Source organism: Nicotiana tabacum, unplaced genomic scaffold (genome assembly GCF_000715075.1).
Source record: "Nicotiana tabacum cultivar K326 unplaced genomic scaffold, ASM71507v2 Un00001, whole genome shotgun sequence".
NCBI lineage: Eukaryota > Viridiplantae > Streptophyta > Magnoliopsida > Solanales > Solanaceae > Nicotiana > Nicotiana tabacum.
Window position 1 is genome coordinate 3,350,168 of NW_027438239.1, and position 144,179 is coordinate 3,494,346.

Here is a 144,179-nt window from a genome sequence, read left to right on the forward strand (position 1 = left end):
ATATAGTTGGACAAGGACAGACAAAAAATAGTGGTTCGGAGGGTGTTGTCCACACGGGCGACGCGGGTTCGATCCCCACTCAATGCCCTCTGGGTCTGAGTCTGTCGCACGGAATTTGTCTAGTGCGGTTTACATCTCCTGTGTGGTTTGCAGACTATTACACAGTGGGGAGTTTACCCAGTACATGACTGTTATAGAGAAATCTAATTGTATCTCCTATAGTTTTTGTTTACCCGTAAAATGGTAAATGGTACAGTTAAATTTGTTCGTGATTTCTAGACAAGTGAATTAATTTGATCCAAAAGGTAATGAAATAACTGATGAAATATAAAATACTTAGCCTTAGAATGTAGATGGAACGTCAGAGCTAGTGAGTCCGAAAATAAGATTTCTGGGCACAACAATGATCATATCCAAAGTGAGAGAATAAAAGAACAAAATTATAATAAAACGCTGTATAGAATATAGTGTAAGTTAACCAAAAAATTCTTTCCTTATAATGATAACTAAACTCTCTATTTATAGTTATGTCTAGGGAAGGAGGTCCTAGAATCATGTCATTCTTTAATGTCAACTATGAGGGCTATTGATGAAGATGTAACGTTAGACATAATTGCCAAATTCCTTGTAACGGGCCATCATCCTTAATGCTGTAAAATATTCCGTATTAAATGTTACCGGCCGCAAAGCATTTAATACTCCTTTGACGATCATTATTCCTTCCGGTGACAAGCGGAATAGCTATGTTCGGTGGCCATCTCCATCTTGTGTTCCACATGTCCTTCCTTTAAGCCGCCATATGTCATGTCGTATTTTTTCCTATACAGATAGTCCTCCTACTTTTCAGTGACATAACTTTGTGTTACCGGGAGGTTGGTAGAAACACTCTTTTGGCGGAAATTATTATAATACCTTTTGAAGGCCACTGACGGTTGATTAGACACATGTCTCTCCGCATTTAATGCCCCGAACATGTGTCTTCCCATGATTTAGCATGCCTTTTGCCGATTATTGAGGTAATCATGGCCATGAATTTAGCCGTCCGAATTTTAGTTATACCCATCATCCTTCTCTTATGTACTTCATAATCTCTCAAATTTCTAATTTGCACCTTTATTTCCCAATTTTTCTCTCATCTTCTTCGAACCAGAAATTCCCCTTCCTTCTATTCCAATGGCTTACTCTTCAAAACGTGCTAGTTCTTCAAAGGGCAAGAACAAAACCGAGGATTCCGTTCCTCCAACGGTGTGTTCCATCATCCCAAGAAAGCTTAGTACTTCGAAGGATTTTGAAGAGAAACTTCCTACTGCTAACCCTCGCACATGAGCTGTTAGTAGGCACCCTTCTTCTATTCACCCTTTCAGTTAGGGCTGCTTATCGGGCGGATTGGGCGATTAATTACTCTTAACGGTTTGGCTTAACGGTTATCGGTTTTTAAATGTATTAATTCGCTAGCCACCCGATAAGATATCGGGCGGATTGGTATCGGTTTAGCTCTTATCGGGCGGTTATTGGGCGGTTTATCGGCCTAATTCAATTTATATTGCGTGTATTAATTATTTGCTGACCGCCTAACATACAAATTCAGAATAGAAAATTATACATTGAGTCCAGACATACATGTCTTTTAACGCCTACATAAGAATGATGTAGTGTGTCATGTGTTGTAGAGTGAAAAAAGATGTGGCACAACACTGTTGTTCTTCTATTAAACATAGACAACATGCATTAGTTTTAAAAAATAAAAGCAGAGGTGAACCATAGACATCAACTTAAACAATCTTGTTGTAGGGTGGGAGAATAAGCTAAGCTAAGCCAAGCCTGGGATCTTCTGATGCATAGTACGTAAGGATTCTGATTATTTAGGAATTAGGCGTTAGAACTTAGAGATAGAGTACTGGAAGAAGTGGAAGGGTTTTTGATCTTTAAGCTATATCATTAGGATATATATATTCTTAATGGGTTAACGGATTATCCGTTAAAAAAATTGAATAATCCGCCCCCAAACCGATAAGCCGTTAATAAAAAAAATTCAATCTGTTCCCCGTCCGTTAAACCGTTAAACCGATACCAATAAGCCATTAAGCTTCGGTTTCGGTTTGGTTTTGAACACTCCTACTTCCAGTATTCCTGCTGTGAAGGAGGACTGCCGCTGTCATGAGTTGGACATCATTTCTCCTGACTTATCGGAGCGAGTGACCCTTCCCAGGGAAGGGTTTACATATTTTTTCTCGTATCCTTTTACTTTGGGTGCGTTTTCTTTGAGCGAAGAGCTTGATTCCATGATTGCGGAGTTTTTCCTTCGCTACCAAGTATGTTTGGCACAAGTAAGTCCTTTAGTGTGGAGGACGGTTGCCTGCCTTCGACATCTGTGCCTAGAAACTAGAGAGGAGCTAACCCTAGATCATATGATGAATCTCTATTCCCCAAAATATTTCGTGGGGAAATGATAAACCTTTGCAAGTGTGGAGATCATGCTTTGCTGCCTAGCATGGACGATGACCCAAAGTGCTCACCATAGAATGTTCACCCGAAGAACAAAGATTGTGACATAAATTGTAGCGAAATTGTAACGGCTATGGATTTTGCTGGGTAAAAAAAAAAACGACTAAAGACAATACACTTTCATTCGGCTCACACGACAAACATCTCAATTCAAAATAGAAACTCCCACGCGGATTTTTATTAGAAAAGGTTTGAAAGGTGGCCACTTGCATTTTACTCTATGCCAAAAAGCAAAACATCTCAAGATATCCCCTACAATGAGAAGTGAGAACTACCGTAAAGTGCATATTTAATTTAAAGAAAAGACAAAAAATATCTAGATGCAAAAGCAAGAGATATTTGGTTCCCCCACTATCTTTAAATTCCAATTAAAATATGTTTCCTAATTTAACCTGCATTTGGTTAAGATAATTAACATAAATGGTTTTACCAAATAAGACAAGAAAATCATTCAAGATAATGGTTAAGAAAATAGGAGGAAAATGTTGGAATAAAGAATAGTCTGTTGTTGACGAGCCTGGAGATGTTGGTTAGATGTTATTGTCGTAGAAAAATGATATGAAGATGTTATTACATACAACAAAACCAAACAAAGGATTTATATCACATCACCATTAACAAACTGAATAAAGATATCGAGAAACGTAGCAAGTAGAATTTCCAGGGACAGGTGGAAAATTTTCTCCTCATCATTGGGTCCACCTCTTTGGAAATGCAATTGCTATATTTATGGCTCTACTTCCACATTTCAAACCTAGTTTGCATTTTTTGATCATTCTTTTCCCACTAATTTTTTTAACGGTAGTACTCGGATTAATTTGTGCGTGTATTAATAATTTATTAGGTACTTTATTTACCAAGGTGTTAAGCAGATTTAATTTCTACTTTCCATTTATACACTGGTTCTTATGATGTCGTGATTATTTACATGTTGTTTTATTGATAGTACTGATATATTGTCTCTTTTTGTCTTTTTGTTTTCTTGAACTGAGGGTATTTCGGAAACAACCTCTCTATTTTATCGGGGTAGAGGTAAGGTCTGCGTACACACTACCCTCCCCAGACCCCACTTGTGAGACTATACTAATTAATAGTTGTTGTTATTGTTGTTGTGGTGGTGCGTTAAGCATATTAAAATATATTACCTTGTTCTTTTTCTCTTTTGAGATACGAATCCTAATCTTCAAAATTTGCACATACTTCATTAATCAGTAGTACACACCTTTCATAGGTTCATTCATTTTCCACTAATTTCATTAGAGAAAAGTGTGAAAAGAATTTTCATGACTTCTTTTCAAGTCTTTTGAAACCAAATAGAATTAGACAAGAGTGCTTCAAGTTTTTCGTTCAGATTTTCTTGAAAAGCTAAAAGTTACATCAAAATATTAAAAGGAAATCATAATTTTTATGAAACAAAACCACGACTAACCATGTGATAGATAAGTTGAGATGCTTGTGATTTTTTTTTTGGAAGTAAAAGAATATAAAAAGAAATTGACAAGCACATCTGTGAATGAATATGTTGCTATTTGATCCAAAAAGATCAAAGGCACTTTTGCATTTAATTCCGTTCATATTCTATTTAAATTGAATAGGCTGGACTCAGCTAAAAAGGAATCTAGTGCAGTGGTCTTAATTATTTAGAAATTCTTTTCTGCAGCAAGGGAAAGTGAAAAAAGATCCTACTACTTACTATTTATGTATCACCCCAATTAAGATGCCCAAATAGTAGGTTTAACACTCAAACTTGTGTTTACCCTAAAATCGGATAATAATTGAATTTATACGCGATTTTAAGGATACGTGATATAACTTGATACAAATTGAAAGAACAGGTTGAAATTAACGATAAGAAAATAAATGCAAACCACATAAATTGAACAACCTTAGCCTTGAAGGTTGGTCACCCTCGAGTCAAAAAGTGCCTCAATCGATGTCAGAATAGAATGACAAGCTAATAAGAACTAGAGATAACAATGTATTACTTTAGGCTGCGTTTCTTGATGTCCCTTATAAATGATCATACCCCCCTATATAGTAGGGGAGTCCTACTCTTGATACAATTATATAAAAGGTAAAAAATCTCATAATTTGCTAATTAATCGACATCTCCTTGATGCGTGTCGAGTTTTTCGCCGTGATATCCAACCGATTGCGGATATTTTGGCCTTCTGTTATTTGGCCCTATAAAGTTTTCTCGATCTTGTTCGTTCCCGGAGTCACGAGCTCGATGATTTAACTTCGCGCATTGATTCGATATAATCCGGGGTCGAGCTTCAACTTGTCACGTTTCAGTCCCGACTTGTCATACAATAGACGAGCCCGGTTTCGACCGTATACAGATAGTCCCCTCTTTTTTCGGAGAGGAGATGACGAGAAACGATATGAACTTTCGGACCTTGCTTCGATAAATCATGACGTGAGCGACAAAAGATAACTGAAACGTCCCGTCGGTCCAGTCTCAAGGCATTAAATGTGTCAGTTGTTGGTCGGCCATTTTGAGTATTGAACCATCGTTTGCAAATTATAAATACTTCATCCTTCCATCCATTAGAACTTTTACATTCAAACTTTGCTCTTGTGCTTTTAAGAAAATTTCATCATCTTCATCCTCTGGTTTTCTGGCTTAAGTTTAAAACTTCTTCCCTTCTAGTTTTCTGAAAACTTTCATAAACTATCCACCAATTACGCCCTCTCTTTTATCAGTACCATCTCTTCACCCTTATTCAGAAGCAATGGCAAAGATTTCAAAATCTGTTCCTCAAAAGGAAACTCCCTCTTCCTCGAGACCGTCTGAAGAAGAAAATGTCACATCTACTGTTGTCGGGGAAAATACACCGGAGGCTCCCTTAACTATGTTCGTTCCTGCGGGGTGCCTAACCGGTGCTGACTTCAAAGTTGAAAAAACCTATTCTGTACCGGGTCGATGCGAGCCGGTCTCGAGATATATATGCTCTATCACTCACAATCTCCTCCCTAAAGTCAAGGAAGATTGTAATTGGGCTGGTAAACACGTGGTGGTGCCTACGCCCGAGGCGTCAATCACTACCCATGTGAAAGGTTTTCTAAGTGTTTACACTTATGCCTTCACGTTGGCCCCTCTAGACCCGATCATTATCACCTTCTGTATGATGTACGAGGTGACCCTCGGTCAAATCCATCCCTCCTTCTAGAGGATAGTGATTCTCCTCCGCTTCTTTGTAAGCAAAATCGACAAGTGCCCCTTCACCATCGACCATCTCATGTGTCTGTACAGTCCCTGACTCTACCGAGGGGGATTGATAAAGCTTGCCCGTCAGGCCACAAAGGCCTCATTCTCGAGTATAGACGAGGACCGAGACCGAGGCTGGTTGGGTCGGTTCATTCGAGTGAAGACCTCAGATCTAATCCCGGCCGAGGAAATGCCATTTTCTGAGAAATGGAACATGAAACGTAAGTATAACTTCACATTTAAGATTTTGTTTATTGCTTTTCCCTTTACTCTCATCTAATCGATGTTTCGTGGTACAGTGTTGCTCAGATGCCGGATGTAGTTCCCCGACTCAAGGAGTGGGTCGAGGGCATTGCATCACAGAAGCCCTATTCCGAGCGTGCGTGGCACGAACTTTCAAAGGGCGGGTGGGAGGCCCGTTCTCACGGTAAGATTATTTCCTAGAACTGACATCACTTGGGTTTCTTTCTGAGCTTGCTCATCTCTTTTTCTTTGTAGGCCTTGGGAAGGATGTTGCAATGAGGCCCCCATCTGGAGATGAAATCGTCCTCCCCCAATCACCTGTTCCGAAGTAGGATAAACATAAGAAAGGGAGAAAAGCTCCGAGTTCCTCGGGGCCCGAAAAGAAGAAACCGATGGGGCAGCTGTTACGCAAATTCAAAAAGACTACCAGCGCTCGAGAACTCCCATCGGATTCGCTCCACCGGTTGAGGGATGAGTCCGAAGAAGACGAAGAAGAAGACTCTAAATTGATGACTCGCGTGAGGAGCGATACCGAGCTGCCTTAAACCAGTGAGGCCGATGGAGAGGCAGTGGCCGAGGCCTCCAAACTAGGGAGTGTCGAGCCTGTTTTACCCTGAGCTAAGGAGGTCGATAGAGAGACCGTGGCTGGCACCCTCAGGCAGAAGATAATGTACCGAAGGACGCTCTCGGGGTGATAGATTTTTTCTGGTCGCCTTTATTCACTGATTCTATGATAAATGAGGCTCAAACAATGAAAGGACGCCCAATTGAGAGTCCTCAAGGGGCGGCCGATTCCTTCAACAACTTCTTCGATGGTATATATACCACCGCCTTGGAAGATGTCATCTGGTTAGGTGACTTACCGGTACAAAAGATTGCGCCGCCTTCGAGAACCAGCGAATCATCTTCGAGTCCGAGATTGGTTGACCGGTTCCCAGTCCCGAGTATAAATCCTGACCAAAAGTAGTCAATCATTATATCCATACCGGAGGATGCTCGGGTTCTCTCCGCCCCCATGGATGTTACCAGCTATCTCGGATGCCTGGTGACCGAAGAGGTTCAGGCCAAAATGGACGAGGTGGAGGCCCCCTACCTTTTCAACGAGGCTCAACAGGCATTGAATCGGGTAACTTCGAAAGCTTTCCTATTACGTACTTAGATTAAATTGCGCATAATCATAACATTCTTCATTGTGTTTGTAGGCCTCGGGGCTCCATCATGAAACTTTTCGCCAATACCGGGAGGAATTAAACCAACACGAGGTCAAGGCTCGGGAGCTCACCGAGAATAGGGATGCTTACAAGCTCCTCAGTGAGAAGCTCTAGGCCGAGTTAGAAGCGACTCGGAAGGAACATGCTGATCTGGTCGAGAAGATAAAACGAGTATTCGAACTTAATGATGATGATTCAGACATATTAGTTAACGACCCGAACCCACAAATTCAAAAGAGACTTGACCAGATCGAGCAGCTCTAGGTGGATGTGGACACGGTGAAGGCTGAGGCCGAAGAATGGAAGAAAAATATGGACCGCCTGGCCTCGAAAAAGGAGACCGCCCGAGAACAACTGGCTTCGACTGAGTTCCAGCTCCGTGCCACAAAAGAAAAGGCCTTGGTACAGGCCAAGAAGATCGAGGAGCTCTAGTCTCAACTGAGCTCGGCAGTCTTCAGCCAAGAAAATCCGACCAAGGAACTCGAGGTGGCCAAATCGGAAGTTGTTGCTGTTAAGGCCGAGGCTGATGAGTGGGTGGACCAGCATAAGGCCAATACTGAAGCGGCTCTGGAGCACATGAATTGGCGATCCCGAAGGGAGGGCCTCGAAGGAGTTCAAGCTCAGAGCTTTGACCTGCTGGCTGAGAACAAGAATTCCAAGATATCTGAGGCCAAGGCCAGGAAGCTGGCTTATCCCGAGGAGGAGGATTCCGAGGGATCCAAAGACTCGGATGAGCCCGAAGGTGGTAAAGGCCCCGAAGGCGACGACGCGGCTCATGGTGAAGATTAGGCCACTTAAGATCTTTTTAAACGTTTTGTCTTTGCCATTTTGGCCATTGTAAATTTCTGTATTGGAGCCATTTGGCCCTTATAAAAAGAATTTTGGGTATATATATATATATATATATATATATATATATATATATATAATACTTTCTTTCCCTTTCAGCTTTCGGATTTTCCCTTTGTTTTATCATTTGTGTTCACAAAGATCGAAATGCCTTAGCATGAAGTAACTTAGGTTATGTTCGAAGGTTCAAACAAACCTCACCTTTATATTTTTCCGTTTTAAGGCATCTTGGGGGTTCGGTGTTACCGGAAACTTTTTCTCAAAGTAAGTAATTCAGATTATAGTTTGCTAAGGGTAGTCTTTAGAACCGGTTATGAAAAAATTTCTTTTTCGAAGGCCTAGTTTTTATTACGGTTCTCGGACGTCTCCGAGCCGAGTTAATATGGTCGTTGACTTTTAGTTCGGGAGTCGCCCAGTGGACTTGCTTTCCCGAGTTATCCGGGCTTGCCTAAGATAACAGTTCCTGAACGGAAGTGGCCGTGGCCTTTAAAATTGGGGAGTTGCCTAATAGGTCTTATGCCCCCGAGGTCTAGTAGCTTGGTCCATCCGAGTTTGGTTTTGGACAGTAGTCCCCGAGTGAGAGAGTGATCATTCGAACTCCGGTTATAAGCAGCCCTTGGGCTCGTTACCTTTAAGGGATTGGAAATAGGAAATTCTTTAAGGAATGTAAGGAAGAAAATTTGAAATATAAGATGATTGCAAGGAAGAGAATTCTCTTTATTCTTGTGCATAATAAGGATGTATGTGTACATGCTTTGCGTCAGGGTTCGAGCAGTCTACGTGGGCACGGTTCATTTGACCGTTTTTCCCTTACATTGAATCCTATCGATCAAAACCCTTCAATCCCAAAATCTCTTTCCATGTTAAAGTTGATATCGGAGGGTAATGCCCTACAGTGTTCGAGGTTGATCGAAGTGAGGCCTCGAATACTGTTTTGATCGTTGTTACCGGTTCGTTGCCGGCCTTTGATTCTAAGTTAGCATGATTTACTTGTTGCCTCGTTAAAAACCTTGTTGAAAAACCCATTTAAGACAAAACCGGTTCAAGGGAAAAAGAGTGAAACGCATGCTTTCAGACCTAAAATCTCGTACTTTTCCTCATCGATCACCTTCAAGAGTTAGTCCGAAATATAAATGAAAGAATATGAATGAGGCCATACCTTAGTAGTAATATTGTTTTAGGTGAGTTACATTCCAATTGCTCGGTAGTTGTTCACCGTTCATCGTCTCGAGCTTGTAGGATCCTTTTCCGGTGATTTCGATGATATGATACGACCCTTCCCAGTTCGGCCCCAACTTTCACTCATTTGGGTTTCAGGTGTTCAACATGTGATCTTCCTTAGCACTAAGTCCCCGATGTTAAAGTACCGAAGGTTGGCCCTCATGTTGTAATATCTCTCGATCCACTGCTTTTGGGTAGCCAACCGAACAAGGGCGACTTCACACTTTTCATCCAATAGCTCTAGGCTCATATTCATGGCCTCGTCATTTGATTCCTTTGTTGCATATCAGAATCTGATGCTTGGCTCTCCGACTTTGACCGGTATCAAAGCTTCGGCGCTGTAAACCAATGAGAATGGAGTGGCCCCGGTACTGGACTTCGAGGTCATACGATATGCCCAAAGAACTTCGGGCGGGAGTTCCTTCCATTTCCCTTTGGCTTTGGTCAACCTCTTTTTAAGGTTTTGGAGTATGTTTTTGTTGGTTGATTCGGATATTCCGTTCCCACTAGGGTGGTAGGGTGTCGATAAGATCCTTTCGATCTTGTGGTCTTCGAGAAATTTGGTCACCTTGCTACCGATGAATTACTTCCCGTTATCGCACACGATCTCGGTCGGTATTCCGAATCGACATATGATATGGTCCCAAATAAAATGGATGACTTCCTTCTCCCTGACCTTTTCGTATGCTTGGGCTTCCACCCACTTGAAAAAATAGTCAGTCATAAATAAAATAAATTGGGCCTTACCGGGTGCCCATGGAAAGGGACCGACGATGTCCATTCCCCACTTCATGAACGACCATGGTGATAAAATCGAATATAGCAGCTCTCCGGGTTGGTGTATCATCGAAGCATGTCGTTGGCATCCATCACATTTTTTTATGAACTCATTCGCGTCCTTTTCCATGCGATCCAGTAGTACCCTACTCTGATCACCTTTCGAACCAGTGATTCGGTGCCCGAATGATTTCTATATGTACCCTCGTGAATTTCCCTCTGAACGTAATCAGTATCTCCTAGTCCTAGACATATTGCCAACGGGACATCGAACAATCTTTTGAATAAGGTTCCATCTTCAAAAAAACAAAATCGGACTGCCATTGTACGGAGGGCCCTCGATTCCTTTGAATCCGAGGGAAATTTGCCAGTCTTCAAATATTCTACATATTTGTTTCTCCAATACCAAGTCAGGCTTGTAGAGTTTATCTTGGCACAACCTTCTTATACCACCGATCTCATGAGTTAAACCACTGCTCTCGAATTAAGTTTGTTATCTTCGACCGATGTTCCTAAGTTAGCAAGGGCATCAACCTCACTGTTTTGATCCCGGGGGACGTGTTGTAAGGTCCACTCCTTGAACCTGTGTAATGCTACCTGTAACTTATCCAGGTATCTTTGTATTCGTTCTTCTCTGACCTCGAATGTTCCATTAACTTGGTTTATCACGAGGAGGGAGTCTCACTTAGCTTTGATCACCTCAGCCCCCAAGCTTTTGCCTAGTTCGAGACCTGCAATCATGGTCTTATATTCGGCCTCGTTGTTAGTCAATTTTACAGTCCTAATAGATTGTCTAACTACATTTCTTGTTGGTGGCATTAAAAGATGCTGAGTCCGGATCCTTTTGTGTTTGAGGCACCGTCCGTAAAGAGGGTCCAGATTCCCGAGGACGTCCCTGAGTTCACCAATAATTCTCGTTTGACCTCAGGTATTAGGGCCGACGTAAATTCGGCCACAAAATCTACCAAAATTTGAGATTTGATGGTTGTTCGGGGTCGATACTCAATATCGTACCCACTGATATCAACGACCCACTTGGCCAATCATCCCGAGTGCTCGGGTTTGTGCATAATATTTAGCAACGGTTAAGTTGTTACAACACATGTGAAGTGGCACTGAAAATAAGATTTTAGTTTCCTAGAGGCACTTACTAAAGCGAGCGCCAGTTTTTCTAGGTGAGGGTACCTAATCTCGGCCTCTCCTAGGGTCCTGCTAACATAATAAATTGGAAATTGCATACCTTGCTCTTCTCGAACCAGGACTCCACTTACCGCTATTTCCGATACTACCAAGTACAAGTACAGATGTTCATATGTTTTCGGTGAATGAAGCAATGGTGGGCTCGATAAATATCGTTTGAGCTCCTCCAAGGCTCGTTGACATTATGGGGTCCATGAAATGTTGTTCTTCTTTTTGAGCAGCGAGAAGAATCGGTGATTCTTATCCGATGACCTCGAGATGAATCGCCCTAGGGCGGCTATGCGTCTGGTTAATCATTACATGGCCTTCACGTTGTCCACGACTGTGATATCTTTGATGGCTTTGATTTTGTCGGGGTTGATCTCGATTCCTCGGTTGGATACCATGAACCCAAGGAACTTACCTGATCCGACTCCGAACGAACACTTCTCCGGATTTAGCTTCATTTTGTACTTCTTCAAAATGCTGAAAGTTTCCTCCAAATGTTTTAAATGGTCCTCTGCTCGCAGATACTTAACCAATATATCGTCAACATAAACCTCCATTGATTTTCCTATTTGTTCCTCAAACATCAGGTTTACCAAGCGTTGATAAGTGGCACCGATGTTTTTTAGTCCGAATGGCATCACGTTATAACAGTGCGTGCTGATCTTGGTAATGAAGGAGGTTTTCTCCTAATCATCGAGGTACATCCGTATTTGGTTGTACCCAGAATAGGCATCGAGAAAGCTAAGGATCTCTTGGTGAGCCATGGCATCGATCATGCGATCGATGTTGGGCAGAGGGAAGGATTCCTTCGGATAGGATTTGATCAAATCTTTATAGTCTACACATATTCTTAGTTTGTTCCCCTTTTTAGGGACTACCACTACGTTTGCTAACCAATTCGAGTATTTAACCTCCTGAATGGACCCTATTTTAAGGAGTTTAGATACCTCGTCCTTGATGAAAGCTTGTTTGACCTCGGACTGGGGCTTTCTTTTCTGCTTGACCAAAAGGAAGTTTGGGGTCCAGGCTTAGCTTATGGGTGGTTACCTCCGGGGGGATCCCTGTCATATCAAGATGGGACCACGCGAAACAATCCATGTTATCTATAAGAAATTGAATGAGTTTTTTCCTAAGCTCGAGAATTAGCCCTGTGCCCAGGTATACCTTTCAATCGGGTTATTGTTTGATCAATATGACCTGCTCCAGCTCTTTGACCGTTGATTCGGTAGCGTCAGAATCATCGGGGACTATAAAGGATCGGGGAACCCCGTAATCATCGTCTTTGTCAGTTCCATGCTGGTCTGGTTGGGTTGAGGCTGGCATCAATGATTGCTATTTGGCCTCTTGTCTTGCTTCCGACCTTGGCTCCTTTGATGTTGCAAGTGTTGATATCGGAAATACTTCATTGACTACAAATATCTTTTTTGTGATTGGTTGTTCTCCGTAGGTCTTCTTAATCCCTCCTGGCGTAGGGAATTTTAACACCTGGTGATGGGTCGAAGGCACTGCCCTCATGTTTTGGATCCATGGCCTCCCAAACATGGCGTTGTATCTCATGTCACCTTCGATCACATAAAACTTGGCTTCCTGGATGGTCCTCACAGCATTGACTGGTAATGTTATTTCCCCTTTAGTGGTTTCACATGCCATGTTGAATCCATTCATGACTCGGACTGTGGGTATGATATGGTATTGTAGACCGAGCTGCTCCACGACCCTTGATCGAATGATGTTGGCCGAGCCACCTGGATCAATTAACACACGTTTAATCCAAATTTTATTCACGAGTACAGATATTACCAGTGTATCATTGTGGGGTTGTACGATCCCTTCTGCGTCCTCGTTGTTGAAAGATAAAGTTCCTTCTGGTACGTAGTCTCGAGTTCATTTTTCCTAAGTGATGGATACTTTGGTGCGTTTCAACAACGCCACCTGTAGGATATCAACCCCGTCGATGATCATGTTAATGACGTACTGAGGTTCTTCTTGTTCTGCCTGTTTGCTAAAATCCATGTTCCTGAAGTGATTCTTGGCTCGGTCGCTCAAGAATTCTCGAAAGTGACCATTGTTGAATAGACGAGCTACTTCCTCTCTCAACTGTCAACAATCTTCGGTTCTGTGATCGTGAGTGACATGATATTTGCACATATGGTTAGGATCCCTTTGGGTTGGATCGGTATGTAGAGTTCGAGGTCATTTAGTATCTTTGATGCGCCCGATAGCTGATACAATGGCGGCAACATCGATATTAAAGTTGTATTCTGATAGCCTTGGTGCGTCTTTTGGCCCGATGGACCTGTCGAACCCATTTTTGGTCATAAGTCCCCTGCTGCTCTGACCTCGGTCATTTCTTCTTTCGTTTCTCATGGAGTTTCGCCCGGACCCGTTGCCTCTCCGATCCCCGTTATATGGCTGATACCGATCTCTGTTTGACCTCGGTTCCCGGTCTATATCTCTCTTAATTCTACAGACGGGTATGATAGGATTCTAAAGTGATTCTTGGCTCGGTCGCTCAAGAATTCTCGAAGGTGACCATCGTTGAATAGACGAGCTACTTCCACTCTCAGCTGTCGACAATCTTCGATTCTGTGACCGTGATTGCCATGATATTTACACATCTGGTTAGGATCCATTTGGCTTGGATCGGTCTGTAGAGGCCGAAGCCATTTGGTAGGTTTGATGCGCTCGATAGTTGATACAATGGCAGCAACACCGACATTAAAGTTGTATTCTGATAGCCTTGGTGCGTCTTTGGGCCCGATGGACCTGTCGAAGCCATTTTTGGTCATAAGTCCCTTGTTGCTCTGACCTCAGTCATTTCTTCTTTCGTTTCTCATGGAGTTTCGCCCGAACCCGTTGCCTCTCCTATCCCCGTTATATGGTTGATACTAATCTCTATTTAACCTCGGTTCCCGATCAATATCTTTCTTGATTCTGTCGATGGGTATGATAGGATAAACGAACCCGGAAGGAGCCCCAAGTTGATCATCTTCGACCTTAATTTTTGATTGGTACCGATTATGTACATCGACCCAAGTAACAGTCGGGTAATCTATCAGATTCTGTTTCAACTGATGTGAAGCCACCGAGCTTCGAACATTGAGCCATTGGATAAAGGCTTAAACGACCCAATCATCAGCTACCGGTGGTAGGTCCATCCATTCCATTTGGAATCAAGACACTAATTTTTTGAGCATTTCATTGTCCTTCTGCCTTACCTTGAAAAGGTCCGACTACCTAGTCTCAACCTTGATGGATCCGGCGTGTGCCTTTACGAAAGAATCTGCAAGCATAGTAAAAGACTCAATAGAATTAGGTAGTAAATTGTGATACCATATCATGGCTCCCTTTGATAGTTCTCTCCGAATTTCTTTAATAATACGGATTCGATTTCACCATCCTCTAGATCATTGCCCTTGATGGCACATTTGTAAGAGGTGACATGCTCGTTCGGGTCGGTCGTTCCATTGTACTTAGGAATCTCGGGCATGCGGAACTTCTTGGGGATTGGCTTGGGAGCTACGCTCGGGGGAAAAGGTTTTTGCATGAAATTCTTGGAATCCAGGCCTTTCAATATCGACGGTGCTCCTGGTATTTGATCTACCCTGGAATTGTAGGTTTTCACCTTTTTGTCATTGGCCTCAATCTTCTTCTCCCCTAATTCTATCTGTTTCGTCAATTCCTCAAGCTTCTTTACAATCTCGGGGTTAGCCCCCAATTCATTTTCTTTCGACCTTTCTATGATCGGTTGATCCTTGCGGGTGACTTCTCGGGGAGGATCGGGATCAACCCTGCTCGGTGCACGATATTGGTTTTGTAACTGAGTTATTGTTGCCTGTTGTACATGCAATATTTCGAAGATCACTCGTAGAATGATCCCGTCCCCTTCAACGTTTTGTGTGTTTCGAGTTGCCTATCGGGCTCCACTAAAAATGTTATTTTGGGGGTTAGTAGGCAAGTCTGCATTGATAGCCACATGTGAATTAGCATCAATCGGACCTGCGATCGGAATTCCAGCGGGATCAGCAGGTGGTATCTCGTTACCGGGTGCTATGTTGTTATTTTCATCTTAGTGACCGGACTCGTTGTCAACGTGCAGAGGTGCTAATTGAGAATTTGACATTTTTTACCTTTTAGCCTGGAATCAAAGATACTTTAAAGAGCAAGCGTAAAGCAGTGTGTGTTATGGAGATTTGTATCAAATAATCACTATTATTCTTAGCCTCACGATGGGCGCCGAACTATTTATCCTAAAATCGGATAATAATTAAATTTATACGCGGTTTTAAGGATACGTGATATAACTTGATACAAATTGAAAGAACAGATTAATGTTGAAATTAATGATAAGAAAATAAATACAAACCACACAAATTGAACAGTCATAACCTTGAAGGTTGGTCACCCTCGAGTTAAGAAGTGCCTCAATGGATGTCAGAATAGAATGACAAGATAATAAGAACTAGAGATAATAGTGTATTGCTTTTTGATGCGTTTCTTGATGTCCCTTACAAATAATCAGAACCCTCCTTTATATAGTAGGAGAGTCCTACTCTTGATACAATTCTATAAAAGGTAAAAAATCTCATAATTTGCTAATTAATCGACTTCTCCTTGATATGTGCCGAGATTTTCGCCGTGATATTCAACCGACTGCGGATATTTTGGCCTTTCGTTATTTGGCCCGATAAAGTTTCCTCGATCTTGTTCGGCCTCGGAGTCACGAGCTCGATGATTTAACTCCGCGCCTTGGTTCGATATAATCCGGGGTCGAACTTCAACTTGTCACGTTTCAGTCCCGACTTGTCATACAATAGACGAGCCCGATTTTGACCGTATAGAACTTGTAAAGTGAGTTTTTGTTAACTCACCACTAGATACGTGTCATACTGTAAATTGTAATCTATTCTAAACTACTCTATTATCCTGTTCTTACAAGTCACAAGTCACATACACGTATTGAACGAAAGGTAGAAGTAGGAAAAATATTGTGCATTAAGATTAGGTGATATAACAATATATGTAAAGATTCACGGATAACATTTTTTTTCCTTTAGACATATTAGTATCTCATTATTTCTTGGTAGGACTTTTCCATCAAGGAGGAAGGAAAATTACTAATATTAAGTAGATTCTTGGATTCTATATATGTTTGTTGGTCAAGTCTTTTTAATTATATGCCGAGCATTAATATAATCACCCTGACTTTACACTAACTTTCCAATATTTAGGGTGACAGATTTAGAAAATTCAGATATATGGCGCTGCACCAAATAATTCGGGAGGTATGTTTAAGGGTTGACTAAATCCATATACAAAATTATCCAATATTCTTAGTACTCATTTATTGAGGGACTGAACTAAGGGCAGAAGAAGGTTCGTATTTCTTTGCTTACATTGTCTATATAATGTTAGAAAAAATTTCACATATATTTACTAGATTTTAAATTCTATTGGCTTTAACATCTTAATTTGTTTTGAACTGTCCTAATTTCACATAATTTGTTTTTAACTGAACACATGCTTAATTTGTTTTGAACTGTCTTGGTAAAAATCATGTATTTGTTATTGACTAAGTTTGTATTAATATATTTAATTTAGTTGTCCTAAATTTTTTTGGTCACTAATGTAGTAGGAAGGTAGTGGGATTATTATCAATATGTTGCAACTACGTAACATGATATGATGCTTAGGAGTTGCGTGAAAGAGTTGATATGGGAATAGGATAGACTCGACTGGGATTTAATAATTTTCTAGTCAAAACCTTATTTCCACGAATCCTAGAAATAATGGAAGGTCTACATCTTTAGATTCAATATTTATTATTTTTAATCGATATAAATAGATTATATATTAATTTTATATAGTTATACATATATTATATACGAATTATACATATAATATACATCCGTCAATTATTTTTAAATTAAAAGATCAGGTGCACGGCTATTTGAGTTAATTCTTCAAAGTCGTAAAGGCTAATTTTCATCTCAGCAAGTAGGGCTTAGTAAAATTTTGTAAAATGATATCCCTTTTGATAATACATCAACTTTTTTATATAACACTTGCATGTCCTATTCAAAAGATAAAAACAAAAACAAAATCGGAGTGTTGGGATTTGATTTTTGGAAATAGAATAATGATAAATGCCCTAAAACATCTTAAAATCTTTATTTTTTACAAATTAAGAGATTATCGTTATTTGTTACTAATCATATTTCCGAATTAAAGAAACACTCTTTAATACAAAACACAAAATTGCAGAGGTGTACTGATAGTACATCAAAGTTTTTATCTAACACTTGTATGTCCTATTCAAAATAAAAACAAAAACAAAATCGGAGTGTTGGGATTTGATTTTTGGAAAAAGAATAAGGATAATGCCCTAAAACATCTTAAAAGCCTTATTTTTTCCAAATTAATAAATTATCTTTATTTGTTACTAATCATGTTTGCGAATTAAAAAACACTTTTTAATTACAAAACACAAAATACAGTTGGAGGAAGAATGGAGAAGGGGCTAAACAATGGGGACCCTCTATTTTCGGCTTTAAAAGCAGACAACTTATTTTCTGAAAAACAACATTATCTGGATTTTCAAACAACTTATTTTCATTTATGTAACTGATAGCTGAACTGATAATTGATACTAAACTGATAACTGATACTGAACTGATAACTGGCAACTGAAATGGTAACTGATAATTGAACTGAACAAAGGAAGTAAGGATATGAATACTCCCTCTTTTGAATGATGAACAACCTGTTTATCTGAATAATAAACTGCGGCCTCAGGCCCAATATATATATATATGCACAAACTGCGGCTCGGACCCAAGTATACGTATACATAACTTATGTATAAAATATGTATATTTCATGTATATTATACACTAATATACAAAAGATATATGTTTTGCTGACTATTATTTTTTAGAGAAGTTATACTATTGTAATAACCCGGCCGGTCATTTTAAGAATTTAAGTCTCGTTCGGCGGCGCAAGGACCTAAGCAGCTTCGTATTATGTGTATTGACTTGCGTGCATGGTTGAATTCAGTTACCGGATGATTCAGAGCGATGTGGGACGCTTGGTCCCTAAAACGGTAGGTTAAATCTTAGGATTTTGACCGTAGTCGGAATTGTGTGAAGACGACTCCGGAATGGAGTTCCGTTAGATCCGTTGGGTGATTTTGAATTTAGGAGCGTGTCCGGACTGTGAATCTAAGGTCTGTAGCTGATTTAGGCTTGAAATGGCGAAAGTCGAATTTTTGGAGATTTGGATCGGAAGTAGACTTTTTTGATATCGGGGTGGGAATGCAATTCCGAGAGTTGGAACATCTCCGTTATGTTATTTGGGACTTGCCTGCAAAATTTGACGTCATTCCGGGTTGGTTTGATAGGTTTCGGCGCGAGTTTTAGAAGTTGGAAGATTTGAAAGTTCATAAGTTCGATTCTTGGTTCGATTCGTAGTTTCGCCGTTGTTTGATGTGATTTGAGACCCCGAGCGAGTTCGTGTTAGGTTATAGAACTTGTTTGTGTGTTTAGACGTGGTCTCGGGGGCTTCGAGTGTGTTCCGGGTGGGCTACGGGTCATTTTCCTCCAATTTTGAACTGCTAAATCTATCATCTAGTTTCCTTCATCGCGTTCGCTCCCTTGCCTTCGCGTTCGCGTAGTATTATTTTGGAGGGTGAAATATTTCCATCTTCGCGTTCGTAGTCACACTCTCGCATTCGCGAAGTTCTGCCACCTCCTTCTTCGCGTTTGAGTGTCGCTTATGCGTTCGCTTAGCTATACCATTCCACCCTTCGCATTCGCGTACTACTCCACGCGTTCACGAAGAGCAGTCGTTGGGCCATCAGACTTTTCCTCTCCGCGTTCGCGAACGTGTTGACGCGTTCGCGAAGCACAACTGGGCAGCTTTCATTTTTCTTCTTCGCGGACGCTATTGCTCTTCCGCGTTCGCGATGCACAAACACTTGAGCAAAATAAATAGTACTCTATTTCGAGGGTTTGTCATTTTCACCAATTTTGGAAATCTAGAGCTCGGTTTTGAGCGATTCTTTATGGGTTTTTCAAGCAAATCAATTCGGTAAGTGTTCTTCCCCTAGAATTTATTTTATTCCATGATTTTATCTTTATTTTATCATTTAATTTTGTTTTTAGTTGGGGAAAATGGAGGTTTTTGAAAAACAAAATTCAAATTGAAAAATCATGATTTGAGGGACTAATTGGTATCGAAATTTAATAATTTTAGTATGGTTGAACTCGTATCGGAATGGGTGTTCGGGTTTTGTGAAATTTGTCGGGTTTCGAGGTGCGGGCATGGGGGTCGATTTTTGGACCGATTTTTAGATTTTGATAAAGATTGAGACTTATGACCCGGAATAGTCTCTTAAGAGTTTTAGTTGTGCTTTGAAGTTATTTTGATTAGATTTGAGTCGTCCGGAGGTCATTTCACCCGAGAAGTTCATTTTTGAGTATCGGTTTATTTTCTTTGAGGTAAGTATCTTGCCTAACTTTGTGGGGGGAGGGGGGGGAACTACCCCTTAGGATTTGAGTCTTCTATGCTAATTGTAGTCCGTGTACGCGAGGTGACAAGTACGTGCCCGGACTTATTTGTGGAAAATTGGCATTTAGGGATTCTTAGGTCTTTGTATTCACTGAATATGCAGTTGTTCTCATTATGATTATGTTTCTTAATATCCAATTTCACTTCTACCTACTGTAATTGGAATTAATTGCTTCATGATCCACTTTTGTATTCATTTGATTCATATGTGCCTTAGCTGAAATTGTATCTCTTCTATTGACGTGTTGTCTTTTCCCTAACTGCTTATCTCTATATGAAGTTATAACTATCTCTTCTGCAATTGTTCATCCTTAATTGAGGCTATGATTTTCTTTATACCGCTTATCCTTAATTGAAGTTGTTGTGTCTCTTTCGTGCTTGCCCATCCTTAAAAGAAGTTTAGATATCCTATATCTTAGTTGACTTATCCTTATTGGAATTATTCGCCTTGCGTTACCTCCCTCGTTATCGAACTATACATTTTTCCTTAAAATGAGTTTAGATATCCTATATCTTAGTTGACTTATCCTTATTGGAATTATTAACTCATGATATCTCCCTCGTTGTTGAACAGTACTTTGTGGGACCGTTGTTACACATTATTTTCTCCCTTGTTGAGTTGTTCTTATTATGACTAGCATTCTCTATTGTGGAAACTCCTTGTGAATTAGTTCCTCCGTTTCCTTGAGTTCTGAAATTTCTGAGTTGACGTATTTGTCGTATCTTTGTATTATTGTCATTGTTGTTGTTGAACTTATTGTTGTGATGCATGTGGTTTCTGCCGTGCGGTTGTTGTTATTATGATGCACGGGGTTTCTGCCGTGTGGTTGTTGTTATGCGGTTGTGTGTGGGTTGCACATGCGGAAAAACAAGGTGGGAACATTGTTATGCACGTGAGGTGATACAAGGCATGCACTTACTTTATTATTGCACACGTGGCGAGACAAGGTGGGCTGTGCGAGGGATTGATTTGTGATGATTTGTTATGGCCTGGGGGCATTCTTGTTGTTGATATTGTGTAGTGGTACACTTATCTATGTGAGCTTTATCTTGTGAAAGCTGAGAAAAATTATTCTACGTGCTGTCCGTTCTTTTTCCTTATACTTATTTGCCGGTATGGACTATGTTAGGACACTTGCACAAGCATACACGTAGTTAAGCACTCTTATCGGATAAGAGGTGTTCTTGATATTGTTGATCATAGATGCTCACCCTTCTTTACTTATCTTCTAAGTGAGAATGGCTCTATTGGCACGTGAGTCGTCAGTGCGGTTATGAAGTGTTATGAGGGCACAGGATGCCAAGTGTTAGGGTTCAGGTATTGAGACCCGTGAGTTGTGATTTTGTTCGAGGTTCGGCACTTCGTGGAGTTCGATGACTAAAACCTGATGTAAAAGCGGTTATAGTTGCGGAGTTATTACTTGTCCTTGTTGTATTTGTGATTTCGGATTTAGGTTGTGTTCCATTCACTTTTCTGTGTCATTTTTATGGTATTCTGCTAATACTTGTTGTTTCTTTTCTTATTGCCATTACTGTATTGTGAGCCATATTGTATAGTCTTTATGTAGACATCATATTTTTGTTGTTCATATACTTATACTTGTTTAGTTTATTAGACCAGTGGGTGTCTTGACTGTTCCTCGTCACTACTCCACCGAGGTTAGTCTTGATACTTACTAGGCACCTCTGTTGTGTGCTCATTCTACACTTCTCCATATTTTCGTGCAGATCTAGGTATTGTTCGTTAGTAGCTGTGTGGGTCGTTGTTGTGGAGACTCAAGGTAAACCTGCTGCTGCGTTCGCAGGCTTCGGAGTCACCTTCAAGTTTTCATTTTGCACTGTTTATTCTTATTTCTGGATAGTTGTATTTAGAAGTTTTCTAGTAAACACTCTGTAAAGCTTATGACTTGTACTACCGGGTTTTGGGAATTGTAAATTTTAAAAGATTTCTATTTTAAATTGTTAGGTGTTATTTAAATAATGTTGTTGTTTCAATTAATGTTAGGCTTACCTAGTCCCTAAGACTAGGTGCCATCACGATACCTAAACGGAGGGAAAATTGGGTGGTGACAAGTTGGTATCAGAGCCCTAGGTTCATAGATGCTACGAGTCATAAGCGAGTTTAGTAGAGACTTGCGGATCGGTATAGAGACGTTTGTACTTATCTTCAAGAGGCTACAGAACTATTATATTAGGATAGTTTCACTTCCTTCATTCCTATCGTGCGAGTTCATCGATCTCGAAATTTAAACTTTTATCATTCTATTCTCTCACAGATGGTGAGGACACGAGCTATAGTTATTGATGATGATGCTCCCGCAGCAGGTGTCGCTAGAGGCAGAGGCCGACGAGGAGTACGTGTCGTAACTAAAGTACTTACCAGAGTAACAGTTGAGGAGTCGCCAGTAGTTCCAGTTGGGGGGCAGGTACCGAAGGCGCCTGCTGTTACCCCTAGACTTCATGAAACCTTAGAACAATTCCTGAGCATGTTTGGTACATTAACTCAGGCGGGATTCATTCCGGTTGCACCAGCTACTTCACAGACCGGGGGAGGAACCTAGACTCCCGCCGCCCACACCCAGAGTAGCGAGTTCATGTTGGTCAAGTTCCAGGTGTCTTGGCGACACAGCCTGTGGTTCCAGTTCAGCCCGTGGTCAGGGCAGCAATATCTGAGGAAGAGCAGCTTAGACTTGTAAGGTTCAAGAAATATGACCCTCATACATTCAGTGGTTTGGCTTCAGAGAGTGCACAGGGTTTTATGGAGGAGTGTCACCGCATTCTCCGTACTATGGGTATTGTGGAGACGAGCGGGGTCGCGTTTACTACGTTCCAGCTCAGAGGAGCAACTTATCAGTGGTGGTAGGCATATGAGTTAGGCAGCCCAACTGATGCAGTTCCACTTACATGAGTTCAGTTTTCAGAGATGTTCCTGAGAGAGTTTGTACCTCATTCACTTCGAGATACATGGCGTGCAGAGTTTGAACAGCTGCGCCAGGGCACTATGTCAGTATCAGAGTATGCCGTTAGATTCAGTGATTTGGCCAGCCATGCATTTGCTTTGGTCGCCATAGTTAGAGAGCGTGTCCGTAGATTCATTGAGGGACTCAGGCATGATATTTGGTTCAGCATGACTTGGGAGTTAGAGTCAGATGTTTCGTTTTAGCAGGTGGTAGAGATCGCTCGCCATGTAGAGGGAATGCGGGATTAGGAGAGAGAGGACAGGCGGGGCCATGAGAGAGAGTACATGCGAGATCAGGAGAGAGAGGACAGGGAGCCGAGGAGGCCTCGTAGACCGGAGAGATCTATTGGTCCTTATTTTGGAGGCAGGGTATGATATGGTAGAGGTTTTGTGGGTCAGCCAGTTTAGTTTGAACTTCAGGCTTCGCACAGTGTTTCAGGTGCTCATGGGTCTCAGAGTACCCGTACTGTATAGTTCCCACAGCCACGTCAGCAGAGAGGTTGTTTCGAGTGTAGAGATACCAGTCACAGGGTGGGAGATTGTCCTAAATTCCGTACATGTGTGTCACAGTAGAGTATTCAGGCGAGTATAGGGCACCTAAGAGGGGAAGGCCTGACCCGTTGATGTATTCATATAGTAGGCTTTAGGCCACTGAGCCAGATGATGTCATACATGTATGCTTTTGATTTGTTACAGAGGGGCACTATTCGTATTTTGAATCGGTTCTGCTTATCGGGGCGAGTTCCCCCATTTGTTATCCCACATATGGGTGAGTTCATGACTTAGTATCATGTTTATGTGTTTGCCCCTATTGGGAGATTCTATGAGTGATAGCCGTGTCTATCATTTGTTTCTATTCATTATTGAAAGTTACAAGACTAGAAGTGAATTCATGTTGGCTATTATGACAGGTTTGATGTGATTCCTGAGTAAATTGGTTACGATTTGTGATTTGATACTCTACTAGGGTGAGAGTTTAGTAAGTATTGTAGTTTTATTGGAAGAATTGAGTTAGTGGAAGATTTCCATTGGTATGATATGTATTTGACTTGTGATTTAGAGTTGAGAGTGAGACCCTCACGATTTCATATAATTTGATATGTTTGAGCTGGGCTGCGTGTCGAGGTGGAAAGTAATATCAAGATGAGATCCTTATGATTTGTTCATGTACTTTGATTTTTCCTATTTAAATTGATTCGTAGAATGGTACTGATAGAAAGTTGTGTCTGTTGGGTTGTTTAATATTTCTTTTATGTGTTTCTCTTTACATGTTCCGTCATTTTCGTTAAGTGCTTCTTGAGTTTTAACTTGCGGGGTGTGTGCCCGGTGGTGTCGGTTGTGACTGGTTGATTCGGGCGTATGACTATGAGGTCTTCGTGTTTCTTGCATCATTATTAGCATTGTGGAGGTTTGAAACGAGTTGCTAACGGATATGAGGCTAATTATTGGTGTTGGTTTTGATTACGGGCAGCTATTGTGATCAGAAGTGTATTATGGGCTTATGTATGGCGTGTCATGTTGAATGGTCCTACCTTGTGGGTATAGGCATGAGTTGTTACAGCTGGTTGAGACTGATACCGGTTATGGATTTAAAAATTGGGTCTTTTGAAGATAAATGGAAGGTGAGAATTTTTGACTCTAAGGCTTATTGGTGTTGCTAGAAAGGATAAATTAAAGTTGGGATGGTGTCGTCAGGATTATGTGGATTGGGGTGACGTGGGGTAACCCGTAGGTATATGTTGGATATGTGCTTTCAGTGATTTGAAGTCTTCGAGGTGATTCTTGGCACGCTCGAGGACAAATGTCTGTTTAAGAGGGGAAGGATGTAACGACCCGGCCGGTCATTTTAAGAATTTAAGTCTGAGCAGCTTTGTATTATGTTTATTGACTTACGTGCGTGGCTGAAATTAGTTACCGGATGATTCAGAGTGATTTGGGATGCTTAGTCCCTAAAACGGATGCTTAAGTCTTAGGATTTTGATCATAGTCGAAACTGTGTGAAGACGACTCCGGAATGATATTTCTTCGGTTCTGTTAGCTTCGTTGGGTGATTTTGGACTTAGGAGCATGTCCAGACTGTGAATCTGGGGTATGTAGCTGATTTAGGCTTGAAATGGCGAAAGTCGAATTTTTTGAGATTTGGACCGAAAGTGGACTTTTTGATATCGGAGTTGGAATGAGCTTTCGAGAGTTGGAACAACTCCATTATGTTATTTGGGACTTGCCTGCAAAATTTGACGTCATTCCGGGTTGGTTTAATACGTTTCGGCGCGAGTTTTAGAAGTTGGAAGATTTGAAAGTTCATAAGTTCGATTCTTGGTTCGATTCGTAGTTTCGCCATTGTTTGATGTGATTTGAGACCCCGAGCGAGTCTGTGTTAGGTTATAGAACTTGTTTGTGTGTTTAGACGAGGTCCCGGGGGCCTCGAGTGTGTTCCGGGTGGGCTACGGGTCATTTTCCTCCTATTTTCCTCCTTGCCTTCGCGTTCGCGTAGTGTTATTTTGGAGGGTGAAATATTTCCTCTTCGCGTTCGCAGTCACACTCTCGCGTTCGTGAAGTTCTGTCACCTCCTTCTTCGCGTGTAGCTTACGCGTTCGCGTAGCTATGCCATTCCACCCTTCGCGTTCACGTACTACTCCACTCGTTCGCCAAGATCTGTCGTTGGGCCATCAGACTTTTCCTCTCCGCGTTCGCGAACGTGTTGTAGCGTTCGCGAAGCACAACTGGGCAACTTTTATTTTTCTTCTTCGCGAACGCGATTGTTCTTCCGCGTTCGCGATGCACAAACACCTGGGCAGATTAAATAGTACTCTATTCCGAGGGTTTTCCATTTTCACCATTTTTGGAGTTCTAGAGCTCGGTTTTGAGCGATTCTGTCACGGCCCAATTTTACCTATAGGTCGTGATAGCGCCCAACACTACAGCTAGGCAAGCCAACTAATAAGTCAAACATACATTGGTTAAACTTTTATTCCAAGAAGATAATAAAATATCAATTTCTACCAATGTGTGTGCCAAGACCCGGTGTCACAAGTGCATGAGCATCTAGTAGATTATACAAAACTCCAAATACTGTCTGAAATGAAATAGACAGAATATAAATATCAGAAGAGACACTAGTAGCTGCAGAACGGCGCAGAAAGGCAGCTCACCACTATGCCTCGGGATGACGTGGGTATGTGATGATAGGTCCTCCACCAGTACCTGTCTCAGATCCTGCACAAAAAATGCAGCAAGTGTAGTATGAGTACGTAAACAACGTGTACCCAGTAAGTATCAAGCCTAATCTCGAAGTGGTAGAGACGAGATGGCCGACCTTGACACTCACTATAGGTCAATAATAATTAAAATAAAACTAGGATATTTAAATCAGCATGATTTACAAAATTTACAATAATTTATTTAATCAGCGAAAATAATCAAATTCCTTCAAATGTATCAATTCTCAATATATTAATTAAATTTCTTCAATTCAAATAAATTCTAATTTATCAATTAAATCTCATTTACAGGAGTAACAATTAATTCCTTAACAAGCAAGAATAACAATTCATTAAATTCCAAAGATTTTCCAATTTACTAATTAGCTTCACAAACTGAAATAAATTATTAAAGCATCGTGTAATTATTATTATTATTAAGCACGATTTCTGCCGAGGACGTACGGCCCGATCCAGAGTGTCGTGTACACTGCCGAGGGACGTGCGGCGCGATCCATAGATGAATCTATCCTGCCGAGGCGTTCGGCCCGCTTCACAAGAAAGGAGGACATTTTCTTATGTGTCTCCGGAAGGACAGTATGTTTATTATAAGATAAATTTTGGGAGAAGAACAATTTCTTTTAACAATTAATTGATTTAAACAAAAAATCAAGCATATGAGATTTTCATCCTTTAATATCTTTATCTAATAGTTCACAATATATTCATATAGATATCAATTAATATAAATAAATCAAAGAATACCATTTACACAATTAAGGCATGCTTTGAGTCCTAAACTACCCGGACTTTAGCATTAATAGTAGCTGCGCACGGACTCTCGTCACCTCGTGCATACGTAGCCCCCACAATTTAGCAAGAATTGTTTAATATTAATCACCTATGAGGTAATTTCTCCCTCACAAGATTAGACAAGAGACTTACCTCGTCTTGCTCCAATTTAATCCACTATAAGGCCTTTTTTACGATTATCCAACTTCGTCTGGCTCGAATCTAGCCAAAATAATTCGATACAATCACTAAATATTATAGGAATCAATTCTATAAGAAAATACTACATTTTAAAGAAAAGATCCCGAAATTAATTAAAAATTCGCTCGCGGGGCTCACATCTCGAAATTCGGCAAAAGTTACGAAATCCGACAACCCATTCAATTACGAGTCCAACCATACCAGTTTCACTCAAATCCGACTCCGAATCGATACCGAAATCTCAAAATTTCGTTTCTATGAGATTTCTAGATTTTTCCAAATTTCAATCTCAAAACACTAATTTATGGTCAAAACAATGATATACTTGTATATGTAGACCAAATCCAAGTTAGAATCACTTACCCCAATATTTTTCCCTTGAAAATTTGCCAAAAGTCGTCTCTGCTCAAGCTTAAGTTCGTCAAAAATGGCAAATGAGACGAATGCCCTCTTTTTATAAAACTGCCCAGCAGCCTTCGGAACTGATCCTCGAACACGGCCTCGATCGCGGCTTCGATCACAGGCTCGAGCCTGGAGCTCGGTCATAGCCTCGATCAGGGCATCGAGGTTGGGCCTTCGATCATAGCCTCAATCATGGCATCGAGCTTGAGCCTTCGATTGTTACCCTCGATCTTGGGTCTCGATCCTGGCCCTCGAGCCTTGCCTTCGATCTTGGCCCTCGAGCTGGACCTTCGATCATGGCCCTCGAGTTGGACCTTCGATCATGGCTTCGATACACTAGCTCGAGCCCGTACCTCATCAACCATGGGCTCGATACCTGGGCACGATATCTGGGCTCGATATCTGGCTCGATATCTGGGCTCGATCACAACCCAGACTGTCCAACAAAAGAGGAAAAATTACAGAAGCTTTTTAACTCAAATTTTTGATCCGTTAACCATCCGAAACTCACCCGAGGCCCTCGGGGATCTCAACCAAATATACCAACAAGTCCTAAAACATCATACAAACTTAATCGAACCTCTAAATCACATCAAACAACGCTAAAACCATGAATCATGCCCCAATTCAAGCTTAATGAAACTAAGAGTTTTCAACTTCTACATTCAATGTCGGAACCTATCAAATCAACTCCGATTGAACTCACATTTTACACACAAGTCATAAATTATAAAACGGAGCTATGAAAATTTTCGGAACTGGATTCCGACTCTGGTATCAAAAAGTCAACTCATCGGTCAAACTTCCAAACTTTAAATTCTTATTTTAGCCATTTCAAGCCTAATTTCACTACGGACTTCCAAATAAAATTCCGATCACGCTCCTAAGTCCAAAATCACCATACGGAGCTGTTGGAATCATCAAAATTCTATTCCGGGGTCATTTTTACAAAAATATTGACCGAAGTCAAACTTAGCACTTTAAGGCCAACTTAAGGAACCAAGTATTTTGGTTTCATCCCAAACACTTCCAAATCCCGAACCAACCATCCCCGCAAGTCATAAATCATTACAAGCACCTACGAAAAGTTTTATTTTAGGGAACGGGGTTCTAAAAGTTAAAATGACCGATTGGGTCATTACAGATTCTTTACGGATTTTTCAAGAAAATCGATTGGGTAAGTATTCTTCACTTAGAATTTATTTTATTCCATAATTTTATCTTTATTTTTATCATTTAATTTTATTTTGAGTTGGGGAAAATGAAGTTTTTTGAAGAAAAGTTTCAAAATGAAAAATCATGATTTGGGGGACGAATTGATTTCAGAATTTGATAATTTTAGTATGGTTGAACTCGTATCAGAATGGGTGTTCGGGTTTTGTGAAATTTATCGGGTTCCGAGATATGGGCCTAGGGGTCGACTTTTGGACCGATTTTTAGATTTTGATAAAGATTGAGACTTTATGATCTAGAATAATCTCTTATGAGTTTTATTTGTGCTTTGAAGTTATTTTGATTAGATTTGAGCCATCCGGAGGCTATTTGAGTCTTCTATGCTAATTGTAGTCTGTCTTATTTGAGATAAGTATCTTGCCTAACTTCGTGTGGGGGAACTACCCCTTAGGATTTGAGTCTTCTATGCTAATTGTAGTCCGTTTACGCGAGGTGACGAGTACGTGCCCAGACTTAATTGTGGAAAATTGGCCTTTACGGATTCTTATGTCCTTGTATTCACTGAATATGCAGTTGTTCTCGTTTTGATTATGTTTCTTAATTTCCACTTTCACTTCTACCTGCTGTAATTGGAATTAATTGCTTCATGATCCACTTTTGTGTTCATTTGATTCATATGTGCCTTAGCTGAAATTGTATCTCTTCTATTGCCGTGTTTGTTGATACCCAATTTTGCCCTCATATTTTTTAAATATATATATACTTTCAAAATAGCATATTTGCATCATTATTTAGTTTATAAACCTATACAAGCATTTTCTATAATTTTTTCATAATATTTAGAGCTTTAAATTAATTTTTTTTCTTACATTCTAATTATAGATAAATTCCTTCAAATTATTTTTGTGATGACATAATTGCCTAAAATAATTATTTTTCACCTATAATATATGTTTCAAATATTTTATTTCATTCCATATAATTACATTAGCATTTTATGCTATTTATCTAATTTTGCAATAATGGCCTATATTTTACAAATAATTGTGTTTATTATATTATTTATGCCAAAGTATCATTTTATATTTTTATAAGGTTGAGTTATTATTTTTAAAATAGTTTTACAGCATAAATATTATTTTTACCATTTTATTAGAAGTTTTAATAATTTATTTTTAATTAATTTTCAAGGGTTTCAAGAGCTGGCCCAAAACAGGCTAATTTTCGGACCAAATTTTGGCCCAAACCATTAGCCCAACACCCCAATTACCCCAAGACCAAAACCAGCGACCCAATCACCTTTACCCGTCCATTAACCCGACCCAGCTCTTTTAAAATCCTGGTCATTGATCTCTAAGATCAACGGCCCATAATCAATCCCCCATTTTATTATCCTAAACCTTAACCCTAATCATCATTCCCTCTTGAACCGCCGCCCTAAAATCCTCTCCTCTCTCTCCCACTGAAACCCTAGCTGCCCTTTCAATCTTCTCAATCATGGATTCCTTCCATGATTCTCTTGCCTTTTATGTGTTACCTCAGTATTATTCGCAAGACTATGATGTTACATAGTACTTGCCCCAATTTTGGCAAGTACCAGTCCTCAAATCGGATTCCACCGCCTTCAACTTTTGAGATTTAGACGATATTTCGTCTTTATGCACTCACTATCAGGCTATATGGTCCAATTCAGTGAGATTTTCAACCATCTGTGCTTTCCTTTTGAACTAGGGTTCGAGATTTTCCTTTATTCTTTACTGATTTTCGATTGATACTCTTCCCTTTCTCGTGTTCGACCGATATTTTTCTTATTTCTGTTTAACACACCGTATTTCTTAATTTTTACTTTTATTTGCCATAAGACTGACTTTAATTGATTTTCGTATGATATTTTCCTTATTCTCTATTCAATCTACTGTATTCCCTTATTTTAAGTGTTATTTGCATGTTATGTTTTCTTATTCTCCGTTTAATTTACTAAACTTCCTATTCTATGTATTATTTGCCCTAAATTGACTCTAATTGATTCTGGCATGCCATATTTTCCTTATTATGTGTTTAATTTACCGTGTTTCTCTATTTTATGTGTTAAATCTGCTACTATATAAACCCCTCCCCTAAAACCCCTTGAAGAGACCTTTTGAATATCCCGATCCCTGCTAGTGTTTTCACTACTCTCTTCTCTCACACATTCACTCACTGCTACACTCGAACACTCTCTAAATTATTGAATAATCTCCTCCGGTGCAAGCACTGCTCGGAACCCATTCTCAAGGCTCTTAACTCTAAAGCATCGGGGATTTGGAGTTTTTGCTATTACACTCTTCATTCTTTGATTCTGCTACTGGTTAGTATCTAAACTCTGGCAATGTTCAATTTTCCTCCTTCTTTTGCAATATGTATTTGGACTTGCATGAGCATGATTCAACTATGATAATGTTCAATATTTTGATGTCAGTAAATGCATGAGATAACCTATTGTTTGTGTTATGCTTCTCTATGATTTGCACTCTGAGATCTCTTATCTTCTGAGATGGGTTTTGTACCCTGTAGCATATTAACATATTTAGTTTTGGACATCAATATCAGTCCACTTCAACATGAGCTTGACTATTGTGATTGTATGTTGTTAAGTTACCAATTTCTGCCTATTGTTTTTAGATATTACCCTAACTCTATGGAAATCCCCCTTTACTTGAATGAACCTTTTGGTACTGAGTTCTTTGTATATTGGAATGCTCTTTGTGTATTAACCCTAACTCTACGGAATGCTGCCCTAAAATCTGCTCTAAACTTGCTTCATGCTATCCTGATTTTCTAAAAGACAAACACTCTATTTTCTATTGACTAGGACTTTGCTCTTACGCTAATACTTTTCCAGTATGCCTTGGTTGATTTGCTATTCTATCCTTTCTCTGATTATACATGTGTGTATTCCTCCATCATGGCTAAGTATTGATTAATATGACATTAGGTTAGACTTAACTTAATTTAGACCATTAGGTTTCAACCAGTTCAACTTCATGCAACCTATGTATGTCTGCAAACCTGTTTCTTTTCCTAATTCCTATGATGGTTTTCTATGTGATACTTTGGCTATGTGAACCTTGCTGAATTTACTGAGCTACTTGACCAGTTGTGCTGTATGCTCAGTCTGGTGGTTTCTGTCCACTCTCCTTACTTGTTATTCTGATATTCTAAATTCCTATTCCTAGCCGGCTGAAAGCCAAGGCTACATAGGTTCTATTGTTGGCCTCCCTAGTGTGAGCACTGCTCGGGGTACAATTGAGGCCCTTGAGAACTCCGACGCACTAGGGCTTGGTCCTAGTCATTCCTTTAACCTCCAAAACTATCCCTAATATTTTACTTCCCTATCATGCATTGTGTTCTATATTGGTTGTTCCAAGTGGTGCAACACTTGGTGTTGTGGCTCATTGAAAGGGGTCTGAACTCCCCTATGGATCTGTGATCGTATGGTTCTTTATTGAAGGACTAAAGTATGCTATGCCAGAAGTAATGAAGTCCTAGTAAGGCTGGGTATCTAGTTATTTTATTTGGGCATACTATAGGCCTGTCTACCGTTATGTAATATTGTTACTTTATTCATTATTGGGCCTGTAATAATATCCTTTGTATAAACGATTAGGGTTGTTAGTAAAAAGGGATGGGGTAGATCCTAATATTAATATGCGATGGGTAGATAACATGCCTATAGGACTGAATGATATATTTGCTATATATGTCGTTCACTCTATGCACACTATAGAAATTATGCCATTAGGAGAAGTGCACACACTTGCACTATTTGTCTACTAGCAAATCATGAACTCAAATGCTTCAATTATCCTTGTTGCTACATGTTGTTAGAAAACCTGCCCATAGGAAATAAATACTGTTGAACTTTTCTTTAATTTGCATTGCTGCAGCATATCCACTAGAGATCATGCCTATAGGACTCTAATCATTTCATTTTTTATTGCATCACATTGTTCACCTAGAGAACCTTCCTATAAGGTTAAAGTATAACAATAAAATCATGTTCCCAAGTGCTAATCGTTAGAATCATGTCTATAGGATACCACTGTTCACCTTAATAACTGTTAATGATGCCCCTCTCAATATTGTTTATTGTTCACTTAGACCACTATCAAAAGCATGAGTAATTCTAGGCTTATTCCAATGGTTTTCATTACTCCTTACTGCATAAGTCACCCAGACACAATATGGTTAATAACTGGAAATCTGCAATTTCAACAATCAATATGCGACAAATGTACAATCATGTCTATGGGCGACGCTTGGTTTCTGAAACTGCTTGTATGCCACTGCTCAACATACAATTTGTCTTGCGTGCATTTATTGCTTAAGTGTGGAGGCAAACTTGAGCCTTGACTGCCTATATGTGAAGTCCAATGTGTTTTGTATGTCGCCTAGTTTTGACATTTCTGAGCAGCCTAAGTGAGGTCTGGAACCACCCAAAGTAAAGGTCCAATACCTCCTGGACCATAGGTATGGGACGGGTAGTACATGCATAATGTACGGCCTATAATTGAATTAGAACGCTTTTAGGTAACAACTTTAATATAGTAATCGGGTAGCAGGAGATGATAGTCTGTACCCGCTGAATAATATGAGTAACAACCCATCTTGAGGGAGTTATGAAGTATTTTTTATGTTGCACAGGGTGGTCCTTTAGGCTAAAAAACTTAGGACCCCCTCTTCCTCTTTATATGTTGTTATTAGATCTAGATAGTCATATCCCTATATTCGCACTAAGATCTGTACTAATCATGTTGTAATAAAGTGCTTTGACTTCTGAATTCCCTTTGTTTACTTGATCACCTAGCTTAATCGTAATCCACATAATCTTAAGTTTGGCCGGGACCCACAGTTATGGACCTCCATGAGTGCCTAACACCTTCTCTTTGAGGTAACTTGAGCCCTTACCCGATCTTTGGAGGCGTTGACTAGTCAAATAGAGTTATTTGCATAATAAGTACCCTAACGCACCTTAAAATCATTAGGTGGTGACTCTTCTCTTTTAATACCCATTTAAAAGAGTTGTCACACGTCGAAGCCCGCTTTCGCAAGAAAACGGGGCGCGACAGTGTTGTCTATTCCCTAATTGCTTATCTTTATCTGAAGTTATAATTATCTATTCTGTAATTGTTCGTCCTTAATTGAGGCTATAATTTTCTTTATACCGCTTATCCTTAATTGAAGTTGTTGTGTCTCTTTCGTTCTTGCCCAGCCTTAAAAGAAGTTTAGATATCCTATATCTTAGTTGACTTATCCTTATTGGAATTATTCACCGTTCGCTAGCTCCCTCGTTGTCGAACTATACATTTTGCCTTAAAAGGAGTTTAGATATCCTATATCTTAGTTGACTTATCCTTATTGGAATTATTGACTCGTGATATCTCCCTCGTTGTTGAACAGTAGTTTGTGGGACCGTTGTTACACATTATTTTCTCCCTTGTTGAGATGCTCTTATTATGACTAGCATTCTCTATTGTGGCAACTCCTTGTGAATTAGTTCCTCCGTTTCCTTGAGTTCTGAAATTTCTGAGTTGGCGTATTTGTCGTATCCTTGTATTATTGTCATTATTGCTGTTGAACTTATTATTGTGATGCACAAGGTTTCTGTCGTGCGGTTGTTGTTATTGTGATGCACGAGGTTTCTGCCGTGCGGTTATTGTTATAGGGTTGCACGAGGTTTCTGTCGTGCTATTTTTACTATTGATATTTGCACATGCGGCGTGACAAGACGGGATATATATATATATATATATATATATATATATGGGTTGCGCATGTGGCGAGACAAGGTCGAAACATTGTTATGCAATTATGCACGTGTGGCGAGACAAGGCGGGTACTTACTTTATTATTGTATACGTGGCGAGACAAGGTGGGATGTGTCAAGGATTAATTTGTAATGATTTGTGATTGCCTGGGGGGCATTCTTGTTGTTGATATTGTGTAGTGGTACACTTAACTGTGTAAGCTTTATCTTGTGAAAGCTGAGTGAGAAAATATTCTACGGGTTGTCCGTTCTTTTTCCTTATGCTTATTTGCTGGTATGGACTATGTTAGGACACTTGCACAAACATACACGTAGTTAAGCACTCTTATCGGATAAGAGGTGTTCTTGATATTGCTGAGCATAGATGCTCACTCTTATTTACTTGCCTTCTATGTGAGAATGGCTCTATTGGCACGTGAGTCGTCAGAGCGGTTATGAAGTGTTATGAGGGCACAGGATGTCAAGTGTTAGGGTTCAGGTATTGAGACCCGTGAGTTGTGATTTTGTCCGAGGTTCGGTACTTTGTGGAGTTTGATGACTAAACCTGATGTAAAAGCGATTGTAGTTGCGGAGTTATTACTTGTCCTTGCTGTATTTGTGATTCCGAATTTAGGTTGTGTTCCATTCACTTTTCTGTATCATTTTTATAATATTCCGCTGATACTTGTTGTTTCCTTTCTTATTTCCATTAGTGTATTGTGAGCCATATTGCATAGTCTTTATGTAGACATCATATTTTTGTTGTTCATATACTTATACTTGTTCAGTTTATTAGACCAGTGGGTGTCTTGACTGTTTCTCGTCACTACTCCACCGAGATTAGTTTTGGTACTTACTGGGCACCGTTGTGGTGTGCTCATTCTATATTTCTGTACATTTTTGTGCAGATCCAGCTATTGTTCGTTAGTAGTTGTGCGGGTCGTTACTGTGGAGACTCAAGGTAAATCTGTTGCTGCGTTCGCAGGCTTCGGAGTCACCTTCATGTTTTTATTTTGCACTATTTATTCTTATTTTTGGACAGTTGTATTTAGAAGTTTTCTAGCAAACACTCTGTAGACCTTATGATTTGTACTACCAGGTTTTGGGAATTGTAAAGTTTAAGAGATTTCTATTTCAAATTGTTAGGTGTTATTTAAATAATATTATTGTTTCAATTAATGTTAGTCTTACCTAGTCCCTAAGATTAGGTGCCATCACAATACTCAAACGGATGAGAAATTGGATCGTGACAACTACATAATTTTTTCAATTAGTTACACCTTTAAAAGGTGAAATATGTGATATATAATTTAGTCCATTAGTATAGCATTAGGGGCAGCCCCACAATATTGTACCGCGGTAATTAAGATGAATTCTGTTATGCCTTTTGATCAGTGACAATATTAATATAATTTTAACTATTCCTCAATTTCAAATAAGTCATAATAGATTATAAAATTCACACTTTTTATATCCCTACATTTAAGTCTATCTTAATTCAATGTTGGTGTAAAATAAAAAGTTGTACTTAAAGGTAAGGCAAAATATATAATTTACCCATTAACGTTGTACCCAAATTCTTGTTACACACCTCTCTATTGGGGCAATATTTTACACACTTAACCTTTTAGAAGTGTGTCAATGACATACCATTTTGCTGAGCGGGCATGTGCGTGTTTAACACAAAAAAAATAAGAGCGTGAGACGGGTAAATTTTTTGTCCAAAATCTTATTTAAGTGCCATCTGTCAAAAATTAAACCAAAATAGAAATTATTTTAAAAAACAAACACAAAAATAAAGAAAAAATAAAAGGAAGAAAAGGAAAAGATAACATTTAATCAAATAAGGTAATTTAGTCATCTTCTCTATCTTTTCCTTTTCCATTCAGAAATTTCGACGATTTGTGGTGGTGTCGAATTTTTGAATCGTCATTTGCGAGGAGAAAGTTTCGAACCTCCATTGTTGGGGTTTCTTGAGTTTTCGAATCGGCGTTTGGGCGGAGAAATCTCGCAACAATGTTGGAATTTGTTTGAACGGAATTGTTGAGCTTGTTTACTGAATTAAATTGTTGTTGCTATTCTGAAATTTATTTTAACAGTTATTGGGCTTAAATTTTTGAATCAGCTGTTGGGTTTGTCAAAATTCGAACCTGTGTCAAAAATTTTCGAATTATAATTTTAAGCTGCCGGTTCAATGGATGTGGAGGTGATGTGATGAGTGGTGCCAGCTATGGTGGTGGTGGTCACCTGCGATGATGTGCAGGAGAGATGGGGGAGAAGAGAGCTAATTTAGTGTTTCTAAAAAAAAGTTCTCTTCTAGTCATAATTTGGAACCTAATGTATTTGTGGAACTAAAACCTGGTGCATTTGTAGAAAAATGTGAAATTATTATACAAAGGTTGCTCTCGACATTGGTGGTCGGAGTGGATTCTCCGACGAGTTGGGTGGGGAGTCCTTTTCTTTTTCTTTATTTTTTAAATAAAACTTGGATGGATTCTTTTATTTTTCTATTTTTAAGTTAGTGACACGTGTCACAACTTTATTCATGCGTGACCCACACATGTTTAGAAAAAAAGTGGTCAAACACAGAAGTGGTGTAAAGGTCGTGTGTGTAAAAGATTGCCCGTGATAGAGAAGTATGTAACAGGGATTTGGATGCAAGGTCGATGGATAAACTATATTTTTTGTCATGAAGGTATTGTAATTTACTAGTAGCATATAAATTTCTTGCATGACTAAAAGATTCCTAGAAAATATTAAATCTAAAATAAACTCATTGACATTACTGAAACTTAATCCCAACTAATTAATATCGCTCATCTAAGTCCTTTTTTTATTTATCGTATTATATTTTTCATTAGGTCTATATGAATCAAGAGATTGTAGTTTGTTTGATGATGTGGTAAAGGAATTGGTTATGCATTTTTTTTTCACTTTTAGCTCACGCCAGAAACTATTTATATTCGATAGTCGAAAAAAATTATAAAATTTGTACAATTTCTATATATAATATATAAAATATATAAATATACAAAAAATATTATTTTTTTTGTTATTATTTTGAGAGCGCTTATATAATGTCATGAGATTTCTACTAATGGGCTTATCTTAAAGTGAAAAGGCTTCTGGCCCAAGTTAAAGTTTCATGAAAGCAAAGCAATTTTTTAATGGATAAGTCACTGGTAGTATTTTCTTGAGAAATATATATTTTTAGTTGCTTCCCAAAATATTAGCAGATAAAATATTATATATATATATATATATATATATATATTTTATTTTTTTATTTTTGAAAAATAAGACAGAACAATGATTTTTTTTTTCTTTCTATTTTTTCTTTGGTTTTAATAAAACAAACTAATAAAATATTTTTTTTTCATTTTCTCAAAATTTCGGAGTCTCTGTTTTAAAACTTTGTGGACAGTTTCATTTGGGCCCATCAGCACGGGGATTCTGTTTTATTCTAGAAATGTCTGGTCAATTGTTGACGCCTATTGGATAGTTCATACGAAGGATTTTTAGGTCACTATTTTTTTTTTTTTGGTTAATCTAATGAATTCAATTTATTGTAAAAGGAAAATTCATGACATACGTATAATGCAAAATTTAGCCCATTGAGCTAGCAGAGAAGTAAATTAAAGAATGGTTAAGAAAATGACCATACAGTGCAAATAATCATGCAATTTCATGCAGATTTGAAACCGGCCAGCATTTGTACATGTAATTTAACCCTTGGATCTTTGTATACTACAATAATCATTATGTCTTAGACTAATTTCCAATACTTTTCACTAGTATATTATAATATTTTTATAGAAATAATGTGGAAACTTCTTGCTTGTGTATATAAAAAGAAGATTGCTAAGATTGGCTTACGAATATTAATTCAAAGTGATTATTCGTTGGGTCTAAATTCTGTTACGTATATGGTTTTTGGCCCATAAGTAATGAATGGTGTGAAAGGGACGACTCTTAAGCAGCATAAATGGGAACAAAGAGAATATGAGAAAAAGGAGAAAAGGCAAATGGAAAAATATAAAACCCCGTGAGGAAGTAATTTCACTTTAGTCTTTACAGCTTTCAAGTTAGGAGAATAATTTCACTTTACTGCCTTAACGTTTGGATTTCATCCAAAACTCGATTCTAATTGAAGCTACCATTTCACATACTACTAGTTATTAACCTATTTTTTATGATAGTTGTACGCGTGGTAATTAGCACACACCTAGACTATTTCATCAAAATAAGAATTATCATCTAATATGTTTTGAGTTCGCTTAGATTGAATTTGGGACTGTTTCGGTGCGGATTGCGAGAGCAGTACTAAATCGAGGCAAACTCTGAATACTAGATGTAATCTCAAAATAACAGGGGTCAAGTTCGACTAGTGTACCTCATCATTCTCATCATACTTTATCAATCACTAAGCCACTCCTTTTATTTATACTTTAAACGCGATTGCTATAATATATACTTACTCGACCACTTTAAGGCAGATCGATATTAAGAAGATCATTGCTTGCTCCTCTTTCATCACCATTGAAAGCGCCTTGTCCCACCTCGATGCTCCTTTCTCATCTCAAACCATAACTACTCTGCTGCTATTGATGTGTCTACTCCCATTGACTCTTTTTGAGTAAGATAGTAGGCGTTAAGCTCGCATCCGACTCCATAGAAGGAAAGATCAGAGTTATCCTACTCTTTTCACTCACAATCTCTCTTTGCTCACAGCTCTCCCTGTGGGTCGAGCCTCCTTTTCAGTCGCCCTCTACAACTTGCCTTCCAAGCCCTTTCACTGCCCGAACTACCAATCGCCCAACTATTTGCTAGTATGGTTCAACTCGTGATCTTCCTAAAGCCTACTCTCGTCTTTTGAATTAAGCTTCCGATTTAGTTGGTGCAGACGCTGAAGGATCAGCTGACACACCCTTGGAGGTGTATTTTTGTAGCAAATAAAACATAAATAAATAAAAAATTGACATTGAAAACTTCAACCCGCCATTTAGATCCTTTACCTACCATTCATAATTGCCTTATCCAACTATCGATCCCTCCATTATCTTCTCTGCTCCATTTTATAAATTAATGTTGCCTTTTGGATAAATTTCAAATTTATTAAAAAAGATTGTTGTGTGATTGTAATGTGATATAATGTATATAATATTTTAATGGTCGACAATAAAATTAATACCATTTTAGTTAAATCCAGTGTACGCAGTTGTGGGCTCGATTATTCTAAACTGAATGTGGTAAATACTTGGAAGAATTTATAGTTCTTATAAAATGTTAGGGTTAAAAGGTATGTTTTATGTTTTTTTTTTGTTTTGTTAAAGTGTTACATTCATATTGCATCCAATAAATATTCTCAAAATTTACTATCCAAACACCTCTTATTTTCAAAAATAAAGTTCTGAAAAATTGAATTTGCAGATATTAAAGAGACGCCACCTTTTTCACTTTTGAAAATTAGATTAAGATTCTGCATCATCCAGCTTGTTAAATCACAAATAAGTTTGGGATTGTTACACAACAGCCGGCGAAATTCAATTGTTACTTTTTCTAGCTAGTTAATTTTACACAGTTATACATATATTATATATGAATTATATATATATATATAAGAGATTATGTGAGTGACTATCTGGATTAATTCCGGTAAGCAAAAAGTTGCACCTGCAATAAATTCAGAGTTGACAATTGATGAAAAACCCTCAACTTTGATGCAAAAACTTCTCCCTCCAATTTATTTTAATTGATTTTTTTGGATGTTTTCACACATATTAAGAAATTCACTTTTTAGCATTAATTAACATTAAAATTGACCATATTAACCTTAATTTGTTAATTGAAAATATAACAATTATATATACTAGGCTCTTTATTGCAAGGGCAACTTTGAAAAAAAGAGGTTAATTCCTTCATGATATCGTAAAAAATTAAATATTGTAGACCACAAAAAATATATCAAAAAATCAATTAAAGTGGACTGAAAAGAGTAATTAGATAACATTAAAGCTTCATGAGTAACCCCCACTGAGAAGGCCAATATTCCAGGATAGAAGCCTAGCTAGGAAATAAGAAGTATATAGGAGACAAATGTTTTTTTTTTTGCACCTACTTTTTAGATCAAATTGAATAATTTAAATAAGTTGCTATTTTCAATTCAAAATAAATATCGTTTAAGATTTTATGCACCCATTAGAACATTATTTACCGTATTGATCATAAGGATTATTTGACTAAATTTATTGGAGCAATGGTAAAATTTGAAAATGAAATAATTAACACCTTCTTAATTTTCTAAAAAGAAAGTTGTACTTATTTTGAATCAACAGTTGAAGTATTTAAGGCAGCCTTTGCACCGTTGTCACATGTGTCCCTAGTATCGCAACTATCCTACAGAGAACATTGATGAGGACAACAATCACCATTTAAAGGAATTTACCTCACAAATAAATAAATAAAATTTAAAAAAGCAAAAAAAAAACCCTTCAAATATCAAGTCATTCTGATTTCTGCTGCAGTATTTGACAAGTGCAAGCTAAGGACCCTTTCGCTTTTCTCCAGTTGCTTCTTCTTTCGCTATCCAAAGCTGTATCTAAACAAACAAGAATTGAAAGGAATCCTATTCGCATTGTCGCCAAAAATATAAGAACAAATCCACTACAAAGCTGTACGTAGTTTTCATATACCATATCAACTATCTATCTATTCTCTCCCTCTCTCTTTCTTCTTTTCTCTTTTTACTTCTAATTAGGAGTTTATCGGACATGAATGAGCCACCAAAATATGGTTATCCATACCCCTCTCAAGGTCAAGGTAATAACGTAACACATCTATATGCTCCATATATGTTTTATTTATTTTATAAAAAGGCATTTCAGTATACTAAGTTTTCGCTCTCCACAAAGTGGAAAAGGACTGGATCACATTGGCTCTTATATATATATAGCCTTAGCTGCTTTTTGCAACTTGAACTCGTGACTTTCTTATTTTGCATTTCTGCAATAAGCTGTTTTGCGACTTGAACTCGTGACCACCTAGTCACATGATATAAATTTTCCTGATGCGCCAAACTCCCCTTCTTTTCATTTAGTTTAATTTGTATTTGCTAAAAACAATAGTTGAGCTGAGCATTTTTTTTTTTTTTTTTTTTAATGTTTCTTGAAATATAGGATATTATCAGGGGCCTCCTCCTCCAGTGATGGCGCCACCAACATATGCAGCTGCTCCTCCACCTCAGAAAAACAGAGGTTTTCTTGAAGGATGGTAAGCTTTGCTCCTCCTCTATCCTAAAGTTTATTGATATATGAAGAGATTCTTTTGAGATTTTTAACAAAACTAGTGTGATAAGGAAAAGCAAGAAAAAGAATTATTAGCCTTTCTGTGATATGTGCAAGGAGTAGATGATTTTTTACACTATTAGCGCACTTATAGATAACTTGCCTTTTTTTTTTAAGGTTATCAATCTCACTTTCTATGGACAATTTATCTTTATTACTGTATTTCTTTTAAGTAACATAATAGTTTAAAAATTATTTACCTGCAATGTTGTAATGTTTAAACTCTTTTTTTTTAAAAAGAAAAAAATCATTTTCGTGTGTTTCTTGTTTTAATTCTTTCCTTTTTGGCTAAAAGATGCTTTTAAGTAAATTCTTTTCTGTTATACATTTTTTTTTTTTTTTTTTAATTTCGTGATTTATTGCAGCCTAGCAGCTCTGTGTTGTTGTTGCCTGATAGATGAGTGTTGCTGTGATCCCTCTATCCTCTGTCTGTGGTAAGGTGTTCGGGCTGCCAATTTCAGTTACTGCTTCTGCTTTTTACCAAAATAATAAGAATTGTAATTTAAATAAGTTCTTTAGGAACAGGGAGTTTATCGTCTTGTAATTATCTTCTTTTAATTATTGAACTCTTTTTTGTTCTCAGAGAGAGTTACCATTTCATTAATTGTATTATCCATTTCTGCTTAACACCAATTTCCGGTGCTATTTGTACATCATGGCCCTTTACAATTTTGAATTTAAGAAAATGACCTTTTTAGATCTCTTATGTGTAAAAGACAGATTTCTTACGTGTAAAAGTAAATCTCCCATGTGTAAAAAAGAAGGTAGGATCATAAAATTAAAAACAAGTTTGTAAAAAGTCAAAAAACCAATTGACCCTCCAATTTCCTACATATTTACACACTGATTAAGACCTAAATCAATTCTTCTAGAGTTTTTCGAGATATTTCTTATAAAGTTTTGTTATAGCATTTATAACCGCTTCGTTTAGGTGGGCAACCTAGCAAATACACATTTAAGGAATTAGCTTACAGACCCCCCTAACATTACACTAAACATCGCGCCTGTCCCATAGAGATAATATATTTTCATTTAGGCATTTGTTCTGTATATATAGCTCCCGAATCGATTAGTTAAAAATTTGGGATATGTGTAGTAACGTCTGTACATAAGCTGCATTAGAGGATTGATAAGTGAAAGTTAGTGACTTGTTGTAGCTTCTAAAAGTTGCTTTAAACTTTTAACCACTAAAAATGGATCCCTTTTGAGGTTATTTTCAACAATGTTAACAATCAGCAACCGAATCTTTACAATCCATCAGTGTGGTTAATCTTGAGAAAAGCTTAGAAAGCTGCAAAGTACATATAGCCTAACAAAACCAATCACACGAAGCAAAGCACTAATTATATGAGCATTGCGTGCCACTTAATTATCCTTATCTTTATTAGGCATTTCCACATTGTCCAATCGAATTGCCGGTTAACATGTCCATCAAGGAATAATGCAAAAAAAAAAAAAAAAAGGGGGGGGGGGGGGGGAGAATAAGAGAGATTCAAAAGTTTTTATTCAACAAAAAAAAAGATCAAAATTTTTTATTCTCTTGCTTAGTTAAATGAATTGAAGCAAATAATTTGTCTAAGAGCATCTCCAACGCTACAGCATTTTCTGCGGTCAGTTTTTGCCAAAATATTACTCCAAATTTGGAGTGGCACTATTCATATATCTCCTCTGTTACTATTCATCCTTACTTTATTACTATTTTTATTATTTAACTCTTTTAATTTATCTCTTTATATATACCTAATTATGTTTATGTTATATATTTATAATATTAATTTTACATCTTAACTTTGGCGTATAATTTTGATAAATTAATTTTTGTGCATTTATTATTTTTTATATAAAATTGTAAGTTAATTTTATTATAAGTTATAATTGTACAAAAAATATATAATCATCTCAAAAAATGAATGGTGCAAATATAAAATATTAGATGTTGCTAAAATTGAAAGGTGCGAATATAAAATATTAGATGTTGCTTATAAATTATATTATTTAAAAATTTATGGTATAAAATAATTTTATATTAAATGGTTATATAAGAAAGGAATATAAATTATATGTGATGAATATGTAAGAAGGAAAAACAGATAGAATTTCTTTAATAGAAATAAAAAATAATATTTAAATAAAAGATAATAATATAATATTATATTAAAGAGAAAAGAATATAAAATAGAATATTTTTTTTGAAGTAAAAAATGAGTAATGGTTAGAGTAACTTTACTCCATTTTGGAAGAGAAAATGAAGGCAAGGTCCGGAGATTGGCCTAATATATACCTCTATTCTCCTTTGTGATCCTCCTCCATTTTTCGATGTTCGTTTATTTCCTGACTAAGTAACGCGTATCAAACTATTTTTACAGTAACTATTATATTTTTTATCAGTACGTATATTGAGTAATGCTGTCTAACAGATTTTAAAGAACTAAATAATTCATCTGTTTTTTATATATGCTTTAACCTAGAGGAAAAATTTCTTCAATATTCTTTCATTTCATTAACACGTAGACCACACTATTGATGACATCCTACACGATATTTTATAGTGTTATTTTCTCTCTTTTTGGGCGACAGGAAAAAAAGATCTAATTCTAAAGTTATCATCAGCTTGTTGTACGCTTATAACATGCTTCTGCCGCGTATAATCGTTTTTGTTAGCAAGAGAGTGGATAACCGACCCAGGTGTCAATTCGACAGAACTTGTACAAAAATACGACTACTACTAGTACAACGTACGTTTTTCTGCTGTTTCATCTTGTTCAGAATTAAACTGATTATCCCCAAAATTCAGTTTAACACAAAGAAGTTGAGCACCAAATATTTGTTAGACATGAGTGAAGTACCAAAGCAAGCTTATCCTTACCCTGCTGCAGGTGAATTCTTCTTTCTAATTTTGATTACTTGCACTTCTCTCCTCAGTTTATACTAGGTTGGATAAAAGGGCATTCAAAAATATTTACAGCCCCTAACAAATATGCATTTACAGCAGACTGAATCAGATTTAATTCTACAAGAACTGTGCCCATAATGTTTTTTCTTACTTCTTTCTCTCTTTTCCTTTTAAAAATGTAAAAACAAACATAACATGAATTGAGTTTTTTCGACTTTATGAGGCGATACCTTTAATTGCATCGCCACAAAAAGTGATAGTTTTATTGATCAAAAGAGCATATATAGATCAAACTTGTGATGTGAAATTAACAGGTTATTACAAGGGACCTCCAGTGATGGCTCCTCCAATGTATGTTGCTGCTCCCCCTCCTAGGAGGGAACCTGGTTTTCTCGAGGCTTGGTAATACATATATACTAGTACTCCCTCCGTCCCAATATATGTGTCAATGTGCTTTTTACTGTAAATATTTTGAATTGTTTCTTTTACGTAGTTTTCAAATATTTTAATTTTATTGCAAAAAACATAAGGATTTTATGTCCGAGTTCATAGTAAAAAATTAAGAAGTTTTTTCTCTCGAAATCCGATTACCGCCGGAGAGAGAGTTCTTTGGTCGTGATGACTGGGTTCTTCTTCATTTATAGGAGTAATATATTTGATGAACATGGCACTTTTACTATGTATGTAACTTCGTTGATTTTGAATTTGGTTTGCAGCCTCGCAACTTTATGTTGTTGTTGCCTCCTAGATGCTTGTTGCTGGGATCCTTTCCTCTTCATTTAGTTTTGTGGAACCCTTATAATGCAAGTAATGTAGTTCAACTTATGCTCTTTCACCTTTTTAGCTACGACATGGATCTTCTTACTTTTTTTGTATATATAAGCCACTCTCAGTGTTCGTTCTTCCAAGTGAATAAAAGAGTTATAGAGTTCTAATTTTGCTTTCTCCTTTTTGGTTTAAATTATTCAAAAATTTTCGTACACCATTATTTCAGTACTTAGAAATCCTTTTCATTACCTCAAAAACGAAAAAAACTAGATGTATCGCTTTAAATAAAAATATTCAAGAAATAACATAAAGTTTTGGAATGAGAAATTTTAATGCAAAAAGCTTTTTCATTCATTTCTTACCATCCTTTTCTTGGTTTTCTTGTGGTTCTCGATTTGTATTATTGTTTTACCATTGAGCTAATGGAAGAAAAGATAAAAGCATTTGATATGGAGACATGATATTATTGGAACAGAGAATGAAACCAAGACATGATATTTTAAACAACTCTACTATTTAAACACTATATAAGTTTGTAGTTTGGCGGTATAGCTTTCAGTGAGAACTTACAAAACTCAGTGGAATTGTGCCACAACCAAGTGCAGCAAACAAGTTTACAAGCGTCCATATACACAACATATATATCAGTCTCAGGCGTGTTTCTCCCGTTGAAATGTCTTCGAAGAGACATACCGGATATTGGTAATTAGGGAAAAGATTAATATGAAATCCCAAATCAGTTAGCTACTCCAATCGTAATTAATGGCGAGTGCAAAACACACACTTAAATTGTGCTCGCTAGTCAAAGATAATATAGTATAATATCGTATCCACACAACATTATCGTAGTTTGTAACTAGATTGCTATCCAGTCGGATCAACAGTTGATATTTATATGACTAAGAATCTAAAATCAACATATTGACTAGTGACTATCGAAACAAGTAATAAGCAATTAAGGTTATCGGTGAGAGAGGATAGGGTTTTGATGGAATAAGTGCAAGATAATCGTTCGGGATCTAACTCTATATAATTCACTTTCAATGTTCAAGTGAGTCTCGAATTCACTCTATTATTAGTTCAAACGTTTAGCAAAAATTTCTCTCTCGATTAAGTCTCAACCTCACAATATGAACCAATTTAAGCTCTGTGAACATATGTAAGAATGCGTAATGGATTGGTCTTTAGGAGAACCTCTCTTGGCTATCCTCCTAACTAGGTTTAATCAATGATTCAATTAGCCTCTTTCGATTACTTAGAAGAATCCATGAACTCAACCAATAATATAATGCAAAGATATCACAAGTTATGCCTCTTTGGATTACAAGAACAAGTAAATATAGGTGCAACAATTAAATCTTTCAAAAAAACAATTCAAATACATAAAAATAGAGTTATAATCCACAAACAATCATCAATACACCAAATTTATCAAAACCCAAATGGACCTACTCCATAGGAAAATATAAATTCAATCCAAACCCAAATCTTGAGTGAGGAAGGAAGGATGAATCCTTATACTTGTGTTCTTCCCCAAGCCTCCTTGGCCTCCTTAAGTTGAAATCTGTTAAAAAGTTCAAAAATGATGTTTTCCCCGTGTATTTAACTATCCCAAAAATAAACCCAAAACGAAAATACCGTTTTTTAGCGGAAATGGAAAGATACTCAAGATTTTTGCTAGTGGCAATTTCCAGAATAATTTGCAAAACGTTATCTGGGCACAATATGCACTGCCGCGCCACCCCATGCGGTGGGGCAGTGTAAACTTCATATAGTAATTCATTTTTTCCATGTTTTGACATTCGAACTTGGTACTCGACTCCCGAACGCGATCTCGGCTAAATCTCTTGGGCTTCTACTCAAACTTCAAATCTCCAAATAGTTCAAATTTGCTCCGCAACATTTAAATAACTCGGAATCATTCCTACACGGCATAAAACACACAATAAATGTAAAATACTACTAATTAAAGCTCAACATAAGTAAAGTGCAGTAAATTAGAGTGCTATAAGCTACTAAAATAAAGGATTATAGCCTATCATCAGTCAACAGCTTGTTCAAATACTTCACCATCAGGATCTTGTACCACAATGCTTCTTGGTAATGGCCTAGTGATGTCCATTTCCACTAACACCCCGGCATATGAAATCCTGTCAACACTAGATGTGCAGTCATCCGCATATAATGGAGTGCCCAAACTGCTACTAATTCTACTTAGTGATCTCTTACTCCAACAGTTCAATGGCAAATTTGGATACTGAACCCATATTGGAATAGTTTTCAAAACTTCTTCATGGAAATTAAATCTGGCAGGCCATGGTTTCAGTATAATAGGCCTGCTATTCATGGTATGTGGCTCAGAGTATAACACTTCATTTTTATCTTCTAAGCTATTAAAGAGAATAACAAAGTACCCCTCATTGTGATAGTAGATTCTTGGCTTATCTGTGAAGTTTCATTGAGCAACAATTAATCGTTCTAGTGCACAGATTGTGGGAGAAGCTCCAACTATATACATGATTATAGCCTTCCTCCATTTGTCATTTTCTACTTCAACCTCCTCCTTTTGAAGTTGTACCACTTTAACCCCGTCTTGAATTAGTGGCGCAATGTACTCTCCATCCCCTTCGCAGCAAATCAGTTCCCAGTAAAGAGAGTAGCCCATTTTCCCTCTTTTTCAACAGGTATGATCATAATCCCCTGCGCACCACTTGGTTCCTCTGTCGCCGACTTTTCAGCTCCTACCTCAGCCATCATTGACCATTCATTCCTTGCATTCTCTGTAGGCCTTGGGGTCTGCTCCCCAGTTCTTCCTACTGAGTTTGCATCGGAATTTTGCTTTCCTTCCACCCGAAACGGAGAGGTAAGGGTTTTTTCCATTGAAGACACATTCGAGATATGCTTTCCTTCCACCCTTATTGGAGAATTAAGGGTTTTTTCCATTGAAATCCCACCCGAATTTTGCTTGCTTTCCACCCTCATCGGAGACTTAAGGGTATTTTCCGTCGGATTAAGGGTCTTTTCCACTGGATTTGTGACTGTAATTTGCTTTCCTTCTACCCTAATCGGCGGAGTTATGGCAGTCACAAGCTTAGCTGGGGCAGTATTCATCAACACACTTACTGTAACACTAGGCCCTCCTTCGAGCCCTAGTTTGTCTTTCCCAACCAATCGACAATTGGCCTTATTCACCTTCACAGCTGAGATTTCGATCTTCTTATTGACTTGCTTAAACTTCTTGTTTTTTCGTGAATTGGATCAAATAAACAATCTTCAGTCATAATCTCGTCCTTCCAACTCAAGATCACTTGTCTAACAATCTTGATCATTAATATAGTCATACCAACTCAAGACCACTTTTCAAATAATCTTGTTACAATTCGATCGTAACATTTTCTTTTTTTTTTGTTTCATCATTCTTTATTTTTCTCAATTAAAAGACAAATAAAAACAGAGGAAAACTGACTTTCTTTATCATAGAAAGAAGAAGTTAGTCGACGTTTTAATTTAATTGGTTGCAAGAGCAACTATCTAATTTAGTGTTACATGTGTCGAGCAATTTAATCCATGCAGACGCGCATAAAATTTTAGCAATATAATAGTTTAAACATAAAGCTAATGTTGCCAGAAAACATTAAAAAATAAATTAAAATGGTGTAAAACCGTGTGAAGGGCGTGGGGGACTAATTTCTGTTATATTATATATGATGCAAGTCCATTAAATTGTGTGTGAAGTCATAGAGGACTCAATATTGACCGCGTGTCTTAGAAAACAAATCACTAATATTGGATGTTTGAAATGTGACAAAAGACGCAAAGAATCCTAAAAATCCAAGGGAATAGTAAAATATTTTCAGGTAACAAAAACATATGTGCAATTATAAAATTTACACCTATAATCCCCATTCTTAAATTAAAAAGATAAACACTGACATAAGAACTCCATCAATATGTGCCTTTTTTTCCCTTACTAAGCTTAGACATGTCTATTACTTTTAGTCTATACAATACTGTTTTTTTTTCTTTTTTGATAATAAGATGCCATTTCGTTTGAAATTTTGAAAAAGTGTTTTTGCAGAAACAGTTTGCAAACCAAACCTTAAAAAAACTGATTCCTGCAAATTCTAAACTCGCAGGACAACTTCTGAAAACAAATGAAAAAAAAAAGATCGAAAAAAGTACTTTTAAATTTTGTGAATGTATTCAGTAGAAGAAGAATTTTTCAACGAAAAAAACTAACGCTAATGATATTTTCACAAAACTAACACGAAATCGTTTTGGTCCAACCGCAACCTAAGATGCAGGGCAGCTATTCATTTTCACACATGTTTGGACCTTACAAAGCGGACCAGTAACCACCAGCTGTCAATCACGAGACTGACAAGAGTTTGGGCTGCTCCGCCCAAACAACAGGCCCAGGCCCAGCTAAACAGCTTAACCTAATTTTTTTGAATATCAAAATTGGACCCACAAACAACGCCGCCTGCAACCAAAACAAACACCTAACTAATCTACCTCGCCGGCGGACATAAAATCCGACGAGTCCTTCACGTACCCTTGCCGCCGGCTAGCCGGATCTGATCTGATTTCGTGAGAAAACTGCCGGAACACAGATCTAATAAGCTTCATGCAAAGAGATTCCCCATCGGAAAAAAAACCCTCAGAAATTGGTTTTGGGAATTTGCAGAGAAAGAAGTAGCCGGAGATGCAGAAAAAACATTGGATCTGGAATTGTAAATTTGTACTACTAAATTTTTGTAATGATATTAGAAGGTTCTAGGGAAAAGAGATAGCCGTGGGGGTTGTGAGTAGGGGGTTGGTGGGGGATGCTTTATATATAAAGAATGTGACGCCACCTACACATTAGCTAATATTTAGTTGTCTTTACTCTTTGTGGGACCCAAAAAAGTTTCATAAAAGATATAAATATTGGGTTTTTTTACTCTTTATATCTTTCGCACCCCTCTAGTGTTTGGATTCCCACTTTTGCCCTCTTCTTTGTCTACCACTAATTTGGTGCCTACAATTATCTCTTAATTTATCCTAATTGGACTTATTGCTCTATTTGTTGTTTGAGATTAGGAAACAAAGTATGTGGACTAGTTGATAGGATGATAGTTCTTCTTTACCCTTAATTTTTACTCCAACAACCAATTTTGATTTTATCTAAATTATTCGACTTCAAAATTCAAAAATAAAAAACTACAAATTAAATGTGATTTTTCTGAACTTATTATTGATTATGTAGTCACTCTGTGGGTATTTACATATTAGGTGCACGTAATGATAGAATTTTGAGAACTATATGTATACTAGATTTAAAAATATTCTTTGTATGCGAATACTAATATACATTAAATTTGGTGCAATAATACACCCTTCATTTCAATTTTATGATATTTTTTATTTTGAAATATTTTAAGATATTTGAAGAGCTTTAATAAATATCTTAACAACTTAAATCAACTTAACTTCTTATATTCTCATATAATACATGAATTAAGATAAATCATAAATTTCATGTTCAATTACACATATCACATAAAAATGAGACTTTAGGAGTAAAAAGAAAAGGTTTGTGAGGGGGTACGAGTGTGAATTTGGGAAAAGAAAAGTCGGCTTTTTAAACGTTCATGAGCACATTTACATTACAACATTAAAACAAAGCTTCCATTGTTTTGACAGGATCTTCCTGACACGTCAACACTTTTACACATGCCCTGTGCGCGTTTTGCTTCTCTTTCACGACTTCATCCCTTCCACGTCAGTCACCCACCCACCCCCCTTCCTAATTTTCCCTTTTGTGGTCCCCACCTCCTCAAAAACCCTAAATTCAGGACACATGCGACCCAAATTCACTTCAAACTCTAAACAAACCCGAACTACAACGCCACCCTCTCTTTCCCTTTTCCTATCATTCAATTTTAGAATTTCTAAAAATAAAAAAACCAGCTCTATTTAAACCCTTCCCAACTGAAACCTGATCTATCCGCCACGTGTCTAACACCTCCAATCTCACCCGTTCATGCCAGATTGTCACGGTCAGTTTTTCAGACAGCAAACAAATTAATTTTCACCGTTCGATCAGCAGTCTGGACATGATCCACGGTTTAAATACTGCCCGAACTCCGAACGGGTAGATCTCATCGCCTTTAAGAAGCGATGCCCTCCCCCTCTCATTCCTCGCTCAATCCCTTCAAACCCTTGCCTTCCAATTGGGTTCCAATATTTAAAAGATTTTTTTTCTCCTTTTTTTGTTAATCGTCGCCGGGAGGTGGTAATCGGAGATACTTTGTTTGATTCCGGCGGGCGCGTGGCCATCACGTCCCTTTCAATTTCATGATTTCAACACCACCTGATAACGATCAATTCCACCTGTGCCGGTGCAATTCATGGCATCCGCCGTCTTAGCAAGCCGGAATGAATCTAGCTGGGCTCAGTCTGGTGGTGCCGGCGGTGGATTCATGGGGAAAACCCCTTATTCTCATACACATCTGAACCCTAACTCTAACCCTAACCCTAAGAAAAAGCAGAAGCAATTCCATCACGCATCTAACGGTCGTCTCACCGATGAATCGCCGGCCGTGACGCAAACCGCGTCAGATGATGCCTATTCGTTTAATCAACGGCCGATTGAATCAAGTACCAACGTTGACGGCCTCAATCTTGGAGGATATATGACCTACAACGTTGCCTCGTACAACAAAACCGAGCTCCATGAGCTACGGAGTCGGCTGGTGGCGGAGCTGGAACAGATCCGAAATCTCAAAGATCGAATCGAATCGGGTCAATTGAGCACCAGCAACCCCAGATCTCACGGCAAGTCCAAGAAGTTATCTGGAAATAAACGACCCACCCCTTCTGGATCTAGTAAAGATCGGAAAAAGCTCCTCAATGGAGTTGATAATAGAAATTTCGGCAATCCGGGTGGTGGTGGTGGTGTTAAGGGAATAATCGGAATGGAAAATATGATGAAGGAATGTAGGCAAGTTTTGGCAAAGCTGATGAAGCATAAAAGTGGGTGGATTTTCAATACCCCTGTAGATGCTAAAGCCATGGGTCTTCATGATTACCACCAGATTATTAAGCGACCCATGGATTTGGGGACGGTGAAATCCAATTTGATAAATAATTTTTACCCTACCCCTTTTGAATTCGCAGCTGATGTGAGGCTTACTTTCAATAATGCCCTTTTGTATAATCCTAAAACAGATCAAGTTCACGGGTTTGCCGAGCAACTCCTGGCACGTTTTGAGGACATGTTTAGACCAATTCAGGATAAATTGAATAAGCTTGATGGCGGAACCGGCAGGAGGGATTTTCGTGCCATAGATGAGTTGCAGGGGAGTTCTTGGAATCACATTCCTACGCCGGAAAGAGTGAAGAAACCCAAGCTTACTCCGGCCCCACACATTTCAAAGAAGCAGGAGCGAATGATGCAGAATCATTCGAGTGCTTCAACACCCTCTTTGCCAGTGCAGCAGCCACCAGACAATCCACCAGTGGTGCTGCAGCAGTCCCCATTGTCAACTCCTTCCCCAGTGAGGGCACCACCAGCGGCAAAGCCTCAATCATCAGTTGCTGCTAAAGTGCCTCCTATGGGAAAGCAACCAAAGCCGAGAGCGAAGGATCCGAATAAAAGAGAGATGAGTATGGAGGAGAAGCATAAATTAGGTGTTGGGCTGCAAAGTTTACCGCAAGAGAAGATGCCGCAGTTGGTACAGATTATAAGGAAGAGGAATGAGCATTTAGCCCAAGATGGTGACGAGATTGAGCTTGACATTGAGGCCCTTGACACGGAGACTCTATGGGAGCTTGATCGGTTTGTGACCAATTGGAAGAAGATGGTGAGCAAAACTAAGAGGCAGGCATTGATTAACAATTTGGGACAACCACCATCCGCTAGTGCTGCAGCTTCTGCTGCTACAACAACATCCGTTGCAGAGGCTGATGGGGTAATAATGCAGTATTGCATTTTTGTTAATTCTTTTGATTTGATACATATGCTGTCCCTTGTTGCATTTATCAGATTGGTAATGGAATGGCTAATAAAATTTGTTGTTGTGTTTGTTGCAGCCTAGTACAAGCGAGAAAAATGACTCCTTCAAAAAGCCCAAAAAGGGGGGTGATACTGGAGATGAGGATGATGTAGAGATAGAGGATGATGAACCAGCTACTCACTTTCCTCCTGTGGAAATTGACAAGGATGAAGGTGGTGGTGGTGGGCAGGATCGTGATAATAATGCTAGTAGTAGCTCCAGTAGTTCCAGCAGCTCAAGCAGCGATTCCTCCTCTTCTAGTGGTAAATATATATAATATATATAAGCTACTCCAACTGCAAAAAATGATCTTTTTTTGTTGTTCTGGCTCTGAAATGAGTCCAGTGGAAGGCTTTGATTAATTGAACATAACTTTTTTGTGCAGATTCTGATTCAGGAAGTTCTTCAGGGAGTGACTCTGATGCTGATGATGCACACTCCTGAGATTTGTTGGTTCAAGCATTGGCTTTTTTTGTTTTTTGAGGTATAGAGTCAGTGCCTTGAATTGTCTCTTGATGTTTTGCACATTTCGGTGAGATGAGAAGTTTGGAAGAACCTTCGTGCAGAGCTGTAACCACATGGGGGCACTTACAGAGTTTGTCTGCTTGAGAGGAAGGGGAATTGTAGTATTTGGTGACATAAAGGTTATGGCGTAGGGATCACAATTTTAGGGATTTTAGGAATGGTCCCTCTGTTAATGAGAGAGAGATATGTAGATAGTTGAGACAACACCTTTTGTACAGCAGTTCGTTACACTAATACATTTGATTGTTTTCTTGAAAGAACATCACACATTTCTTCTATTGTTCAGTTCTATCAAAACTCCCTTTCCTTTTAGCACAAGCCTCAAAGTTTACAGTTAGCTCTCGAATTTATTGGGTGAACAACGTGTTGGTTGGTGGTGAACTTGTGGAGCCACGATGAGACTTGTAGAGAATATGAATTGAATTAATTGAGCAACATGGAGAAAAAAAGAATGATTCTTCACCATGTGCTATTTTTATTAAATTCTGGACTGCACGACCTTCAAATGGGGTAAACACGTATCAGCTCCCTATTCTCTATGGGCGAAAGCACCGCAGTTTGGTTGGCCTAAGATCAGAATTTGAACAAACAAGAGAACATTGATAAATTCGACTTTTGAGGTGAAGATGTGAGATCAGTAGGGATGCTGGAATGGTATGTTATTTAATGGTTGAAACTTGAAAGGAACTTATAGCTTAGCTGGCCTTCTTCCTTTTGTTTTTTGTTCCATTTATAGGTGTAGGTACCTCTCTCTCAGCTGTGGAGTGACAATATACTTCAATGAAGTTAGCCAAATGCTGGTAGCAACTTCCTTAGTGAAGACGTAAACAATCTCCTTTCACGTGGAGGATCCCGAAATGGCAGCAATGACAGACTCGAGTCTGATTGCCCTGCTCCTTACCCATGTGAAGGCTATATATAATTAAATTTTCTGGAAAATAATAATACACAAACACACAACCATTAAGTTGTGGTTGATGTGGTATTTTGCACTAGTGCTTTATTAGGCATAATGTCACATGTGTTTGAGGCGAAGCCTTAATCCAAAGCCATTGGAGACAAGCTCAAGAAAATATTAATTAGAGTAATAGAAAATGGGTTAATTTTACAAATAAAGAAGTACAAACATTGATTCGACCTGCTAACCATAATAATTGTATGTCCGTTATAATGTTGTAAATCATCAAATTCATAGTTATGCGGTCAAAACAATTTAAGTTTTTATCATAAACTTGAAAAATTGTTAAAGAAAAAGCCTTACTGGTGAAGGTAGACATAAGAGATGGATATTTCAAGGCACAATGAGTCTATGTGACAAAATCACCATATCCTAGGTGTTAGTTCCTTCATAGCCGCCTTGAACTTGTGTTTAAAGACTTTGCTTTACCTAAGGCAAATTGTAACTTTTGTTTTTAGAATATTATAGTATAAATTATGCACGATGACTTAAAACTTCTAAATTCGCCTCATGCGCTCCCATCCCAAAACAACAAGAAATATGGTAGCCACTCTTGGACTCAGACTGCAATATTGGATGTAATTTACATTGGCCGGATTTCATACGTTATGAGTCGTTGGAGGTCAATGAGGTGACACCACCCAAAACAATATTCTCAATCGTTGAAAGAAAAGTGATGATACTAAATGAACAGGGAAAAGAAGCAGAATACATTTTTGATTCTTTATTTCTAGTACTTTAGTATGCTGTTGGACGGATAATTAGCCCAGTCGTTTGGTGTAACCAGCCTATGGTTGAAAATCCCCAGTGGCATTGAAAAAGTCCTACACCACTTTACCAACTGAAGTGAGATTGCAAGTCAAGCAATTCATTTGTTCTTTTCGTGATAGCGACTCAAATGATGGCCACTACTAAATCCTGCCTAACCTGTTAAAGACATGGGAAACTTCCTAGATCAATTCTTAATACAAACGAGTAATACGCCTCAATTAAGTTGAAGCAGCTATATGAATTTCATTGTCAATATCGTTCTATTTAAGTCCGTCTCAATCCAATAAAAGCAATTCTAAATATAAGAATTAAGAAGAAAAAATAGGGCACACACAGATCACACAATCCTAGATTTACTCAGGGTGTTAACAGTGACTCTCATCTACTTGATAATATGCCAGCAAGTTCAAAATTGCAAGTAATTCCAAATATAAACAATGACATGGAATTAGAGGTGTACATATGTCGAATTAGTTCGGTTTTGCAATTACCAAATCAATTGTGTCGGGTTATTAAATTTAAAGACCAAACCAAACCAATAAAACTCGGATTTTTCAATCTCGTATTTTCGGGTTATTCGGGGGTTTTCAATTTTTTTCCCGGTAAAATCTTCGTAGCACAAAACATATAATGTGTGCTCAAAATATTTCTTTAATCATAGTAAGATACAACTATATAAAGTATTTTCCAAGAAAATAATACAAAAATATGAGATGTGTCATGGCATCATCCTAAAATATTCAACAATAAAGACAATAAAATTATGTAATATAAATATTGCTAATTAAAAAGCCATAATAAAAATAAACATAATCTAAAAGTACTAAGTCATGCTAAAATAAGTAGACTTATAAGGGAGTATTAATTACATGACTAAACACTAAAAAAAAAAATATATAGGTTATGCATTTTTATCTAAATCATTGCAAAAAAAAAATTGATATTCAATATATTGTCGTTCCTAGTATTGAATTGAATGCCTTTTGTTAGCATTAATATTGACCAGTAGTCGTACCCACACGATGCGCAAAAATATTAATTAAATTAAATTGTGATCGGGCTTGTTTAAACATATTAGATCGTATTGCTTTAATAAATTTCAATTGCAGACTTATTTGACAGTATGATATACCCAATAATAAAATCTCTATTAAATTAAAGGGACTTATATAATCATTGAATAATATTTTTTCTATATTTTTCTTTATTCTATTATCCAATATTTAGTATTTTTACATTGTTAATAGAAATTTTTATTAGCATATTACTTTGTTTAATATTTTTGTCTGCTCGCTTTCTTTTTGTAATATAAGAGAATATATATATTTTATTAATCTTGAAATATTTTTTATTTTATATTTTATTCTGTTGTTGTCAATAATATTATCTGAATTTTAATGAACAAAATCTCTATTAAATTAAAGGGAGTTGTATAGTCATTGAATAATTTTTTTGTTATGTATTTTTCTTTATTATATTATCCGGTATTTAGTATTATTGCATTGTTAATAGAAACTTTTATTAGCATATTACTTTATTTAAATTTTTGTATGCTACTTTCTTTTTATAATATAATAGAAGATATATTATTTTTTATTTTTTATTTTATTCTATTATTTTAAATAATATTTTTTGAATAAATAAACATTTTATTTTTAAAAAGAAAAGAAAAAAATATTTTAAAAACAAAGAAATTTTGAATTGGCAGTTTTTTATTTTTTTGTAATTTTGTTTTTTATTTTAAAATAATTTAAAACTTCCAACTTGAAACTACTCTCCAATTTGAATGGACAATTTTTTTTTATTTTCGATTAAATATTATCAGAACTACTATTACTATCTGTTTTAGAACAACACAACAAAAAAGGTGTGCCAAACACAATAAAAATCCACTGTAAACAAACCTAGGATACAATAAAGTTCAGCGACAATGGTCAGAAAAATCACCAGGAAACAATTGGGTAGGAATGTCGTATTAATACTCAACTCAATCTTCACAAGTCAAAATTTTCTGGTAGAAGAATCACACGTGGCAAGAACTTCCAACATAACGATTTATATCAGATACCTCGCCCTAAAACTCACCTTTTCAAAGCAGAAAACATGTTACCCTGTTGAGATTCACAATCTGTTGCAGTGTCTTAAGAAACGACGCCTCAGTTTAAGTTTTATAAATATCTGATTGACTTTGCCACAGAATTTTCCCACATCAGCTCGTCTTGATGCCTTGTCGGACATATTTTCGAACAACTTATTAATTAGGTGGCCTAACCCTCGGAGATGTATTTTCAGCTTTTTCTTTGATGAATCCTGGCTGTTTTCATCAGGGTTTGTGGAGACGATCGAATTTATTATCTCCATAACCAGATCTAGAGATTCAATTTGCTGAAATTGTCGCTTCGCCTTACCACATTCCTTCAAAAGGCATCCAAATAGGCGATGTCCAATCCATGGACTCCTTTTGAAAACTTCTTTTAGAAATTCAGACGTCAATTGAGACCTTTTACTAAAGTAATCCTTCAGAAATTTCTTGAATACACCAAAAACCTTCTGAAGTTTAGACTCTGGAAGATTTGTAGCATTAATTATCTTCAAAATCCAAAATATTGAACTCTGAGAAAGAGAATTGATCATTTTGTATCTATTCAAGGCGACAGACTGCTTTTCCTTTGACAAGTTAGAGGCAGATTTCTTATACTTGAAACGCGTTGCTGCCAGCTTAAAGTTACTTTTCAAGAGTGACTCGAGCACTGAGAATTGGATGTCTTCACCTCTTGGATAGTCCTTTGCCTTGATAATTTTCTGTAGAATTCCCCATATTCGCTGACCAAGCTGTTCCCTACCTTTTGTAGATTGTGAGTTTATAAATGCTTGAGATAGGTGTGAGAATATTGTTAATACTTGTGGCTTTCCTGTAAAATGGTACATTTAAAAAAAAACTACTCCTCGATCAATCAATAGATCAAATGAACAAGTGTTTTGAGTTTATTAACAGTAATAACAATAGAAAGATGAAAGGTAGCTGCAACACTTGATGAAAGACAAACCACAACCTCAGAACCACAAGATCAAAATGCTTGTGCTACTGTTTCTTTTACTTCACGATAGTCTTTTAATATAGGTGAAATCTTTCTCTTCAAGGAGAATGGCATAACAAATGAAGATATATCATGTAAAACTAAAATAGGATGGCTGAAAAATGAATGCTGTAGGAGTATTGTGCATTAGAAAGATACTCAAACTGAATGTTATGGAACAGTTGTGAGACCAATAATGTTACACGGAAGTGCTATTAGGTCTCTAAAGCTCAAACATAGAGACAGGATATGACGTTGAAATGTAGATTTTAGTATGGAAGTTAAGTCAAATAAAATTAAACAAGATGATAAAATGATCACACAACAAAAGGATCAAGTAGCAAGCATAGAGAATAAAACAAGAAGAAAAGTTGCCGGAGTTGGATTGCACCCAGATGCACCAATCCTTATGTGCAACAATATGATGATTGAATGTAATAGAAAAAGAGGTAGACATAAATCACATGAGGGAAGTTTCAAAAGAACACAATTTCTTATATCAAAGTGGACTTAATTAAGAGTAGAACACAAACGGAAGAAGCAAAGCAAAAGAACCATATAAGTGTCAGCTGTTTTTTATTGTTAGATATACATTGGTCCAAAATTCATTAAAAGACCTTTTATTCTAATAAGAGACCTGCGTATGTCTCTATAGGTAAAGTCTGAGATTTTGAGAACATTTAGCTTTTATGACTCTTAATTTGCCTTGAAATACAAAGTATTTAAATATATGTCGAAATGGTGGGCTTAAATTGAGCTAAATGGTTATAAAAGATTAACATAGCCCCACATAAATTTGGGATTGAGGCCTAGTTTATGTTGAAAGAAACTTCACAATACTGTAATTTGTTCCATAATCCTTTATCCATGTTTCAGATACCAACCGGAGCAATAAAAAAAAATTACCCCCCCCCTTTTCTTAAAAATGGATTCGTTATTCATTTCGGAATCAGATGACGATTGAAATGCCGCTGATAACTCATGGAAAAATATCAACCTCCAAGAATCAAAAGATCATACCCGTTTCCATCATGATGATCATGCCAAAAAGCTAATCATGAAGTTAGGATATGAATTTAGATTATACATTAAGAGATAGATTTTGAAGTCAATCTTACACATCCTTAAGATAAATGTATTAGTATATCAAGAAAAGACTTACCTGGATTTTCATTTAGGTAAATCTCCAGCAAAGAGAGGACACGATGCTTGAAGTGGACAAGCTGTGAATCAGCAGTTTCACAACCAGCCTGGTTCGTCCATTCCATTATACATTTAGCAAGATATGTGTCCATGCGGAACATTGCATCATCATCCATTCCCTCATCAAAATCATCATCAGAAGCCTCAAGAAGTTCTGCGCTTGCTGCCTCGATACCAACTAATGTCCCTGAGTCTGCCTGTCCATCATTCCTCACAGTTTCATCCATCTCTGCTTCATCCGAATCCTCTGCTTCTTCAATGCCAAGAACATTGGCATCTTCGTCATCGTTCTCACTGTCTGTTTCTTGGCGTCTGGCTGGTTTGAGATTTTTCTTTATAACACGCAACATCCGAAGTAACCCATCATCCGTGACATCATGGCAAAAGCATTTGAAAACCTAATTTTTTTATAAACAAAAGAACATTTGAAAACCTAAAAAGACAAACACCTTTAAGTAGGTAAAGAAGAACTAGTAATTAACCTGAGCAACAGCAGCTGTTGCAGAAATTCACACGAACTCTTAGGTACTAGTATACATTCAACTGAAGAACTCTCTAACTAGAGATTTCCAACCATTCCATAATACAAAATACAAGCAAAGATATAAATAACACCTACATGCGCACTTTCCGAAAAATAAAACACAACAATCAACTTTCATGTATTCATATTATACATCTGCTAAGCTCTTTGAATTGTAAGTATCGGTGATGGACAAAATAAGATAATTGAAGAAATATTAAGTTCTCTTCCACCTTTAAAAAGACAGACTGGAGGAGCATCAAAAATACATGAAAAAGAACATTTTCCATAATACACAGACAACTCCGCATCAAAGAGATCAACTACAGAATGTTCTAATGAGTTCCTATTTTTGATTGTGTCAAGTCAAGCTGAAAACAATATGAATAGTATCATTATAAGGTGCTTTGACCTAGTGAAGATCATATATTTTATCCATTTGACGAAAGACCAAAGCATTCAATTTGTTGGGACAAACCAAAAAAGGAAACTCCGTCAAAACAATAAGGAGTACACCATCGACAGAAACACAATACAACAGGTGCATCCAGAAAAGGAATATAAAGAAGCAATGTATTCACTACTTTTTTCTTCATGAGATAATAAGGTTCATTTGAAAGAAACCCTATGCACAAGTATAGATAACAGGATGAATGGAGTTACACATTCAGTAAGATTTTCTCTTCGGTGTGAGCAGCTTGTATTGGTGCTAAAGGTGAACTTTGTGCTTTTAGTTTGTGTATTACATGGAGTTGAAGCTTCCAATCACATTTCAATAATTAGTAAGGACAACAGAAAAGGAAAGATATCTGTCTTGACAGCTAAATAGACCCAATCTTCCAACATGAGTAAATATCTAGTATCGATCATCCATTTTGTTTCTCAAGAAGAATATTGTACTAGTCAAGTCCACACCTCCCAGCCCCATTTGAGAATAAGAAATAGAAATTCTTACACACATAATGCAAGGATCAGTATCCTTGAGAACAGCAATGATTGCTATTGGAGCTAATGTCAAATACAATACGAAAACATACATTAGCTGTCACTAATTCATAGTGGTTTAGTCTTTACCAAAATTTTCTAAAAAAAGCTACTGATTATATATAACAAGCACCACTAATTAGCACTCAGCTTTAAAGATAGATATAAACTTATATTTAAGGCTAGTAACACTTTCCTTTTTGCCTTCAAAAATTCTATTGGCTCTTCCTATCCACAGAGTCCACCAACACAGCTTGACCTATAGCTCTATCAACAAATAACTTTTGAATTGTGCTTGAGTTGAGTATGAAAACATAAAAAGAACCCGTTATACTAAGGTCTGACAGTAGCGTATACCCCTCCATCCCGAAAACATACAGCTACTTTCCTTTCAGGCCGACCAGGAATAACTCAACATATTTCATAACTAGAAAGTTTTGTTTATAACAGTTGTGTCCGGGCTAATTTCATGCACCTCGATATTCCATCGAGTATTTGCTCCTCTCACCAGCAAATTATCATTAAATAGAAAGTTTTATATTCTCCATGAATCAAACTAATATAGGAGAAATAGTGTATAAAATTAAGATATGATGGTTGAACTGGAGAAGTGCTATCGAAGTGTTATGCAACAGGATGATACATACCAAAGTGAAGATCGAAAAAAGTGTTTAAGACCAAATGGGAGAGGGATGGAGGGCCTCTATGGTCCAATATATCCACAAGATCAGAAATGCAAATGTTAAGATGAATGCCCAGTCATACAAGAGTAGACAAGATTAGAAATGATCACATTCAGAAAAAGGTACAAGTAGTACACAAGATAGATAAAATGAGAGACTGGTCACTTGAGAAGATCTAGTCATGTCTTATGCCGACCACAAGATGCACCAGGTATGAGACCATGGTTATTAAAGGTGTTAAAAAGGACGAGGTAGAACTAAAATCACATGGAAGGAAGTTGTCTTGAAATACCAACAATCTCTAGAATCGATACGGACTTAGCAAAAAATAGCTTACAATGATACCTATTAGATGGAATAAAAGTTTGGTCATATTGAACGCCATTGCTTTAGGTCCACTCTTCACTAAAAACTTCTAGTTTTGTTAGAGATTTGTACGCCAATAGAAAATATAGAGAACTTTTGGTAACAGAAAAAGATTGAAACAGGTTTAAATGGAGCAACACGAATATTGAAAATTCATATTGCCGACACCTATCAGCTTGAGATTGAGAAATTAGGTGATGTTGTAACTCAGTGTTATACGCTAAAACATCCATATAAGTAAAAATTCCACTTAACTCTGTTTAAGTTTCTTCTCTTATCAAAGTCGGTAAGGTTTTTCAGGATAACTTGACATCATAATGCAGGAGGTGTAACAATGAATAAGAAATATTGGAAAGCACTTCCTCAGGCCAAGGCTTTGGGGGATAATAGATCAGCGGAGGCACTGACAGGATATTATCCTTGCTTTTCAGTAATTTACCTTCTCAATAGCAGTCCGCATCGCAGCTGATGACTGTGGCAGCAACGAAAGCATGGTGTCCACTAGGACATCCATCAATTCAGGTGTGCCATCTCTATCTGCTTCATCTTCTCCAGAGGAAGCAAGATCAGAAGATCGAAAAGCCTTTGAACAGCAAATAACCAATTCCGAGGCGGCTTCAGAAAATTCTTCAGGCTGAAGTAGAACTTGAAGCAACAATTGCATCAGAAGGTACCTCATGGAATGAAACTTATTTGTGTCAATACTTGGGCCCAAGTTTCTCTCCTGCGGTCATTTGAAAAAGAATAAAAAGGATTAACAATCTAACTTTGTCACAGAAGAAATTAAGAAGTTTTCACTTTCCTGAACACGGTGAATAGTAATTAATGTAATATAAAGAGAATACAAGTCGCTGATGGTAATAACTAATATAAGATGAGTAATAACAGGATATGGATCTTTGAATTAACAGCTTACTCAGACTCCTCACACAAAAGCAGGTCTACATTCTTATCAAACATAAAAAAGATTTAAATGCCTAAAGCAAGGGACATTGGTTTCACAAAGGCACAAAAAGCTTTGATTAGTGCTGCCGACCAGGATGCTACAAAAAGAAGAAAAAAAAAATATCACCTGTCTTGAGAGCTGAGACTCCATATCCTGCAATTTTTTGAACGTCATCCTCAGAGTTCAAGGACCTGAACAGTGAAACAGAAGGAATGTTTCGCAATGTGGTAAGAAATCGCATGAAATAAGCTCCAAGATCATTAGCTGCAGAACCACTTGCCACAACATGAGGTCCTTCGCCTTTTTGAGCATGTGATAGAAGTAATTGTAGCTGCTCAATGCACATCCTACAAAGAGCACTTGAAATAGAAGACTTTGGCCACCTAAACTTCTCCTCCAATTCAAAAGATGTCACCTCACTTCCAAGAGTTGAAGAGAATAAACCCTGAACAGTCAGAAATTTTAGAATTTCTCTATGCACTCTGAACCTTGCATTTGCATCCAGAGGTAGATGCTTCCAGCTATTGGAAAGTGACTTTAAAACCCAGCCTTTAGAAAAATCTGAGGTTCCTAGCGCTCTAAAAGAATCTTTATATTCTGCGGAACCAATTTTTGAGTTGTGATCTATTGTTTGACTCTGATATAAAGGCTCCTCTGAAGCATGACCTTTATCCAGGAACGTGTCAACCAAGTTCTGTATGAGAAGCACGCATCCAGACTCAGTTTTAAACTCAGCCATCAACTCTTTTACTGTTTTTGTCCTGGTGATGCAATCAAATTTCCCATTACTATGTTTCTGTACAGCCATAATAACTGCTACTCTTCTAACATCATCATGCTTGACCCACTCGCATAATTCTCTCATAAAATATTGACAGGCTTTGAATAGATTAGAGTCTTTTCTGGAAAGTACATCCATTAAGCAACGTACAACTTTGTAAGAGAGGACGTTGCAGATGCAGGAAACTGGCAGTTTTGGAAGGAGAAGCAGCAGCACATTGAGTGCCAAGTTCTTACAATCATGAGATGATGAAAGAATTAGTGATCCTTCAATGATAACTTCACAGAAGTTTTTAAGATTCTTCTGAATATCTTCTTCTGCTGAGCTACCATTGCGGGTTTTTTTGTGCTTTTTCATGAAACTTAAAGCTACCGAGGGATCAAACCCTTTCACAACATTTTCAGGTAAGAGAATATTTACCAAGGAATACGATACACTATGAGTTCGTGGATGGCAGAAATTGGACTCCTGCAGATCCATAAAGTCCACAGATCAAAATATGAACAAAGCTTTTCAATGAAGGGAAATGAAGAAGTTTAGTAGCACCTTCAAGCATTTGGAAAGCAGGGACAGATGTTCAACAGTGAAAAGCCTGCTGGGGCTATAAGGAAAAGGCAGAAGCTTGCCAAACTCTTTGCCATCGACACCAGCTTTCTCACGTATAGCAAGGGCAAGAGTAAAGCATCAGGATTTCCAACTTCTGGTGCACCTTCAAACCACTCTTTAAGTCCAGGAGCTTCAAGTATATGATTCGGCAAAGCTTCAACAGGCAACTGACATGACAAAATAGGTATGTTGATACAGCTAGATAGAATACAGCTTAAGGAAAGAACCAAAGTAGATAAAGAAGGATAAGATGGTAAAACACAAATACACTAAATTCAAATAGTTAAACCAGCAACATGACAAAGCACATTTAATTTTAGAGTAATAGGAAGAGGTGAAATTTTTTTGGACACGTAAAAGAACCTTTAGTTGCACGACAGCACTAAGAAGGTACTGGAACAGCCAGAACAGGTGATATTTAGTAGCCAAGTAAAAAAGATCCTAAAATATCCATCAGGAAGATATATAAGCTCATATGAGTTTGCAATGGCGAAAGAAAATCCAATCGGTGAAGCTATTTCAAGTAATAACTAAAGTGTACATGCTTAGCATAAATTTGCAATTCACAGGCTCGTAAACGTTATTGACCTTGTCGACCAACTCCAAAATAATTGAGACAGCAGGCTCTTGAAAGTAACGCTTTTCTGTTGCCAGCGAGACAAGAGAACCAATAAATTCTTTAATATAAGGAGTGTTTTTATCAGCAATCCACTCTAAAGTTAATCTCCCTGATCTTGCAATAGCTCCATAAGCAAACAAGGGTCCAAAGTCGTCCTACAAAAACCACTTAAAACTGTCAAGCCAGCACATAAGAGAACTGATAAGTTCACAAAGAAAGGTAATCTTTCCTACCTCCTTCATGGAAGAAGAGATAATTAGTTTCAACAGTGCATCCAGTTTTATGCATGGAACTGCACCAACCAATACTGTCATGCCTAATGCAAATCCTTGCCTTGCACACTGCACATATAAGAAACAGATAAGATTTTGTACGGGCATGTTGAGCTTATTAAGACAATCATGGCACATAGAACTATGACTGGAGTAGATATCTTTTCACTAAACCTTCAGTATTTCACTTAACCTTTAAATTCAAAACGGTGCAGCATATAGCTATTAAAAAATTTCAAAGACACGAGCTATGAGTATCTACCTGCCAGGCGCCAGCATGATCATAAAGTAACCTTTTGGGGTTTTACTATAAAATAAAATTTGTAAAGGTAAAGACAGGAGAGCGTAGTCTAAGTGTCTTATTGTACGACACAAGTTTCCAGAATGAATTTGCTTTTGTCACCCCTAAAGATATTAGTCTCCAAAAGAATTTCAATTATAAAATGAAGATGGAAAGGCATATAGCCCCTATTTAAGCTGGCAAATTAAATAGTAACAATAATTAGGCACTTATTATTTTCAACAAAACTACAGAACAATTATACTACAAATTAGACAAACACACCTCTCTTGATGAAGAAACGCCACGAATGAGCCTCCGAACTGCATATCTCAAAGAAGGGGCACAGTTATTCAACCCATCATCCTTTTCAGCTTCCAATTTGAGCTGACCATCAAGGCATCAACCACTTCCTTGTTCTCCAGATTATCATAAGCTTTCTGAATTTCAAGCAACTTAACAACTAAAGCCTGAGCAGCTGCTTCTCTAATAGACACCTCAGCAGCTGCAAGATCTGTAAATAGACGAATGTCGAGCTCAGGCAACCCACTAGTAGTAGTAGGAGAAATCTGTTAGTCCCGCCAATATTGCTGTATTTGTAAATAATAATTCTGCAAAATATAAGTTATCGTAATGAAACAGTAATTAATTCGAGCCCACTGAATTCAAAGTGTTTCCTTAAGGAATTTAATCCCCTCCTAGTACCCAAGGTAATGGATTATTTCCTCCCAGGATAGAACGAATCACACACTGGTGTAGCGGTACTTCAAACCCCAGTGTTTCAGCGAACACAAAGTTCGGTAGCAAATCACACTTACAGTTACTTTGTTTGAAGTTAAAACAATGCAGAACGAAGGAGTAGAAACTCAGAAAATCGTATGGAAATGCTGAGATGAAGGAGTGCAATGTATAGCCAAAGTTGAGCGTTTTCAGTTTTGGTGTATTTCGTTTTTCGTTCTTGTGTGGTGTCTTTCTTCAACAGCTGCTGCACATATATATAGCAGCCAGCTTTGAAGATGAACGACCCTCCATCCTCCATGGTGAAGCATGCACTAGCTTGTTTGTGGAGCAAGCACTTGGCCATGGTGGGAAGAGCATTAGGCGGCTGCTATTGCAGCTGGTGGTCAATACACGGATTGGAAAATATCCGTTACAAATGCGGATAATCTTACATTAATATTTACTATTAACAAATAAATTTGGTCCAAAAAATTAATCAATCAATCGATCATTTGACCAAATCCAAATCCAAATCCAAATCCAAATCCAAATCCGAAGCCGAAGCCAAAGCCGTAGCCGAGCCGAGCGACGACGGCGCGAGGCTTGCTTTCTTCTTAACTCTTTAAGAGCTACAAGAAGAGTAATTATATATATACCCACCAAAAATCTTTTCCTCTTCCAATATGGGACAATGTCTCATTGTCAAGAGGGGGAAACTTAAAATTTTACTCAAAAATTTTATTTTCCCTCCATTTTCCATTCACCCTCATTTTAAGACTATTTCATCTTAAAAACAAAACCTCAACAATCCCCCACATGAATGGGGAATGGCTATATCACGGAAGTTTGCATGTAAAAACTGTGTGATTTGCAAGCAAGGATTAATCGCATCTGGATAAGTAGGTTTCCCTTTGAACTTTCCGTAGTGAACTTATGTCGGATATACTCGGTCAATCGGTAGATTTGATATCTTTGAACCGTCGATCTTTGGTGTATACCTAGACAACCATAAGTCACACAACCGACCCTTAACCGTCTTTGGCTCTCATTGTTGTGTTCGTTTCAGCCATGAACACCGCCTGGTTTCATAAGTGCGTAGAGAACTGGCCTTACAAAGTTCTCCTTGAAGCGGCTAACACTTCACACTTACATAGGTGATTCCTAAACGTGTCATCCTGTAGATACACTATTTGATATACCCTGTATCAAATTTAGAAATCATTAAAAAGCCTTAATGCTTTATCCTTGGTATTGAACATTGTCTCATCACGAGAACGGACTAAAATTTTATTTGACAATGTTGAACCGTCATTAATGACTTTGTTTGATCTCCTTGAACCTAGATCTTGGGATCTCCAGTCTTCTAGGTAGAGTTACCGCCACAATGACTTGTTCTCGGCCATAGCCCCATTCCCTTGATGATTTCTCAACTACCTCTCTAGTTAGGCCTTTTGTAAGTGGATCCGACACATTATCACTTGACTTTACATAGTCAATCGTGATAATTCCTCTAGAGAGTAATTGCCTAACGGTTTTATGTCTTCGTCGTATATGACGAGATTTACCGTTATACATAACGCTCCCAGCCCTTCCAATTGCCGCTTGACTATCACAATGTATGCATATTGGTGCCAACGGTTTGGGCCAAAATGGAATGTCTTCCAAGAAATTCCGGAGCCATTCAGCTTCTTCACCGGCTTTATCTAAGGCTATGAATTCAGCCCCCATTGTAGAGCGGGCAATACATGTTTGTTTGGACGACTTCTAAGATACCGCTCCTCCACCAATAGTGAATATATATCCACTCGTGGACTTAGAATCAGTTGAACCGGTAATCCAATTTGCATCACAGTATCCCTCAATCACCGCAGGGAATTTACTGTAGTGCAAGTCAAAGTTCTGGGTATGTTCTAAATATCCCAAAACTCGTTTCATTGTCATCCAATGAGATTGGCCTGGATTGCTCGTATATCGACTCAGTTTACTTATAGCACAAGCTATATCTGGTCGTGTACAATTCATGATATACATTAAGCATCCCAACACACGAGCATAATCCAATTGTGATACGCTTTGGCCTTTATTCTTTGCTAATGCAAGATTCACGTCAATTGGAGTCTTTGCAACTTTAAAGCCCAAGTGCTTGAATTTTTCAAGTACTGTCTTAATATAATGAGATTGTGACAAAGCCAGACCTTGAGGAGTCTTATGGATCTTAATTCCCAGAATTAAATTAGCAACTCCCAAGTCTTTCATATCAAACTTGCTATTGAGCATACATTTAGTAACATTTATGTTGGCAATGTCATTACTCATTATCAGCATATCATCCACATATAGGCAAACAATGACTATGTGATTTGGAACATTTTTAATGTACACACATTTATCACATTCATTTATCTTAAAACCATTTGACAACATTGTTTGGTCAAATTTCGCATGCCATTGTTTGGGTGCTTGTTTTAGTCCGTAAAGAGACTTAACAAGTCTACATACTTTCTTTTCTTTACCTGGAACCACAAACCCTTCAGGTTGTTCCATGTAAATTTCTTCCTCCAACTCTCCATTTAAGAAGGCCGTCTTAACATCTATTTGATGAATTTCAAGACCATACACTGCAGCTAATGCTACTAACATCCGTATAGACGTAATTCTTGTAACTGGAGAGTATGTATCAAAGTAGTCTAGACCTTCTCGTTGTCTATACCCTTTGACTACGAGTCTTGCCTTGAATTTATCAATAGTGCCATCATCTTTGATTTTTCTCTTAAAAATCCATTTAGAACCCAAAGGTTTATTCCAGGAGGAAGATCAACCAATTTCCATGTATGGTTGTTCAATATGGATTCTATTTCACTATTGACTGCCTCTTTCCAAAACAATGATTCCGAAGAAGTCATAGCTTCTTTAAATGTTTTAGGCTCATTCTCCAATAAGAAAGTCACAAAATCTGGTCCAAATGAAGTAGACGTTCTTTGACGTTTACTACGTCTTGGATCCTCCTGATTACATGTACTTTCTTTTGTTTCTTCCCGAGGTCGTTTAGATCCTTCACCAAACGACTCACATTCCTTTTTATACGGATATATATTTTCAAAGAACTCAGCATTATCTGATTCTATAACCGTATTATTATGAATGTCGGGATTTTCTGATTTATGAACCAGAAATCGATATGCTTTACTATTTGTCGCATATCCTATGAAAACACAATCAACGGTTTTCGATCCTATCTTTACCCTTTTGGGTTTAGGAACTTGCACTTTTGCCAAACACCCCCACACTTTAAAATAATTCAAGTTGGGCTTCCTTCCTTTCCATTTTTCATATAGAATGGATTGTGTTTTGCTATGGGGCACTCGATTTAATATTCGATTAGCCGTAAGAATGGCTTCCCCCCACAAGTTTTGTGGCAAACCAGAACTTATCAACAACGCATTCATCATCTCCTTTAATGTGCGATTCTTTCTTTCCGCAATCCCATTAGATTGGGGCGTGTAAGGGGCTGTTGTTTGATGAATAATTCCATATTCTAAACATATTTCTTCAAAAGGAGATTCATATTCACCACCCCTATCACTTCTTATCATTTTTACTTTCTTGTTAAGTTGCGTTTCAACTTCATTTTTGTATTGCCTGAATGTGTCTATTGCTTCATCTTTACTATTCAGTAAGTAAACATAGCAATATCGAGTACCATCGTCAATAAAAGTTATGAAATACTTCTTTCCACCGCAAGATGGTATTGACTTCATGTCACAAATATCTGTGTGAATTAAGTCTAAAGGATTTGAATTCCTTTCAACTGACTTATAAGGATGTTTAACATACTTAGATTCCACACATGTTTGACATTTTGATTTTTCGCATTCAAACTTAGGCAATACTTCCAAGTTAATCATTTTCCGCAAGGTTTTATAATTGACATGACCCAAACGTACATGCCATAAATCATTTGACTCAAGTAAGTAAGAAGAAGCTGAAATATTATTATTGTTTTCCACAACCATTACATTCAGATTGAAAAGGCCCTCGGTGAGGTAACCTTTTCCTACAAATATTTCATTCTTACTTATGACAACCTTGTCGGATACAAAAACGCACTTAAAACCGTGCTTAACAAGAAGTCCAGTAGAGACTAAATTCTTTCTCATTTCGGGAACATGAAGGACATTGTTCAAAGTCATGACCTTGCCAGAAGTCATTTTCAGAAATATCTTCCCATATCCTTCAACTTTTGCTGTTGAAGCATTTCCCATATAAACTGTCTCTCCGGGTCCAGCAGGAGCATAAATAGCAAAAGCTTCTCTATCTGCACAAATATGGCGAGTGGCTCCTAAATCAAACCACCACAGTTTAGGATTTCCCACCAAGTTACATTCAGAAAGCATGGCACACAAGTTATCAACATCATCATGGTTTACTACCATGTTTGCTTGACCCCTTTTCTTGTCTTTCTTCGGAGCACGACACTCCGTAGATTTGTGTCCGTTTTTCCCACAGTTGTAGCAGTTTTCACTGAACCGCTTCTTGCTTGGGTTGTATTTCGGACCAGAAGCCTTCTTCCTCTTTTTGTTATCTTCAACAATATTTGCTCCCATTATTGTTGAATTTCCACGGCCTCTCCTTTCAGCAGCTTTATTGTCCTCTTCGATTCTCAACCGAACAATGAGATCTTCAAGGGACATTTCCTTTCGTTTGTGTTTCAAATAATTTTTGAAGTCCTTCCACAACAGAGGTAACTTCTCAATCATTGCTGCTACTTGGAATGCTTCATTGATGACAAGACCTTCAGCAAGTAGATCATGAATAATCACTTGCAATTCCTGGACTTGGGTAATAACAGACTTGCTATCTACCATTTTGTAGTCCAAAAATTTTGCGGCAACGAATTTCTTCATCCCGGCATCTTCAGTTTTATATTTCTTTTCAAGCGCATTCCACAATTCTTTTGACATCTCCACGCCACTGTATACATTATACAGATTATCATCCAGTCCGCTAAGAATATAATTTTTGCATAAAAAAATCAGAATGCTTCCACGCTTCAATACGATAAAGCGTTCATTCTCTGGAGTTGTATCTGGCAGATCAGGAACATCTTCCTTGATGAACTTCTGTAGACATAACGTAGTTAAGTAGAAGAACATCTTCTGCTGCCAGCGCTTGAAATCAATTCCGGAAAATTTTTCGGGTTTTTCTGCCGGTGCCAACGCCGGTGTTCGGCTTGTTGATGCGTTGGCAGTCACCATCGGAATAGCTTGGTTTCGCTTTCAGTCGTCATTTTTTCTGTAAAAGAATGACACAAACAAACGTTTAATACACGTTTTCAAACTGGAGTAAAAATCACGTAGATTTTAATCTCCAACAAAACGCCACAAAGGCTTTACTCTCCAAAACGGGAGTACACAAAACTACAAAGGTTTTAGTTTGCAGAATAATAAGAATAACACAAATACAGAAATAAATATTAAATTCCTTAAGATTGTTAGTCCCGCCAATATTGCTGTATTTGTAAATAATAATTCTGCAAAATATAAGTTATCGTAATGAAACAGTAATTAATTCGAGCCCACTGAATTCAGAGTGTTTCCTTAAGGAATCTAATCCCCTCCTAGTACCCAAGGTTATGGATTATTTCCTCCCAGGATAGAACGAATCACACACTGGTGTAGCGGTACTTCAAACCCCAGTATTTCAGCGAACACAAAGTTCGGTAGCAAATCACACTTACAGTTGCTTTGTTTGAAGTTAAAACAATGCAGAACGAAGGAGTAAAAACTCAGAAAATCGTATGGAAATGCTGAGATGAAGGAGTGCAATGTATAGCCAAAGTTGAGCGTTTTCAGTTTTGGTGTATTTCGTTTTTCGTTCTTGTGTGGTGTCTTTCTTCAACAGCTGCTGCACATATATATAGCAGCCAGCTTTGAAGATGAACGACCCACCATCCTCCATGGTGGAGCATGCACTAGCTTGTTTATGGAGCAAGCACTTAGCCATGGTGGGAAGAGCATTAGGCGGCTGCTATTGCAGCTGGTGGTCAATACACAGATTGAAAAATATCCGTTACAAATGCGGATAATCTTACGTTAATATTTACTATTAACAAATAAATTTGGTCCAAAAAATTAATCAATCCGAAGCCGAAGCCGAAGCCGAGCCGTAGCGAGCGACGACGACGGCGCGAGGCTTGCTTTCTTCTTAACTCTTTAAGAGCTACAAGAAGAGTAATTATATATATACCCACCAAAAATCTTTTCCTCTTCCAATATGGGACAATGTCTCATTGTCAAGAGGGGGAAACTTAAAATTTTACTCAAAAATTTCATTTTCCCTCCATTTCCCATTCACCCTCATTTTAAGACTATTTCATCTTAAAAACAAAACCTCAACAAAATCTCCGTCCTCTCATTACTTCTCGAGTCAAGAGAAGCCAACATTTGTTTATGCCCAGCCTCCGCTCTTTTCTCGGACTTGGCTCTGCGCCTCTCTTTGTCTAGAGCTCTTTTTATCTTCTTTCTCTCCATAGGATTGGTAGGTTCCTCCCCTGCTTCAGCCTTTCTCTTTTTCTTGTCTTTCTTCATTTTCCTCCCAACAGTTTCCACGATCATAATGCCAACGTTTGTCTGCCCATCAAAAAGTTCAAGTTGAAATGTACTAATAAAATAATACAGTATATTTTATAAAAACTAAAACAGAAAAAGAATTTGCACGTTCCTAAAATTATTTTGGTGGTTCCTGAAATACACAAAGTCAGAGAAAAATAGTTTCCTAATGAAATTAAAACAACATCAAGCTTGAAGTTTCTCGAAAATCATATACTTCCTAAGAAAGAAAAAAACATAAATGAAGTTGCCAAGTTGATGAAATTATTTCATTGATTCCTACACAGCCAACAATTAAAGAATATAAAGTATAATACACAACACACTGTTATCCTATCAGAAATTTTAAACGCGAAAGCCAAAATATCAGCTAACCATGGCCATGCACTAACAATGTTCAACTTCCACATTCATTTTTACTGTAGAAAACTTCGCAAGTAGAATAAAAATACTACTCCGACAGTCCTACTACATATTTATATTGCAAATGTACACGAGAATAAACTGATGAAAATATCTACAATTAAACTGGATACAGAGAATGGCAGAGAATAAAAGAGATACTCACAAGTCACATACAGTTTGACTCCGTGGGCGGAAGAAAATGGCGAAGAGTTTCCTATCGGCCAGGGAATTGAAGGAGAAGTAGATTTATATAGGTATTGGCTCTAATCCCTATTTGTTTTTAATCCAGGGGGGGGCGCAACAAATGTGAAGCATGGGCCAAGGTTTATTCATTCTAAAAAGTAATTTTCGTAAGTCATTTTTTTAAAAAGTATTTTTTAGTGAGAAATAGTTTGTATTTGGTTAATTTATTTGAAAAATATTTTTGAGTAATAATTAATGTTTGGACAAACTTTTAAAAAGTATTTCTAAGTGTATTTTTATCAAAAGTATTTTGGAATAGAACCTATTTTTTCGTGTTTCTCCGAAACTGCTTCTACTTCTACTCAAAAGTACTTTTTTCCTTAAAAAATTTGGCCAAACATCTTGATTTTGGCAAAAAAACACTTCTAACAAAAAAAATAAAATTACTTTTGGCCAAATAAAATAAGCTTGGCCAAAGCTATAAAGCATGCGAGTACTTTTAAGTAGAAAAAGTAGAATTTCTTACTATATAAAAGGAAAATTAACTTTTTGATGTGTGACTAATTGACGTTTGAGTAAAATTTTAGTAAATAACTCTTCTAACCCTCTTACTGTGAACAAAATATACCATTTACTGTGAACACTTTTTATCTTTTTTTTAATTAGAAAATATGTAGATTATATTTTATACTATTTACTCTCCTTTTTGTCCAAGAGTTAATCTCTTGCATAACATTTATATTTTTTTTCTTGATTTCCAAGTCCAAGTCTGATAAGTTATATTAATATTATTTCTGAAAAATCATAGCTTAAGAGTACTTTTCATAAAATATATTGCACACTTTTTTTCTCACCTTTCAAGCATTGCGAAGAGTTAGTGAAGCAGTAAAAGATAATTTGGAATTTAATCATCATTTTTCTTGAATTAGATTCTATTTTTCTACCTTTCAAGTGTTATTTTTATCTAATATTTGTTATTCCTATTATTTTAATTTCAAAGTTATGTATCGTCTTTTAAATTATGTATTAAAATAAATATATCAACTAGAGATATGAATTAGGTTGTTCAAAACTTAAAAAAGAAAAAAAGTTAAAACTATAATACAGTCCCAAAAGGGATTATTAGGAGAAATGATTATAAATAATTTTCACGTGAACCCTTACTCATCTTGTATAATAATGTTATATTTCTTCAAAATTATTTAAACATGTGTGCGTGCACTCATACTCAAAGAGTCTAATGGTATAATTATTATTAGAAAGTGGAATTGGTGGTTCAATTCCTACTCCGAACAGTCTTGTTTTCAACATGGAGTATAAATATATGTGAAATTTAATATAATTTCAAAAAGAATATTATTTTAAACCTATAATTTTAAAAGTGTAGTGGGTTCATGGTAAGAGACTAAAGTTAAACTCGTCAAATGTAAATTCTAAATGCACCTCTTTACAACAGTGCATCCATCCTCTTGAAATCCTGGATCCGCCTCTGGTAAGACGTATAGAGCCAGCTGGTTCCTAATTTTTTTCACTAACTGTCACGACACCAATTTTCTTCTGTAGGATGTCGTGACGGCACCTAATCTCTAAGACTAGGTAAACCTACACAACATGCGAAAATAGTAAATAAAAGCTTAGAATTTCAAAACTCCAACAATATCGTAAATAAATTGTAAACCCAATACGTACAATTCCCAAAACCTGGTAAGATATAAGTCACAAGCTCTAAGGCTTGTTAACTTATATACCCAGCATCCCTCTTGAGTTTTGCTGATGTGGGACTCTGTCTAAAGTCTAGAGTGTTACATACACCCCCTCTTATGGACTCAGCGTCCTCGCTGAGGTTTGCCCCACCGCATGGGATTCGCCTCGACGCAGCACTGAGGTTTGCCCCGCCTAATTGGGATTTGCCTAAACTCAGTTGAACTCTAACCCATCATCAGCAAGGCTGACACAAGAGTGGCTCTAATACTATCTGTAACACCTCATACTTTAAACAGAGTCCCACATCAGTAAAACACAAGAGAGATGCTGGGTATATAAGTTAACAAGTCTTAGACCTTAGTGATGCGTTTTAAACCCGTGAAGGCCTAGGCCCAGAGCGGACAATATCACTAGCAGGTTGTATGTTACACTAACCTAACAATAATTTCGTTTTTATTACCAAAAAAAAAATAGCTTTTCTTCTAATAGCCATAAACTTTTGGGTTGTACTGTTACACTAACCTAACAATAATTTCGTTTTTATTACCAAAAAAAAATATCGTTTTTCTTCTAATAGCCATAAACTTCTGGGGTTGTACTGTTACACTAACCTAACAATAATTTCGTTTTTATTACCAAAAAAAAATCGTTTTTCTTCTAATAGCCATAAACTTCTGGCTAACGTATAAAAAAGTTTTTTTTTCTTCCGTAGAAAAGTAAAATAAGCGGGGAAAAGCACACAAAAAGTCGGCCAAGGATCACGTTTCACCAAGATTAACCACTCCGTTTAAGGTAAAACCATTCAATAAGCATATACTGACTTTATTAATTATCATGTAAAGCTTCAGGTAAAGATCTTTTTTCTTTTTTAAGTGAATATAATCAAATCTTTAGGTACAAAGTCAAATATTAGTAAATAACAATGCTTTGATTATGTATTTACACTACATATTAAAATTATTGTATATGTAATTATACATTAAACATACAAAGTGTATGCCATTTATATAATATAAAGGTCTGAATTATATATTTCATATACAAATCATATATACATAAAATAATTATTCTATATATAATTATAAATTAATTATATAACACATATTTATAATACAAGAGGTCTGGATTATACATGTCATGTACAAATCATATACGAAGTATAACGAATATGCGTTATATATACACTTTAAAACAGTGATGTGAAAGTTAAGAAGAATTAGGGAACGTAAGGAATTTGGAGAGTTTTGAAAAAATGGGGAAGGTAAGGATTTTGAGGAAATTTGGTTTCCTATTACCTAAAATAAATGCTAAGAATCAGGGAAAATATATCTTGAGACAACTGGCATAGCTAAGGCAAACCCGAAATCCAAATCAAAATTCGAACTTTGATATTTTTGTTTGGATTTTCGGATTATGAATTGAATTTTGAATTTAATTTTTAAAGTTTTTGAATGTTGGATTGGATTTTCGGATTATGGGTTGAATTTCGAATTTAATTTTTGAAGTCTTTGAATGTTGGATTGGATTTCAGATCTGAGATTTCGGATTTTTGGATATCTGAAAATCTAAAAATTTTATACTTCATACATAGCCCTATCCATTGGACGCTCAATCGCCCATTTTCCTTGTGCCAAATGCTAATAAGTTAAATATCTCACCCATCAAATATTAGCTCATATATTTAATATTAATTACTAAATTCAATATCGATACTCTATTAAATTGAATATAGGGTTCTTTCATTCTTACCCATGCTAGTTTTACTTTTTGCTTTTATAAACATTGAGGGCATGTTTGGTAAGTGAGCCTGTAATTGGATTTGGGCGTAATTACACAATTTTTGCATGTTTGTCTGACCAAGTAATTGTCAGCATGTAATTGGGTGTAATTACACTCTGCAATTCTCAAGAGGGGCTTAGAATTGCTGGTAATTACATGGTATAATTATAAGGTTATTTCTCTTTTCTTTTCTTTTTAATTTACTTTTATTTCTATTTTTTTCTTTTTAATTTATTTTTATTTTAACCTTTTAAATTCTCTTCTTCTTTTTTCAAATATTGTTCTTTTTACATTATTTATCTATTATTTTCTTATTTCTCATCCATTGGACACTCATTTTCCTTGTGCCGAATGCTAATAAGTTAAATATCTCACCCGTCAAATATTAGCTCATATATTCAATATTAATTACTAAGTTCAATATCGATACTCTACTAAATTGAATATTTGCACGAAGCGCAGATTACTCTAGTACAATATAAAATATTGGTTCCAAAGAAAACCTTAGAGCATGTTTGGAAAGTCACCCTGTAATTGAATTTGGGTGTAATTGGACAGTTTTGTCATGTTTGTCTGACCAAATATTACTTGGTCAGCATGTGATTGAGTGTAATTAAACTCTTGCATGGTGTAATTATAAGGTTATTTTTAGAATCTATTCTCTTTTCTTTTTAATTTACTTTTTATTTCTATTATTTTTTATTTTTTATTTATTTTTATTTTAAATTTTTAAATTTTCTTCTTCTTTTTTCAAATATTGTTCTTTTTATATTATTTATCTATTATTTTCTTATTTCTCATCCATTGGACGCTCATTTTCCTTGTGTCGAATGCTAATAAGTTAAATATCTCACCCATCAAATATCAGCTCATATATTCATTATTAATTACTAAGTTCAATATTGATACTCTACTAAATTGAATATATGAATTTTTTCATTCTTACCCATGCTAGTTTTACTTTTTGCGTTTATAAATACTGAGGGCATATTTGGTAAGTCAGTCTGTAATTGGATTTGGGTATAATTATACAGTTTTGGCATGTTTGTCTGTCTGACCAAGTAATTGCTTGATCAGCATGTAATTAGGTATAATTACACTCTGCAATTCTCAAGGGGGACTGAGAATTGCTGGTAATTACATCGTGTAATTATAAGGTAATTTTTTGAATCTCTTTTCTTTTCTTTTTAATTTACTTTTTATTTCTATTTTTTTTCTTTTTAATTTGTATTTATTTTAACTTTTTAAATTCTCTTCTTCTTTTTTCAAATATTGTTCTTTTTACATTATTTATCTACTATTTTCTTATTTCTCATTTTTCAGCCTTTACTTCACGCGTGTCTTATCATATTTTATTTCTTGTTTAATTATTTTTATTTATTTATAATTATATTTAGCTATGTTATTATTTTAATTTTTTTAAAATATTATACCTCGTAATCTTAGAAAGAATAATTCATCCATAAACTTGATTTATAATGAGCGATATTAAAGTTGAACTTTATTATTGGATGAGATTATATGCAAACTTTTAAAGTGATAGATTATTGTTTAATATTAAATAATATTCTCATTTTTCAATCTTTATTTTTTGTAATTCCATGTAGTTGCTCATATTTTTTAAATTTTTTTCTTTTCTTCATTTAGTATAATTATGCTATTATTCTTGTTTTGAAACTACACCTCCTAATATTAGAAATAATGAGTCATTAATAAACTTGGCATATAATGAGTGATGTCATTAAAGTAGAATCTCATTGTCGAATGAAGTTATAAACTATGTTTACCTTTTCTTTTGAATTACATTTACTTAAATTATGTTGAAACTTATTTTATCTTATGTTGTAATTTTACATAAGAGTATTATGTTAATTTTTTTTTTGAATTTATGTTATATTTTCGGGTCAATTTTATTAGCTTTAGTAGTATTGACTTATTAATTCAGATTGCATGCCATTCATTTTTTAGTTGGAATTGATAGATTATTTTTTCGTAAAACATTTGAGTAATGTTATGGCATTAATTTCTTGAATCTAAAAATCAAATCAATATTGAAATTTTCATATCCAATTCGAACTGCCTGAATGTTCATCCCTATAACTAGCTATAAATAAAATCAACCCTCTTTATAAATCGAGTAAAAATGTGGATGTTTTTAGCTTCTTGCTAATATGGCTGCTAATTTAGTTTATTTTTATTTTTTACAGGCAACTGAAGAAAGATAGCATTTTTTACAAGTCAAGCATTTAATAATTTGTTCTTTTCGTGATAGCGACTTAAACAACGACTACAACTTTATTATAGTTTCTTTTTAATTATTATTTTCTTCAACTTACTGCCTGAATAGTTAAAAGGCCATAGGAAGCTTCCATGACCACGTCCTGCATCCTTGGCACACAATTCTCAACTGCAAATTTGTAGCCCTTTCGCTGTGTGGAAAATTATCTAAAATATGATAAACATAATTTCAGGGAAAACCTTTTAATTTACTTGTTTTATTACTTTCCCCTCTTATAAAGGATTGAGGGACTGGAGACCAGGTGATGTGGCAGCCTCTTCAACCAGAATACACATTTTCCTAATTTCTCAAATTTTTGACTTTCTTACATATTTTTGCCGTTTACGTTTAGGTGCTATATGCCTTCCGGGAAATGAAATAGTGTGTCCTTTCAAAGTTAAAACATCTACATGCATTTTAATTAAGAGCAGCTGCCTATGGGGAAGTGAAAGAATGTGTCCGTTCAAGTGTCTCATAATAAACTGAAGACTACTAAATGTGAACCCAACTTGACTTTCTCTTCATTTTACTTCTTCCATCCGTTGATTCAATTGTAAACTTGCAGCCATCATTCTGAAGATACTCCCAAGAAAGTCAAGCATCAACCCAATCCATTTTGAAGGTAATTAACAATATTTTATTCCATTCATTGACAATTATAGAATACAGACTATAATTTATGCACTAGATTTTTGTTTGTGTTGTAGATAATTGAAATCGGTTGAATCTTGAGTACAAGTCTCATCTTCGTATGAGGAAAAGAGAGAAAACATAACAGTTTACTATATAGTATTTAATTATTTTAAATTTTAGGATTTAATACTATTAGTTTTGCTTACTTCTTTTCTTAAAGTATATTTTGTTAACTGATTTTTTGTTTAATTTTTCCTTTATAATGTTCTGCTTTGAGAATTAGTGAAATGCATGAGCAACTACTGTGAGGCAACAATCATTTTTTTAATTATAGTATTTACACAAGATTAGTTTTGATTCTTTTTCTTTTTTTAAGTTTGTAACTAATATTTTATAAACCTGAGTGGTATGTAAATACTTTCTGGTTTTTATTCCTTAATGAGTGTGCCATTTTCTTTAATATAATGTTGTAGTTACTCAATAAGATAAGCATCTCAATGAATGCATTTTTAGAATAATACAGTATTTATTTTTTAACTTTAATTTGAGTTTATAAACAAAGGTTCAATTAACAAATAAATAAATATTATTTATTATTTTCTAATTTCTGATTGAAAGAAAATTTATCGATATATAGACTAGACTATTAGTATATAACAAAATTAAAGGTTCACTTTCACGTTCATAAAGAAGAAAAATAAGGAGAGAGAGAAGGAATATTTGACCATTCAGGCATTTTTTGTCCCTCAATAAATATATTGATGTTTGATTCAAATTTTAATTTCATTTACAATTATAATTATTTGTACAATATCATTTTTCACAGATAATATAAGAGTTTGACCTCTTGGTTTTCTCAATCATAATATTCTATTCTCAATTTTATAGTTATCTTATATACTAGAAATCTATGTACCCTCCAAGAACATGAATACAACACAAAGGTTTCCAAATTATGTTGCAATGACAAGATGCGGCAGTCTTTCCTAATGATTATTTGATGCTAATAAAAAGCTTTGTATTTCATTTATATGATCTTCTAATATAGAACTAATAAATTTAAATGTTTTTATTTGTGTAATTAGTAGCTTTAAAATGAAATTTATGCAATTTTAATTATAATTTGAGTTTTTAACTTTTTGAATCTCCTTAAATCTTTGTTTATATAAATAATTTTCTTGGTAATGTATAATAACTATATATAGCATTGCATATAAGTATTTGCTCTAAATAAATAAATTTATGAACTAACAAGTGAATTAACCCAAATATGTATTGTTTAAAAGTGTTTTCTTTTTCATTAGAAAAAAAAGGGATGATATAAGTTCATTATTATTCTGCTGATCTCTTTGTAAATATGTATAGCGCGAAGCGCGAGTGATTTCACCAGTGATAAACATAATTTCAGGGAAAACCTTTTAATTTACTTGTTTTATTCCTTCCCCCCTCTTATAAAGGACTCTCAGTAACCTCCAAATTTGAACAAAGAGAGACGAGAAAACATGTCATGCACCAAATAATAGGCAGCATTAAGCTCGTTTAATTGCCTTACAACAATACATTAATTTCAGATCATGTTATTGATTTAATATTCACACAGCACGGTTTTTGGGTACAGGATTTATCTTTACTTGTTCAGCTGCTTACTCACAAGGCAGAATATTTAGACGTCAAACATATATGTCAAAGAAATAGGGTAAAAGAAACTCTAAACAAAGAGAGAAACAAAAGGATACATGAACATACACAATTAACACGAATGCTAAATTTACTCAGGGTGTTATCAACACTACTCACCTATTTGATAATATTCAATAATCAGATTCCACAAAGTTCCAACTTCCAAATTAATTCCAAATATAAACAATGACATGGATTCATAGGTGAAGAATGACAAGTGGAATCATTCACCGGTAAGATGTAAATTCGCATTCCTATGCCAAAAATTTGGATCGTACAATTAATATATAGGACTACATACTACAAAAACTGCTAGTACTAGAAGATTTTAACAACTGATGAAAAGAAATTGGCAAACACAGTAAAATTCCAATAGTAAACAAACCTACAAATAACTATGGTTGGAAAAAATGACAGGAAATAATGCCCAACTGGTCACTTCAACATTTGTATGAATGTTCTTGTAAATCCTTGTTTAATGTCTTCACAAGCCAAAATTTGCTGCCTGTAGAATCACACGTGCCAGGAACTCCCAGCATAATGATTTACATCAGATTGCATTGACAACTCTGCCCTAACATTCACTTTTTCAAAGCGGGAACCATATCACCCAGTTGAGATTCACAATCTGGTTCCAGAGCCCTAAGAAACGACGCTTTCAGATTAAGGTCTGTTAAAACCTGAACGACTTTGCCACAGAACTTCCGCACATCAGCTCGTCTTGATGCCTTATCGGGCATATTTCTCAGCAGCGCATTAATTAGATAGCCTAACTTTGCAGCATGACTCTTCAACTTTTTCTTTGACGAATCCTGGCTGCTGTCATCAGGGTTTGCAGAAGTAATTGATTTTAAAATCTCAATAACCAATTCAAGAGCTTCAATTTGCCGAAACTGTAGCTTTGCACTAGCACATTTCTCCAAAAGGACTCCAAAAAGGTGATGTCCAATCCAAGGTCGCCTTTTAAAAACTTCTTTTAGAAATTCACACTTCATTTGAAACTTTTTAGTCTTAAAATACTCCTCCAGAACTCCCTCAAATATACCAAAAAACTCCTGAAGTTCAGGCTCTGGAAGCTTTTTAGCATCAATTATCTTCAAAATCCAAAAAGTTGAACTCTGAGCAAGAGAATTGATCATTTTGTATCTATTCAAGGCAACAGACTGCTTTTTGTTTGACAAGTTAGCAGATTTCTTTTTCTTGAAAGGTTTTGCTGCCAGTGTCAAGTTCCTTTCCAAGAGTGTCTTGAGCACTGCAAACTGAATGGCCTCACCTCTTGGACAGTCCTTTGCCTTGAAAATTTTCTTCTGTAAAATTCCCCAAATTCGCTGGACAAGCTGTTCGTTACCTTCCGTAGTGTGCGGGTTTACAAATGCTTGAGCTAGGTTTGAGAATATTTTTAATACTAGCGGCTTCCCTGCGAAATGGTAAATTCAAATAAGCATTCCCCCCTTAATGAATCAATACGATCAAATAAAGAAGTGCCATTGAGTTTATTGATAATACTAGCAATAGAAACATGAAAGGTAGCTGCAATGCGTAATGCAAAAGGAACCACGGCCTCAGATCATGATATGCAGCCACAAAGATCAATGCTTATGCTGGTGCTTCTTTGATATTCTTTTAATTAATCATAGAGGTTAGTTCCATAAGACAAAAAATATCTTAAAATCAATCCGGACTAAAAGAGTAGACCACAAATGGAAGAAGCAAACCATATATGTGATACCAACCTGTTGGAATTAAGTTTTAGCTATTCTTGTTGTTACATTTACACTGGTCCAATGTTCATTGAGAGACTTCTTATTCAAATTAAAGACTTGTGTGTGTATATATATAGCCAAAGCGTGAGATTATAAGAACATTTAGTTAATGACTCTAATCATCGGAAAAGGGCCAAAAATACCCTTCAACTATTGGAAATGGAGCAGATATACCATCCGTTTGAGTTTGGGTGCAAAATTACCCTCACCGTTACACAATAGGATCGATAATACCCCTGGCTAACGGAAAAGTTTAAAAAAAAAAAAAGTGAGAAAATTTAAAGGTTAACTTTTCTTTTCTTCTTCCCCTCCCAATTCTCTCTCCATGCTTTTCATTCTGCTCGCTGCCCCTTTTTCTTTTCTTTCTTTCTTTCTGTCTCTTTACCCCTTAATTCAAATCAATACAAGAAAAAACCTTCAGAATTCCATTTTTCTTCACAAAAATCTAACCCATTTTGCTTTATATGTGCACACAAGTTCTATCCACTAGCACCACATGTGACATATACACTGCAGTAATTGTTCTAGCTGGAAAATTTTTGCTCTTGGTATCACTCCTACACGCTAGTTTTCTCCGCTCAATATCTTCCTACATGCAAGTTCATGTTGAATTTTAAGCAACTTATATATATGCAGTACAAGAAAACTTTAAAAGGTTGCAATTTATCTTGATGGCTATATTGCCACTTGCTGAAGAATAATACTTGAAGGATATTAAAACTAGACAGCCAAAACCAAAATTTGTTCAGACTAGTCCCTTTTGCAATAAGAAATGACTTGTATACAAATTCATTTACTTGACAACCTAATATGTCATCAACGCACTCCGCAATAGTATACACATTAGTTAATGGCTGTTGTTTTTAGATACAACCGGTGGTCGTGGGTGAAACTTGAGTGTAGATAAAGCAAAATGGGTTCAATTTTGTGGGAAGAAAGATAGATTTCTAATAGAATTTTTCTGGATTTGACTTGATTTGAATTAAGAGGTAAGGAAGAAACAAAGAAGAAGAAGAAGAAGAAGAAGAAGAAGAAGAAGAAGAAAGAAGAGATAGGGAAGGGGTAGGCAGCGGACAGAATGAGAGAGGAGGCATAGAGAGAGAATTAGGAGGGAAAGAATAAAAGAAAAAGTCAGCCTTTTCTTATTCTAAAAGTTTTCTGAATCGTGTTTTTTCACTTTTCCGTTAGTCAGGGGCATTATTGATCCTATTGTGTAACGGTGAGGGTAATTTTGCACCCAAACTCAAACGGAGGGTATATCTGCTCCATTTTCAATAATAGGAGGGTATTTCTGGCCCTTCATGACTCTAAATTTACCTTAAAAGACAAATTATTTAATATATGCCGAAATTGTGGGCCAAAAAGCCAAATGGATAAGCATTAACACCACCAGGCCCCAACCGGGGCAACCAAAATAATTATGATGCCACATGGTGCCAAACACCCCCCTCCTTTTTTGGTCATTGATTCTTTATTCTATAGGGAATAAAATGAAGATTAAGATGCTACTGCTAACGTCACATGGAAAATGTACAACCTCTAAGGCTTAAAAAAGCATATAACCAGTTTCCATCATGATGATCATGCCAAAATTCTAATCATGGAGTTAGGATATGAACTAAGATTATACATAAGGAGATCAGCTTTGAAGTCAATTCAGACATCCTTAAGATAAATACACTTAGTGAATCGAGAAAAGACTTGCCTGGATTTTCATGTAGGTAAATCTCTAGCAATGAGAGGACACGAAGTTTGAAGAGGATAAGCTGTGAATGAGCAGTTTCACCACCAGCCTGGTTCTTCCTTTCCTTGAATATTTTAGCAAGATAAGCGTCCATGCGGAACATGGCATCATCATCCATTCCCTCATCAGATTCATCATCAGAAGCTCCAGGAAGTTCTGAGCTTACTGCTTCAACACCAACTACTGTCGCCGAGTCATCTGCTTGTCCATCACTCTCCGCAGTTTCATCCATCTCTGCTTCATCTGATTCCTCTGCTTCTTCAATGTCAAGGACATCCTCGTCCTCGTCGTCGTCGTCTTCACTCTCACTTTTTGTTTCTCCGCGTCTGGCTGGTTTGAGATCTTTTTTTATAACCCGCAACATCCGAAGTAAGCCATCATCCGTGACATCACAACAAAAACATTTGAAAACCTAAAGAGACATGAAAATTTTTAAGTAGGTAAAGAACTCTTCAACTAGAGGTTTCCACCCTCTCCACAACACAAGAAAATATAGATATAAAGAACACATACATGCCTACTTACGAAAAATAAAGACAACAACCAACTTTAATGTATTCATAGCATGCAACTGCTAAGTAGGTAGAATTCCGATCAGTGGACAAAGAAAGATAGTTGAAAGCTATCAACTTCTTTTCCACGTTGAAAAGACAGAGATGGGAGGGGCATCAAAGGAACAGGAATAGAAACTTTTTTCTATAATAAGCAAATAACTCCGTAGCGAAGAGACCAACTAAAGAATGTTTCTATGAGTTCCTTTTTGATGAAGTAAGCAGGTTTCACAGATGGCATCAAGCAGACACAGAAAAGTAAGCAGGTTTCCCATGTTTGAGTTTGGTTAGACACATAAAAATGTAAAAGATTACAGTCAAATCAAACTGAAAATAATATGAATAGATAAGGTATTTTGACTTTGTGAAGAAGGTCAAAGTGGGGTTTTTTTTTTTTTTTTTGGGGGGGGGGGGGGGGGGAACCGTAAAGGAAACTCAGACAAAAAACAGGAGAGTACCATTAAGAGAAACCCACTACAACAGGTGTATCCAGATAGAAATCTAATGAATCAATGCATTCACCTCCTTTTTCCTCGTGAGATAACAAGGGTCACTTCAAAGAAAACCAACTACAACAGGTGCATCCAGAAAAGCAATCTAATGAAGCATGCATTCACTACTTTTTTCTCATTAGATAATAAGGGTCATTTGAAAGAAAACCTATGGGTAAGAGTGCAAAAAACAGGACGAATGGAGTTATGCATTCAGTAAAATTCTCTCTTTTGATAAGCAGCGTTAGATTTGGTGCTAAAGGTGACTTTGTGATTATAATTTGTATATTACTTGGATGTGAAGCTGCAAATCACCTTTCAATTATTTGTAAATAAAAAGGAAAAGGAAAGATATCTGACAGCTAAATAGACCCAACCTTCCAACTTGAGTAAATATCTAGCATCAATCATCCATTCCATTTCTCACGAAGAACATTGTACTAGTCAAGTCCACCTCCCAACCCCATTTGAGGATACGAAAGTAGAGATGCATATGCGCATAATGCAAGGATCACAATGGCTAAGACTCGCTATTGGAATTAAAGTCTAATAAAACATAAAACATACATTAGTTGCAACTGACTCATTGTGGTTTAGTCTTTACTAGATTTTGCTACAAGACAGCAACTGATTATATATTACAAGAACCACTAATTACATTCAGTTTTCGTGTTTTCAACCATTTAGTGTCATCAAGTGGAAGTAGCTTGCTTAAAAAATTAATATTAGCAAAAACCAAGGCAGATTTTTTTTCTGGAAAGGACAAAATATCATTGATGTCAAAGCAGCACCAAGTACGTCCTGTCAAATATAGTACAAGATGTGCAAAGCACTGATTTTGTCAAGCAAGACATTTACATTATGTACAAACACCAGGCTGCACCAAAAGGATAGATATAATGAAGACTAGCTGCACTTTCTTTTTGTCCTTCAAAAAGTCTATTGTTTCTTACTATCCACACAGTCCACCAACACTGCTTAAAAATTAGCTCTACCAGCAAATTACTTTTTAATTTTGTTTGCCTTGAGTAGGAAAATACTAAAGAAATCATCATGCTAAGGTCTGACTGTAAGGTATACTCTTCCATTACGAAATTGTACACCTACTGTCCTTTAGGCACATCCAAAAAGAATTAACCTATTTTATTAGAGAAAAAGTTACAAAATCTCCATGAATCAAACTAACGTAGAATAAACTGATTTGTTTGGTCTGTGACAGCCTTTTGCGTTTCAAGTTACTGTACAAATGTTTCTTTCAATAATGTGCACCAAGTCGGTGTTGCAGACATTTTTTAAGACAAGTATAAATAGAAGTATGAAACTCAATATGTATACTGCAAATTTAGCCAGCATAACGAAAGTGAAGGTGAGGTGAGTTTATATGAGAATCCGGTGTCTAAATGCAAACAAGTCAGATATCTAGGCTTGATGGTACGATAGATGAAAATGTTACACATAATTAAAATAGGATGGTTGAAGTGCTACCGAAATGTTATGCGAAGCACATATCAAAGTGAAAGAGTTTCATAGAAATGTTTTAAGATCAGCAATGTTGGAGTGGATACTGGACCTCTAAGGTCCAACATATTCACAAAATCAAAAAATGTTAAGAAGAATGTGTAGTCATGCAAGAGCATACAAGATTAATAATTGATCAGATTCAGCAAAAAGTGCAGGCAGCACACATGGAGGATAAAATGAGAGGCACTCGCTTAAGATGGTGAACAACCAGATGTACCGGTTGGTAGGTGAAAAACCATGGTGATTAAAGGTGATAGGACAAGATAAACCTAAACTCACATGAAAGGGAAATTATCTTGAAGACCTACGATCACTTGAATCCTCGTAGACTTGACAAAAAATAAGGTACAATGAAAAAAAAAATCCATATAGGTAATACCAATTAGTTAGGGTTTAGTCATGTTGGTATGCTTACTTTAGGTCCACTATTCACTATGAGTCTTTTAATTTTGTTAGGGATTTGAATGCCATCAAAAAATGTGGAGAACTTTCTAGTGCTAGAAGAAGATTGAGACATGTCTACATGGAGCAACATAAATAGTGAAGATTCCTATAGCCGAACCCTGCTAACTTGGGATTGAGGTGTAAGTTGTTCTAACTCGGTGTTCTTTCTTTAATCGTAGTCTTCTATTATCAAAGTCAAATCAAAAAATTCAGGATGGAATTCGCATCAAAATGCACTTGGTGAAATGATACATTAGGAATAACAGATTAGCACTTCATCAGGCCAGGGCTTCGAGAGGATAGAAAATCACCAGAAGCATTGGTGGGATATTATACTTGCTTTTCTGTATTTACTTGCGCAACAGTAATAAATCAAAAATTTACCTCCTCAATAGCAGTCCGCAATGGAGCTGATGACTGAGGCAGCAACGAAAGCATGGTGTCCACTAGAACATCCATCAGTTCAGGTGTACCTTCTCCATCTACTTCATCTTCTCCAGAGGAAGCAAGAAGATCAGAAGATTGAAAAGCTTTTGTACAGCAAATAACCAATTCGGAGGCAGCTTCGGAAAATTCCCCAGGCCGAAGTAGGACTTGAAGCAACAATTGTATCAGAAGGTACCTCATGTAATGAAACTTATTTGCGTCAATACTTGGGCCCAAGTTTCTCTCCTGCCATCATTTGGAGAAAAAAGATTAATGTAAGATGGAAAAAGGAAAGCAATCTAAGTTTCTCACAGAAGATATGGAGTACATTTCGCTTTCCTGAACACAGTTATAGTGGTTAATCTGAAATAACGAATACAAGTCCCTGATGGAAATATAAAATGAGTAATAAGAAGATATGGTTTTTGAATTAGCTTACTCAGACTCCTCACCCAAGAAGGAGAACACGCGTATCTAACAATAAAGAAGAGTTGAAAGGCCTAAAGCAAGGGACATCGGTTTCACAAAAGGCAGAAAATAGTTTGACTAGTGCTGAAGTCAGCAACCTTAATAGGATGCTACAAAATGAAGTGTCACAAAATATCTCACCTGTCTTGAGAGCTGAGACTCCATATCCTGCAATTTTTTGAATGCCTCGTCATCCTCAGCGTTCAAGGACCTGAACAGTGAAACAGAAGGAATGTTTCGCAGTGTGGTAAGAAATCGCATGAAATACGCTCCAAGATCATTAACTTCAACACCAGTTGCCACAACATGAGGTCCTTCTCCTTTTAGAGCATTTGACAGCAGTAACTGTAGCTGCTCAATGCACATTCTACAAAGAGCACTTGAAATGGAAGACTTTGGCCACCTAAACTTCTCCTCCAATTCAAAAGATGTCACCTCAGTTCCAAGAGTTGAAGAGAATAAACCCTGAACGGCCAGAAATTTGAGAATTTCTCTTTGCACCCTGAACCTTGCATTTGTATCCAAAGTTAGATGTTTCAAGCTATTGGGAAGTGACTCTACAACCCAGCCTTTCAAAAAATCTGAAGTTGCTGCTGCTCCAACAGAATCCTTATAATCTATGGAACCTATTTCTGAGTTGTCATCTGTCGTTTGACTCTGATCTGAATGCTCGTCTGAAGCATGACCTTCATCCAGGAACACGTCAACCAAGTTCTGAATGAGAAGCATGCATCCCGACTCAGTTTTAAACTCAGCCATCAACTCTTTTACTGTTTTTGTCCTGGTGATGGAATCAAATTTCCCATTACTATGTTTCTGTAAAGCCACAATAACTGCCACTCTTCTTACATCATCATGCTTGACCCACTCAGATAATTCTTTCACAAAATATTGACTGGCTTTGAGTAGATTAGTGTCTTTTCTGGAAAGTACATCCATTAAGCAGCGTACAACTTTGTCCGATAGGATATTGTAGATGCACGAAGCGGGCAGTTTTGGAAGGAGAAGCAGCAGAACATTGAGTGCCAAGCTCTTGCGTTCATGAGATGGTGATGAAAGAAGTGATCCTTCGATGATAATCTCGCAAAAGTTTTTAAGATTTTTCTCAATATCTTCTTCTGCTGAGCTACCCTTGCGGGTTTTTTTGTGCTTTTTTACGGAATTCAAAGCTGCTGAGGGATCAAACTCTTGTACAACATTTTCAGGTAAGAGAATATTTACCAAGGAATACCATACACTATGAGTTCGTGGATGGCAGAAACTGGACTCCTGCACATCCATAAAGTCCACAGATCAAAATATGAACAAACCTTTTCAAGGAAGGAAAATGAAGAAGTTTAATAGCACCTTCAAGCAATTGGAAAGCAAGGACAGATGTTCGACAGTGAAAAGCCTGCCGGGGCTATAAGGAAAAGGCAGAACCTTTCCAAACTCTTTATCATCGAAACGAACTTTTTCACGTATAGTAAGGGCAAGAAGCAAAGCATCCGGATTTCCAACTTCTGTTGCACCTTCAAACCACTCTTTAAGTCCAGGAGCTTCAAGTATATGATTCAATGAAGCTTCAACAGGTAACTGACATGACAAAAATGTGGATAGTGACGCGGCTAAACAGAATGCATCTTACGGAAAAAACAAAATTAGAGGAAAAGGACATAATGGTAAAGAACAAATGCACTTAATTACAAAAAGCTAAACCAGCAACATGACAGAAGCAATTTTAGAGTAATAGGAAAATGTGATACTTTTTGGATAAGTAATAGAACATTTTATTGCGCAACAGATGGTGCAGAAAGCGGTGATGTTTATAAGACAACTGAAAAATGTCCTAAAAGCTTCATAAAGGAGATGTATAAGTTCATATAAGTTTGTAATGACACAACAATGCCAATATATGAATCTATTTTCAAGTAATAACTAAAGCGTACATGCTAAGCCTAAATTTGCAATTCACGGACTTGTAAAAGTTAAAGTACCTTCTCAACCAACTCCAAGATAATTAAAACAGCAGGCTCTTGCAAGTAACGTTTCTTCGTTGCCAGTGAGACAAGAGAACCAACAAATTCTTTAATATAAGGAGTGTTCTTATCAGCAGTCCACTCTAAAAGTAATCTTCCTGATCTTGCAATAGCTCCATAAGCAAACAAGCGTCCCAATAAGCAATCTTTTATGTCCTACAAAACAAAATTAAACTGTAAGTCAGCCCATAGGAAAACTAATAAGTTCACGACCAAAGGCGATCATTCCCACCTGACCCTTCATGGAAGAAGAGATCTCCAATAATTCCACAATTAGCTTCAACAGCGCACCCACTTTTATGCATGGAACTGTACCAACCAATACTGTCATTCCTAATGCAAATCCTTGCCTTGCACACTGCACATATAAGAAACAGATAAAGACTTTGTTGGGGAACATTGAGCTTATTAAGACAATCATGGCACATAGAACTATGAGTAGCTCAGTAGCATGGCACATAAAACTATAAGAAGAATAGACATTTGCCACTAAGCCTATAATATTTCATTTGAGCTTTAAATTTAAGTCTGTGGACAATATAGCTATAAACTTATTCAAAGACACAAGCTATGAGTAATCTACCTGCCAGTGACCATAATGTAACTTTCTGAGGTTCTACCATAAAATAACATTTCAAACGTAAAGACAGGAGAGCATATCTTAATCATCTTATTGTACGATACAAATTTCCTGCATGAATTTGCTTTTTTTGATATCAGGTGGGAAGTAAACAAGAACACATAAAGATATTTTAGCACATTACAAAATATGTTATTGCTGCTAGCTGTACATACTTCTCACTTCTCAGCATTTTGTTAATGGTGGAAATCAATAATACTATCTATTATTGATTAAAACAAGAACCTGCGAAGATATTAGTCTCCCAACAAATTTTCAATTACAAAATGAAGATGGAAAGGCATACAACCGTATTTAAGCCATTAAGTTTAATAGTAACAGCATAGTTAGGCATTTATCTTTTTAAAGATAAGGGACGAAGAATACCGTAACTAGTAGCGATCAAAAACAATTAGGCACTTATTATTTTCAACAGAACTACAGAACAATTATACTACAATTAGACAAACACACCTCTCTTGATGAAGAAACCCCGCGAATGAGCCTCCGAACTGCATATCTCAGAGAAGGGGCACAGTTATTCAACCCATCATCCTTTTCAGCTTCCAATTTGAGCTGACCATCAACCACTTCCTTGTTCTCCAGATTATCATAAGCCTTCTGAACTTCAAGCAACTCAGCAACTAAAGACTGAGCAGCTACTTCTCTAATAGACACTTCAGCAGCTGCAAGGTCCTTAAATACACCAATGTGGAACTCAGGCAACCCACTACTAGTAGTAGGAGAAATATCTGTCTTCTCATTACATCTCGATTCAAGAGAGGCCATCATTTGTTTATGCCAAGCCTCAGCTTTTCTCTCAGACTCGGCTCTGTGTCTCTCTTTGTCTAGAGCTTTCTTTTGCTTCTTCCTCTCCATAGGATTGATGGAAATCTTGTGAAGAGTTGATGGGGTATTGGGTTTCTCCTCTGTTTCGGCCTTTCTTTTTTTAGTGTCTTTCTTCATTTTCTCCCTTGGCTGCTCAGACCCAACCATCTCCACGCTCATAATTCCAGCGTTTGTCTATCTCGACAAAAGTCCAAGTTGTAAGGTACTAAATAAAACAATACATCATTTAAGATAGTTAGAATTGTAAAGTTCCTACAGTTATATTTTGGTGGTTCCTAAAATAGAGAAAATTATGAACAATTATAGAAATAAATCCTTTCTTGATGAAAATAGAACAAAATCAAACGTGAAATTTCTAGAGAATCATATACTTTCTAAGAGAAGGACAAAATAAAATTTCTAAATTATTTCATTGATTCCTAGACAGCCAGCCATTGAAGCATATTAAGTATAACGCAGCACACAGTTATATTTAAATTAGTTAAAGCCAAATTTCAGCTAACCACTCACTAAACTATGTTCAATTTCCACATTGTCTCGGAGCTTTCATTTAGACTCATGAAAATAGAACATCAAATTTGTACCTAGAACATCTCAATCATTAGAGTTAAAAGGGTCGGAGTATCCATAATGAATGGACAGATAGCACGCGAGAGAAGAGAAACATACAGTTTTGATTCAGGCGAGAAGCTTCGTTTTCACGAGCAGGAGGAGCAACGTAGCGGCAGAGGGTTTAGAAAGAAATGGAATTAAGAGACAAGTATAGTTACATATGGGCTGGATTCATTCAGTCTGTGAGATTTGGGCTGGGCCTAAGTCTATATTCAAAGTATCTTTACATAAATAGTCGGTCAAATTTACTCTTTACCTTTTATAGTCAGTATACATAGATAATATGTTAATTTATATGATTATTACATGAATTATACATAATATTATATATTCACCGACTATTTTGAACATATTACAAAATATGCAATTACTGCTAGCTGTACATACTGCTCAATATTTTATTAATGTTGGCAATCAATAATACTATATCTTTTACTGATTAAGGAAAACCCTGTAAGGATCTTCCAACAAATTTTCAATTTTAAAATAAACTCGAGTATTTCTCAATACTCTAAAGTTTAATTTTTTAAACGAGTTTTCAAAAATTACTCAAGTTTTAATAGAAACAGCTCTCACAGATCATATCGATTAGTTGAAAAGCCTGAAAGAGAAGTTGTTTTTTGGGGTGATAAACATTGGTATCGGATTCAATGGAGTGCTTTTTTTTTAGGGGGCGGGGGGAGGGGTAATATTATATATTCACCTACTATTTTAATTTTAACGGTTGGTGGCAACTATTTAAATGAAATCTTCTTATTCGAATGAGTTCTAAACATTCTTTTGATTTATAAAATACTAAAAGATACCGACGGAAAAAAACACTAAAATGTATCAGATACAAGTTTATTTATTAATATAAACATCTAATTTGAATTTTCATCTCAATTCTTTATAATTCGAAACAAATCACATTTATTTGCTATTGATTGAACGTCCTGCATGAGTAAGTAACTAAGCTTACTTATAATCAAAAGAGAATACAAGTAAATAATCCTTATGTTAAGTGAAGTTAGATCTTGAAAAGAAAAATCATGTTGATATAACCTTCAGAAAGGAGAATGTTTGTGTCTCGACTCATAAATAAGTCGGGGTTTGAGCTCCAATTTTTTAAAATACTAGTATCTATGAACGTGCGCGGCACATTAATAATGACACGTGATGATTTAAATATTTATTTATATGAAGAAACAATAAAATTTAATTAATGAGAGAAATTTTATGTATAATAATACAACAATCATCTAAATGCCGAAAATATTATTACATTAGCATAATACATGAATTTAAAATAAAAGGTCAAAACTTACGCAAATGATCAATTTTGTTATGTTAGTTAGATAATTATGTATTATAGTTTTAAAATATTTAATGTGATGGTATCGTAACGAACACTTCTTTGTGGACAATATTTTTTTTGTATATATTTTCTCCTAATATTTTGGTTGCTTTGTCTTAACCACAACTCTTGTTGTCGATCTTGATATCCCCTTGAAAGTGCAACATATAATTGTTCGTACAAGAAAATATATTGCGGTAAATATAGTCCAATATTTAGAATGTTGTCCTTTTGCTTTATTTATTATATTTACAAAATATAAACATACTAAAAATTATTTTCACACAAATTTAAAAGGATATTCCTTAGTTTCTAAAGACGAAAGTTGAATTCACGGATAAGAATATATTTAGAAGCACATTGACCAATATCATAATTTTGCATGTATGACGTTACTGTCAAAACTTCTATATACCATATGTGTGCTATTACATGAGTTATTCGGCGTATCTAAGTTTTTCAGTAGCATGACAGACATATTTTTCTTTAAAATCAATCTATACACAATGGAAGGTCAATTTTAACTTAGTCTATTATATATACGGGGACACTAACACATGTAAGAAATAATAAACTTGACAATAAGCATATATGGTAGAAGGTCATTTGGTATTAAAGTATTTAAGTATTCTTCTTGGTATTAATTATTGCTATCATTTTTTGTTGAGTCAAAAACAGAAAATATTTTGTTTTTACTATAAAATTTTGCAATCAACCTTTTATTTAGTTGATCAATATATTCATTTCTGCTAGCTAAGATATATTTAATTCTATGATGCGATTTGCATAAATTGCATTTTAATCTAATGATATAAATATTTCTCATATTAAATGCACTACTATTACCATTGGGATTGATAACCAAGTATTCAGGAAAAATCAAATCATCTTTTATTGAATGCTTTTCTTCGTTTATGACACGAAACAAGAAGACACTGAATACTGGATATGTTTTTACTTTATATTTCTTGTCAGTTGAATCTTTTTCATTTGAAGCCATAAGTGCAACTTTGGCAAGCTACCTTTTGTAGTCCGTGCTTTAGTCGATTTTGAACTGCTAGTAGTACTTGACCTAAATTACCTCCCAAACTATTAATTTTTTTACCAAATGGTTCATTAATATCCAATATATCTCTAGAACTCCTAGCAATTATTTCGATTGTTTGACACCTAGCCATAAATGCTTTATCACATATTATCAATTTTGTTTTCCTTATAAATTTAGTTCCATTGCATGTTTTGATATATTTGTGATGTTTATTTAAATTGTTTGAAGAGGTATATCAAATCTAAAGTGGGTAGCCTCACAATAAAATCGTTGTTGGTACATCACTTGCTATTATTGCTAACAACGTCATGTCTCTTGATACGATATTTGCAAGTAATACATGACATAGAAATATTATTTCAATTCCGTCGGAGGCATCTACAAAGAATAATCCCGCTGTAGTAGAGTCGAATCTCTATAATATAGTCTTGAAAGCCTGTTCTTGTTTATGAATTAGTTTTGATTGTGCTTCCTCAGACACTTGTATAGCATTTTGATTCTTAATAATATACTAACTTTTTTACTTTATGATCTAACGCTATTTTTATGGAATACATTTATGTATCCTAAGATTTTTTTTAACTTGAATAAGAATTTTACTCGTTTGATGAATTTAAAAAATAATTGAATTGGGTTCTCTTGCTAAATAATTAATTAAAAGATTTAATTATTTGGTTTTAACATAAAAAATAATTTATTCTATGTTGATTCAAATCTTAATATTAGTCCATCTCTTGTTTTGAATATTTAATCTTAATTATAATTTTATCCACCATAAATTTTATTTTCAAAGAGTAAAAGATTGATATGACATTTCACTTTTAGATCTTTATGTGAGTAGAATCATTAGTAGTATTGACTCTTACCAACCATTGTTTCTCTTTCTCACACATTTATATTCGTAAATATTTTCTTAGTTGTTGTTTAATAATTGGGTATTTTTAATATTACACGAAAATTTGATTAAAAAAATTATTTGAGTATGAAAATAGTTCAAATATAATATAAAAATATATTATCATGAGAGTATTTTTTTTCTCAATTTCAACTTTCTATGCAATCCATTTAATATTACTTTTATTTTTTCTTGGTATTGGATATTATGGAGTAGTAATGTATTACCAATATGGAGGATTCTTATGAAATTAATTTTATTAATTCTTCCTACATATTTTTAATAAGAATTTAATTGATAAAATTTTAAATATTCAAAATTAGCATAGAAGGTATTGTAGTCCAAAAAATAGGTTATTGCAGTTATGTCCTTTCCCTATGAGTTCTTTCGTTTATTATTTTAAGGCTATTTTGGTATATTAATATTGTATTTATGTTCTTATAATAGTATAGACTCTCCTTTTTCTAAATGGATTTGGACAATACAATACATTCTCAAATTAAATTAGTAATAGGACATTATAATACGTTTTCAAATTAAATTAGTAATAGAAATTTTTAAGAAGTATATCCTAAATGTACTAGGATTACATGACTAAAGATATTTACTTGTTCAATTGAATATGAATTAGATAGTCCGAAAGTAATTATACTAATAGGATTCCTAAAGATAATCATATAGGATTCCTAAAGTGTAGTATTATATCCTAAAACTAATAAGATTATAAGGCTAATATCTAGAATTTCGATTATGTCTTTTTATTATGAGTTATTATGCTTAATATTATAAGGTTATTTTTGTAAACCGACATTATATTCATGCTTTTATAATAATACTAGTTTCTATGTACGTGCGTTGCACGTATATCTCTTATCAATTGTTATAAAATATATTTTAAAAAGATAAGTTCTTAATTGCATGTATTCACCAAGTCCATAAATGAAAAATAGTTAAATATTGCTCGACCCTTCGAAGATGGATAACTAAATTAGATAATTGGTGTCCATGCTCTAGATTTTCAAATACTAATTATTAGAGTCATATTATAAAGTATTTGTTTTTTCTCTATCAATAGCTAACTATCCCTTTTTCAAATTATCATCCTTGTGAGGAATAATCTCATATTGACTTCGCAATAGCTATATAAATCTCTCATTCTCCCACAATTACATATTTGTTTGAAAGGATCAATGTTTCAACTTCTTTTTCGCTTCTATGGGGATAGAAGCTCCAATGATGGTTGAGTCTAAAGCAATTACATTTGCTCAAGTACTTCCAATAAAATTAAGGATTCTAACCTAAAGTCCATCTTATTCCAATTAGAACTTGATCGGAACCATTTAGTTATGCAATGAAGAATTGGATTAGATGTGCAATCTCTAATCCTAAGTAAACTTGTTTTTAGAAGGTAATAAAATTCCTTTTTTCAATTGAAATGGTAAAAAGTCCTACAAAAATAAGTGTGACAAATACTATAGATTTAACTTTAAAGTTTAAAATATTAATTCAAGGGAAAAAAAAAAGAGCACTAGTAATATCATAGGAGGACTTTGCTTCTTTCTACAACAATACCACAAATTACGTGCAATACTCTCTAAAACGTTTATGATAATTATGTGGAACAATGCTTTCTTTTATAGAAATATTTGGCCTGTTCTTTGTCACGACCCGAAATTTCTCACCGACGGGACCGTGATGGTGCCTAACATTTCACTTGCCAGGCAAGCCAACGTTAGAGAATCATTAAACCAATTCCTTATTTTTATTTATTCAATAATAATAATTAACTAAAATAAAATATAATAAGTGCGGAATATCATAAAAACTGTATTAATTACTACCACCCGGAACTGGAGTCACAATTCACGATCATTCTAGAATTTACTACAATTAATAGTCTGAAAGAAATACTACTGTCTGAATAAAAGAAACAGTAGAACATAAATGATAGACGGGGACTTCAAGGTCTGTGGACGCCGACAGATCTACATTGAGTCTCCGGACAGCAGATCAATAGCAAAATCTCGATCAACCAGAGCCGGTATCAAAATCTGCACAGAAAGTGCAGAGTGCAGCATCAGTACAACCGACCCCATGTACTGGTAAGTGTCGATCCTAACCTCGACGAAGTAGTGACGAGGCTAAGGCAAGGTACCTACAATCAACCTGTACAATTTAACAGTGTATACGCAAATAGCAAGAATGAAGAACTAAATAAAAAATGTCGGGAGGGGAAAACATACTGAGGGGAATACCAGATAAAGAACTACAACAGAATAATCACAGGAGCAGTCAATATACCATGAATCAACAGGAATAGTGAATATAGTAAGAAAAAATGCACGGCATCACCCTTCATGCTTTTACTCTCAATCTCACCATAAAATTAATAGAAACGGGACGACATCACCCTTTGTGCTTTTACTCTCATATCATGGCACGACATCACCCTTCGTGCATTAACACTCACAATATAGCACGACATCACCCTTCGTGCATTAACAATCACAATATGGCACGGCATCACCCTTCGTGCATTAACACTCACCCTTACCATAATGCAATGCATAAATAATAACAGGGAAATAGAATAACAAATACAAACCGTACTTCAACATTTGGTTCCATAATATCAATCTCAACTTGAAATAAAAACTCAATTATCACTAGAAAATCTGTAAACATAATAAGAACGATAATTTGGATAACACTAGTATAACATGTAGCAATTTGGCATAGGAATGAGACAATGTCAGAAAAATAGAGAAACATAAAAAATAAAAAAATAAAAAAATAAAAAAAATAGGTAATTGGCGGCGCATAGGTACCCATCACCTCATATATACGCCACTCACAAGAATTTCACTTAACAATTAATCTAAGGTTCCTAATTCCCTCAAGTCAGGGTTAAACATAACACTTACCTTGCTCTGAAAGCCACTTAATCCTCAATCACATCCTTTTCTTTGGAATTCACCTCCAAACCACTCGTATCTATTCAAAAATGACTCAATAATATCAAATATTGCTAAAGGAATCAATTATATTGCATAAATTAAATTTTCCAAATTTTGCTTCAAAAAGTAAAAAAATCGACCCCGGGCCCACGTGGTCAAAACCCGAGGTTCGGACCAAAATCCTTTTACCCATTCACCCCCGAGCCCGAATATGTAATTAGTTTTGGAATCCGACCTCAAATTTAGGTCTAAATCCCTAAATTTCCGAAATCCATATTTTCTACCCTAACCCCTAATTTTACCATAAAAACTCTAGATTTTTTGTTGATAATTCAAGGAATGTAATGGGTAATTGAAAAAAAATGGTTTAGAACCACTTACCAACACTTTGGGAAAGAAAATGACTCTTGAAAATCGCCTCTACCCGTTTAGTTCTTGAAAAATGTTGAAGAAATGGCTTAAACCCGTGTTTGATTATGTTTTATGCACTGGGCGACAATGTGCATCGCGTTCGCGAGGCCACTGTCGCGTTCGCGAGACATTGCTCGCGTTCGCGATGGTTACGCTCCCCTGGCCTTCGCGTTCGCGAGACGTTGCTCGCGTTCGCGATGAAAGAACGACCAACTCTCCCCCAGGTCCCCAAGTGCTTCGCGTTCGCGATGAGCATCTCGCGTTCGCGAAGGGTAAATCCCCCATCACTTCGCGTTCGCGACCAGGCCTTCGCATTTGCGATGAAGGATTCTCAGCCTCACCGGATTACTCTTCGCATTCGCGAGAGTACTTTCGCGAATGCGAAGAAGGACATGCCAGAACACAGATTCTGCAGAAAAACCAAATTTCCAAAGTCCAAAATATCCCGTGGCCTATTCAAAACTTACCCGAGCCCTCGGGGCTCCAAACCAAACATGCACACAAGTCTAAAAATATCATACGAATTTGCTCGAGTGATCAAATTGCCAAAATAACACCTAGAACTCTAAATTTAGCACCAATTCAAATGAAATTCTCAAGAACACTTTAAAATCCATAACTTCTCAACTGGACGTCCGAATCATGTCAAATCAACTTCATTTCTCACCAAATTTCACAGACATGTCTTAAATATCGTAATGAACCTGTACCAGACTCCGGGATCAAAATACGAACCTGATACTAACAATGCCAAATATTAATCAACTTTTAAAAATAAATAATTTCCAAACATTTAATTTTCATCAAAAATTCATAACTCAAGTTAGGGACCTCCAAATTTGATTTCGGGCATACGCCGAGGTCCCATAATTCGATACGAACCCACAGGGACCGTCAAAGCATGAATCCGGGCCCGTTTATCAAAAATATTGACCGAAATCATCTAAAATTAACTTTTAAGTCAAAAATTCTTATTTTCATTAGTTTTCAACATAAAAGCTTTTCGAAAACCTGCCCGGACTGCGCACGTATATCGAGGAGGGTAAAAATGAGATTTTTAAGGCTTAAGAGCGCTGATTCGAGTTCTAAAACAAAAGATGACCTTTTGGGTCATCACATTTTTTTTCTACATGAATTCATGCAATAAATCTAACTTTCATACAAACTGAAAAACCAAATACCAAGCTTACACGTAATACAACAACAACAACCTAGTATAATTTCACTAGTGGGGTCTGGGGAGGGTAGTGTGTACCCAGACCTTACCCCTACCCTGGGGTAGAGAGGCTGTTTCCAAATAGACCCCCGGCATCGTTCCCTCCAAGAACTTCCGTCCCACTTTGCTCTTGGGGTAACTCGAACTCACAACCTCTTGGTTGGAAGTGGAGGTTGTTTGCCATCAGAGCAAGTTTACACGTAATAAATATTTATATTTATGTGAATATTGATGTGCAAAACTAAACAAATACATAGAGCAAACTCCAACTTCAACTCTACATGTTATTTCATGCACATATCCTGTATTGTTTAGCTCCTCGCGTCCAGGTTTGAGCACGAGTATTTGTGGTGCTTAAGGTGACAATAATTTCGTGTAATTATGAACAATAATTTTTTAAAAATAAAATTATGGACATGTCTTTCTAATCCAAGTATTTTGAGACTGTTGAACTTTAAAAACTTTATAAATTTCAACTACTCTCACTGTCCTAAAAACGAGTATTTGAATAATTCGTCCCGTAAAATTTAACAGAAATTTGGACCCATAACTTTCGACACGGAATATAAATGTATATGTAAAAACATACTAAAATCTTAAAAAATATTAAATCTGAATCACAATTTTAACAATACAATAAGTTTAATGCTGAAAATTTTAAAATTAAACCTATTCAATTCAAATCCTGAATCTGCTTTTGTCCGGGCTCAAATCAAAAGCGAGCTAAAATCCGATGACAAAAGAAAAAAAAAGGATTTATGTTATTTCTCTGACCGATCCCCCGTGATTCCGATCAATGACGCCCTCCATCTATAATTTTAGTAACCAAGGTTGTTCACATCATACTTTCTTTTGGGGATTTGTATGTGTATAGTGCAAGTTACCAGGTTTATCCATCCTTATTAGGAGATTGAGTTGGGTTTCTTACATTCTTGTTATTGAAAATTGCCATGCACCGTTGTATCAATTGGGTGGGTAAGACGAAGTCAGCATCTAGCTACTTTGTAGGGTGGGTATGTATAGTTTAAATCGAAAAATAATTTTATTATTGAGTAATTTACAGTTAGATTCTTATGTTAAATAAATATTTAAGGGCACAAAAGTCAATCAATGTTTCAGAGATATTTTAGGCGTTCAACATTTAGCATAAATTATTTGTGCTTTTATAATAACTAGTATCTATAAACATGCGTTGCACGTTAATAATGGCACATGATGATTTAAATATTTATTTATATGAAGGAACAATAAATTTAACTAATGAGAGAAATTTTATATATAATACTACAACATTTATCTAAATGCCGAAAAATATTGTTAGATTAGCATAATACGTGAATTCAAAATGAAAGGATATCATCATAACTTACATAATTGATCAATTTTAGTCATGCTAAGTAGATAACTATGTATTGTAGTTTAAAGGTATCTAATATGATGGTATCTTATAGAATTCTTCTTTATAGACGATATTTTTTTGTATATGTTTTCTTCTAATGCGTTGGTTACTCTGCGATAACCAGAACTCTTGTTGTCGATATTGATATCTCTCTCGAAAGTGCAACATATAGTTATTCATATAAGAAAACATATTGTGGTAAATATAGTTCAATATGTAGGATGTTTGTCCTTGTACTTTATTTATTATAACTAAAACATAAACATACTGAAATTTATTTTCACACAAATTTAAAAGGATATTCTTTAGTTTCGGAAGACGAAAGTTGAATTCGGGGATAAACACATACTTGGAAGCACATTGATCAGTATCATAAGTTCTGCATGTATGACGTTATTGTCAAAACTTCTATATACCATATGTGTACTATTACATAAGTTATTCAGCGTATCTAAGTTTTCAGTAGCATGACAATCATATTTTTCTTCAAAATCAACCTATATGCAATGGAAGATCAATTTTAACTTAGTCTATTACATATATGGTGACACTAACACACATAAAAAATAATAAACTTGACAACAAATATGTATAGTAGAAGGCCATTTGGTATTAAAGTATTTAAATATTGTTCTTGGTAGTTGTTGTTGGTATCATCTTCTGCTGAGTCAAAACTGAAAAATATTTTATTTTTACCATAAAACTTAGCATCAACCTTTTAGTTGATCAACATGTTCATTTCTGCTAGCTAAGATAGCTCTTTAATTTCTATCATGTTATTTGCACAAATTGCGTTTTAATCTAATAATGAAAAATATTTTCCTTATTAAATGCAATACTATTACCATTGGGGTTGATAACCAAGTGTTTTAGAAGAACCAAATCATCTTTTATTGGATGCTCTTCTTCGTTTCCGACACAAAGGAAGAAATCACTCAATGTTGGATTTGTTCTTACTTTTATATTTCTTATTATTTGAATATTTTTCATTTGAGGTCATAAGTATAATTTTGATAATGTCATGACCCAATTTCCCCTCCGTTTGGGTATCGTGATGACACCTAGTCTTAGGGACTAGGTAAGCCTAACATTAATTGAAACAGGAATATTTTTTTTAACATCTAACAATTTAAATAGAAATCTCTTACAATTCCCAAAACCGGTAGTACAAGTCATAAGCTCTACAGAGTGTTTGGTAGAAAACCTCTAAATATAAATGTCCAGAAATAAGAATAAACAGTGCAAAACGAATACTTGAAGGTGACTTAAAGGCCTGCGAACGCAGCAACAGGTTTACCTCGAGTCTCCAGAGCAACAGTCCACACAACTAGCTAACGAATAAGTACCTGGATCTGCACAAAAATATACAGAAGTGTAGAATGAGCACACCACAGCGGTGCCCAAAAGTATCAAAACTAACTTCGGTGGAGTAGTGACGAGGAACAGTCAAGACACCCACTGGTCTAATAAACTGAACAGGTATAAGTATATAAACAACAAAAATATGATGTCTATATAAAGACTATGCAGTATGGCTCACAATACAGTAATGACAATAAGGAAGGAAACAACAAGTATCAACGGAATATCATAAAATTGAAAGAGACAAAGGGAATGGAACATAACTTAAATTCGGAATCACAAATACAACAAGGACAAGTAATAACTCAGCAACTACAATCGCTTTTACATCAGGTTTTAGTCAACAACTCCACGAGGTACCGAACCTTGGATAAATCACAACTCACGGGTCTCAATACCTGAACCCTAACACTTGGCATCATGTGCCCTCAGAACACCTCATAACCGCACTGACGACTCACGTGCCAATAGAGCCATTCTCACATAGAAGTCAAGTAAACAAGGGTGAGCATCTATGCTCAACAATATTAAGAACACCTCTTATCCGATAAGAGTGCTTAACTACGTGTATGCTTGTGCAAGTGTCCTGCCATAGTCCATATCAGCAAATAAGCATAAGGAAAAAGAACGGACAATACGTAGAATATTTTATCATAGCTTTCACAAGATAAATCTCACATAGGTACCTATACCACTACACAGATATCAACAACAAGAATGCCCCCAGGCCATAAATCATCACAAATCAACCCCTGACACAGCCCACCTTGTCTCGCCACGTATATATATATATATATATATATATATATATATATATATATATATATATATATATATATATATATATATATATATATATATATATATATATATATATATATATATATATATATATATATATATATATATATATATATATATATATATATATATATATATATATATATATATATATATATATATATATATATATATATATATATAATAACCGCACGGCAGAAACCTCGTGCATCACAATAATAACAACCGCACGACAGAAATTCCGTGCATCACCACAACAAGTACAACAACAACAATGGTAATAATACAAAGTACGACAAGTAAATCAACTCAAGAACTTTAAATCACAAGAAACGGTAGAACCAATTCGCAAGGAATAACCACAGTAAAAAATGCTAGGCATAAAGAGATAAGCTCAACAAGGGAAAAACTAATATGTAGCAACGGTCCCACAATATACATTTCAACAACAGGGAATCTAACATGAGTCAAATAAATTCAAATAAAATAAGTCGACTAAGATGTGGGATATCTAAAACTTCTTTTAAGATTGAGAAAATTTCGAAGGATAATCAACAATTCAATTAAGGGTAAGCAGCGAAAAGATAATCATAACCTCAATTAAGACTGAACAAATTATAGGATGAGATGATAATAATTCCAAATAAATATAAGCAGTTATGAAAAGATAGCATGACAATAGAGGAGGTAAAATCTTCAGTTAAGTCAAATAAGAGTCAAATAGGCAATAAGAATGAATCCTGAAAATAATTAATTCTAATTAAAGCATGTAGAGGTGAAACTAGTAAATGAGAACTTAATCATATCAAGAACAACTTCATACTCAGTGAATATAAGGACTTAAGAATCCTAAAAGGCCAACTTTTCACAAATAAGTCCGAGCACACACTCGTCACCTCGGACTACTATCAACATAGAAGACTCAAATCCTAAAGGGCAAATCCCCCACACAAGGTTAGGCAAGATACTTACCTCGAACCAAGCTCAGACAATCGGTCACAATGCCTTTCTCGCGAATATCCGACTCTGAATGGCCCAAATCTAGCCAAAACAATTACATATCATAAATACAACTATATTAGGCTAATCAAATTAATGAAATCAAGATTTTAGTAAGACTTCCGAAATCCATCCTAAAATGTCGACCCGGGCACACGTCTCGGAATCGGGTAAAAGTCATAAAATACGAATACCCATTCACTCACTAGTTCATTCATACCAAAATTATCCAAATCCAATGTTTAAATCCCAATCAAAACTCAGAAATCTTAGTTGAAGAACTTCTTCCCATTTTTCCTAAATTTTCAATCCAAACCCGAAATTTAATGAAGAAAACAACTATAGATTAATGAAATACAACCAAAAACGAGTTAGAAATTGTTACCCCAAATCTCTCTTTGAAAATCCCTCGAAAAATCGCCAATTCCCGAGCTCCCAAGTCCAAAAATGAAGAAATGAATCAAACCTTCGATTTGGCCCATTTTCTGCTAGTTAAACCGCATCTACGGACCTGCCTTCGCACATGCGTCACCGCACCTACGGAATTCCCATCACAGGTGCGGATTACACTCAAATCTTAGCGTCCGCTTCTGCGATCCAAGGGTCGCACCTGCGGACCCATGTCCGCTTCTGCGGTCCTTCACCGCTCCTGCGATTCCTCCACCGCATCTGCGGGCATCGTAGATGCGGAATTTACCTCGCACCTGTGACCCCTGTCACTCTCCACTTTTCTGCTTCTCCGCTTTCCTCTCCGCACATGCGATCCTGCACCTGCGGTCACTCCACCGCAGGTGCGAAAATACTAGATGCCTGAAGACTTCAGCAGCAACACAAATCCAACTTTTAATCCGTTAAGTACCCGAAACTCACCCGAGGCCCCCGGGATCTCAACCAAATATACCAACCAATCCTAAAACACCATACGAACTTAGTAGAGCCCTCAAATCACATCAACTAACGCTAAAATCACGAATCACCCTCCAATTCAAACTTAAAGAACTTGAAACTTCACATTCCTACAACCGATGCCGAAACCTATCAAACCACGTCTGAATGACATCAAATTTTGCACACAAGTCATATTCAACACTACAGACCTACTCCAACTTCCGGAATCAGAATCCAACCCCGATATCAAAATTTTCACTACCGATCCAAATCTCCAAAAAAATCTACTTTCGTCATTTCAAGCCTAAATAAGCTATGGACCTCAAATTCACAGTCCGGACACGCTCCTAAGTCCAAAATCACCCAACGGAGCTAACGGAACCGACATAACTCCATTCCAGAGTCGTCTTCACACAATTCCAACTACGGTAAAAATCCTAAGACTTAAGCTTCCATTTTAGGGACTAAGTGTCCCAAATCATTCTGAATCATCCGGTAACTGAATTCGACCACGCACACAAGTCAATATACATAATACAAAGTTGCTCAGGGCCTTATGCCGTCGGACGGGACTTACATTCTAAAAACGACCGGTCGAGTCGTTACATTCTTCGCCTCTTAAACAAACGTTCGTCCTCGAACGTGCTAAGAATCACCTCGAAGTCTTCAAATCACTGAAAGTACATATCCAACATACACCAGCGGGGGACCCCACGTCACTCCATTCCTCATAAGCTTGACGACACCATCCCAACTTAAATTTATCCTTTCTATCAACACCGATAAGCCTTAGAGTCAAAATTCTCACCATCCATTTATCTTCAAAAGACCCGATTCTAAATTCATAACCGATGTCAGTCTCAACCAGTTGTAACAACTCATGCCTACACCCACAAGGTATGACTACACAATAAGACACACCACACATATGCCCATAATAATATTTCTGATCACAATAGTTGCCCGTAATCAAAACCACACCGGCAATTGGCCTCATATTCGTTAGAACCCTGTTCAAACCTCCACAATAATGACAACGATGCAAGAAACACTAAGACCTCATAACTATACACCCGGATCAACAAGTCACAACTGACACCACCGGCACACGCCCCACAAGCTAGAACTCAAGAAGCACATAACGAAAATGACTGAATACGTAACGAGAAACACATAAGAGAAATATCAAACAAGCCTGACAGGCACAACTCTCTAACAGTACCATACTACGAATCAATTCAAAAGAAAAAAAATCAAAGTACATGAACAAATCATAAGGATCTCATCCTGGTATAACCTTCCACCGCAGCACGCAACCCGATTCAAACATATCAAATCACATTGGAGGGTCTCACTCTCAATCCTGAATCACAAGTCGAATACACATCATATCAATAAAAATCTTCCACTAACTCAATTCTACCAATAAAACCACAACACTTACTAAACTCTCACCCCGATAGAGTATCAAATCACAAATCGTAACTAATTTACTGAGGAATCACATCAAATCTGCCATCATGGACATCATGAATTCACTTCTAGTCTCGTAACTTTCAATAATGAATAGAAACAAACGATAGACACGGCTATCACTCATAGAATCTACCAACAGGGGGAAACACATAAACATAACACTAAGTCATGAACTCACCCATATGTGGGACAACAAATAGGGGAACTTGCCCCGATAAGCAGAACCGAATCAAAATACGAATGGTGCCCCTCTGTAACAAATCAAAAGCATAAATGTATGACATCATCTAGCACAGTGGCCTCAAGCATACTATATGAAACACATCAACGGGCCGGGCCTTCCCCTCTTGGGCGCCCTCTATCCGCCTGAATACTCCGTTGTGACATACCTGTCCGGAGTCTAGGACAAAATCTCACCTTGTGGCTGGTATCTCTACACTCGAAGTAACCTTTCTGCCGATGTGGCTGTGGGAACTGTGCGGTACGGGTACTCTTAGACCCATGAGCACCTGAAACACTGTACGAAGCTTGAAGTGCAAACTGAATTGGCTGACCCATAAAACCTCTACCATGTTGTACCCTGCCTCCAAAATAAGGACCAATAGATCTCTCTGGTCTACGAGGCCTCCTCACCTCCCTGTCCTCTCTCTCCTGATCTCGCATGTACTCTCTCTCAAGGTCTCACCTGTATTCTCTCTCCTGATCCCACATGCCCTCTACTCGGCAAGCGATCCCTACCACCTGCTGAAACGAAACATCTGACTCTAACTCCCGAGCTATGCTGAACCGAATATCATGCCTGAGTCCCTCAATGAATCTACGGACACGCTCTCTAACGGTGGTGACCAAAGCAGGTGCATGCCTGGCCAGATCACTGAATCTCACGGCATACTCTGACACTGACATAGTGACCTAGCGCAGCTGCTCAAACTCCGCGTGCCATGCATCTCGAAGGGAATGAGGTACAAACTCTCTCAGGAACATCTCTGAAAATTGAACCTGTGTAAGTGAAGCTAACTCGGCTGGGCTACCCAACTCATATGCCCGCCACCACTGATAAGCCGCTCCCCTGAGCTGGAATGTAGTAAAAGCAACCCCGCTAATCTCCATAATACCCATAGTACGGAGAATGAGGTGACACTCATCCAGAAAACCCTGTGCACTCTTTGATGCCAAACACTAAATGTAGGAGGGTCATATTTCTTGAACCTTGCAAGTCTAAGTTGTTCTTCCTCAGATGCTGCTGCTTTGACCACTGGCTGAATTGGAACCACAGTCTGTGTCGCCATGACACCTGAAACCTGACTAACATGAATTCGTTGCTCTGGGGTGTGGGCAGCGAGAGTCTGGGTTCCTCCCCCCGGGTTGTGAAATAGCTGGCGCAATCGGAATCAACCACGCCTGAGCCAATGTACCAAACATGCTCAGGAACTGTGGTAAGGTCTCCTGAAGTCCAGGGGTAACAGCAGGCGCCTCCGGTACCTGCCCCCCAACTGGAACTACTGGCGATTCCTCAACTGCTGATCTAATAAGTGCCATAGATGTGGCACGTGCTCCTCATCGGCCTCTGCCTCTACCCCTAGCGACATCTACTCCGGGGGTAACATCACGAGTAACTGCAGCTCGTGTCCTCACCATCTGTGAGAGAATGGAATGATAAAAGTTCAAACTTCGAGATGAATGAACTCGCACGATAGTAATGAAGGAAGTGAAACTGTCCTAATAATTTCGTAGCCTCTCGAATATAAGTACAGACATCTCCGTACCGATCCGCAAGACTCTACTAAACTCGCTTATGACTCGTAGCACCTATGAACCTAGAGCTCTGATACCAACTGTCACGACCCAATTTTTTCCCTCCGTTTGGTATCATGATGACACCTAGTCTTAGGGACTAGGTAAGCCTAACATTAATTAAACACAACAACATTTTTTTTAAACATCTAACAATTTAAATAGAAATATCTTACAATTCCCAAAACTGGTAGTACAAGTCATAAGCTCTACAGAGTGTTTGCGATACAACCTCTAAATATAACTGTCCAGAAATAGGAATAAACAATGCAAAATGAAAACTTGAAGGTGACTCCAAGGCATGCGAACGCAACAACAGGTTTACCTTGAATCTCCACAACAATAGTCCACACAGCTAGCTAACGAACAAGTACTTGGATCTGCACAAAAATGTGCAGAAGTGTAGAATGAGCACATCACAGTGGTGCCCAGTAAGTATCAAGACTAACCTCGGTAGAGTAGTGACGAGGAACAGTCAAGACACCCACTGGTATAATAAACTGAACGGGTATAAGTATATAAACAACCCGTTTATGATGTCTACTGATAACTATGGGTTTTAGCCTATTATTTACTCTCTTTTGCTTAGGTTTTGGGTAAAAAATGTGTAAAGGTATCCCCGAAAACTAACTTAATGTGCTTGCTTGCAGGGTTTGGTCAAAATGAGGTAAAGAAGCCATAATCAACTCATGAAGGAGTCAAACCTGCACGAATCCAGGGCTGAGGCTGGAGCGCTGAGAGCGGCAGAAAAGTGCGGCCGCATAAGGACCACCGCTGAGGCGGCCACTATTACGCGGTCCGCGAAAGTAGATTCAGAGAAGCTGCTTTGAGTACTAAAATCACCGCTGACCGCGTTGGAAAAACACGGCCTCGAAATCTTTGGCGCGACCGCGAAGGGATTTTTGCTGAGAGTGCATCTTGAGGTTCAGAGACCCTGCAAGTCAGGCTTAACTGAAGAGCACGGTACGCATCCAAATTACGCGGCCGTAATGGAAGCACACACGGATGCAGTTGAAATTACGCGGTCCACGAAATTAAGCCCAATCCAAGCCCAGTATTGAAGAAACGCGGACCACGCTCATTATTACGCAGCCGCGAAAGCTCAAGCGCGGACGCTGTCAGAATTACGCGTCCGCGAATCCTCCATAGGGGCATTTTTGTCCGAAAATTTTAGCCTAGTATAAATAGATCCTTTTATCAATTTTAGGTTAAGTTTTGTTGAGTAGAGCCCGTGAACAACTGTGTTTTCCCTTTTTGGGCAATTTTAGAGTATATTTACCTTCAAACTTTAGATTTTCATCTTGTACTTTAATATTATGGCTTATATTTCATCTTTATCTTTGATTTCTGCTGCTATTATGAGTAGATAGACACCATAGCTAGGGTTGTGACCCAACCTTAGTGTGGGTATTTAATGGGTCTTGAATTTTAGGGCTTAATTGTTTATGAGTTAGTGATATTTAACCTAATTTATGCTAAAATTGTAGAATTAGTGGTTGCAAACACTGATTCATGCCTTTATGACTTAGGCTCTTCTTGAGAAAGAGGGACTAAGTCTAGAAAAATTAGGCTAATAAAGAATTGGGGCAAATTCAAGAGATTGATAGCCCCAATTAAAGGGTTAAACCTAGAGATAGTAATACCCGACTTGAGCAAACTTCACTTGTATTGTATGAACACCCATTTGGGATTGAGAAAGCCAAATCGGGCAAAGTCACTCAAACTACCGAGAGGTATATAATGAGAATTTATGTGTGATGGTTATATCACGACCCCAATCATAACAAGCTTGTCCTAGATTCGTGATACCTATTAGATACTCACCTAGGCGGAAGTCACTTCCCTAGTGCCTTTTAACACTTGAAAACTTTCACCAAAAATATTGTACTTAGCTTACACTCTGCATACTATAGTATAACATTAGAATAGAATCAATCGCTATAATGTTTGAAAGTGAAATTAGGAACAACACGCGCATCTAGATTTGTCAGATACCCAACTCCAAACCAAATTAACTCCATGTGGAAATCGATCCCGACCTCGTTAGGTAAAACTGCATCGATCATCCTCGCTATTCTATAATGGTGTAGGTTTGGACCCGATCATCTACATAAAGACTATACAGTATGGCTCACAATACAATAATGACAATACGGAAGGAAACAACAAGTATCAACGGAATATCATAAAATTGACACAGACAAAGTGAATGGAACACAACCTAAATCCGTAATCATAAATACAGCAAGGACAAGTAATAACTCAGCAACTACAATCGCTTTTACATCAAATTTTAGTCAACAACTCCACGAGGTACCAAACCTCGAACAAATCACAACTCACGGGTCTCAATACCTGAACCCTAACACTTGGAATCATGTGCCCTCATAACACCTCATAACCGCACTAACGACTCACGTGCCAATAGAGCCATTCTCACATAAAAGGCAAGTAAACAAGGGTGAGCATCTATGCTCAACAATATCAAGAACACCTCTTATCCGATAAGAGTGCTTAGATACGTGTATGCTTGTGCAAGTGTCCTACCATAGTCCATATCAGCAAATAAGCATAAGGAAAAAGAACGGATAATACGTAGAATATTTTCTCACAACTTTCACAAGATAAAGCTCACACAGGTACGTATACCACTACACAAATATCAACAACAAGAATGCCCCCAGGCCATAAATCATCACAAATCAATCCCTGACACATCCCACCTTGTCTCGCCACATGTACAATACTAAAGTAAGTGCTCGCCTTGTCTCGCCACACGTGCATACCAATATTCCCACCTTATCTCGCCATATGCGCAACACACACACACACACACACACACACACACACACACACACATATATATATATATATATATATATATATATATATATATATATCCTATCTTGTCACGCCGCATGTGCAAATATCTATAGTACCAATAGTATGACAGAAACCTCGTGCAACCGCATACAATAACCGCACGGTAGAAATCTCGTGCATCACAATAATAACAACTGCACGGCAGAAACTCCGTGCATCACCATAACAAGTATAACAACAACAATGGCAATAATACAAATTACGATAAGTAAATCAACTCAAGAACTTTAAATCACAAGAAACGGTAGAACCAATTTACAAGGAATAACCACAGTAAAGAATGCTAGGCGTAAAGAGATCAGCTCAACAAGGGAAAACCTAATATGTAGCAACGGTCCCACAATATACATTTCAACAACAGGGAAGCTAACATGAGTCAAATAAATCCAAATAAAACAAGTCGACTAAGATGTGGGATATCCAAAACTTCTTTTAAGGTTGAGGAAATTTCGAAGGATAATCAACAATTCAATTAAGGATAAGCAGCGAAAAGATAATCATAACCTCAATTAAGACTGAACAAATTATAGGATGAGATGATAATAATTCCAAATAAATATAAGCAGTTATGAAAAGATAGCATGACAATAGAGGAGGTAAAATCTTCAGTTAAGTCAAATAAAAGTCAAATAGGCAATAAGAGTGAATTCTGAAAATAATTAATTCTAATTAAAGCATGCAGAGGTGAAACTAGTAAATGAGAACTTAATCATATCAAGAACAACTTCATACTCAGTGAATATAAGGACCTAAGAATCCTAAAAGGCCAACTTTTCACAAATAAGTCCGAGCACACACTCGTTACCTCGCGTACATGGACTACAATCAACATAGAAGACTCAAATCCTAAGGGTAAAATCCCCCACACAAGGTTAGGCAAGATACTTACCTCGAACCAAGCTCAGACAATCGGACACAATGCCTTTCCTGCGAATATCCGACTCTGAATGGCCCAAATCTAGCCAAAATAATTACATATCATAAATACAACTATATTAGGCTAATCAAATTAATGAAATCAAGATTTTAGTAAAACTTCCGAAATCCATCCTAAAAATTTGACCCGGGCCCACGTCTCGGAATCGGGTAAAAGTCACAAAATACGAACACCCATTCATTCACGAGTTCACTCGTACCAAAATTATCCAAATCCGATGTTTAAATCCCAATCAAAACTCAGAAATCTTAGTTGAAGAACTTCTTCTCATTTTTCCTAAATTTTCAATCCAAACCCGAAATTTAATGAAGAAAACAACAATAGATTAATGAAATACAACCAAAAATGAGTTAGAAATCGTTACCCCAAATCTCTCTTTGAAAATCCCTCGAAAAATCGCCAATTACCGAGCTCCCAAGTCCAAAAATGAAGAAATGAAGCAAACCCTCGATTTGGCCCCTTTTCTGCTAGTTAAACCGCATCTGCGGACCTGCCTTTGCACATGCGTCACCGCACCTGTGGAATTCCCATCGCAGGTGTGGATTGCACTCAAATCTCAGCGTCCGCTTCTGCGATCCAAGGGTTGCACCTGCGGACCCATGTCCTCTTCTGCGGTCCTTCACCGTTCCTGCGATTCCTCCATCGCATCTGCGGGCATCGCAGATGCGGAATTTACCTCGCACCTGTGACCCTGTCACTCCTCCACTTTTCTTCTTATGCGCTTTCCTCTCCGCATGTGCGATCCCGCACCTGCGGTCTCTCTACCGCAGGTGTGAATATACCAGATGCCTGAAGACTTCAGTAGCAACACAAATCCAACTTTTAATCCGTTAAGTACCCGAAACTCACCCGAGGTTCCCGGGACCTCAACCAAACATACCAACCAATCCTAAAACACCATACGAACTTAATAGAGCCCTCAAATCATATCAACTAACGCTAAAATCAGGAATTACCCTCCAATTCAAATTTAAAGAACTTGAAACTTCACATTCCTACAACCGATGCCGAAACCTATCAAACCACGTCCGAATGACCTCAAATTTTGCACACAAGTCATATTCAACACTACATACCTACTCCAACTTCCGGAATCAGAATCCGACCCCGATATCAAAATTTTCACTGCCGACCCAAATCTCCAAAAATATCTACTTTCGTCATTTCAAGCCTAAAAAGCTATGGACCTCAAATTCACAGTCCGGACACGCTCCTAAGTCCAAAATCATCCAACGGAGCTAACAGAACCGACGGAACTCCATCCCGGGGTCGTCTTCACACAGTTCCAACTACGGTAAAAATCCTAAGACTTAAGCTTTCGTTTTAGGGACTAAGTGCCCCAAATCACTCTGAATCATACGGTAACTGGATTTGACCACACACGCAAGTCAATATACATAATACGAAGTTGCTCAGGGACTTATGCCGCCGGACGTGGCTTACATTTTAAAAATGACCGGCCGGGTCGTTATAGATAAGCTAGCTTTTACAGTTTCTGCTTTGGTCAATTTTGAAACTGCTGATCGTACTTGACATAAATCACCTCCCAAACTTTTACTTTTCCACCAAACGTTTTAGCGATATCCAATATATCTCTAAAACTCTGGGCAATTATTTCGATCGTTTGACGCTTAGCCAAAAGCGCTTCATCAAATGTAAAGTGAGTTGGACGACCTCATAATAAAATCGTTGCTGGTACACGACTTGTTCTTATTGTTAACAAAATCATGCCTCTTGATATGATATTTATAAGTAATGCATGACATATGAATATTATTTCGATTACGTCGAAGGCATCTACAAAGGATAATCCCGCTATACCACAGTCGATTTTTTATAATATAGCCGTGAAAATTTATTCTTGTTCAGGATTTAGCTTTGATTGTGCTTCCTAAAACACTTGCATGGACTTCTTAATATCATACTAATCTTTTTTTACTTTGTGGTCTATTTTTTAAATCTCTAACACTCTTTTTATGGATTAAATTTATACACCCGATGATTTCTTTTTAACTTGAAAAATAATTTTACTCATATGATGAATTTTAAAAATGCTTTAATTGGATTCTCTTGCTAAATAATTAATTAAAAGATTTGATTATTTGGTTTTAACATAGAATATAATTTATTTTTTGTTAATTTATATTTTTAATATTAGTTCATCTCATGTTTGAATATTTAACCGTGATTATAATTTTATCCACCATAAATTTTATTTTTAAAGAGTAAAAAGATCGATGACAATCCACTTTTAGATCTTTATGTTTGCAAAATCATTAGCGGTATATGCTCTTACCAAACTTTTTATTTCTTTTCTCACACATTTATATTCTTAAAAATTTTCTTAGTTGTTCTTTAACAATTGGGTGTATTTTTATATATTACACAAAAAATTAATAATAATAAAATATTATTTGAGTAGGAAAATAGTTTAAATATAATATAATAATATATTGTCTTGGGGACTTTTTCTCAATTTGAAAGCTTTATGTAGTCCGTTTTGTTACATCTCGCGTTTTCGTACGTTAAAATTTTATCTTCAGTTAATCAACGTAGACTTGGGGATGAGATTATCTTGAGGTTATATTTATGCTATTTATAACAAGCGATAAGTAAGTGCCGTGAAGGATAAAGGGGAAACGAATCAAAAAAAATAAGTTTCGTTGAAGGTTGTCGATTTGGGATATAATACGATCCAAGTCATAATACTCGGTATTTATGGACTAGTGTCAGACAAGGTACCCCATAACCACGATAAGTAGGGTACACAAGGTATGTTAAAATAGAGTAGTATTTTAAGTAATTGGAGATAATTCTTAATTATCTGGGTAATTAGTTAGTGGGATATTACCTAAATAATTAAGGAATTATTAGATAATGATTAAACTCCCAACTAAGGAGTTATGTGGCAGCACCCAATCCTATTTTAAGTGACTCATTATGTCTTGCATAGATGGCATATTTGGAGGGATTAGGAAGGCTTAGTCATCCAACAAGTGGGACACACCCAAAAGCTTTCTATAATTAATAAGACTATCAACTTACTTCACATTTTTGGCAACTTAAATTCATGTGTCTTACAAACCAAATTGAATCTCTTATAGAAGAGTGGCTGATCGTGAGCTCTTTAAAGAGCAAAACAAATCCGTACCAAGAATTGATAACGTTGGTTGATTGATTTTGTAAAGCGTAAATTGCAAATTCTACGAGAATCGGTTCAGGTATGTTAAGGATATCCCTTCTTTTTTTTTGGCATGATCTATACGACACGAACGAAACGAGCAAATGCACAATTTTCATAAATGACTTTATTCATAGAAATATTAGGGGTGTCTATATTCTTGATTCCCCATGTGAATTATTATTATATTTTCTGTTCATGGGTCTCAGAAAAATACATATTTGATAAAAATTTTACGACATGCATATTATTTTTATGACATTCTAAGAAAATCTTATTAACGTATTTCTTATGCATTTCATGCATTTATACATGTACATTGACCCATGACCAGATGGCGTTATATACACGTATATTATATGTATATGGGATATAGGAAAAGGTTATGGCGTTATATACGTACCACCACCTGATCAGCTGGTACATGTTGATGATTTTATCCACAGTGACCGAGATGATATGATGGGATGCCCTCAGAGGCTTGATGACGTTATGTACACCTATACCCATGCATGACACAACAATTGTACGCACGTGCATGACATTATAAATGTTTCAGGATTTACAAGTCATTTAGACTTACAAGCGGAATTATTTATTCCATGTTTCATCTATATATTTTGTGTACTAATTTTTATGCCTTACATATTCAATACATTATTCGTACTAACGTCCCTTTTTGCCTGGGGACACTGCGTTTCATGCCCGCAGGTGCAGGTAGGCAAGCTGACGATCCCCTTTCTTAGGATCCTTGATCAACGAGAGTTGGCGTGCTCCATTTGATCCGGAGCTGCTTTTGATTTTGGTACGATATTGTAAGGCCCCGGAAAATTTCAATAAGTAATTTAAGATTTTGTGGTGCCAAGGTAGGTAAATATATTGTATTTTCGGAGTTTTTAGGTTGAACAGTGCATTGGGGAGTTAAAATATTTTGACCTTGAGACCAGGCTTTAGCCTGGCGAGGCTAGGTGTAAGACCAGGCTTTAGCCTGGAGAGGCCAGGCCAATAGCACGCTAAGACCAGGCTTTAGCGCGGCGAGGCCAGGCCTGTAGCCCGGTCCGGAACTTCGGAGTATCCATTCTTTTATCACTATAACCCGACCCAACTTCATTAAATACATGCAATGGGTCACTTTTTTTAGCAGGAACCTAATGCTTTAGAGTGAGAGAAGGAGCCTAGAGTGAGAAAGTGATCTTCACCAAATCATCCTTCAATTCTTACACAAATATTTGAAGATTAACAAGGAAAACACACTAGATCTTCATCCTTGGGGTGAGGCGGCATGACCGCTTTGTGTGGGGATTATGGTGTAGAGATGGTGATTGTGATACACCTCCACCCGCATATATTGGGGTGAGGTGGCATGACCGCTTTGTGTGGGGATTATGGTATAGAGATGGTGATTGTGATACACCTCCACCCGCATATATTGGGGTGAGGTGGCATGACCGCTTTGTGTGGGGATTATGGTATAGAGATGGTGATTGTGATACACCTCCACCTGCATACATTAGGGTGAGGCGGTATAGTCGTTTTGTTTAGGTTCTTGGTACTGTTGTTATACATCCACCTGCATACATTGGGGTGAGGTGGCGGGGCCGCTTGAGTAGAGTTGTGGTATTGTACTTACACCTCCACCTGCATACATCGGGTGAGGCGGCAGGGCCGCTTTGTATGAAGATGGTTACAAGGGATCTCATATTAAATCCTATATATGATATTGATAGCTCTTAATAAGCTTTCTCTGGTTTAAATGGTTAGCTATATCATGCTATTGTCGCCCTGATTCATCATATTCATATTGTATATCTAAATTCTTAAATTGGTCTTTGGTTTTCATAGTAGTACTATTCGACGGTACTAACGTCCCTTTTGTCGGGGGCGCTACATCTTTAAATGGATGCAGGTGGTTCCACCGTAGGAGGTATTGATCAGTGATAGCAGCACAGCTTCTTCCCAGTTAACTTGGTGAGTCCCACTTCATTCCGGGGTCATGTATCTTTTGTTCTTTGTGTATTCCATTTGAGGTACAGCCGGGGCCTTGTTGCCGGCATTATCATTGTACTCTTCCTTATTTATAGAGGCTCCGTAGACATAGTGTGGGTTATGTATTGGTGTTGGGAAAGGCAAAATATATTATGTTGTGATTGTATTACTTGTCCATTTGAGACTTTAAAAATGATAAACTATTAGAAATGAATTGGTATTGTAGACGTGAACACCTTTTTGTCTAATTAATGAAAATATGTATTATCTCCATTCGTGGATGAGTTTGGGTAGAATGAAATCTAGCAGGCTTGCTCGGTCGGGTTCACTCGGTTGAGCACCGGTCGCGCTCCTCGGTTTTGGGGCGTGACAAACTTGGTATCAGAGCCTAAGGTTTTAAAGTATCTTAGGATGTCTCGGATCCGTATCTAGTAGAGTCCTTATTATTGGTTTGTTGTCGACCACATATATTATTAGGATTCTACATGGATATTTAGGAATAATACCCTTCTTTCATGTTCTTGATCGTGCTACAAAGCTGGTTGTAAGATTGTTCCTCCTTTAACTCCTACGTTGCTCTAATTTTTAGTACATGGCACCTAAGAAGAAGGTAAGAACTGGACAAAGAGCCAATGTCACCCCAGGAGTGACGGTTGATCCTATAATTGATGATGCGGGTGTGCACCCGAGGAGTGAGAGTATTCCTCTAGTTACTACACTACCTGACTCTATTACAACTGATCAGACTGCACCTGTCCCAACACCTACAGAAGGTGCAACAGTTCCTCCAACTGATATACCAGTTCCATCTCCAACTCCAGCTTTCGATTCTGGTGTGTCTGATGTTGATCTTAGGGGAGCCATAAAAATGTTGACACAGATAGTGGCTTCTCAGGCCTAGAGATCGAGTGTTGGTCCTACTTCTTCCGGTCATCCAGAGGAATCTGCTAGTTCCAGGGTGAACAAGTTTCTTTAGTTAGATCCTCCAGTGTTTACGGGTACTAATCCCGAGGAGGAACCCCAGGACTTCATTGATGAGATGCACAAAACTCTCCGGGTTATGCATGCTACAGAGACGGAGGGAGTGGAGTTGGCCTCATACCGCCTGAAAGGGGTGGCCTATTCTTGGTTTGAGTTGTGGGAGGAATCCCATGAGAAGGGAAGCCCTCCGGCAAGGTGGGGTGGATTCACAGATGCCTTTATGGATCATTTCTTGCCTGCCAAAACTAAGGCAGCCTGTGCCGCAGAGTTTGAAAGCCTGAAGCAGGGTAGTATGAATGTGTGGGAGTACCATATGGAGTTTGCGCGCCTATCCAAGTATGCTATTCACACGTTTCCCACTACGGAGGCTAGGGTGCGCTGGTTTGTTCAGGGCCTTAGCCCCATGGTTATTAATGAGGCCTTTACAGCTGCCTTGAATTCCGATATGAACTATGGTAAGATGGTGGCATTTGCTCAAGCCACAAAGACCCGTAAATTGAAGAATAGAATGGAGCGTCAAAACAGTAGCAAGGCCCGGTCCGCGAGCAACTTTGGTGGTTCTTCCGGTGGTAGTGGTGGTAGGTCGGCATTCAAGGGAGGGTCATCAGGACCATCCCAATCATTCGCCCAGTCTTCGATGGGTGCACAGTCATCTGGACCCAGTCAGGGCAACAGCGGACCCCACCAGCAGGGTCAACCCGACAGAAGATTTCAGCAACGGAGGTTTCCATGCTCTAAGTGTGGGAGGATGCACTTTGGGTCCTGCTTCATGGACCTACCAGTAATGCTATGGTGTGGTGTGAGGGGTCACATTCAGAGATATTGCCGCTCTTCCCGCCGAAATATGGGCAGAGGTGCGGCATAACTAGCTAATTCTGCAGCTACTACATCCACAACACCTCTAACTCGAGGCACCCCAGCACCCGCAGGGTGTGGTGCAGCTAGGGGTGGTGCACAGAATTCGGGAGGACCCAGCAGATTTTATGATATGCGAAGACGTCGGGAATCAGAGGCTTCTCCAGATGTTGTCACAGGTATATTGTGTGTTCAATCCCATGATGTATATGCTCTTATTGATCCCGGATCCACTTTGTTATATGTCACACCTTATGTTGCTATGGAATTTGGGATAGAACCAGAATAACTTTATGAGCCATTCTCTGTGTCTACTCCGGTTAATGAGTCTATCTTGTTCGCACGGGTTTATAGGGATTGTGTTGTCACGTTGCGTGGTCGGGACACCGTGGCCGATCTTATTGAATTGAGAATGGTCGATTTTGATGTGATAATGGGGATGGATTGTCTTTATTCTTGTTTTGCCAAGCTTGATTGCCGAACCAGGACTGTTAGGTTCAAATTTCCAAATGAGCCAGTTATTGAGTGGAAGGGTGATGATGTAGTGCCGAAGTGTAGGTTTATTTCTTACCTTAAGGCCACAAAGATGATCAACAAGGGATGTATTTACCATTTGGTCCAAGTTACGGACACCGATGCTGAGGCACCTACGCTTGAGTCTGTGCCTATTGTGAATGAATTTCTGGGAGTCTTTCCGGATGAACTCCCTCGGATCCCACCAGACAGGGAGATTGATTTTGGGATTAATGTGATACCAGACACGCATCCTATATCTATTCCACCCTATAGAATGACACAGGTAGAATTGAAGGAGCTAAAAGAACAATTGAGAGATTTGTTAGAAAAGGGTTTTATCCGGCCAAGTGTGTCGCCTTGGGGCGCACCGGTCCTTTTTGTAAGAAAGAAAGATGGGTCACTAAGAATGTGTATTGACTATATGCAGCTTAACAAGGTCACAATCAAGAATAAGTACCCACTGCCAAGGATAGATGACTTGTTTGATCAATTGCAAAGTGCCAGGTACTTCTCCAAGATTGATTTAAGATCTGGGTATCACCAATTGAAGATCAGGGAGCAAGATATTCCAAAAACACCCTTTAGGACCCGGTATGGGCATTTTGAATTTCTGGTGATGTCTTTTGGGCTAACAAATGCCCCACCAGCCTTCATGGATCTTATGAATCGAGTTTTCAAGCCATTCCTAGACTCTTTTGTGATAGTGTTTATTGACAATATTCTTGTATATTCATGAAGTCGAGAAGACCATGCCGATCATCTCAAGTTAGTTCTGCAAACCCTACATCGGCACCAGTTATATGCAAAATTTTCAAAGTGTGAATTTTGGCTTGAATTTGTCATATTCTTGGGTCATGTAGTCTCTAGTGAGGGAATTAAGGTTGATCCTCAGAAAATTTCAGTTGTGAAAAATTGGCCGAGGCCTACAACTCTAACAGAGATTCGCAGTTTCTTAGGCTTAGCTGGATATTATAGAAAGTTTGTGGAGAGGTTTTCTACTCTTGCCTCTCCATTGACTAAATTGACGCAGAAGGCAATTAAGTTCCAATGGTCGGATGCTTGTGAAAAGAGTTTCCAGGAGTTGAAAGCAAGATTGACTACGACGCCGTTGTTGACTCTACCAGAGGGTATAGATGGATTTGTGGTATATTGTGATGCTTCAAGAACCGGGCTTGGGTGTGTATTAATGCAACATGGGAAGGTGATAGCTTATGCTTCTAGGCAACTAAAGAATCATTAAAATAACTATCCAACACATGATTTAGAACATGCGGCAGTGGTGTTTACATTAAAAATTTGACATCATTATTTATATGGGGTCCATGTTGATATATTCACGGACCATAAGAGCCTTCAATATATTTTCAAGCAGAAGAAATTGAATCTGAGGCAGAGAAGATGGCTTGAGTTACTCAAGGACTACGACATTAATATTCTATATCATCCGGGAAAGACCAATGTTATGGCAAATGCTCTTAGCCGGAAATCTATGGGTAGTTTGGCTAACTTGGAGGCATACCAAAGGCCATTGGCCAAAGAAGTTCACCGATTAACTAGTTTGGGAGTACGTCTTGCGGACTCGAGTGAAGGAGGGGTAATTGTGCAAAATAGGGCTGAATCATTACTTGTTATGGAAGTCAAAGAGAAGCAATACAACGATCCATTGTTGGTGCAATTAAAAGAGTGGATTCATAAACATAAGACCATGGCCTTTTCTCTTGACATGGATGATGGTACACTAAGGTACCAAGGGTGACTATATGCTCCAAATGCGGATGACATCCGGGAAAGAATTATGACTGAAACTCACACTTCTAGGTATTCCGTGCACCCAGGTTCTACGAAAATGTATCATGATCTTAAGGAATTCTATTGGTGGAACGATATGAAGAGGAATGTAGCAGAGTTTATGGCGAAGTGTCCAAATTGTCATCAAGTGAAGGCTGAACACCAACAGCCCGGTGGGTTGGCACAGAACATAGAAATTCTAATGTGGAAGTGGGAAATGATTAATATGGACTTTGTGGTAGGATTACCGCGCACTCCGCGCAAGTTTGACTCAATTTAGGTGATTGTGGATCGACTCACGAAATCAGCACACTTTTTGTCGGTTAAGTTTACCGACACAATGGAGCAGCATGCTCAGTTGTATATCAAAGAAATAGTCAGGTTTCATGGCACCCCAGTTTTCATCATTTCTGATCGGGGAGCACAATTCACTGCTAATTTTTGAAAGAAATTTCAGCAAGGTTTGGGTACTCAGGTGAATCTTAGTACAGCCTTTCACCTGCAGGTAGAGCAGACTATTCAGACGCTTGAGGATATGTTGCGTGCTTGCATTCTAAACTTTAAAGGTAGCTGGGATGATCATTTATCACTCATAGAATTTGCATACAACAATAGCTATCACGCCAGCATTCAGATGGCACTATTCGAGGCTTTATATGGTAGGAGATGTAGATCTCTCATTTGGTGGTTTGAAATTGGGGAAGCAGAGTTGATAGGGCTAGACCTCATGCATCAGGCTATGGAAAAAGTTAAAATCATTAAGGAGCGGTTGAAGACTGCTCAGAGTCATTAGAAATCCTGTTCGGATGTTCGTCGTAGGGATTTGGAGTTCAAAGAAGATGATTGGGTATTCTTGAAAGTTTCCCCCATGAAGGGCGTAATGCGATTTGGAAAGAAAGAAAAATTGAGTCCGAGGTATGTCGGACCATACAAAATCATTCAGAGGATCGGTGAGGTGGCGTACAAGCTCGAGCTACCACCTAAGATGTCATTAGTACACCCGGTGTTTCATGTGTCTATGTTGAAGAAAATAGTTGGAGATTTGACACTCATTATTCCGGTTGAAACTATTGAGATTAATGAGGAATTGACTTATGAAGAAATTCTAGTTTCTATTCCTGATAGGCAAGTACGAAAGCTAAGAAATAAAGATATTGCATCTGTGAAAGTGTTATGGTGAAACCGGCAGGTTGAAGAGGCCACTTGGGAGGCCGAAGAAGAAATGAAGAAGAAGTACCCTCATTTGTTGGAATAGCTATGTAATCGTTTCTATGAAATTGTTCCATATGAATTGTGTGTCACATGTACAATTTATGCTAAGGGTGTTCCTTTTCGGTAATGTATTGCTTATAAACCCACGGTCGGTGTTGTTTCATATTATGTTGCTTCATTGGATTATGTATATGTTGTTAGGATTGGTATTTGATGATTCTCTAGTAGGTAGATATGCCGAATTACAAAGGAAACTCTCCCGAATTTTTTGAAAAGTTTGGGAGTTAGTCAAAATTTGGGAGTTTGAGGTGTGTAAGAAAAGAGATAAGTTATGTTAAGCGTTTGGGGCGCACTTTACTTCTCATTCGAGGACGAATGATCCTAAGCGGGGGAGAATGTAAGGCCCCAAAAAATTTTACTAAGTAATTTAAAGTTTTGTGGTGCCAAGGTAGGATAATATATTATATTTTCGGAGTTTTTGGGTTGAACAATGCATTGGGGAGTTGAAATTTTTCGACCTGGCAAGGCCAGGTGTAAGACCAGGCTTTAGCCTGGCGAGGCCAGGTCTGTAGCCCGGTCCGGAACTTCGGAGTATCCATTCTTTTATCACTATAACCCGACCCAACTTCATTAAATACACGCAATGGGCCATTTTGTTTTTATCAGAAACCTCATGCTTTAGAGTGAGAGAAGGAGCCCTAGAGTGAGAAATTGATCTTCACCAAATCATCCTTCAATTCTTACACAAATCTTTGAAGATTAACAAGGAAAACACACTAGATCTTCATCCTTGAGGTAAGATTCTACATCCTAACCCTTAATTTCGAATTCTAACTAAAAGATGGGCAATTATCAAGAAAGTTCATGGGTATTGGAGTTGTTATCTTGCTTGCATGTGTTATCAACATGTATAGGAACATTGTTGAGCCAAAAACGGTAAAGATTGGGTTGTGGGATGATGGAATCCTTCATAAAAGGTCCTTGAAACCTTGTGCACACCTAGTGTTTGATAAAATGCTCAAATGAGCTAGAACCATGATCACCTTTCTAATTTTGGTTCAATTTGTTATATTTATAAAATAGATTGAAGTTGCTAAGAGTTCTGGAACATTTAGAGTGTAAGGAAGCTCAAGTGAGGTATGTTGGCTAAATTCTTCTTTAAGAATTGGAATTCCCACTTATCCTTGTAAGTTCCAAGATGTTGATTATAAATCGAGTATTCTGATAAATTTTGTGATAAAGATATATGTTCAATTCGTGTTTCAAATGCTCTTATCATATTGCATTATAAATTGAGGATGTGTTCCAAACTATGGATTGTGTATCCACATGTTATAATTTCAAGTAGTGATTTATGTGAAAGTTATTATGCCAAGTTGTGTAGAGATTGTGATTGTGATACACCTCTACCCACATATATTAGGGTGAGGCGGCATGACCGCTTTGCATGGGGATTATGGTATAGAGATTGGGATTGTGATACACCTCCACCCGCATATATTGGGGTGAGGCGGTATGACCGCTTTGTGTGGGGATTATGGTATAGAGATGGTGATTGTGATACACCTCCACCCGCATACATTGGGGTGAGGCGGCATAGCCGCTTTGTGTAGGTTCTTGGTACTGTGGTTATACATCAATCTGCATACATTGGGGTGAGGCGGCGGGGCCACTTGAGTAGAGTTGTGGCATTGTACTTACACCTCCACCTGCATACATCGGGTGAGGCGGCGGGGCCGCTTTGTGTGAAGATGGTTACAAGGGATCTCATCTTAAATCCTATATATGATATTGATAGCTCTTAATAAGCTTTCTCTGGTTTAAATGGTTAGCTATATCATGCTATTGTCGCCCTGATTCATCATATTCATATTGTATATCTAAATTCTTAAATTGGTATTTGGTTTTCATAGTAGTACTATTCGACGGTACTAACATCCCTTTTGCCGGGGGCGCTGCATCTTTAAATGGATGCAGGTGGTTCCACCGCAGGAGGTATTGATCAGTGATAGCAGCACACCTTCTTCCCAGCTGACTTGGTGAGCCCCACTTCATTCCGGGGTTATATATCTTTTGTTCTTTGTGTATTCCGTTTGAGGTATAGCCGGGGCCTTATTGCCGACATTATCATTGTACTCTTCTTATTTATAGAGACTCCGTAGACATAGTGTGGGTTATGTATTGGTGCTAGGAAATACAAAATATATTATGTTGTGGTTGTATTACTTGTCCATTTGAGACTTTAAAAATGATGAACTATTAAAAATGAATTGGTATTGTAGACGTGAACACCTTTTTGTCTAATTAATGAAAATATGTATTATCTCCATTCGTGTATGAGTTTGGGTAGGATGAAATCTAACAGGCTTGTTCGGTCGGGTTCACTCGGTTGAGCGCCGGTCGCGCTCCTCGGTTTTGGGGCGTGATCGATATGCTTGTATACATATATGGGTATGACGTAGCCCAGTCCCGTCCTTGTACACTTGTATATTCTAATAGAGGTCTGTAGACAGTATGAACAGTTGGATAGTATGTGGCCTTGCCGGCTTCCAGTTTTGGGTATATAGTTTTCTATAGCAGCCTTATCGGCTCGCCCTACGTATTCTGCACGTATATGTACATATGACTTTTAGCAGGTTTCCTTCATGTATGTTATTGTCGTAATTCAGCAGATGTTATTCAGGTTTATATCTTAGACGAATGCTTAGGGGTGTTCGACAGGTAGGACTCGGGCACCCGTCGCGGTCCATCAGTTTGGGTTGTGTCACGTTTAGCATTACTTATATTATTTTTGGTATTGAATATTATAGAGTGGTAATGTATTACTAATATGGAGGATTCTTATGAAATTGATTTCATTAAACATTCCTACATATTTTTAATAAGTTATAAGTTATTATAGTCCAAAAAAATAAGTTATTACAACTATATCCTTTCCCTATGAGTTTTTCTGTTTAATATTTTAGGGCTATTTTGGTCTATCAATATTATATTCGTGCTTTTATAATAATATATATAGACTATCCTGTTTCTAAATGGATTTGGACAATAATATAATACCTTTTCAAATTAAATTAGTAATAGAAATTTCTTCAGAAGTATATCCTAAAAGTAATAAGATTACAAGACTAATATCTATGCCCGAAAATAATTATACTAATAGGATTCCTAACGTGTAGTATTATGTCCTAAAACTAATAGGATTAGAAGGCTAATGTCTAGAATTCTGATTATGTCCTTTTATTGTGAGTTATTATGCTTAATATTAAAAGGTTATTTTTGTAATCCAACATTTTATTTATACTTTTATAATAATATAGATATGGATATAGATAGATATAGATTAATTAAGGCCTCAAGTCTTACCCAATTTTATATTTTGTCAAGAGTTATAATTGTTCTCAGTATATTAGTCCTTGAGTTACAATGATACCGAAGACAGTGAAATTAGGGTCTCAACTCTTACACATGAACACTAGGAATGAAGTTTCATTACTTGTCAAAACTCCCCAAAAAACTTTAAACGAAATATGCCAATCCGACTTTAAAAAAATACTATAAGCTTATCCTTAATTAATAGAAACTTATTTATACTTATTTATACTACAATAGAAACTTATTTATTCTAAAACAAAACTTAAACAAAATATGCCAATCCGACTTAAAAAAGATACTATAAGCTTATCCTTAATTAATAGAAACTTATTTTTACTTATTTATACTACAATAGAAACTTATTTACCCAAAAAAAAAAATTTTAACGAAATATGCCAATCCGACTTAAAAAAAATACTATAAAGCTATCCTTAATGGTAAATCTCTATTCTTCCAAACATTAATAAGTATGCAAAAGCATTATATGTTGTTCAATTTCTTTGATGTCAGATTCTTGTTTCTTCTTCCTTTTGCCCTTTTTAAATTGTTAACCTGAATTGCAGATGAACCCATGCATTGAAGATTGTTTGGTGGAATTATATTTGCCTGCTTTTAACTTGGGATCTTTTATCTCGAGTGAAGTAGTCTTACTGTCACGACCCGAAATTCTCACCTTCGGACCGTGATGGCGCCTAACATTTTACTTGCTAGGTAAGCCAACGTTAGAATAATATTAATCATTTCTAAATAATTTTTAAATTTATTAATAACAAAGAAATAAATACGGAAGTAGGGTCTGAAATATAGTGAATAATCCATAAAAATAACGGTATATAAATACCATCCCAGAATTGGTGTCACAAGTGCACGAGCTTCTAAAATAATACAAATAAGGGCCTGAATAAAATAAAGCTGTCTGGAAATAAACACACAGCTAAAATAAAATAGATGGGGACTTCAGAACTGCGGACGCCGTGCAGTTATACCTCAAGTCTCCTCTGGGTAGCTGATATCCGAGCAAGTCTATGGTACGCCGCTGGAACCAACTCCGAAATCTGCACAAGAAGTACAGAGTATAGTATCAGTACAACCGACCCCATGTACTAGTAAGTGCTGAGCCTAACCTCGACGAAGCAGTGACGAGGCTAAGGCGGGTCACTTACATTAACCTGTACGCAATATTAGTAACAACAACAAATAATAGAAATAAATCGGGTAACTCATTTATAATAACTGAAGCCCAACTCAGCAGTTATAACCAATTATCATTTCCATCAATTTCCGTTGCAACGTGCAACCCACTCTCACAATATATTCATATTCCATTCTATTGCGGCGTGCAACCCGCTCCTCCAATATATTCATTTTAATCAAGTCTATTCACATTCAATCCTCTCATATAATTATTTTTAATCAAGTATATATATTGACTTTTAAATAAGTCTATTGCGGCGTGCAACCCGATCCTCCAATATGGACTTTTAATAAGTCTGTTGTGGGACTTTTAAATAAGTCTATTGCGGCGTGCAACCCGATCCTCCAATATGGACTTTTAATAAGTCTGTTGCGGCGTGCAACCCGATCCTCATATATATTCATTTCGATAAATTCTGTTGCGGCGTGCAACCCGCTCCTCCGATATATTCAATTACCAATTCTTATAGAAGAAATTTCTCCAATAAATACAACAATTAATATAAAATTTTAAGACAACAACCATACAATAATTATGATTTAATTATGAAACAAACAATGACAAATAACAATTTATTATGAAAATCAGGGAGAAAATATGCAGTTTAATGTTTAATATACTAAATGTCAAGTAGCAATTAATGCACATAATTCAAATAAGCATGTAGCAGTTATTACAAGAATTCAAGAATTAATATTTGACAAGGAATTATGAGTGAAACAATTAATATAATAATTCATTCATGATTTAAAATGATTTATGATTTTTAAATAATTATGCAAACAATTAATTCGATGACGTATAGACCCTCGTCACCTTGCCTATAGTCGTTCATATGCAATTCACATAACAAATAATTTAAGGATTTTATTCCCTCAAGTCAAGGTTAACCACGACACTTATCTCGCTTTGCAAATTCCAATTAATTACTCGACCACAACTTTTCCTTTTAAATTTGTCTTCAAAAGCTTCAAATCTATTCATAAGCAATTCAATATACTCAATACGAATCATAGGGATTAATTCCATATGAATTTACTAATTTTTCGGATAAAAATCTGAAATTCATTAAAATATTCGACAGTGGGACCCACGTCTCAAATTCTTAAAAAAACTAGCGAAATCCGAACACCCGTTCCGCTACGAGTTCAACCATACAAAAATTATCCAATTCCAATGTCAAATGGACCTTCAAATCTAAATTTTTTCGTTTTTGGAAGATTTTTAGAAAAATCTGATTTTCCCCCCTCCCCCCATAAATTTACGGATTCATGATATAAACGAGTATGGAATCATGAAATATAATCAATATAGGATAAGGAACACTTACCCCAATATTTCCTGTGAAAATCGCCCAAAACTTCGCCTAAACCGAGCTCAAAACGATCAAAATGTGGAAATAATATCGGACACTTCGATTTATACACCGCCCAGGCATTTTCGCACCTGCGATGCCTAGGCTCGCATTTTCAAGATCGAAAAAATGCGCACCTGCGCTGACCTCCGCTTCTGCAATTATTGTGTCCGCTTATGCGGACGCGCGGGTGCGTGTAGGTTTCTGCATCTGCGGACTTTTGCCTAGCCACGCCCGGGCGTATCTGCGATGGAAGGCTCGCTTCTGCGAGCTCGCACTTGCGGTCCAAAATTTGCAGGTGCGATTACACTAGAAGGCCAAATATCAGATTTTTTTCTCAGGTCCAATTCTTGTTCCGATTTCGATTCGAATCACACTCGGGGTACTGGGGACCCAGTCCGAATATACCAACAAGTCCCGTAACATAATACGGACTTACTCGGGGTCTAATATCACGTCAAACAATGCTGAAATTACAATTCACACCCTGATTCGAACTTTTGAGTTTTAAACTTTTCAATTTGCAAATCTTGTGCCAAAACATATTAAATGAATCCGGAATGACTTCAAATTTGGCAGACAAGTCATAAATGATATAACAGAGCTATTCAAATTTTCAGAATTGGATTTCGGCTCCGATATCAAAAAGTCAACCCCGTGGTCAAACTTGGAAATCTTTAGCCTTTGAATTACTAGTTTCCGTTAAATGGTCATAACTTGAGCTAGAGACCTCCAAATTAAATTCCGAGCATACGCTTAAGTCCCAAATCACTATACGGAGCTACCGGAACTATTAAAATACTAATCCGGGTCCGTTTGCTCAAAATATTGACCAAAATTAACTTAATTGAATTTTAAGGCTCTATTTCACATTTTAATCTATTTTTTACATAAAAACTTTTCGAAAAATTTTACGGATTGCGCACGCAAGCCGAGGAATGATAATTAATACTTTTCAAGGTCTTAGAATATAAAATTACTTATTAAATTTAGAGATGACATTTTGGATCATCACATTAGAAAAATTAGCTGACATATTCTTGTGAATTAGCAATAGCTTGGCAGCTCAATTTAAAGAAAAGAAAAACAATTTTCTACTTCTGTTGGAGAAAGTAGTTTGTTTCATTGCCACAGTCTAGGCTATTTGTATGGGCCGAAAATTATATTATCCTAGTTACGTGAGGGCCACGTCAATATTAAGAGAGCTTTCAAAGTCTGTCACGCGTCATTGATATGATTTCAACAAAAGACGAAGATGGGGTCAGAGTGATCTGGCAAAGGATGAAGGCAAGGTCGAGGAGTCAATAGAGATCGAGGTTGAGGACGAGTATTCTCCTTAACGGAACAGTAACGGCTAGTTTTAAGGATAAGATAGTAAAGAGAATATTCCTGAAATCTATACTTTTAGGGTTTTGTGCCACATGTTCCCTTATAAATAGAAAGATATGTAGTTATAGGAGGGGATTGGACACTCGCTGAAAAGAACAACATATTGACATTCTCTAGATTCTTGTTTTATTACATACATACAAAAGGCACATTTTCTTGAAATCTGTCTAACTTTTCTCCCACAATCTATAGAGACTCTGAATATTCAAAGGTTCATCAATCATTTATCATTGTCAGAAAGAATATCACATGATTTCATTCATTTTCGATTATCTCACTTGCATTTATTTACATAAATAATATTATATATCATTTATTGTTATTTAATGTTATTCCCTTTGTATTTGGGCCATTGAATTTATTATTACGTATTCACTGTTATTTCTATGAAACTTGTGACATTCTGCCGTGCGACACCGGTTAACAATCTTTTGGATATTCATATTGGCTAAGATTAATCCTATTTTATTAGAAAATTTAATGGTTTAAACCTATATCTAAATTTTGGGTCAAACACTATTCCTCTTTCTACCTCATATCTCTTTCTTTTTTGCCTTAATATCACAAGCGTATTTATCTTATTTTCTAGGTTATTAATCTTATTTTCATGGACAGTTACATGTGATTATATTTTATTTGACGTCATAGCATATTAATTTAAGTTAAACTCTTTTTTTCACATTCTTTTTGTTGGCTGGCATTTTCCATTTTTTTAAATTTTAATTTAGACATATGACTTGAATATGCCGGGATAGTGAATTGAACTGGCTGGATCAGTTAAGTAGGAACAGGTGTGGCAAATGGTTGACTAAATTAGAATCCCCAGATTCTTGATCTCGGGATCTCTGATGTAGACTAGAAAATACATATATATAGAAAGTGGAAGAAAGACAAAAGACTAAAGATGAGTTTTGACATAGAATTTGATGAAAGTTTTTTTCAAAAAAAAATTTATTTTTTTTCGAAATCAGTGTTTGTACATAAATTTTTTAATTTTTACTTGAATATATATTTTAAAAATTTTCGAAAATTTAAAAAAATTCCAAAAAGTTATTTTTCAAAATTTTCACTCAAATCACTCACAAAACTTTAAAAACAACCCAAACTAAAATTTATATTCAAACACAACTCTAAATTTCAAATACCATTTTTACTTGAAAAATATTTTCACCATTTTTTCGAATTTTACAATTCTTATGTCCAAACGACTACTAAGAAAGGGAAGGAAAGGGAAAAGAGAGGAATATATATTCAACGCTTTCCTGAAGTATTATACAGTCTAGCATTATAAACTAAGGTACAATGGCCTTGACTAAAGGATTTGGGAAGACGAGAATTCTATTTCTAGTTAATTGGCAAAAGTATAAAAGAAAAAAGAAAAGAATAAAATTTTAAAGACAAATAACATGATTAGTACTAGTGTTTGTTATAAGAAAAATCAAATTATGGTGGATGTCTACTCTTCCGATCTTCTCAAATGCTTAATGACATATTCAATGACATATTTTTCTTCACTTTTCATGCCTATATAAAGGCCTTGTAATAGATAGAAAAATACACACAATTGAAGAAGAAAATCTCTTCTTTCTCTCTATCTCCATTTCTTGTTCATGTTTTACTAAATTGCTTTTATTTCATAACAACATGTCTTGTTCATGTTTTACTAAGTTGCTTTTATTTTATAACACGTTATCAGCACGAATTGCTCATTTCATAATCTTCTATGTCAAGACTATGTAAGTTATAAGCAGGCAATGAGATCAAGTACAATGAAAAATGTCTTGGATGATAATACAAAGATAAGTTTTACATCCATCTAAACCCATTCATATTTTCATATCTTTGCATTAACTTTATGTGCAGTATTTAGTAAAAATATTTTTTTCAATTGTATCCAGTGCAATAAAGAACTGGAAAGGTATGTCTTTATTTGCTACATCTCTTATAGGACAAAGATAATATTCTAACGTGTATATATGTTCTGACCTTTTACATACTATGATAGATAATTATTAAGGTAATTTAGTAATAATATTTTTACCATCACATGATGTATTTCATTGAAAGTAAAATTATCAAATATGTAGGCGATTTTACAGTACCTTGCAAATTTGGCATTCGAATATACAATCAATATAAACTCAATATAGTTATAATTTATAATAGTCACAGTTATGCATTAAGCCTTAAATATTTTTGCTAGAAACATAAGGCTCATTCCTCCGTATTGAATTTTTTTGGTGAAGTTCTTATAGTCTTTGAAATATAAGTGGTTATAGATTATCTACACCTTTCCCCTAATTAATTTATTAAAATGTAAAAGTGATTGTATGATTTGAAAACAAAATGACATATATCCTAACTAGCATTTTTGTTGCAGAGGAATTGTTTCAAGATTGAAATAGTTATATATGTCTTCTTGAAAGTTAATTTACTTATGCATATAATTATGAAGTAATAATATTTTAAAGGCTCGAGTGCGAGTCCTAGTGAATTTTGGCCCATTATGCCAAAGTTTGAGGGTAAGACAATGGGTTCATGTCCCAACGCACTATGTTGATGAAAAGATGTTGGATTCAAGTTCCAACTCATTATGGCCTAGCATGCCTTTATATGGGTAAGGCATTGGGTTTGAGTCCTAATGCACTATATTGATAATAATAATAATAACTAAAGAAAAAATAATATAATTTTCATGAAAAAGCATGAAACTTGTCCCACTTGATTTGCTCCATTCTTGAAGTGAATGTGATAGCAGTGCATGATAAGTCTAAATAAAGATAAGTGGTTGACCAATGAATGTGGCGTGCGAAAGGCCAAAATAATAATAGTTATCACTATGGTAATTATAAAAAGGGAGAAATTCTTTGAAGAGAATGTGACTTGTGAAAAATATTGAGATTGCATACTCATTCCTGAAAGTGAATGTGAAAATATATATATGATAAAGATTATGCATAATAATGTACTTGTGCATAGTTGGATAAATATTACAACTCACCTCTAAGGGAGGTTTGAGACAAAGAAAGATAATGAATATTATTGTGTAGTTACATAAATATATCATTGGTCGCATGCATATGATACGCCAAAATATATTTTGTCATGCCTTATGAAAGTTATTAAAAGCAAAATTAAAGCAAAAAAAAAATTATTTTGCTTGTGATGATTTTGAACATTATAATTATTATGATATGATTCTCTTTGTGAAGGAGACATTCATTATATGGATGGTGTGACAAAAGATCTTGTAGTACAAAAACAGTTAAGAGTTCTGAAAGAACTAATTTGTTACTACCCGGATGAATAAAATTGTTCATAACATTAATATTGTAGTAAGTCTCAAAAGAAATATTTTGATTTACAAATATATTAGCCAAAGTGGTTGGCATATTGAGACTATAAATGAAAAGAAGATTGAATATCTTTATATTACTATAATCATACCGGGTAAATATGAAAGGTTACCTGACTTTTCTTTTATTTGTACTAAACAAGTATAAGCATGATGATGCAATCACAAGCCACAAGTAAACTAGAGGTTTACTGAAATAAATATTAGTTGGCATGACCGGTTGACCATCTCGGTTCAATTATGATGCGAAAAAAATTAATTGAGAATTACATTGGCATATATTGAAGAAACATAAGATTCTTCAAGAATTCTCTTGTGCTGTTTATTCTCATGATATACCAGTTAAGATTAAGGATTGAATCCCTTGATTTCTGGAACGAATAAAAGGTGATAAATATATGGGCCCAGTCACCTTCCATGTGGACCGTTTACTATTATATGATTTTCATAGATGCATCTATTTTATGGTCACATGTGTATTTGTTATCAACTTGTAGTTTGGCTTTTGCAAGATTGATTGCTCAAATTATTAGAGCACAGTTCCAGAATATAAACTATGATGATTTATCTTGATAATACTGGTTTAAATCCAAGTTGGTTTAGTAGAAATTGTATGCCTCCAATTATATCTAAACCATTGGTTATGAGAACAAAATTGCCAAAATAAAATTTGGTATTTGATGTATTATTTAATATACAACAACACTTGTAAGCATCTAGCCAAGTTATGATAAGTTCTCCCTATCACAATCGGTTCAGGGTCAGGAACTAAATAATTTTCATCTAGAAATATGAATGTGCTATATGATTTAATTGTTCCACCACAGTGCACAAAGATAGATCCCCAAATAAGGCTAGGGATATGTGTTGGTGATCCCAACAATAGGGGGAGAAAATGGACAGCTGAAAAAGTAATGCATGTAATGAATTATTATGAGTACATCGAGATCCTCGTACGAGAAAATGTGAACTTGAAGTTCAAGTGATAATTCATTTGTAAAATATTGCCGGGCGTATTTGCTAACCCAAAGCTAAATATCATATTCAGCTGCTAATGCTCCAAATAAAATAAAGTCCATAATGAATAGAGTCCATGGCATGCATAAAGCATAATAGACTAATCGGTTCCAAAGATAAAACTCCTTGAATAAAGAGAGGAGCAAATGTTCAAGATGGTCATAATAAGGAGGCAAGTGCTCTAGAAGAGCACCACAACATAACACTTCATAAGACCTCATGGGAGAGGCTCAGGTATCTGGAAATAATAAGATAAAGAGATCTCAATAAGTTATGTCTTTATTGAATAATTGTAGAACCGATATAAAATGATAGTCGACGATATTGTTAATATAATGTAGCGCTCAATATTATTAATATTGATGAGGATTTTGAGCTCAAATCTGTCATGAAATTTGGACAGAAAAAATAATTGGCCAAATGAAAAATACGCAATGAAAATTGACTTCACATGAAAAATATGAAGTTGGACGGATAGTCCCAACACCTGAAAGTATAAAGCCAGTTGAGGTATAAATGTATTTTTGTGCGAAAAAGAAGAAGAAGGTCAAGTCGATAGACATAAAGACGACTTGTGTCACAAGAAGATTTGCAAATATCCTGGCATTAATTATATAGAAACATGTTCTCCTGTGGTGGATGTCGCCATTTCAGGTTTTAATCTGGCAATACAAGAAAAACGTGATATGCGTATAATGGAAATCATTGAAGGATTTAAATTGTTCTGAAGCATATTAAGGTTTCCAAGTAATTTATTAAATAAAGCTTCAAAAATTCTTATACGGATTGAAACAATTAGGGCACATGTGGTATAATCGCCTGAGTGAGTACCTGTTGAAAGAAGGGTACAAGAATGATTCAATTTTTCCTTGTGTCTTTATAAAAAGATCTGGATCTAAATTTGTTATAATCACCGTGTATGTTGATGATTTAAATATCATTGGAACTCCTAGGGAGCTTCCTAAAGCAGTAGAGCTTCCTAAAGTAGTAGACTATCTAAAGAAAGAATTTGTAATGAAATCTTGGAAAGACAAAATTTTGTCTTGGTCTACAAATTGAGTATATGAAAGATGGAATTTTTGTCCATCAATCAACATACACTAAAATAATTTTAAAGCGATTTTATATGGATAAAGCACATCCATTCCGACCTCATGAAAATAATGAAGAGTTTCTTGGTCCCGACGTACCATATCTTAGTGCAATTGGTGCACTAATGTATCTTTCTAACATTACAAGGTCTGACATAACTTTTTCAGTTAATGTCTTAACAAGATATAGCTCTGCCTCTACAAAGAGACATTGGAATAGAATCAAACACATATTGCGGTATCTAAAAGGGACTATCGGTATGAGATTATTTTATGAAGAAGTGACGTATGTTGACGGGGCTGATCATGATGAAAAGCCAGGTTGGAAACTCTTCTTTGATGGAGCTGCTAACCTGAAAGGTGTCGGAATAGGGGCTGTACTCATTTCTGAAACAAGGCATCACTACCCTGTAACAGCTCGACTTCGATTTTATTGCACTAACAACATGGCTGAATATGAGGCATGCATTCTGGGTTTGAGGCTAGCTATAGATATGGGAGTTCAAGAAATATTGGTTTTGGGAGACTCAGATTTGCTGGTTCACCAGATTCAGGGAGAATGGGAGACCCGTGATTTGAAGCTCATACCGTATCGACAATGTCTGCATGATCTTTGTCAACGATTCAGGTCGGTAGAATTCAGGCATATTCCCAGGATTCATAATGAGATTGCCGACGCCTTGGCTACTCTGGCATCAATGTTACACCATCCGGATGAGATTTATGTCAACCCTCTGCGAATCCAAATCCGTGATCAGCATGCCTATTGCAATGTGGTTGAGGAGGGACTTGATGGTGAGCCTTGGTTCCATGATGTCAAGGAATACATCAAATCAGGGGTATATCCGGCACATGCCACAGGCGATCAAAAGAGAACCATTCGACGTCTGGCTAGTGGATTTTTCTTAAGTGGGGGAATATTGTACAAGAGAACTCCAGATCTAGGATTACTAAGGTGTATAGATGCTAAACAAGCCTCGACTATCATGGCCGAAGTGCATTCCGGGGTTTGTGGCCCACATATGAGTGGGTATGTCTTGGCGAAGAAGATTCTTCGAGCAGGTTATTATTGGCTCACCATGGAACGTGATTGCATCAGCTTTGTTCGCAAATGTCATCAATGCCAGGTGCACGGTGATTTGATTCATTCCCCGCCATCTGAGCTGCACACAATGTCGGCACCTTGGCCCTTTGTTGCTTGGGGCATGGATGTCATTGGACCGATTGAGCCGGCAGTGTCAAACGGGCATAGGTTTATTTTGGTGGCCATTGATTACTTTACCAAGTGGGTCGAAGCTGTAACTTTTAAGTCCGTGACCAAGAAGGCAGTGGTAGATTTTGTTCATTCAAACATCATTTGCCGGTTCGGAATTCCCAAGGTAATCATCACAGATAATGCTGCTAACCTCAACAGTCATTTGATGAAAGAGGTATGCCAACAGTTCAAGATTACGCATCGAAACTCCACTCCATATCGTCCTAAGGCAAACGGAGCTGTTGAGGCTGCTAACAAGAACATAAAGAAGATACTTCGTAAAATGGTGCAAGGTTCGAGGCAATGGCATGAAAAGTTACCGTTTGCTTTGCTAGGTTATCGCACTACTGTCCGCACTTCAATAGGTGCAACCCCCTATTTGCTGGTATATGGAACCGAGGCAGTGATACCTGCGGAAGTTGAGATTCCATCCCTGCGGTTCGTTGTTGAAACCGAAATTGATAATGATGAGTGGGTCAAAACCCGGCTAGAGCAATTGAGTTTGATTGATGAAAAAAGATTGGCAGCAGTATGTCATGGTCAATTGTATCAGAAAAGAATGGCAAGAGCATACAACAAGAAGGTTAGGCCCCAAAAATTTGAAGTAGGTCAGCTGGTATTGAAATGCATCCTTCCACATCAGGCTGAGGCTAAAGGCAAGTTTGCCCCAAACTGGAAGGGGCCTTTCTTTGTGACAAAGGTGTTGCCCAATGGCGCTTTGTATTTAACAGACATAGAAGGTAAATGTGTGGATATGGCTATCAATTCTGATGCAGTCAAGAGATATTATGTATGATTTCTTTGCTTATCTTCAATCGCATTTTGTACTAGACACGTTCAAAGTTGGAATGACGAAGGCATTTTATTCTGCTATCCCAAACACTTTTATCATTTGTTACCCTTTTTTGAGCCTTATTTATTTTCTTTCATACCCCTCTTTTGGAATCATAAGCAGTGTTAGAAATATAAAAGAATGAAAAAAAGAAGAGAAAAGAAAAAAAGAGAAGAAAAAGAAAAAAAAAAGGAAAAGAGAAAAGCAAAGAAAGGAGAAAAAGAAAAGCAAAGTAACAAAAACAAAACTCTTATTCTTGAACTACGTTCGAACTGATTCCTTTTAAGGATACGTAGGCAGCCTTACACGGTTCGGTCCCATTAAAATAAAAATCCAAAATTCCCCAGATTCGAAGAAACTGGGGCAGAAGTTTTGGTTTTGTAAAAAGATCTGATTCCAAAAGTTGTAATTTTGAACCCCTTTATCTTGAATTATTTTGAGCCCGCATGCTACCCTTTATTTCTAACCCTGTCCAAACCCTACACTACAGTCCAAAGAAAGACCTTCTGATCAACTTTGAGGATGCCAAGCCAAATGAGATGGAGGTGCGATTTACATCACGGGTAACACCTTGGTTCATGGGCACAAGGAAAAATGAATAAATGAGAGAGTCTTATTGGTGAAAACCCTCACGGGCACCATAGGGCGATGGTGAGTCAAGAGAAAATTCAAATGAGAGAGTCTTATTGGTGAAAACCCTCACGGGCACCATAGGGCGATGGTGAGTCGAGAGAAAATTCAAATGAGAGAGTCTTATTGGTGAAAACCCTTACGGGCACTGTAAGGCGACAATGAGTTGAGAGAGGAGCAAATGAGAGAGGTTTGCTGGTGAAAACCCCTCGGGGCATTACAAGCTGAATCAGGTTCATGACTTTACAAAGAAATTGAATTATGGAAAACCCGATTTTGAAGTATGAAGACATGGCATGAACTGAAATGTGATTAGTTGAATGGATTAGGCTGATCAGTCCGAAATGCATGTCATGATCATTGGAGCCAGTTGCTTCATTCAGATAAGTCTCTTTTCCATTTTTCTTCAAATAGTCATCGCTGTTTTTTTTTCTTTTATTTTATTCCTAATTCTCGAAGTCACTTCGCTTCGTTTCTTTTGGGTCTATTCTTCTAAGTCTCAGTCAAATTAGTCTGTTGTTAAGCAAGCAAGAAAGGACTTCAAAGCCCACTACCAACTTTTTATTTGCACTAAGCGAAATTCGGCCAGGCACATCCCAAGTGACATGATGTAGAATTAGCAGTGCGGGGGTAACTGAAGTTCAGGTGGTCAAGTGATTCGTGAATTTGTAGGAAATGCAAAGGTTCGACAGTTGTCAGAATGAAAGTACCATACGGCGAGTTGAGTGTAAGGGATTCAAGTCATTCAGAGGTTTTGTGTTCGAGGTCCGATTGAAAGGTCAAACAATTCTTTGTGAAGCGGGATAGTGACAGAAGCAGACACCTTCAGCAAGGATGCCACAAACTAACCGCCACAGTTTCAAACTGACAAAATTTTCTTTGTTTCAAGCAGGGGCAAGAAATCTTGTTTGCTTTGCCAAGAATCCTCCATGAGAAAGCATGTTCCATATAAGTTCAGTTTTAAGTTTCCGGGACCCTCCTGGACAATGGGAGTTAATTTCAACTTTTCAGGACCCTCATGGATAATGGGATCTAGTTTTAAGTTTTCAGGACCCTCCTGGATAATGGGATGCAACTAACAATCAATGAATGTTCCTGGTACAAACTGGGGCAAAAACTTTTCTCTGTTTTGTCTGTGTTGTCATGATTGTAGGCACCCACCTGGAGAACGAGGGAATTCATTTCAGTTTCTAAGTTAGCAGGCACCCACCTGGAAAATGAGGGAATTTATTTCAAGTTTTAATCAGCATCAGGCGCCCACCTGGAGAATGAGGGAATTCATTTTAGCTTAAAGTCAACATCAGGTGCCCACCTGGAGAATGAGGGAATTTATTTCAAGTTTCTAAGTTATCAGGCGCCCACCTGCAGAATGAGGGAATATATTTCAAGTTTTTAGGTCATCAGGCACCCACCTGGAGAATGAGGGAATTTATTTCAAAGTTTTTTAAGTCATCAGGCGCCCACCTGGAGAATGAGGGAATATATTTCAAGTTTTTAGGTCATCAGGCGCCCACCTGGAGAATGAGGGAATTTATTTCAAAGTTTTTTAAGTCATCAGGCGCCCACCTGGAGAATGAGGGAATATATTTCAAGTTTTTAGGTCATCAGGCGCCCACCTGGAGAACGAGGGAATTTATTTCAAGTTTTTAAGTCATCAGGCACCCACCTGGAGAATGAGGGAATATATTTCAAGTTTTTATGTCATCAGGTGCCCACCTGGAGAACGAGGGAATTCATTTCAGTTTAAAGTCATCAGGCGCCCACCTGGAGAACGAGGGAAGTCACTTAAGAATTCAATCCAAGTTAGAAGTAGCAAAAGTTCGCCTCGAGAATGCGAGCTGACAGTCCGAGATAACCAAAGGAAGAAGTCTCAATCCAGAATAAAAGGAAAAGGGTGAATCCAAAATGCAGAAGCCGATGAAAGATGTGAACTGCTCGAGACATGGCTGAAGTCACAAGCTTTGCATGTCCCGTCTTGATCCGAAAAGCTGAAGAAGAGAGAACTAGCACTTGCAACTAGCAAACATCAAGGTTTAAGTCAAAAGTCTGCATGAAGAACCATTCAAGACTCAAGATCAAGCTTTAGAAGACTTATAGATAGGAATCTTGTAACTCATAGCTGACAGGCTTAGTTAGTCTTTTTTATTTTTTTGATTTTGATGTAATAACAGGATCGCGGACCAGAACCTCGACGGAACGGCACCTCACTCGACTCTCTCATCCTCTCCACACACTCCATCCCTTCATTCACCTCTTGAACTACACGCGACCTGATTCCCTTATAACCCGGGATATGTAGGTTGTCCAAAGTTAGGACTCGGTTGCACCTTTTCCCTTTTATTTTCTTCCTCTTTTGAATAACATTATGGTCAAAAATTAGTCACACGGCTCACTTTGTCTTTGCCTGAAAACTCTTCATGTTTCCAAGCAAAGAGGGGCAGCTGTAAGCACCTAATTTTTTACCATACTTGTGATTTTTCAACACTTTTTAGTATGTAAATAATTTTAAGTTTAATCTACATATTTTAACCTTTATTTCATTTTTAGTAGGTTTTATTTAAGAAAATTAAAAATCACAAAAATTATATGTTCTTGATTTTAAAATATTTAGCTAGTATTTTATTTTACACTCTTAAAAGAAAAAATTATTATTAATTAAAGCAAGAATCAATGAGTCATTTCCATGTGGCAAGATTCTTCCTTATCTTTTGCAACAAACTCACATGCTCTCCCTAACAAACTCACATGCCCATACACACTCTTTTTCTTGGCCACCAATTAATCCCTATACCTACACCTATATATTTTACACTCACCCAACACAAAAAAGGGGGATAGATAGTGAGAGGACGGGAGAGCACTCTCTCAAAAAAAAAAAAAAAAAAAGCTCTCGGCGACAGAACAACCATCGTCTCTCTCACTGCCAAAACTTGCCGGAATCCGGTGAGCCAAATAGACCACCTAGCTTCAAAAGCAAAGAGGAACCTAATCACCAAAATTCCAAAAGCCAGCCGCAACCCCCTCATTTTTGGGTTTTGATTTCAGAAAATCGAAAAACAATACAAAAATACTTCGTCTTCTTCATGCTTGATTCGATTCTTAGTTTCTGAAATATGGAGTTTAATTGAAGTTTGGAGCTGTATTTGAGTTTGAGTCGTGTTGGAGTTTGCCGTTAGAGGTTTAAGTCCGAAATTCCGGTTCGATTTGTGCTGATTTCGTTTGAAGCTGTGTCAATTTTCGGCTGTAATTGTTGCTTCGTTTCAATCCGTGTAATTGCCGCAACTCAATTAATCGGAAAGCTCTAACTTCAGGTTTATCTCATCTTTCTCTTTAATATTGAGTTTTCTCTATGTGTGATAAAATATAATGGGAGCCATTTAAGATAGATTTAGGATTATTAATTTTATACTCTTAAAAAAGAATCTGAATCTGACTGATTTTGGCTCTAAATGTTTGATGTCTATTCAATACATTCAAGGCTATGATAAGCAGAGTGTAATTCTCATGATTGCATAATTTTGTGGTTCTTTGTTTAATTAATTGGCCTTAATGTTTGTTACATATCTTGTAATATGCTTGGACCAAATGTTTAGTTTAGAGTAGTCTTTCTGCTTCTTGTTTCATTCGTTTTTTTTGAAAATTTTATTTTTTGAAAAGTATTAGTAGTATAACTTTGTAGTATAATTTAGTCTTGTCTTTATGAATAAGCTACCGTTGTGAGTTTTTGTCTGTCCTTGGAATGTAGGCATTTTAACTTTGTTGGCTTATAATTTTAGCCAGTTCCATCCCAGACTCTAAGAAATAGCAATTGATGAACATCGTAGTTTGTTTTAGGCGCGATTAAATAAATTGTCGTGACTATGGGTATGGTTCCCGTGGCATAGTTATGATACGCAACCCCAATTCGAGTGTGCGTTTCACGTGACTCGACCACAACTTCAAACAATAATAAAAAATAAGCATGTCGTAAATCGCGGGTACATTTCATGTGGTGCGGTTTGCGACGTGTGCCAAAATGACAAGTGTACGACATCGTGACTTGTTCCAGAAATAATTCCATAAATAATTAAAAGCGGTTAAAAAGTAAAAAATACACAATAAGCTTTTAAAACATGTATTAAATCAGATAATTAGGCCAATTATTAATAGTTGAGCGACCGTTTTAAAACCACGAAACTCGGGAGTGCCTCACACCTTCTCCCGAGTTAACAGAATTCCTTACCCAGTCTTCTGTATTCGCGGACCATAAATAGAGTCAAATTTCCTCGATTTGGGATTTAAAATAAACCGGTGACTTGGGACACCATAACTTATTCCAAGTGGCGACTCTGAATTTAATAAATA

General features: G+C 36.7%; 2 protein-coding genes, 3 long non-coding RNA genes and 1 pseudogene across 7 annotated transcripts; 3 read left to right on the plus strand and 3 right to left on the minus strand.

The window, feature by feature from the left end:
• The first annotated feature begins 40,881 nt into the window (after positions 1-40,881).
• LOC107826846 (uncharacterized) lies at positions 40,882-42,235 on the plus strand. The gene is made up of 3 exons (XR_001657365.2): positions 40,882-41,107; positions 41,464-41,557; positions 41,997-42,235. It is a non-coding gene; the product is annotated as an uncharacterized LOC107826846 (long non-coding RNA).
• Positions 42,236-44,281: 2,046 nt separating this feature from the next.
• LOC107826847 (uncharacterized) lies at positions 44,282-45,459 on the plus strand. The gene is made up of 3 exons (XR_001657366.2): positions 44,282-44,507; positions 44,839-44,926; positions 45,241-45,459. It is a non-coding gene; the product is annotated as an uncharacterized LOC107826847 (long non-coding RNA).
• Positions 45,460-46,651: 1,192 nt separating this feature from the next.
• LOC107826844 (uncharacterized) lies at positions 46,652-50,323 on the minus strand. Its single transcript, XR_001657364.2, has 2 exons — positions 47,363-50,323; positions 46,652-47,216 (listed from the first exon to the last, which is right to left on the minus strand). It is a non-coding gene; the product is annotated as an uncharacterized LOC107826844 (long non-coding RNA).
• Positions 50,324-51,437: 1,114 nt separating this feature from the next.
• On the plus strand, positions 51,438-54,113 carry LOC107826845 (transcription factor GTE7-like). The gene is made up of 3 exons (XM_016653874.2): positions 51,438-53,247; positions 53,369-53,594; positions 53,717-54,113. Exons 1-3 carry the CDS (start codon positions 51,685-51,687, stop codon positions 53,773-53,775), a joined length of 1,848 nt encoding a protein of 615 aa, XP_016509360.2. The 5' UTR covers positions 51,438-51,684; the 3' UTR covers positions 53,776-54,113.
• Positions 54,114-57,453: 3,340 nt separating this feature from the next.
• LOC107826843 (rDNA transcriptional regulator pol5-like) lies at positions 57,454-73,926 on the minus strand (annotated as a pseudogene).
• An 8,215-nt stretch (positions 73,927-82,141) lies between these two features.
• Positions 82,142-93,608, minus strand: LOC107810425 (uncharacterized). 3 transcript variants are annotated; one of them, XM_016635204.2, is made up of 9 exons: positions 93,479-93,608; positions 92,435-93,014; positions 91,574-91,699; positions 91,300-91,497; positions 90,671-90,898; positions 89,465-90,592; positions 88,814-89,101; positions 85,384-85,834; positions 82,142-83,332 (listed from the first exon to the last, which is right to left on the minus strand). In XM_016635204.2, the coding sequence occupies exons 2-9, from the start codon at positions 92,966-92,968 to the stop codon at positions 82,497-82,499; spliced, it is 3,789 nt and encodes a 1,262-aa protein (XP_016490690.2). In that variant the 5' UTR covers positions 92,969-93,014; positions 93,479-93,608; the 3' UTR covers positions 82,142-82,496. The 3 variants fall into 3 exon arrangements, with proteins under 3 accessions (XP_016490690.2, XP_016490689.2, XP_075104639.1); XM_016635203.2 differs by having other exon boundaries at positions 92,435-92,983; positions 93,479-93,584; XM_075248538.1 differs by having other exon boundaries at positions 92,435-92,983; positions 93,394-93,522.
• Between the last annotated feature and the right edge of the window lie 50,571 nt (positions 93,609-144,179).

Excerpts from the sequence above, each read along its gene's own strand:
- LOC107810425 (XM_016635204.2), bottom strand. The coding sequence starts at position 92,968 with ATGAGCGTGGAGATGGTTGGGTCTGAGCAGCCAAGGGAGAAAATGAAG. Across the intron at positions 91,700-92,434 it reads GGGTTTCTTCATCAAGAGAG|TGTGCAAGGCAAGGATTTGC; the intron begins GTGTGTTTGTCT and ends TTATATGTGCAG. Across the intron at positions 91,498-91,573 it reads CTTCTTCCATGAAGGGTCAG|GACATAAAAGATTGCTTATT; the intron begins GTGGGAATGATC and ends TTTGTTTTGTAG.
- LOC107826845 (XM_016653874.2), top strand. The coding sequence starts at position 51,685 with ATGGCATCCGCCGTCTTAGCAAGCCGGAATGAATCTAGCTGGGCTCAG. Across the intron at positions 53,248-53,368 it reads CCGTTGCAGAGGCTGATGGG|CCTAGTACAAGCGAGAAAAA; the intron begins GTAATAATGCAG and ends TGTTTGTTGCAG. Across the intron at positions 53,595-53,716 it reads CGATTCCTCCTCTTCTAGTG|ATTCTGATTCAGGAAGTTCT; the intron begins GTAAATATATAT and ends TTTTTTGTGCAG.